This window comes from Rhinoraja longicauda, chromosome 1, assembly GCF_053455715.1.
Source record: "Rhinoraja longicauda isolate Sanriku21f chromosome 1, sRhiLon1.1, whole genome shotgun sequence".
Taxonomy (NCBI): Eukaryota; Metazoa; Chordata; class Chondrichthyes; order Rajiformes; family Arhynchobatidae; genus Rhinoraja; species Rhinoraja longicauda.
The window spans coordinates 135,851,133-135,995,311 of NC_135953.1; the positions used below are offsets into that span (position 1 = coordinate 135,851,133).

Below are 144,179 nucleotides of genomic sequence, written 5' to 3' on the forward strand. Positions count from 1 at the left end.
ATTTGTAATTGAAATATAACGTGAGATACCGGGCAAAAGGATGAGAAGGATGAGAGGGGAAACATAAGATTATTAAGGGGTTGGACACGTCAGAGGCAGGAAACATGTTCCCAATGTTGGGGGAGTGCAGAACCAGGGGCCACAGTTTAAGAATAAGGGGTAGGCCATTTAGAACGGAGATGAGGAAAAACCTTTTCAGTCAGAGAGTTGTAAATCTGTGGAATTCTCTGCCTCAGAAGGCAGTGGAGGCCAATTCTCTGAATGCATTCAAGAGAGAGCTAGATAGAGCTCTTAAGGATAGCGGGGTCAGGGGGTATGGGGAGAAGGCAGGAACGGGGTACTGATTGAGAATGATCAGCCATGATCACATTGAATGGTGGTGCTAGCTCGAAGGGCCGAATGGCATCCTCCTGCACCGATTGTCTATTGTCTATTAAATCGGGAGCAATAATTAAGAGAAATTCAGCTCCCCCCCACCCCACTGCGTGCAATTCATTTCCTGCATTTGTATTTGCGAAATTCTATAGGGACCTGATGCAATCAGCAATCATTTCACCGTCGGCTATACCAATGTTAGGCACGATGTGCCTTGCTTTACGTGCTGCGGTTTTCTTCGTCATGTTTTTAAAAAAATAAGCAGTTCGATTAATGGAACATTTAAGAGGCGGTTCCATAAATAAAATCTTTCACAGTGCTGGCAACGCATTAAATACTGCACAGCTCGTAAAGTATGTTCTGAAGGGAAATGCAACACGCGTTATTTAACCCACCCGAATTTGAGTTTAAAATAACAAAACAGGGTGTCTCGCTATGTCTTTATTGACGCTTGGCCGCGTCCGAAATTCAAGACATTTCATCAGCTGACTGCAGTGGATATTTTATTTATCGGTTCACTTATGAAACATGTTTATTTTGCTCAAAAAGCTCTATCTTAATTCAATGCATTCGTCCGAAGTACCCACACCAATGGTGGAACGCAGTTGAAGGTCAAATGACACCGAACATTCTCAGCCAGGTTTTGTTTTTATTAAATTGCACTCCTAACACACATGAATGCATCAGTTCAGCGAGCTTAGTTTTGAAATAGAGCGTGGAAACAGGCTCTTCGGTCCACCGAGGCCGCGCCTATCTGCGATCACCCGCACTAGTTCTGTCCTTCACGTTACGGACATTTTACAAAATCCAATTAACCTACAACCCTGCATATCTTTGGAAGGTTGGAGCAAACCGGAGCACCCGGAGAGGACCCACGCGGTCACAGGAAGAACGTACAAATTCGGTATCAATAGCACCCGTAGGCAGGATCAAACCCGAATCTCTGGCGCTGTAAGGCAGCAACTCAACCACTGCGCCCATGTGCTGCTCAATTGTTCACATTTGCCGCCCAGTTAGTGGCAAACGTTGGCCTAGTATAAGTCAAAGTGACCGTGAATGCCCAGCTGTTCATCCATCATCATTATGTTTCTGTAATTAAAGGAAAACATTGAGTACATTTGAATTGGAACATCCGCGGCTTCCGATTTTAAGAAATGTGCCTATTTTATTCGACACCTACAACTATTGCTTTGTTATTCCTCAGAGTTATTGGCAGAAGGTACGTATCAAAAACAGAATTGTCCCATCGTATTGTGTAAGAAGGAACTGCAGACGCTGGCTTAAACCAAAGGCAGACACAAAAAGCTGGAGTAACTCAGCGGGACAGGCGAAGAGAAGGAATGGGTGACGTTTCGGGTCGAGACCCAAGGGTCACCCATTCCTTCTCTCCGGAGATGCTTCCCATCCCGCTGAGTTACTCCAGCTTTTTGTGTCTATCTTTGTCCCATGCTGTTGGTCCGTTGGAAAGAATATTGTTCTTGTTTTTTTACTAAACGACAATTACCGTGTTTAATCACGCCTGTAATGTAGTTCCTGTAATCCAATCAGTGAAAGATAATTGGGACATGAGTAGAAAGAGCAATCGAGAATGCCATTGTCTATTAAAATATCAACGTGTTTCGTTCCAAATTTGAGCAAATTCATTGACTGAGATGAACGGGGTCGTTCAGTTGTGATTCCAGAAATCCACTCTTGTAAGATTAGTGCCCATATAAACACGTACATGTTTTAAATATACCATTATGTGTTACCTTAAGTAAAGTGTAAAACATTTGTGTCATCATCATACATTACTTAATATAGGATTAATTGATGATAAGATGTACTTTATGATATGATAAGATTATTTTAGTTTTATACTAAGTTTTAAATCCCGTTTTTAAAACAAGTATTGTTCTTAGATGATGCTGAAGCAAGCTATCAAAATCCTTTAATAAAATCAATACGTAAAATAACTTTCGAAACAAATATCACTAAGACAATGAAGGTATTTATTCACAAAATGCTGGTCTGAAGAAGGGTCTCGATCCGAAACGTCACCCATTCCTTCTCTCCTGAGATGCTGCCTGACCTGATGAGTTACTCCAGCATTTTGTGAATAAATACCTTCGATTTGTACCAGCATCTGCAGTTATTTTCTTATACTTCACTAAGACAATGAAATCCACACTTGGAAATGAATCAAATAACATTTGCATTTGCATTATTTTTATTCTTTAAAAAGCCATAATGTATGAGAATGATATTCAAGCATACACCACAGCGTTTTGATAACCCCACAAAACCTCTTGTAAAGGCAATGAACAGAGAGGACACGTGAACCTGTTTCAATAACAGAAGCACGTCTAATGTAATAACGAGTAACAGTGAATTGCATTAACCTTGGGGGCAATGTTGCTCCAAGTCATTTTCCATTCACCGTGCACCTAACTTGCCCTCTCCTCTCTCACGCGATTGTTTAAAAAAAATATATACGTGCTCACACATGCATCTGAGAACCGAACACGCAAAATCCGGTTAATTGTCAATTCCAATAAATCGGATGTAAAGACGACTATATTTCAGAAGCAACTACACAATACGAGAGAAAAACTGCAAACCTATATCACTTTTGGACGAATATGCATCTGAGGACAGTTAAATATTTATGTTAAGCAAGTTCATTTTAAATGATAGATGCGATTAGTTTTGACTAGGGTTTGATTCTAACGATTAAAAAATGAAGCTAAACACATCGTTTTAAATGTTCACGTTTGTTCCATTTGTATATTATCGCGCTAATCTTTTCATGCAGAATGTTCTGCCTTCTTAAACGATATGGATTGGTCGCAGGGAAGAAATACGTCTTGAATTTTGAATTTTGTTCTTTCGCTCAATCGAAATATTTACCAGATGGTGGTAATAAAAAATAACTATTTTTAGTCTGAGTTCCTTTTATTTTACAGTGAAGCAAGCAATCCTCCAATATTTTCCTGCTGTATCAAATAAACCATACTAATTATTGTTTAGAATGATGCAGGTTTTATAAAACTCATCATTCAAGACACGAATTGTTTTTCATTGCTTGTTTTCAATAATGTAAAATGAACAAACATTCTCAACAGAGGCTGCTCGGTTTCACACTACAAAGAAAATTGGTTTAACTCGACATAAGGTCGTCATTCCTATCGAATTTTCAACCAAGTGCTTTGAGTTTTGAACCGCGACTGAAGTAAAATATTGATCGCTGGTAACTATGCGATAGATGGGCATCGTAGCAATAGTTATACAGATCCGTGCAGCTATAAAAGTCAAACACGCCGAGAACTGTAAAAACATAAGAGACATGTAAGTTCTTCCGGAAATTTTAAAACTGGCGAACGGCGGTGTGTAACACCTATGTTTCAAAATGAAGAATCTCAATCACGTTGCTCCATGTTAGTTAATTGTTTGCAAATCAAGTTGGACAATTAGAATGTGTAGGAAGGAACTGCAGATGCTGGTTCAAACCGAAGATAGACACAAAAAGCTGGAGTAACTCAGCGGGACAGTCCTCTCCAGAGATGCTGCCTGTCCCGCTGAGTTACTCCAGCTTTTTGTGTCTATCTATGAACACTTATAATGCAATGTTTCAATTTCCGGTTCCCGTTCTATTTCATTTTACACGAAGCACTAAAACGGAAAGCGCCACATACACACACAAACACACACACACACACACACACACACACACACACACACACACACACACACACACACACACAGTATATACTATATATATACACACACACATACAGTATATACTATATATATATATACACACACACACACACACACACACACACACACACGCACACACACATACAGTATATACTATATATATACACACACACACACACACACACACATTCACGGTAGTTTTTTGAATTCCAGCTTAATTCTGCGGTTCCATTAAAATATGCTTAATATAATTAAATAATTGGAATAATTTTTGAGCCATTGAATAGTTTCACTTAAACGCGAAATTGGCATTATTAAACGACAAATATGAAAAAATAAAACGACATGGAAAGCAGATCGGTAAATATGCCAGTTCACATTTTTCCATCAAATGCAATAGCCTGGTTATATTGCCAGTGGTAATTTGGCGGCTCAGTCCGCGAGGCACAACAGAAAAAGGATCTGTGAATTTCATTGAAACGTTTGCGTTTCGAAATAATCTCAACTTCTTCCGAGTAACTAGCATTATCTGTCCAGCACTGGGATACAAAATACATACATATTTATTTGTAAAGTCACACATGATCATATTCTAATGACGACACTTGGCCCCTTTATTCTAAATATAAGTTTGTTTTTGGATACATGTACGTCCTCCTTTCAAATATTTCCGAAATCATGAGACACATTTAAGTTACGCCCACGATCAGAAACTAAAACGATATACATGTATCTTAATTGTACAAATCTGTTATCCAACCTACCATTTTTTTTCTTTTCGACGTGTATATTTTTATGAATTTTTACTGCGATGCGCTTTTGCAGCTGTACGTTCAAAATACCGAAGGCTTCCTATTAGGGTCAAATTTAGAGGCACAAACGTTATAGCGGGAAAGATAATCCGTCGTCAGATCGAAGATGTGAGGGATTAAAACATACGTTAATTGAGTCAAACGTTCTTCCGGCACTGATCACCTGTGTAGAGTCAGTGGGCACGGTTGAATAGTGGTTGTGTTATTGGACGTCTAGAGGCAGGAGTTCAAATCCCGGCACTGCAGCAATGAAATAAATCTGGATTCGGTGCCGGCTTCGGTGCCGGCTTCGGTAATAGAGGCAACTGCGCGGCTATGAGCATCAAAATGTGTCTTGGGGAAACGAATATTGTTGTTATCAGGTGGTAGATCCAAAATGTTGGCGTAACTCAGCGAGACAGACAGCATCTCTGGCGAGAAAGAATTGGTGACGTTTCGGGTCGAGACCCTTCTTCAGACTGTTTTCAAAGACGAGGGAACCAGGGCCTGGAAAACAGAAGTCATTAATAGAGACGAAAGACAGGGAATGTGAAGTATCTTGGACATAGGTCGGGAGGGATTGAACGGGGGGGGGGGGGGGGTAGGATGGAGTCGAGGTATGTGGAAATTAATTCAGTGGGACAGGAGAAGGCAGAAACAATGGGTCCACCAGGATAAAATCAGAGATGGTCTGTGAGATTATGGCCTGGTGTTCATCTGTGGGGGTCATAGAAACATAGAAAATAGGTGCAGGAGTAGGCCATTCGGCCCTTCGAGCATGCACCGCCATTCAATATGATCACGGCTGATCATCCAACTCAGTATCCCGTACCTGCCTTCTCTCCATACCCCCTGATCCCTTTAGCCACAAGGGCCACATCTAACTCCCTCTTAAATATAGCCAATGAACTGGCCTCAACTACCTTCTGTGGCAGAGAATTCCACAAATTCACCACTCTCCGTGTGAAAAAAAACTTTCTCATCTCGGTCCTAAAAGACTTCCCCCTTATCCTTAAACTGTGACCCCTTGTTCTGGACTTCCCCAACATCGGGAACAATCTTCCTGCATCTAGCCTGTCCAACCCCTTAAGAATTTTGTAAGTTTCTATAAGATCCCCCCTCAATCTTCCAAATTCCAGCGTGGTCCAAGGATAAGTAGGAGGAGGTGTCTGAGAACTGTGAAGAAGGGCCTCGACCCGAAATGTCACCCATTCCTTCTCTCTAGAAATGCTGCTTATCCCGCTGAGTTACTCCAGCATGTTGTGTCTATCTTCGGTGTATAACCTGCCTCTGCAGATCCTTCGTACGCACTACCTATAGTAGTCTGAAAATCAGTCTGAAGAAGGGTCTCGACCCGAAACGTCACCCATTCCTTCTCTCCCGAGATGCTGCCTGACCTGCTGAGTTACTCCAGCATTTTGTGAATAAATCTACCTATAGTTAATCTGGTCTGGTCTATATCTTACACCGCACCACCGCAATCTGGTTGACACTTAACCTTTCTCTAGCCTATAACTTTAGAACCCCACCAGTTACACCAACGTGCTACTGAAACAAGAGAAGACATAATAAAGAGATGCCCCGTCCAAAATCCAACAAGACTGGCCACGTATAACCTTGACTGCAAGACCATTCCAGGGATCCCTGTGGATCGAATCGAGGAGGGGGGGGTTGCATTGTCTGTCAATAGTCAATAGTCAATTTATTTGTCACATACATATAAATGTGCAGTGAAATGAAAAATGACCCGCAGTTCAACAATAAGACCAATAAGAATAAGCAATAAAAATATGCAATAACACATACAATCATAAACTAACACCAAACAAAAGAAACATCCATCACAGTGAGTCTCCTCCATCTAGACTTCTAAAAGTCTTTTCCTGTCAGGACTAAAATATTTACTGGTAGCTCCAGAATGTCGCAAAAGCAGCTCTCATCTAGGGGGGAAAAAACATGTCAAATATTCATTCCTTTCCTCAGCCGCTGAAGCATCGCAAAAACTAATGGAGAGTTCTCGAAAACATTTTCTAAGCCTGTCATTCGGAGGGGAAGGGGCAGCAAATGCATCTCGAGTTCCTTTCCAAGCCACTCGTTATCTTAACCTAGAATTATATAACTTATCACATACAAATATATAATAATATATATAATAGCCGTGTTAAAAAAACAATTCAGTCCAGCTGAAGTACTGTACCCCCCTTTGCTTCTTACGACAGAGTATATTATTTTACTTCTTACTGCAGTTTTGGTCTCCTAATCTGAGGAAAGACATTCTAGCCTTAGAGGGAGTACAGAGAAGGTTCACCAGATTGATCCCTGGGATGGCAGGACTTTCATATGAAGAAAGACTGGATAGACTAGGCTTATACTCGCTGGAATTTAGAAGACTGAGGGGGGATCTTATAGAAACATATAAAATTCTTAAGGGGTTGGAGAGGCTAGATGCGGGAAGATTGTTCCCGATGTTGGGGAAGTCCAGAACCAGGGATCACAGCTTAAGGATAAGGGGAAAGTCTTTTAGGACCGAAATGAGAAAACATTTCTTCACACAGAGAGTGGTGAGTCTGTGGAATTCTCTGCCACAGAGGGTAGTTGAGGCCAGTTCATTGGCTATATTTAAGAGGGAGTTAGATGTGGCCCTTGTGGCCCAAGGGATCAGGGTGTTTGGAGAGAAGGCAGGTACAGGTTACTGAGCTGGATGATCAGCCATGATCATATTGAATGGCGGTGCAGGTTCGAAGGGCCGAATGGCCTACTCCTGCACCTATTTTCTATGTTTCTATGTTTCAAAGTACTGTATTCCCTTTACTTCTTACAGTAAAGTTATAGTTTCGTTTAGAGTTTTGAGATACAGCATGGAAACAGGCACTTCGGATCACCAAGTCAATGCCGACAATTTAATGAATCGTGAATAAGAAAATTATTAGCCAAGTATGTACACATACAAGGAATTTGCCTTGGTGCTTTGCTCGCAAAAGGGTAAAACACGATATATACAGCAGACAATTAAAAATAAAATATTATAACTTAAACATGGAAAAATAAAGTACCAGTGGAAAAAAAAGCCTGCAGACTTTTGGCTGTTGAGTGGAGCTACTGCTGACACGAGTTCCCACTTTCTTATCCACTACCTACACAGTCGGAGCGAGTTTACAGAGGTCCATTGACCTTCAAACCTTTACGCCTTTTGGGATGTGGGAGGAAACCGGGGCATCCGGAGGTAACCCACGCGGTCACAGGGAGGACGTGCAAACTCGCACGGCCAGCACCCGAGGTCTGAGTCGAACCCTGCATCTCTGATGCATTGGGGCAGCAGCTCTACCCGTTGCGCCACTGTACAGTCAAGAATATGGAGGGAAGAGTGATATTGAAAACAAGTATACATACCCCTTTACTTACAATTCGCGAGAAAAAAAAACCTAAGCTCGCACATCGAGATGGATCAATTGTAAAGCTGCCCTCATGATTCAATTTTCAGACACTACCAAAGCACTTTCGGGTCTGTTTTCACTTTGAGGGGTCAGAATATTTCACCTGGCATCCCTTCAAAAGCGTTGGGGAAAAAAGTGGTATAAATATGATATGACCTCTGGCGGTTAAGGCGAGAAGGCGGGGGATTGGGTTTAGGAGGAAGATAGATCAGCCATGATTGAATGGCGGAGTAGACTTTAAGAGGCGAATGGCCTAATTCTGCTCCTATCACTGATGATCTTAATGAAAATCTGTTGGGCCTTTCAAAGAATCTGGGTCTACGTCCTCATACCTGTTGTCCAACTGTTTTCAGTAAGTCCACTTTAACCTGCCTATTTGGAGGGCAGGGAAAAGACTTCAGCTTAAAACCTGCAGTGAGTATTTTTGCTCCTGATCCGAGATGATTCATTTAATCACCGGTTTAAATAAATTACTTTCTCTGATAATGCACGTCTGATGGTTTTTTGCATCGGAGAAGGCGGGAGATTGGGGTTAGGAGGGAAATAGATCAGCCATGATTGAATGGCGGAGTAGACTCCTATCACTGATGATCATAATGAAAAGGGCAAAAAGTACTGGAGTAACTCAGCGGGTCAAACAGCATCTCTGGAGAACAAGGGGAGGTGACCTTGCGGGTCGGATCCCTTCTTTATTTATATGTCAGACATCTTCAGTCCAGATCGGAAACGTCGCCTATCCATCTTCTCTGGAAATGCTACCTGACCCGCTGAGTTACTCCAGCACTTTGTGTCATTTTGTGTAAACCAGCACATGCAGTTTCTACATAACCTATCCATCAAAACTACTCAACGCTTTTTTCACAAAATTGCATTTGCGATGCGCATTTTAAAACTGCCCCGATCCAAACACCCCCCCCCCCCCACCTGTGCGAAAAAGTTACCCCTCAGCTTCCCATTAAATCTTCCCCTCTCACCCTTGGTCCTTTGCACCAGACTTCCCCATTGCCCTATATTCCAACTGACCTCTTCCACTATTTATCTATCGCCCCAAGTGTAAATGACAGTTGAAAATGTTCCCTGCACTGAAACCACGGTGGTCCCTCGTGAAGAAAACCTTCTCAGTGCGGTCAGCTCCTGCCGTACCCCATCACCATCCTCCCTTTAGTTAATTTGCCGAATTTACCATAGAAATTGAAAGACTGGAGCGACTAGGCTTGTATACACTGGAATTTAGAAGGATGAGATAGGATCTTATCGAAACATATAAGATTATTAAGGGGTTGGACACGTTAGAGGCAGGAAACATGTTCCCAATGTTGGGGGAGTCCAGAACCAGGGCCCACAGTTTAAGAATAAGGGGTAGGCCATTTAGAACGGAGATGAGGAAAAACTTTTTCAGTCAGAGCGTTGTGAATCTGTGGAATTCTCTGCCTCGGAAAGCAGTGGAGGCCAATTCTCTGAATGCATTCAAGAGAGAGCTGGATAGAGCTCTTAAGGATAGCGGAGTCAGGGGGTATGGGGGGAAGGCAGGAACGGGGTATTGATTGAGAATGATCAGCCATGATCACATTGAATGGCGGTGCTGGCTCGAAGGGCCGAATGGCCTCCTCCTGCACCTATTGTCTATTGTCTAAATTATTCATCTTTCCAATGAAAACCCGTCCAGAAAGTCCACGACGCCACAGCGGGCTTCCCCCTTGTCCACACGTCGCCTTTCACCAGTTTGAGCGCAGTGGCTGCAGTGAAAAATACATATCGACCATCAGTCTGTATTTGGCCACTGCAATCGCTTGATTTTAAAGATCATCTGCGTTGGGCAACGCCGTTGCAGTGAGCTGTTCAAAAACAAGCACCGATGCAAAAAAAATAAAAAATCAGACGTGCATTATTAGAGAAATTAATTTATTCAAACGGGTGATGAAATAAATCATCTCGGATCAGGACTATTCACTGCAGGTTTTAAGCTGAAGTCTTTTCGCTGCCCTTCAAATAGGCAGGTTAAAGTGGACTTGCTGAAAACAGTTGGACAACGTAGACCCAGATTCTTTGAAAGGCCCAACAGATTTCAGTGTAATTGTCAATTCAGCCCCCGGGATGGAACCAGGAAATTCAATCCATTCCCGGTCGATAGGAGAGGAAGGCGCTGACTTACAGAAATGCACAGTGAAAACCGCAAGTTTGGCCGCTTGACAGTTCAGACAAAATATATCACTTTATGGCGACAGGAATATGGTGGAAGGCAGCTGGTGGAATTTCATTAAAAAAATTGCAAAGCGCCTGTATAGAGTTTCGTACTTACATGAACGTTTTATGCGACGCTGGTCAATCAAAGGCGGAATCGCAAATCCTACGGTTGTCAAATGAGGGCGACTTTAATTTCGCGCCGCGTGTTTAAGGTGATTTGTTCGCTGTGACAGAGGTTAAGCTGCAGGGAAGAGGTTAAGTAAACGAACATCGTGAAGTCCCATTAGGACAATCTGGTCAGATGTCCGTGTGCTACCTGTCGAGTCTGGTTTTGTCCTGGAAAGAAAGGGAAGATTTCGTTTAAAAGAAAGAAACTGAGAAATATTGTCCGGCGCTTCAGCAGTAATACGGACAAGCACGGAATCGCCGCTACAGTTTTAATCGTGATAAACATTGCAATCGCTTGCAAATCCTTTTGAGATGTCAAATAGATGTGTCCGGGCAAGTTATGTCAAACGGAATATATATATATATATAAATATATATATATAGTATAAGAAAATAACTGCAGATGCTGGTACAAATCGATTTATTCACAAAATGCTGGAGTAACTCAGCAGGTCAGGCAGCATCTCAGGAGAGAAGGAATGGGTGACGTTTCGGGTCGAGACCCTTCTTCAGTCTGAAGAAGGGTCTCGATTCGAAACGTCACCCATTCCTTCTCTCCCGAGATGCTGCCTGACCTGCTGAGTTACTCCAGCATTTTGTGAATAAATTATGTCAAACGGAGTAGTGAGCTGAAAGTTAAAAGTGCAAATAGTGATCAAGATAGCGGGGGGTGGGGGGGGGGGGGGTGGAAGTTTAATTTAAGGTTTTAATTCATTCACCATTGACCGGTTTAGCTACAAAGTGCCATGGAATGTTGTCATAGTGGGAAAAACAGTGTAGATGCAGTGTCATACAAGGAAGGGAAGCCAAAACTCTCAGTCTGAACTTCAGCTGCTCCTCGGGTCTGTCTCGTTTAACATTCTCTTTGCAGAATGGCATGCCCTTTATCAGTCATTGAGATGCTTGCTGTCTGTAGGCGTTGAATTTTGATCCATGAATGGAGGCGGAGAACAATGAACAGTGAGAAGATGTGGAAATTCTAATTCATTTCTGTGGCCGACCATGTAACAGCCGCCCGGGCGACTACAATGGATTTGTAAACTGAAACTGTGAACAACAAGCTGGAAAGAGCGCAGAGAAGACTTAGCAGGGTGCTTCCAGGACTCGAGGGTCTGAGCGCGAAGGGAAAAGGTTGAGCAGGCTAGGACTTCATTCATTGGAGAGCTGGATGCTGAGGGGCGATGAATAGAAACATAGAAAATAGGTGCAGGAGGAGGCCATTCATTGTGATCATAGAAACATAGAAACATAGAAAATAGGTGCAGGAGTAGGCCATTCGGCCCTTCGAGCCTGCACCGCCATTTAATATGATCATGGCTGATCATCCAACTCAGTATCCCGTATCTGCCTTCTCTCCATACCCCCTGATCCCTTTAGCCACAAGGGCCACATCTAACTCCCTCTTAAATATAGCCAATGAACTGGCCTCAACTACCTTCTGTGGCAGAGAATTCCACAGATTCACCACTCTCTGTGTGAAAAAAAACTTTCTCATCTCGGTCCTAAAAGACTTCCCCCGTATCTTTAAACTGTGACCCCTTGTTCTGGACTTCCCCAACATCGGGAACAATCTTCCTGCATCAAGCCTGTGCAACCCCTTAAGAATTTTGTACGTTTCTATAAGATCACCCCTCAATCTTCTAAATTCCAGTGAGTACAAGCCGAGTCTATCCAGTCTTTCTTCATATGAAAGTCCTGCCATCCCAGGAATCAATCTGGTGAACCTTCTCTGTACTCCCTCTATGACAAGAATGTCTTTCCTCAGATTAGGAGACCAAAATTGTATGCAATACTCCAGGTGTGGTCTCACCAATGCCCTGTACAACTGCAGCAGAACCTCCCTGCTCCTATACTGAAATCCCCTCGCTATGATTGCCAACATACCATCATGGCTGATCATCCACAATCAGTAACCTGTGCTCAACGTCTCCCCATATCCCCTGATTCCACTAGCCCCTAGAGCTCTATCTAACTCTCTCTTAAATTCATCCAGTGACTTGGTCTCCACTGTCCTCTGTGGCAGAGAATTCCACAAATTCACAACTCTCTGGGTGAAAAAGTTCCTTCTCACCTCAGTTTTAAATGGCCTCCTCTTTATTCTAAGACTGTGGCCCCTGGTTCTGGAATAGAGGTGTATAAAATCATGAGGGGGGATGGGGTGAATGCACAGAGTTTTTTTTTAAACAGGATCAGGAAATCAACAGCTCGGGGGCAACTGGAGGTTTGAGGTAAGAGGAGAAACATTTAATAGGAAGCTGAGGGGCAATTTTCTTTTCAGATGGACAGTGTCCATTACATGAAACAAGCAGCCTGAGGAATAGTTGAGGCAAATAAAATAATGACATTTAAAATATATTTAGATGGATAGAAAATGTTTTGAGGGATATGAGACAAATGTGGGTAGATGGGTCATCTTGGTTGCCCTGGACGAGCTGTGCCAATGGGCCTGTTTCCATACTATTTGACTATGTGACTCAAAAGTAATAAATACAAGCATGTTGGCACACTATGGTAACTATTACATACAACATCAATTACTCCTACCAAAACATTAACGTTACAATGAAGTTCATAAGTTTATAAGCTCCAGGAGCAGAATAAGGCTATTTGGCCCATCAAGTTTGCTCCACCATTGAATCACAATTGATCTATCTTTCCCTCTCAACCCCATTCTCCTGCCTTCGCCCCATAACCTCTGACACCCGTACTAAAGAATCTGTCAATCTCCGCCTTCAAAATATCCATTGACATGGCCTAACACTGTCATCTGTAGCAATACGTTCCACAGACTGACTAAAGAAATTCCTCTAATCTCCTTTCTAAAGCTATGTCATTTTATTCTGAGTCTGTGGCCTCTGTTGCTAGACTGCCCCACTTGTGCAAACACCCTCTTGACATTGACTCTGTCCAGTCCTTTTACTATTCGGTAAGTTTCAATGAGGTAATAAGAAATACTTTGAAAAGCAACCAAGAATTATTGGCCAAAATGTAACATATTTAACCTGTCAAAATTGGCAGCACACTCATCTCAGTCTTAGGTGTTCAATCCCACCACAGGTCATTCTTGCAGAAGCCAAGTTATTGCTTGGTCAAAGCAAATATCTGTTTCATGACTGTTCCAGTATTTCATGTGGGCATGAGGAAGCATTGGCTGAAAATGTAATATAGACAATAGACAATAGGCCATTCGGCCCTTCAAGCCAGCACCACCATTCAATGTGATCATGGCTGATCATTCTCAATCAGTATCCCGTTCCTGCCTTCTCCCCATACCCCCTGACTCCGCTATCCTTAAGAGCTCTATATAGCTCTCTCTTGAATGCATTCAGAGGATTGGCCTCCACTGCCTTCTGAGGCAGAGAATTCCACAGATTTACAACTCTCTGACTGAAAAGGTTTTTCCTCATCTCCATTCTAAATGGCCTACCCCTTATTCTTAAACGGTGGCCCCTGGTTCAGGACTCCCCCAACATTGGGAACATGTTTCCTGCCTCTAACGTGTCCAACCCCTTAATAATCTTATATGTTTCGATAAGATCCCCTCTCATCCTTCTAAATTCCAGTGTATACAAGCCTAGTCGCTCCAGTCTTTCAACATATGACAGTCCCACCATTCCGGGAATTAACCTAGTAAACCCTTTGCTGCACGACCTCAATAGCAAGAATATCCTTCCTCAAATTTGGAGACCAAAACTGCACACAGTACTCCAGGTGCGGTCTCGCTAGGACCCTGTACAACTGCAGAAGGACCTCTTTGCTCCTATACTCAACTCCTCTTGTTATGAAGGCCAACATTCCATTGGCTTTCTTCACTGCCTGCAGTACCTGCATGCTTCCGTTCAGTGACTGATGCACTAGGACACCCAGATCTCGTTGTAGTCCCCTTTTCCTAACTTGACACCATTCAGATAATAATCTGCCTTCCTATTCTTAGCACAAAAGTGGATAACCTCACACTTATCCACATTAAACTGTATCTGCCATGCATCCGCCCACTCACACAACCTGTCCAAGTCACCCTGCAACCTCATAGCATCTTCCTCACAGTTCACACTACCACCCAGCTTTGTATCATCTGCAAATTTGCTAATGGTACTTTTAATCCCTTCATCCAAGTCATTAATGTATATTGTAAGCTGTAATATTTTCCATTCTCGCTCATAATTTCTGATTACATGCCAGTGGTCCATTTTGAGGAATACTTGGAATGTCAAAACAAAGAACTACCGATGTTGGTTAATATACAAAAGGATACAAAATGCTGGAGCAACTCAGCAGGCCAGGCAGCATGTCTGGAAAACATGGATAGGTGATATTTTGGGTTGAGACCCTCCTTCAGACTGATTGCAAGGGGGAAAAAAAGTTTAAAAGGGGAACGGCATGGCAAAGCAGGACAGGTAATAGGTGGGCATTGACAAGGAGGGTTTTGATAGGCAGATGGTTGGCACGAAGGCCAGAGATAAGAGCAGAAGGAGCGAGACAGGTAATGACGAGTTGTGGATTGTGAAGCCAGAGGGAGGAAGGTAGCAGGAAGGGGGGGTGAGGAGGGAGGGAAAGTCAGTGGGAGTCCAGATAGGGCAAAGGAGAGAGAATAGGTGGGGAGGAATACAGAGGGGATGAGGAAGAAGGGGTTTTGGAGGCAGTTAGTTAACCTTAAATTGGAGAATTCAATGTTCATATGGTTGGGTTGTAAAGTACCCAAGAGGAATATCAGGTGCTGTTTCTCCAGTTTGCATGTGACTTTGTCCTTGCAATGGACCGCCCCAACCCACCCCACACATCCCCCTTTCACCCCCCTCCACCTTCCCTCCCGTGTGCCCCACCTGGACCTCTGTCTATTTCCCCCCTCTCCCCTCCCTCCCTCCCTCTCTCTATCTTCACAATCTGGCCTTTGTTCCAACCATCTGCCTACCCATAACCCCCTTCGCCTATGGCCACCATTACCTGCCTCAGTTTGCCCTGCCTCTCCCCTTTTCCAGCCTTCTCCTCCTTCCCTACAATCAGTCTGAAGAATGGTCTCAACCCAAAACATCACCTATCCATGTTCTCCATAGATGCTGCCCGACCTGCTGAGTTACTCCAACATCCTTCTGGCCTCTTGGGAAATACTTCCTTCAACGTGGCAACACTGAGATGAAGTTTGACTTTTTTTGTCCATGCTAGACTTGCATTTTACAACATTTTCACAAAGCTTCTCTCCATCCTCACCAATTGCGTTGACAAATGAATTTGCAAAAAAAATTGGAACAATGAGCAATTCAGACAAAGGGTGGTGGGTGTGTGGAATAAGCTGCCACAGGAGGTAGTTGAGGCAGGGACTATCCTCACATTTAAGAAACAGTTAGACAGGTACATGGATTGGACAGCTTTGGAGGGATTTGGACCTAACGCGGGCAGGTGGGACTAGTGTAGCTGGGACATGTTGGCCGGTGTGGGCACGTTGGGCCGAATGGCCAGGTTCCACACTGTATCACTCAATGACTCTATAATGACTGTGCCATTTCAAGGTTAGAAGAACCACCCCAGAAATGCCAATACATAGTCCCCTAAATACAAAGCAAAACTGAAGGATACATCCATCCCTTCCTCAATTGGGACTTTTCTGCAGTGACAGTATATGTAACTGCAGGCCCTCCCCAGCTTACAAATGTCTGGCTTCTGAACAGTCCATACATGGGAATGATTGTTTGGGAGACCTGTAAGACTGGTGGCATGGATCTACTGTCTGCCATGGAGTTGCAGGCATTTTCTGCCTTTAGGGAACTCTGTTTCCAATTTGGGAGCACATTTCAATTTGCAAACTTTCCGAGTTTGCTTCGTTTAGTTCATTGTCGTGTACCGAGGTACAGTGAAAAGAGTTATGAACTGTTCACAAGAATGGAAAGAAGCTGCCACAAGCTGGGGAACAACCCGCTCTACAAGTGAAATCATCACATGGTTACACAACGAAGTGTGCAACATTCACATGATACCCTTGGAAGTACTGAAACAGTCTACTCGATATTCAATTCCTCGATCAGCACCAAAAATATGGATTCATAGATCGCAGAAGACAAATTTTGAAATGTTATGAATTCTGACGAAATGCATTTGACCTGATATTTAACTTTGTTTCTCTCTCCACAAATACTGCTGAGTATTTTAATGTTCTTATTTCAGATTACCCATAGAACAGTGCCTGGTTTTCGTTCTAGTTTATCCTTTTATTTTTGGATGAGTTTGACATTCGTCAGAACTGTAACAGGTCGCCAAATAACATTTTCTATTATCTTCTCATTAACTCAGAACCAACACTGGCGACAAGTTTGTTGCAGATGGGAGTTGAGAAGGACAGATGACTGGGATAGGAGTGAACTGGGTAACCTGCAGGATGAACTAGGAATACAATTAGGCAATTTCAAAATTTCTCAAGTGCTATGGAAAATTAATGGTGTTAAGTGAATTTGAGCATGTTTCTGGGCGTCTTCATCCTCATCACAAACAGCATTTCATTTTTGGGGGAGAATTTTGCATTTATTAGCATGTTTTCCAGTACAAAATTTACTGAAGGAAACTAATTGTAATCAACGCTAAAATTCAGTAAGCTATCCAATCTTATTTATGTGAAGAAATGCCGGTCATAATGCACATACTGAACAACCGTCGCTTACAAAACCTGATCATTATTTGACGGAACAATCACATTACTTATAGCTGAACTACATGCTCAGAGTACTGCTCACAGTGTAAATGGACCTTTCCCAGCATGAGCTTTTGTCTATACAAATGACATCAATCTCGATGAATGACAGAAGATAACAACAGTTGCCTCACAAACAGCCGAGTGGATCAGGTTGCAGGAAACATAAGTATTTGGCACCCAAGAGTTTAATCACTTGGGCTTTACAGGCAGCTTTGTGTTCATTTCAACCTCTCAGACAAGCAGAGTCTACGCAGCCTGAAGAAGGATCTCGACCGGAAATATCACCTATCCATGCTCTCCAGAGATGCTGCCTGACTTGCTGAATTACTCCAGCACTTTTGTATCATTTTGTACATTGACCAGCATCTGCAATTCCTTCTTTCTACAGTGTTTCTGCAGGTTATGTTTCCATAAGGTAGTTCTCTCTGACATCTGTACTTTCATAAAACCACAAGTGCAAGCCCCTGCACATGCCAGGACTGTCCTTGCAGTGAAATAAAAGTCGCCTTCTCACCCTACGCACCGTCTCATCTTCTCAGCATCATTCCAGCCTGCAGCAGGTGATCACTATATCTTATTACCATATAACCATATAACCATATAACAACTACAGCACGGAAACAGGCCCGTTCGGCCCTTCCAGTCCACGCCGACCACTCTCCCTGACCTAGTCTCATCTACCTGCTCTCAGACCATAACCCTCTAATCCCCTCTTATCCATATACCTATCCAATTTACTCTTAAATAATAAAATCGAGCCAGCCTCCACCACTTCCACCGGAAGCCCATTCCATACAGCCACCACCCGCTGAGTAAAGAAGTTACCCCTCATGTTACCCCTAAACTTTTGTCCCTCAATTCTGAAGCTATGTCCCCTTGTTGGAATCTTCCCCACTCTCAAAGGGAAAAGCCTACCCACGTCAACTCTGTCCGTCCCTCTCAAAATGTTAAAAACCTCTATCAAGTCCCCCCTCAACCTTCTACGCTCCAAAGAATAAAGACCCAACCTGTTCAACCTCTCTCTGTAGCTTAAGTGCTGAAACCCAGGCAACATTCTAGTAAATCTCCTCTGTACCCTCTCCATTTTGTCGACATCTTTCCTATAATTTGGCGACCAGAACTGCACACCATACTCCAGATTCGGCCTCACCAATGCCCTGTACAATTTTAACATTACATCCCAACTTCTATACTCGATGCTCTGATTTATAAAGGCAAGCATACCAAATGCCTTCTTCACCACCCTATCCACATGAGATTCCACCTTCAGGGAACAATGCACAGTTATTCCCAGATCCCTCTGTTCCACTGCATTCCTCAATTCCTTACCATTTACCCTGTACGTCCTATTTTGATTTGTCCTACCAAAATGCAGCACCTCACACTTATCAGCATTAAACTCCATCTGCCATCTTTCAGCCCACTCTTCCAAAAGGCCCAAGTCTCTCTGTAGACTTTGAAACTCTACTTCATTACTAACTACACCACCTATCTTAGTATCATCTGCATATTTACTAATCCAATTTGCCACACCATCATCCAGATCATTAATGTAAATGACAAACAACAGTGGACCCAACACAGATCCCTGGGGCACTCCACTAGACACTGGCCTCCAACCTGACATACAATTGTCAACCATTACCCTCTGGTATCTCCCATTCAGCCATTGTTGAATCCATCTTGCAACCTCACTATTAATACCCAACGGTTACACGTGATAATAATAAATAGACCAAATTAATAAATATATGCCACACCTCCCTCTTTGATAGAAACATAGAAACATAGAAAATAGGTGCAGGAGTAGGCCATTCCTCAATTAGGAGACCAAAACTGTACGCAATACTCCAGGTGTGGTCTCACCAATGCCCTGTACAACTGCAGCAGAACCTCCCTGCTCCTATACTCAAATCCCCTCGCTATGAATGCCAACATACCATTCGCTTTCTTCACTGCCTGCTGCACCTGCATGCCTACTTTCAATGACTGGTGTACCACGACACCCAGGTCATGTTGCATCTCCCCTTCTCCTAATCGGCCACCATTCAGGTAATAGTCTGCTTTCCTGTTCTTGCCACCAAAGTGGATAACCTCACATTTTCTCACTAGTCTAGAAGCATGGACATTGACCACTTCTCTCCCCATCTGCCAAGATTAGAGGGCATAAATGACATTGAATGCAGCAGTTAGACCAGGCATGTGAATTTACTGCCATTGCAGTCTTCTCCAAAGCTCAGGCACTCAAAAAACACTTCTTGTGGCTATTAGATGTCCCACTCTCAAAACCAAAATATTCTTTAGCAACAAATAATTACATGTTCTTGAGGTTTACTTGGTGATAGACCACCAGAGAATCTTTCCAGTGGCCAATTCCAGGGATGCCTGTCGCCTGCATTTATTGATAGTCTATGCCTCTCATCTATGCCTCTCATCTTTCAAGGGCCACACTGAAGGATGGATTTGAGGGAAACAATTTTCTACTACCTGTATTGTCAGAGGGCTTCATTCATTAAGAGAGGCTGCAAAATGAACCCCGTTTGTTGTAAGTGCGTTTCCTGTAAGGACTCCTGTTCCGATATGCTCAGGTGGAAAGAGATCGTGCCTGGCCGATCACAATCAGCTTCCCCTGGTGCCCGAGGCTCATCCGCCCTTGCACACACAACCGGTCCTGGACTTCCTCCTCCAGAGGCATCAAATTGATCTCCTGTGACAAGGCCTCAGGTTTGCTGTGCCAGCTGCTTGCATCTGATATCCTTTGCCTGAAATAGAGAACAATTTCCGGGGGTGATTAAGTAGACTTGGTAGTGCAACTCTTTGGACTGTGTGCATAACAGTCACAGAGTATGTGCAAGATTGTTGATGCAGGAGGATCAATGGAATGATAGAGAAAGAATATGTCAGTATATGGGAAATGTGGGTGTATGAGACAGTATGAGTAGACACGGGTCAGGGCAGAAGCAGTTTGTGTGTGTGTGTTCATGTACATGTGTGTGTGTGTGTGTGTGTGTGTGTGTGTGTGTTTACACTTGTATGTGCATTGTGTCCTTGTGCGCATGCAAGTGTGCTTTAGTGTGTGTGCGTCTATGCCTGCTTTGTTACAGAGTGAGAGAGAGAGGGAGACTGACCAAAGAAGTGGCCAAAGGGATAGCGAATGGGAGGAGATAGCTAGAGTGACACAGTTACTAAATTGAAGCTTGGGCCATGACATGCAATCATCTCAACTTTGGTAGGTTGCTGCAAGGCAAATGAGCCCGCATGTCAAACCTTTCACATTTATTGCCTAATGGATCTCAGGTCTGGTTTTTGCAGTGTCCCCCCTCCCCTTCCCCTACATTTAAGCTGTACAACCAGCCACCCACTTTCCTCATTTTTCTAAACTCCAAAGAGGTGCAACCAGTCTAGCTTCTCTTGATAAGACAACCCTCTCATGCCAGAATCTGGCCTGGTGATTCTCTTCTGGATTGCTTCCAATCCTACCATATATTTTCTCGGGTAAGGGGATCAAATCTGTGCACAGTGCTCCAGTGTGGCATCATCAACACCCTGGACAACTGCAACACAACTGCCCAATTCCTGAACCCTATAAAGGCCGATGTGCTATTTATCCTCTTAACTACTGGTTGTATAAGAAAATAACTGCAGATGCTGGTACAAATCAAAGGTATTTAGTGAGGCCCACCGGAAATTGAAGGAACAGCACCTCATATTTCACCTGGGCAACTTGCAGCCCAGTGGTATGAACATCGACTTCTCCAACTTTAGATAGTTCCTCTGTCCCTCTCTTCCCCTCCTCCTTCCCAGATCTACCTCTATCTTCCTGTCTTCACCTATATCCTTCCTTTGTCCCGCCCCCCCTGACATCAGTCTGAAGAAGGGTCTCGACCCGAAACGTCACCCATTCCTTCTCTCCCGAGATGCTGCTGACCTGCTGAGTTACTCCAGCATTTTGTGAATAACTACTGGTTGTGCTTGCTTGCTGTGTTTTTTTTATGATTCATGCACAAGAATCCATGGACCTGGCTGCGCATCATTTATTACAACATAAAATTCTGTAGCCGATTGTCATTGTACATGCAAATACTGAGACTAGAATTCTGAAGAAGGGTTCCAGTCCAAAACACTGCCTCCACAGATCTTGCCTTCCCGCTGAGTATCTGCAATTCCTTGTTTTTCCTAAATACTGAGAGGACGGTTTCCCTCATGGAGGGACCCAGAACCGGTGGAATAGCTTGAAGATAAGGGGTTATTTAAGGTAGAGGAATTTTGCCCGGCAGGGTCAGGAATATTGGGAATTCCCTGCTCATTCACATCATTCACTACGCATTTTTGTCAACAGAGAAAATAGGTGCAGGAGTAGGCCATTCGGCTCTTCGAGCCTGCACCGCCATTCAATATGATCATGGCTGATCATCCAACTCAGTATCCCGTACCTGCCTTCTCTCCATACCCCCTGATCCCTTTAGCCACAAGGGCCACATCTAACTCCCTCTTAAATATAGCCAATGAACTGGCCTCAGCTACCTTCTGTGGCAGAGAATTCCACAGATTCACCACTCTCTGTGTGAAAAAAAACGTTCTCATCTCGGTCCTAAAAGACTTCCCCCTTATCCTTAAACTGTGACCCCTTGTTCTGGACTTCCCCAACATCGGGAACAATCTTCCTGCATCTAGGCTGTCCAACCCCTTAAGAATTTTGTAAGTTTCTATAAGATCCCCCCTCAATCTTCTAAATTCCAGCGAGTACAAGCCGAGTCTATCCAGTCTTTCTTCATATGAAAGTCCTGCCATCCCAGGAATCAATCAATCAAAGCCGTGATGGATGGGTGTTTGGACCAGGTGGGAGTTATATGGCATTGGGTTTCAGATAGAGGAATGGATTGTGGCCATATAACCTCCTCATGTTCCTATTCCTGATTATCTTTTTCCGCAAATTCCTTCCAGCACTTTCCACAGCAGAGATGGTTTTACAGCTATTCTCATCAGACTATTTCATGATCCCATCATTTGCTGTTATTGCACTGAGTTTTGAGTGGTTGCTATTTCTATTGGTACTCCATCGATAGGCATTGCATAAGTTCGCAACAGAATAGCTACATCTGTGTCAGAGTTTAATTGGCACTCTTTAATTAATGCACATCTATCTGCATTGCCTTTCAATTGACATTACAATCGTGAAATCGAATTAGCAGCACAATCTAATGGCTCAAAGTCAAAGTTTGAGTTCACCTTGAGAATGCAGTTTCACACTCCTGGGAACTTTGACTGAATGCAGAAGAGCAGCAAGGTAAAGGCATTGTTTTTTAAAGATGCACTTTTGAGACCCACTGCGCCTTGACTTCCAAAATTACTTATGGCAAGGTGGGTAAAAAATAAGTCCTGAACAATTGTTAAGACAGATATAATGAAGGCCTAATTTAATCAAGGAGGTTGGCGTTTATGAAGGATTGGGACAGGAAACAATGGGGCTGGATGCAGATTATTTCCAGTGAATGAGGGCCCAGAGACGGGAAAGAGATATAAGGCAAACGGTAAGTGATTTTGGACAATGAGCAAGATCAACAATTTTTAAACAGAGCTCTGAGGGAATGTGGAATTTACTACCAGTGCACATGTTTAGGGTGAAGCTCACGTCAGCATTCTGCAATTGGTCAAGTAATTCTGTGAGAAAAGATAAATAAATTATTTGCGAATTTGTGAATATCGGATCGTGACGCTCGAGAAGGATATACACTAACGTAAAGGGTCTTTTTCATTTTGTATGTACCAACATATCCGCACAATATTTTGTTTGTGACTTGAAACATTAACTGTTCATTGGATGAATATCAAGACGTCAAGAGGCAAGAGTGTTTAATTGTCATTTGCACTGGCAACAGAACCATGACATTCTTTCTAGCTACAACTTAAAAGGCTCATCAATACAATAAACATATACTAATCAAAATATGTGCGGAACTGTAACACTAAGTAGTCATAATAGTGCAAATATAATGCAACCAAAGACGCACTCCAAAGTAGACCTTAGTTGCTGATGTTAGAGTTGTGTACAATACAATCCAATAAAATACAATATATCTTTATTGTCATTGTACAGGGGTACAACGAGATTGGGAATGCGCCTCCCATACGATGCAATAATTTAATTAGCTAGTCAGTATTAAGTGTAGTACTCAAGAGTATGATGGTCGCTGGTAAGAAGTTCTTCTTGAACCTGGTAGTGGTGGTTTTCAGGCTCCAGTACCTTCTTCCCCATGGTAGTGTTAAAATGAGAATGTACCCAGGGTTGTATGGGTCTTTGATGATATTGGCTGCCTTAGCATCTCCGATAGATCCCTTCAATGATGGTGACATCAACCTGTGATTGACTGGGCAGTGCCATCCACTCTATGGTCTCTTTCGCTCCTGGGCATTTGAGTTGCCGAACCAGACCACGATGTAACTCGTCAGCATGCTCTCCACCACAACCTATGGAAGCCCGATTACTAGGAAAGAAAACAGTAGATGCTGGTTTAAATCGAAGGTAGACACAAAGTGCTGGAGGAACTCAGCGGTTCAGGCAGCATCTCTGGCGAAAGGGAATGGGTGACATTTCAGGTCGAGACCCTTCTCTCGACCCGAAATGTCGCCCATTCCTTCTCTCCAGAGATGCTGCCTGACCCACTGAGTTCTCCAGCATTTTGTGTCTAAGTCCGATTACTCATTGACTTACTGAATCTCTTCAATCTACGCAGGAAGTAGAGGTATTGATGAGCTTTCTTTGTGATCGTACCAATGTGCTGGCCCAGAAGAGATCTCAGAGATATGCATGCTCAGGAACTTGAAGCTGTTGACTCTCTCCATCACTGTCCCATTGTTGAAGACAAGTTTGTCGATTCTCAACTTTCCCTTCAATCAGCTCATGTTGCTTTGACAATAGACAATGGACAGTAGACAATAGGTGCAGGAGGAGGCCATCCGGACCTTCGAGCCAGCACCGCCATTCAATGTGATCATGGCTGATCATTCTCAATCAGTACCCCGTTCCTGCCTTCTCCCCACACCTCCTGACTCCGCTATCCTTAAGAGCTCTATCTAGCTCTCTCAAATGCATTCAGAGAATTGGCCTCCACTGCCTTCTGAGGCAGAGAATTCCACAGATTCACAACTCTCTGACTGAAAAAGTTTTTCCTCATCTCAGTTCCAAATGGCCTACCCCTTATTCTTAAACTGTGGCCCCTTGTTCTGGACTCCCCCAACATTGGGAACATGTTTCCTGCCTCTAACGTGTCCAACCCCTTAATAATCTTACACGTTTCGATAAGATTTGCTGACATTGAGAGCGAGATTGGTGCTCTGGCACCCTTCAATTAGATTTCCAATCTCCCTCCTGTAGTCATCCTCACCCATTGTGCGTCCAACAACGGTAGTATCATCAGTGAATGTAAAGATGGCATTGGAGCTGTGTCTGACTAGAGAGTCATGGGTTTCGAGAAAGTAGAGCAGGGGACTGAGCACACAGCCTTGTGCATGTTGAGGAGATAGGTTTCTCACCAATTCGTAGTGGTTGTAGTCTACTGATGAGGTGCATTGTCGAGTATACTATTACATAGCGATGAGCAGGGATGCTTTGAGTTTCACGATCGGTTTGATTTAGATTTAGATTTAGAGATACAGCGCGGAAACAGGCCCTTCGGCCCACCGGGTCCGCACCGCCCAGCGATCCCCGCACACTAACACGACACACTGGGGACAATTTTTACATTTGCCCAGCCAATTAACCTACATACCCGTAGGTCTTTGGAGTGTGGGAGGAAACCGAAGATCTCGGAGAAAACCCACGCAGGTCACGGGGAGAACGTACAAACTCCGTACAGACGGCGCCCGTAGTCAGGATCGAACCTGAATCTCCGGCGCTGCATTCGCTGTAAAGCATCAACTCTACCGCTACGCCACCATGCCGCCCGATAGGTGGGGATTCCTTAGTCAGAGGGTGGTGAATCTGTGAAATTCTTTGCCACAGAAGGATGTGGAGGCCAGGTCAAATGGATGATTTTAAGGCAGTGATAGATTTTTGATTAGTACGGGTGTCAGGGGTAATGGGGAGAAGTCAGGAGGATTGGGAGAGATAGATCAGCCATGATTGAATGGCAGAGTAGACCTGATGGGCCGAATGGCCTAATTCTGCTCCAGTCACTTAAGGTGGTATTGAATGCCAGTCTAAGGCAACAACCAGCAGGATGGTATGCATGTTGCTCATATAATCCAGTGCAAAATCGGTGAGATTGCATCCAATTGTGGTTGAAGTTGAATTGTAGTGGACCCTATCCATACCAAGGTAGTAGTTGATAAGTGTCATAACAAACATCTCAAAGCATTTAATCACAATGGACGAATGTGCCACCGGTCGGTACTCACTGAGACAGACCACCTTACTCTTCCTTGGGCACCAGTATTATTGATATCCTTTTAAAGCAGGTAGGAACCTTAGACCTTAGTAATGAAAGGTTGAAGATGTTCGCAAAAGCCAGTTGATTGCTCAGGTTTTAAGAATGTGGCTAGGTATACATGGGGGCCAGACACTTTCTGAGGGTTCACCTTCATGAAGGGGCTGTTGACATTGGCCTCAGTGACTGAGACATGCATTCAAGCACATTCAAGCAGGTTTATTTTCCATTGAATTCAATGCAAAATCACTCAGCTGTAAAGCACTGGTCTACTAAAAATATAATGCAACTTGGTATCCAGAATCTAACTGCACCAAGGTCTCCATGGATTTGTTGAGAAACCAAAGTTAATCTTTCCATAACTTATTCCTTAATTATTAGTTAATTCTGTTTCTCTTTCCAAAGATGCTGTCTGAGTATTTCCAGCATTTTCTGGTTTTACTTTATAAAAAGAATTGACTTTATAAAGCCCAATAATATTAACATAAGACAGCAGAGAAAGAATATTTTTATCCTACCTTTCTAATTGAACCTATTTATATGAAGTAGGACTACACTATGGCAACATGTTAAATGACACAGTATTAGTTCCAGAATGTATTTGCAATTGCCAAAAGGAGTTCTTTAGCTATGAAACAATGAGCAAATTTGTGAGTTTTGATAAATACAATAGATAATTTCACTGTAAAAATAAAAACCAAATTTAATATGAATGCAAGATAGACACAAAATGCTGGAGTAACTCAGCGGGACAGGCAGCATCTCTGGAGAGAAGGAAGGGGTGACGTTTCGGGTCGAGACCCTTCTTCAGACTATGAATGCATATCTTTTCTCTTAATATATGATGGCTAATGAAATAAACTTAACTATCTACTTTTCGTAATGGAAAACATCAGCATCTTTCAGAAATTGTTTAACACACAAGAACTAGTTGCGGTTTAATATCCTTTTTATCATGGGGAAAGTATATGCTCATTTTGTGTAGAATCCACAAAAAAAGACTAATGTGCTTAAATAGTTGATTTATATTTATTGGTGCTGATCGAGAGAGGAATGTCAGTCAAGAGGCAAGGAAGCATTTGTGAACTTGGCACATGGGACACTAGTCTCTTTTAAAGGGCGGGAGAGATCATTTTTTTGGAGACATCTGAGAACATCACAAATACCAAAGCTAGAATCTTCTAAACTTCATCAATTTTTTTAATTAGAATGTTATGAATGCTAGTCTGCTCTGGAGAAGGGAAACAAGGAAAATGTTAGTCAAACATCTAATGTCAGGAAATTTAGTTGTTACAAATAGACAAATTAATTATCCCATGAATTATATGTTTGGATGTATTTTTTCAATGGATGCTTTTATCATGGGTAATTCCTCTGCATTTATTGATTCAAATGATCCTAGCTTTCAACTGAAATAGCTTTAAGGTTATAACGTCATAGGGTCATAAGTGATAGGAGCAGAATTAGACCATTTGGCCCATCAAGTCTACTCTGCCATTCAATCATGACTGATCTATCTCTGCCTCCTAACCACATTCTCCTGCCTTCTTCCCATAACCTCTGACACTTGTATTAATCAAGAATCTATCTATCTCTACCTTAAAAATATCCACAGCCTTCTGTGGCAAAGAATTCCACAGAGTCACCACCCTCTGACTAAAGAAATTTCTCCTCATCTCCTTCCTAAAAGAACGTCCTTTAATTCTGAGGCGATGACCTCTAGTCCGAGACCCTCCCGCTAGTTGAAACATCCTCTTCACATCCGCTCTATCCAAGCACTATTCTGAATGTTTCAATGAGGTCCCCCCTCATTCTTCTAAACTCCAGCGAGTACAGGCCCAGAGCTGACAAATGTTCATCAGTCTGAAGAAGGGTCTCGACCCGAAACGTCACCCATTCCTTCTCTCCCGAGATGCTGCCTGACCTGCTGAGTTACTCCAGCATTTTGTGAATAAAAACGTTCATCATAGGTTAGCCTACTCATTCCTGAGATCATTCTTGTAAACCTCCTCTGGACCCTCACCAGAGCCAGCACATTTGTCCTCAGATATGGTGCCCTAAACTGCTCACAGTACTCCAAATGCGGCCTGACCAGCACCTTCTCGAGCCTCAGATCTATTCCCAGTGCCTCATCTCCAATATCAAAGTATGCCTGTTCTTCCTTTTGTTATTTTCTTCAATCATGCAGTGGTCTTTTTGGAATGAGATTGATAAGATCATTTTAGTGATGTGGGTATGTTTCTTTTTTTTCCCCACAATGGATACAAATACTAAAATGAACCAGCAAACTGCACAGGCTCACCGTAACCATTTCCAAGACAATACATTTTTCAAGGTCCAGAAATGGGATCAGTAGTGAATTGCAGGCAACCGCAAGAGAAGGTATTGGATCATTGATAGCATTTTGTGATACCTGCTTTAAACTATACATGTTCAAAAATAACAATATGTTCGACATCAATACTAATGCAGCTTTTAATACTGTATATTTTCATGTTAAAAGGTTTCCTTGTTTCAGTCACTAATTTTCCATAGAACCCTGTTACATTTAAGAGAAAATTAATTTTGCTGTAGAATCAAATGGTGCTGCACTCAACACTCAATATTTCTTAAGAAAATGTGTCAAACTTCTGACCCAATTCATAATTTGCATTAATGCATTAAGGATTCTCCTTGGTATCATCTTATAAATAGTAGAAAAACATGAGTTTTAAATTCATAAAAGGTGGTGCTCTGTGCCATTTATTCACCACGTGCATTGAAAATGGATGCTTTTCAATCATGTAGGCTTAAACTGATCATTCCCTTACCAAATCGAAGGTATTTATTCACAAAATGCTGGAGTAACTCAGCAGGTCAGGCAGCATCTCAGGAGAGAAGGAATGGGCGACATATCGGATCGAGACCCTTCGCCCATTCCTTCTCTCCTGAGATGCTGCCTGGCCTGCTGAGTTACTCCAACATTTTGTGAATAAATACCTTTGATTTGTACCAGCATCTGCAGCTATTTTCTTACATTCCCTTACCAAATGTGTAGGAAGGAACTGCAGATGCTGGTTTAAACCAAAGATAGGCACAAAATGCTGGAGTAACTCAGCGGGACATTCAGCATCTCTGGAGAGAAGGAATGGGTGATGTTTTGTGTCGAGACCTTTCTTCAGATTCAGTCTGAAGAAGGGTCTCGAACCGAAACGTCACCTATTCCTTCTCTCCAGAGATGCTGCCAGTTCCGCTGAGTTACTCCAGCATTTTGTGTCTATCTTCATTCCCTACCAAGATGTTTTATCAAATGAGAACTATTTGAATAGGTCTTAAGCAGAATTAGGCTCTACCCAATGCTATCATCTGAACCCAGTTCTAAAATCAAAGCTTATTTAAAATCAATTGGGAGGCATCCTAAAGAAAGCCAAAAGATCTTGCATTTACAAAGCCCCAACATCACAAAGTATGCCAACTAAGTACTTTTGAAGTGTATCATTGTTACGCAAATGGTAGTTAATATGCACACAGCAAGATTCTATAAACAGCAAAGTGGTACAGATAAGTGACCAGATAAACTTTATAATGATATTAGTTGAGGGACAAATATTCACCAGGACACCAGTAAGAATTCTCCAGTGCCTCTTTGTAAAGTGCCATGGGATCTTTTAGCTTCCTCCAAGAGGGCAGTCTGAGCTGTTAGATTAAAGATAATTAAACTCTTTAATTTTTCTTGCCAACATTGTTATCTGACTGATCTATCATTTCTCTTTCACTGCTGCATTAAAGTGTCAGCAAAGATTACACACACAGATCTCGAGGACAGCAATTGAATCCGCGACCTTCTGACACAGACGCGAGATTGGTACCAACTGAGCCATGAGTGACATCAAGCACATTCAATTAATAGGCATGCTCGCTGCTTCTCTCATTGGGAGATTCTCTCAGTAGACTATCTGCAACTCAAAATGGAAAATTGCTCAATCAACAGATTCTAGATTTCTTTGGATAAAATGCAGGAACTTTGACTTTCAGGGAGGATCAGGAAGAAAAGATGACGGGGTGCGAAAATACAAAGAGATGTGACTATATTAGTTTTATTTTAAAATGAATAGATAGCATTTACCCAAGAAAGCTTTAGGCAGCTGCTTGCCCCATGAGGCCTGAGATCTAAAGTCTGATGCCAAATAGTTTGTCAAAGCTTATTTACTTGGGATTTTTCACTGCAGAAAGGTTTAAACGATCATAAAGTTTCTGCCCTATTATATATTTTTATCATATCTTTTTTATTATAAAACAATATTTTTATGATGTATTTTCTAATCTTTTGTCTCATTCTTTGCTTCATTTACTATTTTACGTTTACGCCATGGGTGCCCCATGAGGCCTGAGATCTAAAGTCTGATGCCAAATAGTTTGCCAATGCTTATTTACTTGGGATTCTTCACTGTAGAAAGGTTTAATCGATCATCTTTCTTTCAGCCTGCTTCCAATCAATTTTACTTCCTTGTTTTTATCTTTCCTTCACTGCTTTAATCCACTTTTGTTTCCTTCCTCTGCTGTTTCTTGCCCTAGTCTCTGGACACTTTCAGTTTAATGGGTCTGCCCCAACCTCTGAAAAGACAATAAAGTCAATGAAGATGCATTGTGGAGTATTTCTTTCTCAGTTATACTCCTGTCACAACAAACAATCTGATGCTTTCATTGGTCTACACATACCCTAGGCATTTATAGAAATGAACAGCGGCAATTATATCACCAGTTTACCATCCATAAAATGTACTGCAATCACTTACCTAAGTGTACTGACAGAACCTCTTCAACCCATGATATCTGCCACCAAGAAGGACAAAGGCAGCAACTGGAGTCACACATCATTCTATGAAAAGAGGAGATGCTGTCTGGGCTGCCATGTGACCATCTAGAGGCTAACCATAAGACACACACCCAGGTCTGATCACCCTGCGGTGGGCCTGCCTCGACTGAGGGTGTCTTGTGATAAAAGGCCGAAACACCCAGTGACGTTGAGGTACACAACTGAAGATGTGTCTGAATGGTAGCAACATCACCTAGTGGTCACCCCCAAGAACAACACCAGTCAATTGTAGTGCAAAACCTTAGGGATTGCAACAGCCAGTCTTACTAATCAATCTATCTCAGAAATTGTTATCTCTTCAACGTCATTCAGTAAGGTCCACACAATGTCCATTCAGTAGCATTCTGTGGCAGTACCTTCACCATCAGAACTGCCCCCTCCATCGACTCCTTTAAGTCCAGGCTCAAAACCTATTTCTACTCCCTAGCGTTTGACGCCCTCTGAGGGGGCGCTGTGAACTGTTTATGTATGTGCTGTTATGTTTGTGTGCCATTGTATGTTCGTTCTTAGTACTTGAACTGATGTACAGCACTTTGGTCAATGTGGGTTGTTTTTAAATGTGCTATACAAATAAAATTGACTTGACCTGACTTGACTCCCCAGTTCAAGAAGGTGACAGCGCCACTTTCTCAATGGCAATTAGCTCTGAGCAGAAAATGGTGGTCTCGTCAGCATTGTCCACTTCCAGAAAATGTTATGACAGGACATCAATTGGGCTGACTGGAAGATTTTCATGCACAGCTAACCACTTGCCCAAGCCACATAACTTCAAACAATGGCCAATTTCCACCAAATGTACCAAGAAAATGAAGCTCTGAGTCTTATTCAATTGCTAAAAAAGGGCACTGATCCTCGAATGTATTGCAACCGAAAATGTAAAAAATGGGTCTTATGGCATCAAAGAAAATGCAGAAAGGTCATCTTTTGCAGACTATCTTATTCACTCCAATATCAATCTTACCAGCAGCTTAGTCCCAAACTGTGTGCAATGCACTTATATCCCACAAATATTAATCTACCAGAAAGACAGACATTTAGTACCTTTGGATAGATTTGCATAGGTTGGTGAGATGGAATGAAAACTAAATGGTTAATATAGATATTATGTACATCCGTAGCTGTTGAATGCAGAATAACAGGACGCCATTCATACATCCCTTCTGCATGAGTGGGTCAAAGTCCAGAGCTATTTAGGTTCCTTGGCCTGGTTCGCTTCTCATTCCTTGTTGGAAGGCTGCAGGGAAAATAATTGCTACCTGTTAGTCCATTGTTTCCCCCAGTTATTCTTCACAGCTGCAAAATGGATAGACTTCTGTAAATTCAAACAATTTTCACTCTTGATGCTTAAACTAAATGCTTAAATAGGCCCTTTCGGCCCACCAGGTCCATACTGACCAGCGATCCCCCCACATTAACACAATCCTATACCCACTAGGACAGTTTTTACATTTACCATGCCAATTATAGACAATAGACAATAGACAATAGGTGCAGGAGTAGGCCATTCAGCCCTTTGAGCCAGCACCGCCATTCAATGCGATCATGGCTGATCACTCTCAATCAGTACCCCGTTCCTGCCTTCTCCCCATACCCCCTCACTCCGCTATCCTTAAGAGCTCTATCCAGCTCTCTCTTGAAAGCATCCAACGAACTGGCCTCCACTGTCTTCTGAGGCAGAGAATTCCACACCTTCACCACTCTCTGACTGAAAAAGTTCTTCCTCATCTCCATTCTAAATGGCCTACCCCTTATTCTTAAACTGTGGCCCCTTGTTCTGGACTCCCCCAACATTGGGAACATGTTTCCTGCTTCTAATGTGTCCAATCCCCTAATTATCTTATATGTTTCAATAAGATCCCCCCTCATCCTTCTATATTCCAGTGTATACAAGCCTAATCGCTCCAGCCTTTCAACATACGACAGTCCCGCCATTCCGGGAATTAACCTAGTGAACCTACGCTGCACGCCCTCAATAGCAAGAATATCCTTCCTCAAATTTGGAGACCAAAACTGCACACAGTACTCCAGGTGCGGTCTCACCAGGGCCCGGTACAACTGTAGAAGGACCTCTTTGCTCCTATACTCAACTCCTCTTGTTATGAAGGCCAACATTCCATTGGCTTTCTTCACTGCCTGCTGTACCTGCATGCTTCCTTTCAGTGACTGATGCACTAGGACACCCAGATCTCGTTGAACATCCCCTCTTCCTAACTTGACACCATTCAGATAATAATCTGCCTTTCTATTCTTACTTCCAAAGTGAATAACCTCACACTTATCTACATTAAACTGCATCTGCCATGTATCCGCCCATTGACACAACCTGTCCAAGTCACCCTGCAGCCTTATTGCATCTTCCTCACAATTCACACTACCCCCCAGCTTAGTATCATCTGCAAATTTGCTAATGGTACTTTTAATCCCATCATCTAAGTCATTAATGTATATCATAAATAGCTGAGGTCCCAGCACCGAACCTTGCGGTACCCCACTGGTCACTGCCTGCAATTCCAAAAGGGACCCATTTATCCCCACTCTTTGCTTTCTGTCTGTCAACCAATTTTCTATCCATGTCAGTACCCTACCCCCAATACCATGTGCTCTAATTTTGCCCACTAATCTTGTATGTGGGACCTTGTCGAAGGCTTTCTGAAAGTCAAGGTACACCACATCCACTGACTCTCCCCTGTCAATTTTCCTAGTTACATCCTCAAAAAATTCCAGTAGGTTTGTCAAGCATGATTTCCCCTTTGTAAATCCATGCTGACTTGGAATGATCCTGTTACTGCTATCCAAATGCTCAGCAATTTCGTCTTTTATAATTGACTCCAGCATCTTCCCCACCACTGATGTCAGACTAACTGGTCTATAATTACCCGTTTTCTCTCTCCCTCCTTTCTTAAAAAGTGGGATAACATTTGCTATCCTCCAATCCACAGGAACTGATCCTGAATCTATAGAACATTGAAAAATGATCTCCAATGCTTCCACTATTTCTAGAGCCACCTCCTTAAGTACCCTGGGATGCAGACCATCAGGCCCTGGGGATTTATCAGCCTTCAGTCCCATCAGTCTACCCAAAACCATTTCCTGCCTAATGTGGATTTCCTTCAGTTCCTCCATCACCCTAGGTTCTCCCGCCCCTAGAACATTTGGGAGATTGTGTGTATCTTCCTCAGTAAAGACAGATCCAAAGTAACGGTTTAACTCGTCTGCCATTTCTTTGTTCCCCATAATAAATTCCCCTGCTTCTGTCTTCAAGGGACCCACATTTGCCTTGACTATTTTTTTCTTCTTCACGTACCTAAAAAAACTTTTGCTATCCTCCTTTATATTATTGGCTAGTTTACCCTCGTACCTCATCTTTTCTCCCCGTATTGCCTTTTTAGTTAACTTTTGTTGCTCTTTAAAAGAGTCCCAATCCTCTGTCTTCCCACTCTTCTTTGCTATGTTATACTTCCTCTCCTTAATTTTTATGCTGTCCTTGACTTCCCTTGTCAGCCACAGGTGTCTCTTACTCCGCTTAGAGTCTTTCTGCCTCTTTGGGATAAATTGATCCTGCAACCTCTGCATTATTCCCAGGAATACCTGCCATTGCTGTTCTACCGTCTTCCCTGCTAGGGCCTCCTTCCAGTCAATTTTGGCCATCTCCTGCCTCATGCCTCTATTAACCTACTTACCTGTACATCTTTGGAGTGTGGGAGGAAACTGAAGATTGCGGAGAAAACCCACGCAGGTCACGGGGAGAACGTACAAACTCCATACAGACAGCACCCGTAGTCGGGATCGAACCCAGGTCTCCGGCGCTGCATTCGCTGTAAGGCAGCAACTCTACCGCTGCGCCACCGTGCCGCACTCTTGCAAGATGTTGTGGGCCCAGTCTTGCAATTGGGAAAGCTGGGATTCCTGGCTGTCAATGCCTAAGCTGCTCATGGTATTAGGAAAGGAGCTTATCTTATACGTATCTTATACGTATCTTATAAGATACGTATCTTATCGAAACGTATAAGATTATTAAGGGGTTGGACACGTTAGAGGCAGGAAACATGTTCCCAATGTTGGGGGAGTCCAGAACAAGGGGCCACAGTTTAAGAATAAGGGGTAGGCCATTTAGAACTGAGATGAGGAAAAACTTTTTCAGTCAGAGAGTTGTGAATCTGTGGAATTCTCTGCCTCAGAAGGCAGTGGAGGCCAATTCTCTGAATGCATTCAAGATAGAGCTAGATAGAGCTCTTAAGGATAGCAGAGTCAGGGGGTATGGGGAGAAGGCGGGAATGGGGTACTGATTGAGAATGATCAGCCATGATCACATTGAATGGCGGTGCTGGCTCAAAGGGCCGAATGGCCTCCTCCTGCACCTATTGTCTATTGTCTATTGAGCAATCCTACTCCTTCTGGTCCCATCAAAGAAATAAGCATATCCTTCTGGTTCTAGTTCTGGTTGATTACTGCGCAAACACCTCATAAGTGGTTATCTCGTGCAGAATCATCCTTGCGGCCTATTCCGGAGCTGATCATCTTCCAAACTGGTTTAAGCTTGGAAGCAAAGCTGCAGCAGTTTCCTTACTCAGTCCATTCAGTTAAAATTGTAATTCAAGGCAAAGATGGTTCCTATCAGTTTTGGGGTGGGATCTGGTCAGAAGATTAATTTTTAATGTTGGAAGATGGATTTTGAGAATTTCCCAACAAATGTATAAACATGAATCTTTTAGTTTCAGCTTGATCAACAGGATTACAATTAACTATACATTCTGTATGCCAGTGTTAGTAAAAGTAGTCATGAGTGCCCTTCTTGAATTCCTCAGTGTGAAGGTAGACCTGGGAGTAGCTTCCAGTCTCCAGGATTTAGAGCCAGCAACAATGGAGGAATATATTGACTAGTCAGGGCGGACAGAGAAACCAGTAGGAATAGACTAGGTGGGCGTTTGCACCATATTTTCTCAGTGGTGTACATTGCGATCACTGTGTACTGTTAGTAGAGGGAGCAAATGTTTTGGGTGATGGATTGGGTCTAGTCAAGTTCTAAAAAGGCCAAAAATGTCAAAATGGTACTGAGGGTGATTCTGGTGACTGTTTGCAGCTGGCAGAGCTAAAGTTCAAGTAACTTTGCCTAGATAGAGGGGACGTGGATGTGGAGAGGATGGTCACAGTAGTGGGAAAACTGTAATGTCCAGGTTCAGGAATAGTTTCTTCCCTTCAGGCATCAGGCTATTAAACACAACAACCTCAAATAAGCTCTGAACCACAATGGACTATTATTGTTATTATTGCACTGCTGTTGTTTGTTTATTGTGTGTGTGCGTGTGCGTGTGCACGTGCACGCGCGCACGCACACACACACACACACACACACACACACACACACACACACACACACACACACACACACACACACACATAGGAAAATAACTGCAGATGCTGGTACAAATCGAAGGAATCACAAAATGCTGGAGTAACTCAGCGGGTCAGGCAGCATCTCAGGAGAAAAGGAATGGGAAACGTCACCCATTCCTTCTCTCCTGAGATGCTGCCTGACCCACTGAGTTACTCCAGCATTTTGTGATACCTTATATGTATGTGTGTGTATATATACACACACTAAACCTTTTTTCTCTTTCGTTTATTATATTGTTTACATATTCTGTTGTGCTGCGGCAAATAAGAATTTTATTGTTCTATCTGGGACATATGACAATAAAACACTGGGCTCTCTTGACTCTTGAGTATAGAATGACACCAAAAGACTAAAAAAATGACGTACCTTTAGAATGGAGATGAGGAATTTCTTTGGTCAGAGGTGTGGTGAATCTATGGATTTTTTTGCCACAGATGGCCATGGAGGTCAATTCATTGATTGAAGATTGAAAGGTTCTTGGTTAGTAAGGGCGTCAAAGGTTACGGGGAGAAGGCAAGGGAATGGGGTTGACAGGAAAAAATAGATCAGCCATGATCAAATCGTAGTATATGTACATATATGTATATCGTCCAAATATATGTCTTGTAAACTATATATTTATTTACAAAATGCTGGAGTAACTCAGCAGGTCAGGCAGGATCTCAGGAGAGAAGGAATGGGCGACGTTTCGGGTTGAGACCCTTCTTCAGACTGATGTCAGGGGGGCGGGACAAAGGAAGGATATAGGTGGAGACAGGAAGACAGTGGGAGATCTGGGAAGGGGGAGGGGAAGAGAGGGACAGAGGAACTATCTAAAGTTGGAGAAGTCAATGTTCATACCACTGGGCTGCAAACTATATACATATATAATACATACATACATATATATACTATATACATATATCTAGTAAACTATATACATATATATATAGTTTACGAGACAAACTGACAAATGGAATTTCTTTGCTTCGTAGTGCAATGATTCTGGATTTGATTTGCCCAAAGCTTTGCTTGTGAATGACTTTGGAGATAGAATGTTGGCGTAATGAATGTACACAATTCTGCCAATGAAAATATTGAAATAAATCAATTTGAGTGTGTCTATTAGGTTAGTTGTTTCCAATGGTTTTTAGTCCAGATTCATAAAAAAATATTCTACCTGTTAGTCCATTTCTTTTCCAAGTTACTCTTCACAGCTGCAGAGTGGACAGCCTTCTGTAAATTCAAAACATTTTTCACCCTGGATGCTGAAACCAAATATCTGCAATTCCAAAATAAAATATTTTTTTTTAAAAAGGAAGTTAACTTCTGTGTCAGGAGTGAGCCTTTATTTCTGCACACTGCAGATTTCATATTTAATGATAAAATGGAATCAGTTACACGTCTGTGCATCACAGAGGTGCAGTTGGAAATGCTGCTGCCTCATAGTGCCTGAGACACGGGTTTGATCTAAACCTTGGGTGCTGACTGTATGGAGTTTTGTTGCCCTACGACTGGGTGGGTTTTCTCCAGGTGCTCCGGTTTTCTCCCACATCCCAAAGACGCGCATTTTTTGGGGGGTTATTTGGCCTCTGTAAATCCCCCCTAGTGCGTAGAGACTGGATGAGAAGGTGGGATAATGGTGTCAATGGTGTGGTCGGTGTGGTCTTGGTGGGCTGAAGGGAATATTCCCATGCTGTGTCTCTAAAGAAATGTGTTGTAATTTTGTTTCTTGAGTTTGCCAATTCCTCCATGTTATCTTCAACTGACCACCTGAGACTGCTAAATCTAAGATAAGAATTTATTTTGTATGAACGGTCTTGATTTCACAAACATTCACCATCCAGAATTGTTACATGGTCTTCAAATTTCTATATTATTTTGTGCCACAGATTCAATAATTTGTATATAAATGACAGCCTCCGCTGTCATAGAAACATAGAAAATAGGTGCAGGAGTAGGCCATTCGGCCCTTCGATCCTGCACCGCCATTCAATATGATCATGGCTGATCATCCAACTCAGTAACCTGTACCTGCCTTCTCTCCATACCCCCTGATCCCTTTAGCCACAAGGGCCACATCTAACTCCCTCTTAAATATAACCAATGAACTGGCCTCAACTACCTTCTGTGGCAGAGAATTCCACAGACTCACCACTCTCTGTGTGAAAACGGAGAGGATGAGATGGAGTTTCTTCCCATAGGCCATCAGGACTGTTAACTATTATAACTCCAGGGACTAAATTTTCTTTTCTGTATTAATTTAAATTTTTATGCTGTAATTGTAACTTTTTTTGCACAATCCGCAGGCATTGCCACTTTCATTTCACTGCACATCGTGTATGTGTATGTGACAAATAAACTTGACTTGACTTGACTTGATTTGCATCTATTAAAATTTATTAAACTCTCTCATAATATTTCTTCACTTTCTAATAATTTTTCTTTCAATATCATTGTCTTGTTTTTAAAGCTGCTTTCAATATCTGTGCATCAAGTGAAGCAGCTGCTACTTCAGTAAAATAAAGTTCAATTTAAAAACGATGGGGAATGCTCAACAGGAACAGCCTTGCAATGACAAAACAGTGGCTGCAACATATGTTGGGCATATGTTGAATCTGTTGCTTGATACTGATTGTAGAGATAAAATCAAGGCATGGAATAGTGGTGAGAAAGGAAAAACGGAGAGCAAAAATAACATAACTTTTTTTTACTTCATGAATTGTTTTTCCGATTGAAGTAGAATATGAGAAAATAAGAACAACATGAAGAATCTTTTTTAAGGACTATGTTATTCAGATCAGTTTACGTGATAGGTTAGAACAGACATTTTTTTTTAATGTCCAGCATGGAAACAGGATCTTTTACGTTTAATTTGATTGAACAGTAACATTTCAATTTAATATCACCTACTTTTCAATAAAGTCAAAATCTATAGTTAGAAATACTCTAGGAAAATAACTGCAGATGCTGGTACAAATCGAAGATATCACAAAAAGCTGCAGTAACTCAGCGGGTCAGGCAGCAGCTCAGGAGAGAAGGAATGGGTGACGTTTCGGGTCGAGATCCTTCTTCAGACTTGATGTCAGGGGAGGGGGCGAGACAAAGAAAGGATGTAGTTGGAGACAGGAAGACAGTGGAAGAACTGGGAAGAGGGTCCACCGCAAATTGGAGGAACAGCACCTCATATTTCGCTTGGGCAGCTTACACCCCAGCAGTATGAACATTGACTTCTCTAACTTTAGATAGCTCCTCTGTCCTTCTCTTTTCCCTCCCCCTTTCCAGTTCTCCCACTGTCTTCCTGTCTCCAACTACATCCTTTCTTTGTCCCGCCCCCTCCCCTGACATCAGTCTGAAGAAGGGTCTCGACCCGAAACCTCACCCATTCCTTCTCTCCTGAGATGCTGCCTGACCCGCTGAGTTACTCCAGCGTTTTGTGATACCTTCGTTTGGAAATACTCTGGTCTATATCAAGGAAACAGTAAATGTGTGTATCCCATCACTGAGAGGCACGACGCTCTTCTTAATAACACGTTGGGAGCACCTTCACCACAAGAAGACTGCAGTGCTTCAAGAAGATGCTTCATTACCACCTTCTCAAGGGCTGTTTCAGGATGGATAATCTCAGCAACAACCAGCAAAGCAACAATAAAGAAATAAAGAACAAGCTAAAGAATTTTGAAATCTGTACCTGATGATGCTGATTTAAAAAAATATTTATAATTACGGTGCGATTAGCAATTTGGCACTTGCATCCGTTGGTGCTACTGAAACCTACATTTTTCATTCTGAGGAAGTTGATTGAACAAAGGAGGAAAGAACATGCATCTGCAATAATACAACTTTTTACACATACGTGTGAAAAATTATTTGTTGCTTCAGTTGTCTATTTTAATATCAGGAGAAAATCTATTTGTATTAATAAAATTCAAATCACTTTTTATTCTTTATCGAGAGAGGAGAGCAGGACAGCTCTTGGATTCATATTTTCCAACTCTTCCTTTGCTGTGACTGTTAACAGAATTATTGGCACTCCTCTAATACAGCAGTGTGGACAAACAATCATGTGCGACTACGTATACTATATTATACATTGAAGTACAAGCATTCTTGAAACCAACAGCATCGTAACACAGTATATGATAATGTGTAGATAGACACAGAAAGCTGGAGTAACTCAGCGGGTCAGACAGCATCTCTGGAAAAAAAGGAATGGGTGACGTTTCAGGTCCAGACCCTTCTTCAGTCTGAAGAAGAGTCTCGTCCCAAAACGTCACCTTTTCCTTTCTCCAGAGGTGCTGTCTGACCCGCTGAGTTACTCCAGCCTTTTGTGTCCATCATCAGTTTAAGCCAGTACCTGCAGTTCCTTCCTACACATATGATAATGTGTATCTATGCATACGCTATTACTTTCAGGGGGGATGTTTTAGGCTTACAGTCGTTGACTGTCTAGCTGTTATTATTAAGCCAGTTTTTACCCCTCACCATTCTGATCGGGATTTAGCTCAAATTAATAAAGCAGGAGTACGTAGATGAAGACACAAGGGACTGAAGATGCTGGAATCTGGAGCAAAAGAAAAACGCTGGAGGAGCTCAGCGGGTCAAGCAGCATCTTAGGAGGCGAAGGAATGGGTAACATTTCAGGATGAGACCCTGCATCACTGTGAATGTAGAGGGGATTTTGCCAGCATAAAGTGGGGAGTGGAGTGGGGAGGGGGGGGGGGGGATGAGGCAGGAGTAATTGTGGGAATCAGATGAGGTGGGAGATAATGGGCAGAGGTTGAGGGGAGGGGAGGAGGAAGATAAAGATAATGGTTAGGAAGGTTACTGTGCAGAGCGACAAGAGTCTGTAATGCCAGCTGACCTTGATATCATGTGTTTAGGATATTTTCAAACAGTATTTTTATTAATAGCAAAGGGTTCAATTAACTTACATGAGATGAATTATTTTTCGATGAGCATATTATGAAAATATTTTTGTAAAGTAATTTTTGCTTTCCAGTGCCTGATCAGAGCTCATATCCTTGCAGTTAGAACTTGTGCATATTGGGAGCCAAAACTCCCAAGACTCCAAATATTAACCATCACCTGGGAAATCCAGGATGTGAACTGGAGTAGGACTATCCACCTGCATTGTAGCTAATTTTGGTTATCACACCTTACTATTAGTATCTCTTAGCTATTAGCTATTAGTAGCTTTGGAGATGGAATAGTGGGAACATTATCAGAATGGCACTTGAGATAAATCACCTTTATTACAGGGAGACTAGATTATTATTTTTTTTGTTTTCCACCCCCCAGAGCAGAGGAAATTAAGGGGAGGTTTGAAAGATGTTCGATGCCTTTGAGCTCTGATACTGCTCTGAGTGGCAGAAGAGTCAGTAGCCAGAGGACACAGATGTAAGGTAATTGACAAGGAAACCAGAAACCACTTGCGGAAATAAAGTAAGCAGCAAGCCACTATTGTCTGGAAGGCACTGTCTGAAAGGGTGGTGGGAATGGAATTAATAATAGCTATGAACAGGAATTTTTTAAAAAACTTGAAGAGGAAGTAAGTTCCTAATGACGGGGAGTTAGCAAAGGAACGGCATTTTCTGAGACACTAATGGCCTAATGAGCTGGACTGTCCCCCTCTGGATATGATTCTATGATTACATAATGCAGATTGTTCCTGGGCTACGAACGGCCAACTTATGGACACATTATATATACACGAGCGAGCACTTGGGAGGCTGGTGCAACGGATAGGGATGGATTGGCCAGCTGCTGTAAGGCTGCAGGAATCTTCTGACTGGTGGAAGTGGGACTTTAGATTTAGATTTAGATTTAGAGATACAGCGCGGAAACAGGCCCTTCGGCCCACCGGGTCCGCGCCGCCCAGCGATCCCCGCACATTAACACTATCCTACACACACAAGTGACAATTTTTACATTTACCCAGTCAATTAACCTACATACCTGTACGTCTTTGGAGTGTGGGAGGAAACCGAAGATCTCGGAGAAAACCCACGCAGGTCACGGGGAGAGAGTACAAACTCCGTACAGACGGCGCCCGTAGTCAGGATCGAACCTGAGTCTCCGCCGCTGCGCCACCGTGCCGCACTTGTAGGACATTCCAACAACCACCCTCCTATAAATAAGCTGCAACAATTGGACGCTGGGTTGAGCAGTGCTGGCAGTGCTGAGCGCACTCACTTGTACACACAGAGTCAGTGAGGCCAACTGGCAGCAACTCTTCCTGCATCTGCTTGTTATCCTAAAGATCTGTTTCTGCAATCCTCTCGCACACCGTATCTCTGTTCATTTTTACGATTTACGGACAGTTTAGGTTACAAACAATTCTCCAGGAAAGTACCCTGCCATAACCCAGGGATTGCCCGTAAGTGGGAAATGATGATATATCTCTAATATCTGATAGTCTCTTTTCCTATCCTTCTAGTGGATTCGGACGATTGTGGAGACGATATTGGTGATGTAGAACATAGAACTTTGAACAGCACAGAGCAGGAACAGGCCCATTATCTCACACGATCTGTGCCGAACATGATGCCAAGTCCAACTCTTATCTGCCTACACATAATCCATATCCCTCCATTTTCTGCATATTTTGTGCCTATCTAAACACCTCTTAAACGCCACTATTGTATCTGCCCCCACCACAACCAGGCACTCGACACCCTCTATGTAAAAAAAACTTTCCCTGCTTACCTCATTTCAACTTTGCCCCTTTCTGCTTAAAATTATGCCCTCTAGTATTTGATATTTCCATCCTCTCATAACTTTAAATACTTCTATCAGGCCTCCCCTCAACACCTCCTTCCTTCCAGTGCCTTGAGATGGACTGCAAAGATGAAAGTATGCACTTAAACTTTCTTGAAGTGCAGAAAACCCATAGGTTCCTGGTATCTGTGAGCTGATGATCGCTCAATGTAATGAAGAAACATCCGGGGTGGCACAGAGAACCTCAAGGGAGCGCACAGAAGCCATGCGTAAATGGCAGAGTGAATGCACCACCTCACGAGCCCCTGACCCGTCTTATCAGCTGCCTCCTGTCCCATCTACAGAATCATTCGTTCTTCCTACACTGGCCTCATAAGCCACCTCTCTAGCTATAGAGTAGCCTCAGGGCGGCACGGTGGCGCAGCGGTAGAGTTGCTGCCTTACAGCGAATGCAGCGCCGGAGACTCAGGTTCGATCCTGACCACGGGCGTCGTCTGTACGGAGTTTGTACGTTCTCCCCGTGACCTGCGTGGGTTTTCTCCGAGATCTTCGGTTTCCTCCCACACTCCAAAGACGTACAGGTATGTAGGTTAATTGACTGGGTAAATGTAAAAATTGTCACTAGTGTGTGTAGGATAGTGTTAATGTGCGAGGATCGCTGGGCGGCGCAGACTCGGTGGGCCGAAGGGCCTGTTTCCGCACTGTATCTCTAAATCTAAAAAAAAATCTATAAAACCACATTGGAAGCAAATCATCCTCAATCCTGAGGTAATGCCTCGGAACTGGTGAAGAAGGACAAGATACGATAACTTCTGTGTGTATCTGTATTTTGGTGTTAAATGGATTTGTCAGATCCAGTTGAGAATATTCTACTTTGTCCTGAAATACCATATCTATCCTCTGGATACTTCTCTTCAAATGGCTTAATCATTCATTCAAGGTCATATATGTAAGCATGATCAATTGAGCTAACAAGCATTTATTCGGAAACATTTCCATGATGTACAATTGTTATCGGTATATGTTAGTTTAATCTATTGTCATGTGTACTGAGGTGCAGTGTAAAGCTTTTGTTGCGTGCTAACCAGTCAGCAGAAAGACGATACACGATTACAATCGACCCATTTACAGTGTACGGTACATGATAAGGGAATAACGTTTAGTACAAGGTAAAGCCAGCAAAGTCCGATCAAGAATAGTCCGAGGGTCATCAAAGGTGCAGATAGTAGCTCTCTGGTTGTGGCAGGATGATTCAGTTGCCCGATTACAGCTGGGAAGAAACTGTCCCTGAACCTGGAGTGTGCGTTTTCACACTTCTATACCTTTTGCCTGATGGGAGAGGGGAGAAGAGGGAGTGGCCAGGGTGCGCCTCGTCCTTGATTATGCTGCCGAGGCAGCGTGAGGTATAAGTGGAGTCAATAGAAGACTTCTTCGCAATAAATTCCACTCTGAAGAAAGGTTCCCAATCCGAAAGGTCACTGTTCATTTCCTCCTGAGATCTCTCTACATCACCGTCTACATCGCTCATTTCCCTTATCCCTAACCAGTCTGAAGAAGGGTCTTGACACGAAATGTCACCTATTCCTTCTCTCCATCCAGAGATGCTGCCTGTCCCGCTGAGTTACTGTCCAGCTTTTGTGTCTATCTGCTGCTTGGCCTGCTGAGTTACACCGGCCATTTGTGTTGTATTCAGCTTAAAATTTCCTAATGTAATTCTAGAATGAATCAAAATGATTTTTTTTTAAAATCCTTTTTACTGATAAATCTTCCATCTATCTATACAAACCAATCATCTAAATGCCCTGAAATATTTTGCATCCTAGTCCAGATATAAATGACTGTTTTCTGCATGATCAGATAAAGGAGTCTTTATTTGCAACGTTTCAAAGGCACAGAAATGCAACGGGAGACGGCTAATTAATGTTGTCTTGTGAGACTTTTAAACCTCTAATTTCTGTATCATTTTCGACAAAGTTTCCGAAGATAACAACAATGCGAGACCTCTGGAGGGCGTGCAGCTACATCATCCCGGAAAATTACACCTCCCTTTTACTCCTCTCCAGGGACTCTTCCATTCCCCAATAAAATGTGTAATACCCTTCAACTATCCCAGTTTGAACATCCCTGCAGGTCTCCACTGGCATGTTTTTCTCAAATGCTACATTATTGAGAGAGATCGGGTTTCCAGCAGCCGTCTCGTGGTGTCGCGAGTGCTTTGCAAAACTGACTAGTTTGGAGACCAACACGGGAATTGCCTCGCGTTTTCTTGGACACCCAACCCAGCCGTGCTCCGGCGCCGCCCTGTCTGTCCACAAGGCTTATCCTCTTGCTGAATGTCAGCTAATGGAACCGGGCGCAAGGTGTTGCTCAGAATAGGATATTAAAAGCTGGAGACATCGGAGACTGCTTCAGCTCTCCATTGTGTCACCGCGGCTGACCTTTCATGGCAAGAAATAAACTCCATTGTGTCTTTTTCATGGTTCATGTTGAGAAATTACAAACACCATGCTTTTAGACCGGTCGGAAAGTTCACAGAATCCTCGTCATGACTTGATAGAAAGAATCCCAGCGTTTTGCAGAAACAGTAATTTGATAATTTTGAAACAACTTCTGTGAAACTAATCGAAGGTATTTATTCACAAAATGCTGGAGTAACTCAGCAGGTTAGGCAGCATCTCAGGAGAGAAGGAATGAAACTAAATGTTTATTGGTACTGCAACATTAGTGCAATGTATTCATTCATCTGTCGTACGGAAACCTAGAAACTTTACAATTCTGGAGGACATTCAGACAGACCATTGTTTCTGTGTTGATCGGGAAAAAAAATTACCCAACCCATTGCCCAGTTCCAGCACTAAATCTATATTCTTGCAGCTTGCAGCTCTAAAGATAAACAACGAGCACTAAGGCTCAGTCTGAAGGAGGGTCTCGACCCGAAACGTCACCAATTCTTTCCTTCTATCCAGAGATGCTGCCTGTCCAGCTGAGTTACTCCAGCATTTTGTGTCTTATCTTCGGTGCCATCCAGCATCTGCAGTTCCTTCCTACACTTAAGAGGCCTTCCTGCAGTTATCAGTGTGTTTAAAAATGATACGACAAAGTAAATTTCAGTTAATTACAGGATTAACTACAACAATCTGCCACAATGCAGTGATCAAGTACAAATTAAGGGCATGCAATTGTGTATGTGGTATCATTATGAAATTGAAACTCCAAAGCCAAAAATAAGCTGACCAATTCATACACTAATTCATTTCTTAGAAACCGCTGATATTAAAAGGGCAGGCATTGGAGCATTAGAACAGAACATAGAATAGCCCACAATGTCCGTGACGAACATGATGCCAAAATTTACTGATCTCATCTGCCTTATCGTGATCCTTACTATTTAATTGGAATTTACACTGGAATTTAGAAGGATGAGAGGGGATCTTATTGGAACGTATAAGATTATTAAGGGGTTGGGCACGTTAGAGGCAGGAAACATGTTCCCAATGTTGGGGGAGTCCAGAACCAGGGGCCACAGTTTAAGAATAAGGGGTAGGCCATTTAGAATGGAGATGAGGAAAAACTTTTTCAGTCAGAGAGTTGTGAATCTGTGGAATTCTCTGCCTCAGAAGGCAGTGGAGGCCAATTATCTGAATGCATTCAAGAGAGAGCTAGATGGAGCTCTTAAGGATAGCGGAGTCAGGGGGTATGGGGAGAAGGCAGGAACGGGGTACTGATTGAGAATGATCAGCCGTGATCACATCGAATGGCGGTGCTGGCTCGAAGGGCCGAATGGCCTACTCCTGCATCTATTGTCTATTGTCTATTGTCTAATTACTAGCATATCTATGTGCCTGCATAAAACCCTCTTAAATACCACTTTCGTATCCACCACTACCGCTGGCAGCTTGTTCCGGGCACCCATCGTCCTCTGTATGAAAAACTTGCCCTGCACATCTTCTTTAAATATTACCCATCTTACCTTAACGCAATGCCCTCCAGTCTTTGACATTTCGTCCCAATGAAAAAGGTTCTGATTATCCACCTTATCTAGGCCACTCGTAATTTTATATATCTTTATCACGTCTCCCCTTAACCTCTAGTATTCTAGAGAGAACAACCTAAGTTTGTCCAACCTCTCCTTGTAGCTAATTCATTGATCACGCACAAAAGAATACATTATTTACCAATGAGAAAAATACTTCTACTTAATCTCTGCATGCTGCGGATCTATATATTCATTTATGAGTCAGCTTCTGAAATAACTTTGTATTTTCTTATCAATATGGCACTGATAATTATTCAAATACAGGTAGCCTGTTCCAACTTATTTGCACCATCACCATCTATATTCCTCGTCTCCCTTTCCCCTGACTCAGTCTGAAGAAGGGTCTCGACCCGAAACATCACCCATTCCTTTTCTCCAGAGATGCTATCTGACCCGCTGAGTTACTCCAGTTTATGGTGTCTGTATCCGACTTGTTTAAAGTTTTAAATTAGAAAAATCCATATGAATTATCTGGCAGCTAAACGCACGCAGAACTGAGGGATGGGCATGGATTCTAGCACATTGCCGTGACAAAGGTTCCATTTGATATGGTGCAATTTGTTGAACATGTTTCATATGCATTTAACAACAGTTTACATTGCAGTGTTGCATCGGGCAAGGGCTACAATCGAGCCAAAACCACCTATCCTTGCCGATTAACAGACAAATTCTTGACGAGAATGGGTGTCAAGGGTTATGGGGAGAATATTTGTGCCGTCTTTCCTTTCCAGCTGTTCTCATATACCTGGTTCATTTGTACTTCAGTCATCACCATATCCAGATGCTATTTCTTTGAACAGTTACTCACATCATTGCCCTCTGAGATGAGGTCAGGCCTTCACTCTGGTTTTACACAGCAATCTTATCATTATTGTAGAGTCTCTCAGGCCTCCCTAAGCAGCAATACCTCCAGGGTGATGTTAAAATGGACTTTAAAAGCTGCCTAGGGGTTTCCTCTAATACCCAGGATGATTTTTATGCTAACAGGATTTCACGGCCTCCGTTTGCGGTAAATGTTAATGGTGTAGATTTTCTTGGTGCTTCAGTTCCTGCAGCACAGTAGAAATGCCATTCACTTGTGCAGAGTTTATGCTGCACATATTATAGTACCCAATTGAAATTGTACATGAAATTGCTGGCTTTACATCTAACTGTTGTGTCAAAGACGCCGCATCTGATTTGTGGTTTAATCCCAAGGATTTTTAAAAAAAAATTCTGAGTTAAGTGTAAACACTGACAAATGCAACAACTTCCAAGAACATCCACAGAAGTACAAACCTCTTTGTAGGATGCTGGTGTTCGGAGAAGCAGCAGCCAATGCTAGGTAAACATTACTGCCTGGTCGAATCTGAATTGCAGCTGTCATTTTGCGCGTTATTGTATCCATAATTTACTACGATATCAAAAGCACCATTCCAAAAATGCAGCACTATTATATTGTTTGAAATCTTGTATACTATGCCACAGGGTGTCATGGTGGCACAGGTAGGCTGGCACTGTGGTGAAACAGTAGGATTGCTGCCTTACAGCGCCAGAGACCCGGTTGTCGATCCCGAACAAGGGTGCTGTGTGCAGGGAGTTTGTACGTTCTCCCTGGCACTGCGTAGGTTTTCTCCAAGATCTTCCGTTTCCTCCCACATTCCAAAGATGTACAGGTTTGTAGGTTAATTGGCTTGGTATAAGTGTAAACATTGTTCCTAATGTGTGTAGCATAGTGTTAATGTGCGGGGATCACTGGTCGGTGCGGTCTCGGTGGGCCGAATGTCCTGTTTCCGCGCTGTATCTCTAAACTAAACTAAACCAAACTAGAATGGGGCCCTTTGGCCCATCAGGTACATGCTACATCTTAGTTGGCCAATGCCATGGACTTCGTTCCCTTTCTCTTCATTTTCACTGTAGTCTTGCAACTTTTTCTTTCACATAGAATAGAATAGAATAGAATAGAATAGAATAGAATAGAATAGATCAGCGTCTATTGTCATCCAAAAACATGTTTTTGGACGAAATTACTTTACCCACAATTACCCACAGTCAACAATGAGAGGCAATAAAAAAGAAAGCAATAAAACACACAATCACAAAAACCAACATAAAACAAAAAAAAACATCCATCACAGTGAGTCTCCTCCAGTCACCTCCTCCAGTCATCTTCTCTCATCCCTGCCCGTCTTCTCCCACGGTCAGGCAGTCGAACCTGCCACTTTGGGGTGGTCGGGGCTCCCGACATTGAAGCCCCCGACAGGCGGGCCGACCCAAGCCCCGCGATTCGGGGCGGACGAAGACGCTGCCGCTGCCGGAGCTCCCGAAGTCGGCCCCCACCCAGGAACCTGCGAGCTTCAGACATCTACAGGGCCCGTGGCCCACGGCCGAAGCCTCCAAAGACTCCGAAGGCGAGTCGCAGCCACACTCACAGCACCGCCACAGCCTCCGAAGACAGCCAGCTCCGCAGGTGGTGAGTACAGTCTGGTCCGCGGGCTCTGTGAACCAGAGCCCCAGGTGGTCCCAGCCGGAGGCCGCCAGCTCCAGGTGTTTGGCCGATGGTAGGCCGCAGCGTGAACGGAGACACGACCCAGAAAAAAGTTGCGTCTCCGTTCGGAAGAGACAATTTTTATAGTCCCCCCCCCCCCCCACCCCACACACATAGTTCACAACCACAAAAAGGACTACATCACATCTACTTACAATTAAGACAAAAAACAAAAAAAACAGAAAAAACATGCCCATCAACTTCCCTTTGGTTCTTTGTGCCATTAACCAACACCAAGTGGCAATTTACAAGATCTTCGGTTTCCTCCCACACTCCAAAGACGTACCGGTTTGTAGGTTAATTGGCTTGGTATAAGTGTAAAAAAAATTGGTCACTAATGTGTGTAGAGTAGTGTTAGTGTGCGGGGATCGCTGGTCGGTGCGGACTCGGTGGGCTATGGGGCCTGTTTCTGCGCTCTATCTCTAAACTAAACTAAAAAAATGAACTACCAGTAAATCTTTGGAATCCGGAAGAAATGTGAGCACTTGGCTGCCACCCATCTGGTCACCGGCAACCTCCACACAAACTGTACCCAAGGTCAGGACCACATCCTGGTCCCTGGGCCTGTAATTGTGGCACGACTGTGCCGCCATCGAAATTATCAGAGTAAACAGTGCCAAGAACCAGCTCAACATCAGAGAATGTTTTCAGTTACAAGTGAAAATAACACTCGGAGGAACATTAAGTTTTGAAAATGTACGTGCAACTGGAAAAGATAAAATTCTGAGGTAACAGAGTGAGACAGAAGAATATTGAGCAACCAGTGGTGAATAAGAGATTCCCATTTGAATTCAAATTTAAAATGTCCAGTTAACATAATTGTGAATAACGCGTGGAATAAAGGATCCATTTACTGCAACTGATCAGTATGAAGTAGGAATAAAGGCGGCACGGTGGCGCAGTGGTAGAGTTGCTGCCTTACAGCGAATGCAGCACCGGAGACTCAGGTTCGATCCTGACTATGGGTGCTATACTGTACGGAGTTTGTACGTTCTCCCCGTGACCTGCGTGAGTTTTCTCCGATATCTTCGGTTTCCTCCCACACTCCAAAGACGTACAGGTTTGTAGATTAATTGGCTGGGCAAATGTAAAAATTGTCCCTCGTGGGTGTAGGATAGTGTTAATGTGCGGGGATCGCTGGTCGGCGCGGACCCGGTGGGCCGAAGGGCCTGTTTCTGCGCTATATCTCTAAATCTTAATCTAAGGGGGCTTTGAAAGGAAAGACCATGAAACTAAAGCCACAAGGGAGCTTGTAATTATCCAGAAGGAAAATCATCCATTTGGGTCAGTTCTTTGATAGTATAAAAATCTTATAATTTTTACTATTTATTATTTGGTAATTTTAGTACTATTTATTTATAGTAAATTTTGTACTATTTATTTAGAAATAATTATGACAGGTTTTTTTAAATTCTGGAAGACTGAGAAGTATTTAGTGTTCAAGAAGACTTCATACCTGTATGGCTCTTAAGAATGTCTGTATTACTACGCATGACCTGGGTCATTTCTAAAGAATGCCTGCCACTGAGGTAGAGAAAGTCACTTCAGTGGGGGGTTGACTACGATAAAGCAATCACAGGAGCAAAGGTATTTCCTTGTGGGTGAATACATCCATACTCTGATTCCCTCTGACTTGTTTTTCTTGTTTGTTCTTGTTTGTTCAGGTTTTGTGACTCACTTTCATTTTCCAAGACTCCTGTTTTTCGCACCTGCGACCATTAATCATGGTAGTGTTGCATAGTTTTCGGAAGCATCAACAGCAACTGGAGCCAAAAAAAATCACAGACATCCATAGCTTGCAGGCTATTTATGTGTACCATTAAGTCTCATCAAATCTTGGAAATTTCCAGAGGAGTTTTCTTGTCAGTCCAATGGTTCAATGGTTAAATGGTACTTTATTGTCATAGAAACATAGAAAATAGGTGCAGGAGTAGGCCATTCGGCCCTTCGAGCCTGCACCGCCATTCAATATGATCATGGCTGATCATCCAACTCAGTATCCCGTACCTGCCTTCTCTCCATACCCCCTGATCCCTTTAGCCACAAGGGCCACATCTAACTCCCTCTTAAATATAGCCAATGAACTGGCTTCAACTACCTTCTGTGGCAGAGAATTCCACAGATTCACCACTCTCTGTGTGAAAAAAAACTTTCTCATCTCGGTCCTAAAAGACTTCCCCCTTATCCTTAAACTGTGACCCCTTGTTCTGGACTTCCCCAACATCGGGAACAATCTTCCTGCATCTAGCCTGTCCAACCCCTTAAGAATTTTGTAAGTTTCTATAAGATCCCCCCTCAATCTTCTAAATTCCAGCGAGTACAAGCCGAGTCTATCCAGTCTTTCTTCATATGAAAGTCCTGCCATCCCAGGAATCAATCTGGCGAACCTTCTCTGTACTCCCTCTATGGCAAGAATGTCTTTCCTCAAATTAGGAGACCAAAACTGTACGCAATAACATATGTGTACCTAAGCACAGTGAGATTCCTTTTTTTTGCACACAGTTCAGTGAGAATCCCACGACACAGTAACTACGATATAGTTGATACTTGAAGTATAAGAGTGTAAGATAGCAGCTCACACTGAGTCAGCACAAAAGAGTCACCATGTTTTAGACGCCATCTTGTATCCTTTGTCCGAAGTGGAAAAAAAATAACAGAGGGTTAACTCGGCCATTAAGGCCCGTTGTCCTGGCGACAGCACTGGGTCAGTGTGGCAGGGGTTGGTCTGAACTTTCTGTCCTGGGCCTCCTCAACTGCCAGAGTGAGGCCACGTGCAAATTGGGGGACCAGTACCTCATATTTCTCTTGGCTAGCTTACAATCCATCGGTATGAACATTGAAATCTCTAATTTTAACAAATTTCATCTCACTTCCCCCTCCCCTAACTCCCCTTCCCCCTCCCTCCTTTCCCCCTCCCTCCACCACGGTGGTTTTACCTGTTCCACAGTTCTCCAGGGTAGGCACAAAATGCTGGAGTAACTCAACGGGACTTGCAATATCTCTGGAGAGAAGGAATGGGTGACGTTTCGGGTCGAGACCCTTCTTCAGGGTCAGGGTTAAGACGTGGTCGTAGAGTCGTTGGGAAGGAAGAATCACAGAGGGGTAGCAGTGAGAGAGGATGTTGCTGAACTCTCGTCGGAGAGAGGAGGAGAACAAACTAGACATACCTTGTGGAGATTTCGCAGTGGAGAGGACGAAATGTGTGGAAAACAACTGCAGATGCTGGGTTAAATCGAAGGTAGACACAAAATGCTGGATTAACTCAGCATGACAGGTACCATCTCTGGAGAGAAGGAATAGGTGACATTTCGGGTCGAGACCCTTCTTCACACTGAACGAAGGGTCTCGACCCGAAACTACACCCATTCCTTCTCTCCAGAGATGCTACCTGTCCCACAGTTCTCCACATTGTTTCTCTTGGGATCACACCTTCCCCAGCCAACAATGGACCTACCAGGCACCACCCTGCCTGAGTCCACTTGTGGCTGGCCCGGATTGGTCCTAGTCTTGTCTAGTCTTGCCTCGCCTCCAGCTCTTCACCTCCAATTAACCCACAAACCTTTGGAGTGTGGGAGGAAACCGAAGCATCCGGACAAAATCAACGCGGTCAAAGAAGAACGTACAAACTCTATGCAGAGAGCACCCACAGTCAGGATCGATTCCAGGAGGTTGGCGCTGTAAATCAGCAACTCTACCACTGTGCCACTTTGATGCCAGAGGCTCTTCTGGTCATCCAATCTACTCTAGTACAGGAACAATACACATTGAGGTAGAGTCCACTAAGCATGCCAAGGTAAACAGATAGTTACTGAAACGTTTATATTGAGTGGCACAGGTCCACATGCCTGCACAAATCTCCTCAAACCTTTCTCTGAAGGTTTCCTAAGGCCCAACGCATTACTTGTGAAGAAATCCTTTTACAGAATCTCTCAAGGGATATTTCGGAGGCTGCAGTTACTCTCAGCTCCTTCACCCACATTCAATGTTTGCATACTCTTGTGTCGGAAGGAACTGCAGATGCTGGTTTAAACCGAAGATCGACACAAAAAGCTGGAGTAACTCAGTGGGCCAGGTAGCACCTCTGGAGAGAAGGAATGGGTGATGTTTCGGGTCGAGACCCTTCTTCAGACTGTTAGTATAAGAAAATAACTGCAGATGCTGGTACAAATCGAAGGTATTTATTCACAAAATGCTGGAGTAACTCAGCAGGTCAGGCAGCATCTCAGGAGAGAAGAAATGGGTGACGTTTCGGGTCGAGACCCTTCTTCAGACTGATGTCAGGGGGGCGGGACAAAGGAAGGATATAGGTGGAGACAGGAAGATAGAGGGAGATCTGGGAAGGAGGAAGGGAAGAGAGGGACAGAGGAATTATCTAAAGTTGTTGATCAGACTGTTGATCGTATGAGCTGACTCCATGCACATAACAGGTTTCGTTGACATTTTGCAATGGGAAGATGTAGCCTGTTTGTTTACAGCCTGGATGTCTTAGAAACAATCACCAGGTAAAATGGGAATCGAGCATTTTGTGCATAATTGAGTGTTTCAGGGATCTTTGAGATGTACACACCAAGTTAAATTCAATGACTGCTGTTAAAGTTATTCTCAGTGAATGAATAAGATATTAAAATTGCTCTCATGTCTCTCTGGAGGGTTTTCTCATCCCTGATTCACATGGGATGGGAATATGTTGGGCTAGAATGATTTTGAACTACAGATTTAAATCTCCAACCGTATCAAAATCCACCCTATTATCAGATTTAAAGTCAATCCTTCTCTTTAGCTGCTCATTCTCTCTGTAAAGTTGCTTGCCTTCCCCTCAGATTATGCACAATATTCCCTGTCCTCATTCTCCCTGATCCACACACCTTCTGGTGATTGTCACCACTTTAAAGACACCTAGGCTACACCCAAACAGGGTGCTCCTATCGATTATAAATGTTAGTTCAGTTTAGTTTATTGTCACATGTACCGATGTACAGTGAACAACTTTTGTTGCGTGCTGACCCCTCAGTGGAATGACAATACATGATTACAATCGAGTCATTCGCAGTGCACAGACACATGATATGGGAATAGTGTTTAGTGCTAGGTAAAGCCAATAAAGTCGAATCAAAGATAGTCCCAGCGTCTATCTGTCTACCAATGAGGTAGACCATAGTTCAGCACTGCTCTCCAGTTGTGGTAGGATGATTCATTTGCCTAACAGCTGGGAAGAAACTGTCCCTGTCCCTGTTTTCACACCTCTATCCCTTTCGTCTGATGGGAGAGGGGAGAAGAGGGAGTGGCCAGGGTGTTACTCATCCTTGATTCTGCTGCTGGCCTTGCCGAGGCAGCGTGAGGTATAAATGGAGTCAATAGAAGGGAGGTTGGTTTGTGTGATGGTGTGGGCCGTGTCCACAATTTGCTGCAATTTCTTGTCTGCAATTCAAATGTGTTTTCTTGGATATAAAACGCCGTTATTCGTCCAGAACTTATGAATGGCGCCAGAAACCTACAATGTAGGTTATCTCTTGTTTGCCTATGTACGCTTTTGCCCATGCACGCACTGTGCACTTGCTTGCCTTCTGAGGCAGTGAATTCCACAGATTCACAACTCTCTGACTGAAAAGGTTTTTCCTCATCTCCGTTCTAAATGGCCTACCCCTTATTCTTAAACTGTGGCCCCACAGCCATGCAGACAATCATCAAGCATGCAAAGCTTTTCCATACTGTGCACGCGTGGTAGGTGGTGCTACTTCCAACGCAGCGAACGTCACCCTCATCGGGAGAGGAGAGGAGAGAAAAAAAAATATCATGGACAACAAGGAACTGCAGATACTGCTTCACAACATAAAACAGCCAAAGTGCGGAGTAACTCAGCGGGTCAGGCGAAAGGGATAGAGGTGCGAAAACGCTTCAGAGAACATGGATAAAATGATCTATCCCGTGTTATCCAGGGATGCTGCCTGACCCCCATTGGGTTACTCCAAAACTTTGGTGTGTCTTTTAGAGAAAAATATTGGATGGTTTCCACTAATGTAACGCCGTGCATCGGCCAGGCGAGGTCGCTGCTCCACCTGTGAAGGGTTTCCCACAGAGAACAAGGACCAAGACCAGACGTCCCATCCTGAAAAGCAGCATCCTATTTCATATCTCCTCTCTGCTAACTTTCAATGCGTGCGCGGTTACTCTGAACGATTTCTCCTCTTTCTGCTGATCATCGCAATAACAAAATTAGACCAAAGCTCTCAGTTTCTTGGCTCGAATGTGAGTGAGAGAGTGAGAGAGTGAGAGAGAGAGAAAAAAAATCAGCGTTGGTGTGAGTGTTTCCAACAGAAAGACTCAGGTTGCTCCACTTCCACGGGCAGGAGCCTGGACGTCTGCTCCATTCTCAAGGGAAAGCACATTAGCGCACATTTCTTAACCTAGTACAAAAATCAATGGCACCATTTAAAAAAAAACCAAGCCGTCCCGAATGAGGGGCATGCGATTTCCACTGACAATCTGAAGTGCAAAAGTATCTACATTCGCTTTTTTTGTGCACAAAGTGATTGGCATGAATCGCAATGAGGACAGTATTGATGTAAATAAACAGGTGCGCATCGTCACGCATATTTTGATGTGTGTAACATCATAAATCAATGGCGAAATGATGCAGATAGATGCAGATGCAGTTAGTTTTCTTTTGCAAAGAATCCCCGATCAGACATTGACCGATAGACAATAGACAATAGGTGCAGGAGGAGGCCATTCGGCCCTTCGAGCCAGCACCGCCATTCAATGTGATCATGGCTGATCATTCTCAATCAGTACGCCGTTCCTGCCTTATCCCCATACCCCCTGACTCCGCTATCCTTAAGAGCTCTATCCAGCTCTCTCTTGAATGCATTCAGAGAATTGGCCTCCACTGCCTTCTGAGGCAGAGAATTCCACAGATTCACAACTCTCTGACTGAAAAAGTTTTTCCTCATCTCCGTTCTAAATGGCCTACCCCTTATTCTTAAACTGTGGAAGCCACGCAGACAATGCAAGGCTTTTCCTTAAAAAGCCCATGGTCCCATGGTCAAATTTCAATCCTAAAATTCCAGGTTTCTTGCAGGGGTAACTTGGCACAACACCCCTCCCTCTCCCATCTTGGCATTCATTTCCACTGAGATTTTTCTTTTACCCCGGCGTGTTGTAATGGTAATCGACGTGATGTGACAAATCCGCCATACCTCTTCAGGTCTCACGAAGCCAAGTGACTGAAAAGATGCAGTATTTATTCACAAAATGCTGGAGTAACTCAGCAGGTCAGGCAACATCTCGGGAGAGAAGGGATGGGCGACGTTTCGGGTCGAGACCTTTCTTCAGACTGAAGAAGGGTCTCGACCCGAAACGTCACCCATTCCTTCTCTCCCGAGATGCTGCCTGACCTGCTGAGTTACTTCAGCACTTTGTGACTAAATAACCTTCGATTTGTACCAGCATCTGCAGTTATTTTCTTATACGAAAAGATGCAGTAATTGCTTTCTGCGAAAATTCAGATCGGCTGTGCTTTAATGGAAGAAAAATACTTCTCTCGCCTCATATTTCCACGGAGCAAGCGTTGTAGTCTGTGACACGCGTACACTAAATATGGAAATAATAGATCTGCTGTGCTATTTGATCCACCTGGTCATGGCTCTGTTTCCCAGCAGTGCCACCACCAATACCAGCAGTTCAGTAAGGCAGCCAGGGATCTGAATTTGAGATTAGTTCTTCACTTTGAAAAAAATATATTTACAGTTTAAATGCTTACCGAGCAAAGCGAATGTATTCCCCGTGACTAGGGGGAACAGATGTCGTTAACAGAGATACAAACAAGCGGATGGTTTCATGACAACGTGTGGTGACATCTATGATATTGACACTATAATCAATGTCGCCCATTTAGGAGAAGATGGCTCCGAAGTCTGCCAACCTATTGCAGATTATTTTCCACCCAGAGGACGTTTTGTACAGTTTTGCAATACATAATTTCACCAGGGATTATTTATAATAGTTATTAAGATAGAAAAATGGCTATGTTAAAACATACATCATTTGGATGGTTTCAAGCATTTTGTGTTATCATTGACTAGCTTGATTTGGTGTCAACAGGAAACATAATGACGTTTGGAGAAAAAAAAGGTGTTATCATCACTGGCAATTGGGTTGCATTTGACCAATATGTACAAATTCATGCAGCCAGTGAATTCTCTTAATAATTTAATCTCAGGGGCCACGGAGAGCCTTCACGAGAACAGCAAAGAAAGAAAAAAAAAGTTTATTTTTCTATTTTTCTCCAGTAATATCTTCATGCATTGTAATTGGGAAAGGTGGATAGAATGAAATGTGGAAGATATTTGCAAACATTGTTAGCAATATATATATATAATATATATATAGCATTAAACAGGAAACCAGTTGAAGATTAGCCAATGGTCACAATAAGGGGGCCATATCCAGCGGCTGGGGTGGGTATTGGATAAAGTTGACAAAGAATGCAGTCGGAGAAAACACTGCAATGATCATGTCACGAATACCGGTTTAGTTTGGGTTTATTGTTATCTTAATGCTCGTCCCATTTTGAATTTCATATTCAAGATGATTGCACAATTGAAGGGGCAAATTCAATGAAACGTGCTGTAAAGGCTTTTGGACTGGGGTCCGGCAACCTTCCAGATCGGCCAAAAGACACAGATTAGTATGCAGGCATGACTACTTTCAAAAGCAGCGGCCTGGAGGAGAGTCCCGACTCCCGACCCGAATCGTCGCCTATCCATTCGCTCCACTTATTCTCCCTTACCCGCTGAGTCAATTCGGCGCTTTGTGCTTTGCTCTGAAGGTCGGCACACAATGCTACTGGAGTAAAACTCGGCGGGACAGGCAGCAACTCTGGAGAGAAGGAATGGGTGAACGTTTCGGGTCGAGACCCTTCTTCAGATTTTAGTTTGCTCTGTGTTTTGCTCTGTCGGTCTAACGAAGATAAAAATTATCTTTATAATCTTTGGAGAAAGATTGGAGAAACAAGGAACTGCAGATGCTGGATTTACAGAGGAAAAAGACACAAACTGCTGGAGTAACTGGCAGCGCCAGCCAACATCTCTGGAGAACATGAATTATTAAAGTTTCGGGTCGGGGTCCTTTTTCAGACTGTTCGAAGAATGGTCCAAGACCGAAACATCACCTATTCATTTTCTCCAGAGATGCTGCCGCCCAATTACTCCAGTACTTAGTGTATTTTGTAAGATCGTGTTTCTTCCCTTAGCTTGGGCTGTCTCCCCTATGTTTGGGGTTTCAGTATCTGACCATGTATCCATTGAGCCTTCGTACTGCTACTCGTTTACAAACTTGCTCTGGGCAATCAGTAATGCTTCCAGTCACGATTTATCCGGTTAATATCATAAAGTGTGTCAGCTAAAGTCTGAGCTGCGAATGATCTTATTTAGGGTTGGAAGCTGTCATTCGGCTGATCAAATAGGCAGAACAAAGTGGAAACTGAAAGGAGACGATCTCCCGAGTTCAAGTACACCACATTGGCATATTCTGTTTCCAAAGTTGAGTGTGAGACTTGGAAAAGCGATCTGATGATCTCAGTGCGCGTCTCTCTGTAGGACTGCGCCCGCAAGATTAAGTATTTCGCTTTGAACAGAAGGGCTTTTTTTTTTTTCAATTTCGGAAATGCGATCCCGGCCGAATGCAAGCGCTTTGCTCGCAGTGACAGTTACAATATCTGAAAACGTTGCTCAGGAAGTGACAGTGGTTGAGTGACACGCTGAGATGTCATCAAAGCTGATCCTGCCGCCTCTGCCTTGAAACACCAACATGTCGAAAGATCTGTCCTTTGAGCAACACAAAGAGCTTATATTTCGGTCACATAGGTTGCAAATTTGATTAAGTTTGGCAAAATTGTAAATGTTGCCAGCGGCAGGACTTTAATCCGGAAATTCTACGATTACAAACAGTTCACACAGAGTTGTAAGTCAATGGTCGGTGCAAATACGGCGCTGCAGCGGCTGCAGGTAACGTGAGAGCCCAGAAAATATGTAGCAAATTCACGGGGAATAGTAGGAATAAGCAACATCATAATACCGGGCATGTGAGCAAATATGGTTCTTTACGATGGACATAGAAATCGATATTGCTCACGATTGTCAAGTAAATTACATGTTTCAAGTTGTGTAAGAACCCTACTTCCCGAAACGTCACCCATTCCTTCTCTCCAGCAGATGCAGGTTTAAACCGAAGATAGACTCAAAATGCTGGAGTAACTCAGCGGGAGAGGCAGCATCTGCTGGAGAGAAGGAATGGGTGACGTTTCGGGAAGTAGGGTCTCGACCCGAAACGTCACCCATTCCTTCTCTCCAGAGAGGCTGAGTTACTCCATCATTTTGCATCTACCTTCTGAATGTTTCAAGTTTATCACTTCAGTTGTCTGCCGAGAATGAGATGCCAAAACACAGTCAGTATTCTATCGAGCACGAACAACAATGTCGCCAAACCGTTCGAACTAGGCCAAAAGGAGAACATAAAATGTGTAGGGAAGAACTGAAGATGCTGGTTTAAATGGAAGGCAGACACAAAATGCTGGAGTAACTCAGCGGGCCAGGCAGCGTCTCTGGAGAGAAAGAATGGGTGACGTTTCGGGTCGAGACCCTTCTTAGGTAGGGCACGGAGAAATATACAGATCGCAGAATATTGTTCTCAGCACTGGAGTTTAACAGTTACAGAGACAGTCCGCAAAAGTCCAAAGTCCACAATGGGGTGAAGATGAACAGAACCCTAAGATCTGTGGAATTCTCTGCCTCAGAAGGCAGTGGAGGCCAATTCTCTGAATGCATTCAAGAGAGAGCAAGATAGAGCTCTTAAGGATAGCGGAGTCAGGGGGTATGGGGAGAAGGCAGGAACGGGGTACTGATTGAGAATGATCAGCCATGATCACATTGAATGGCGGTGCTGGCTCGAAGGGCCGAATGGCCTCCTCCTGCACCTATTGTCTATTGTCTATTGTCTATTGTCTAACTTACGGAAGGATCGTTCAGAAGCCCGACAACAGTCCGATAAAAGTATTGAATTGCATTCAACCCGATAAAGATGCCAGTTTGCGGCAACATTTTCCACGTATTTTTGCGGGGTTCCCCCCCCCCCCGCTGTTAGGGGTTGGGGAGGGGGGGGGTCATCTTATTTTGTAAAGGATCAAAGATGTATTGCAAAAAAAAAATTTAAATCCTCTTTACAGATTGAAGGCTGAAATAAAACCTTTCGCCTTTAAAAATCACCCCCATTCTAGATGGGGCACCGTCAGTTCAACCGAGAAGGGAACACACAAGGAACAAGGGACTGTTCAAACCGCACGACAAGTTGGCAACTGTACAGATGCGTGAGAAGAAAACCCGAGAACGGAAAACAAGAATACTAATTATTGTTTATGGAAGTTTTTTTAAAAATTAAGAGAACCACGCCTCTCTTTACTCAGATAACTTTAAAAAACACGCTTGCTTGGACAACTAGGCACGCGGCATTTCTGGGTTTACGCCCGACCGAGAAATAATATTTTACAAAGCACACACATCATTCAATTCAATAGAAACGGGTGGGCGAGGTCGTCTCGGTGGTTTGATCGAAGCATGCGGTAGTATAGCGGTTGCCAAATATTCTCCCGCTTCAGAAATTCGATTCTAATTATATTAACTGGCCGAGCACGAATTTTTAGGCCAATTTATTATTTTAGTTTTGTACAATCAGTGGGCGCCAGCTGAATTGAAACTGTTGATGGCGGGCCTAGAAACATAGAAACATAGAAAATAGGTGCAGGAGGAGGCCATTCGGCCCTTCGAGCCTGCACCGCCATTCAATATGATCATGGCTGATCATCCAGCTCAGTAACCTGTACCTGCCTTCTCTCCATACCGCCTGAACCCTTTAGCCACAAGGGCCACATCTAACTCCCTCTTCAATATAGCCAATGAACTGGCCTCAACTACCTTCTGCGGCAGAGAATTCCACAGACTCACCACTCTCTGTGTGAAGAAATGTTTTCTCATCGCGAGTGTACTTAAGTGTACTTTCACCGTGTCAAGGTACAGGGCTGCGGGATAAATTAAGACTATTTGAAAACAACACGTTGAATTGGCAGCCATTTAAACCAATGTTCATCGACGAAGGCTGGAACTTTACAAAGTTTCGGCAAAGTTTTGCCACATTTTCAGAGAAATACACATTCAGAGTCAGGGTATTTATTCACAAAATGCTGGAGTAACTCAGCAGGTCAGGCAGCATCTCAGGAGAGAATGAATCAGGGCATACACTCATAGATAAGATGCACCTTTCAGTATTCCAAGAGCTGATTTACACATGCACTTGCGTGATTGCGGAAAATTTAGAATTTAGAAACATGCGCACATTCGAACTAAGAGGAATCCAGATCCCAGATTCCTCCCGCTTTCAGTGAGTTTGCAAATTTAAATTCTCTTTTGAATGATCGGATCCTGCCCGGGACCTCGGTGCTAAAGAGAGAGCTCAATACAATTTACAAAAGTCAAAAGAGAACACCCGAAACGGCACCTACCCATGCACTCCAGAGATGCTGCTTGACCCGCTGAGCTACTCTGACACGTTGTGTTGGGACAGGCAGCATCTCTGGAGAGAAGGAATGGGCGACGTTTCGGGTCGAGACCCTTCTTCAGACAGACTGTCTCGACCCGAAACGTTACCCGTTCCTTCTCTCTAGAGGTGCTGCCTGTCCCGCTGAGATTCTCCAGCTTTTTGTGTCTATCTTCGGTTTAAACCAACATCTGCAGTTCCCGCCTACACATTATGCAATTCCTCATATCTATTAGTTCTCGTATCTAAAGTTCTGAAGCCGAGTCCACTAATTTTCCATGGCCAACCTTTGCCAATTTGCAAAATTGATTTAGCCAATCACTAATTTTTGATCCCATCTCAAATCTAACCGTTTTAAGGAATCTCGCCGGCCTTTAATCCGGATTTAATTTGAACCGCAGATTCCAATTGTAAACTGCAGCTTTTGTGCTGATGGGTGTTGTTTCAATTTGACACCGAAGTCAACCTTGCAAAGTAAATACAACGAGCTGCAAATCGATTTAATGAAAATACTTAGCTGATACGATTAAATATCATTTGATTTGTAGTGGAGTGCTTTGTAAGCATGATATTTGTTTTGCATTTCAGTGAACTGTTCGTTCAGATTCAAGCCATAAACATTGATGTGCACGAAATAATCCAACTAATGACGGCGGCGAGAGTTCTTTCAATACAAGAAAGCATGTTTTTAAATGTTGCCATTCCTGGACTCTGAGGAATTCAAAAGAGTCCACGAAGTAATGGGAATTCTGTCCTCCCGCCATTCGATATCTAACCCGGTGTTGGTGTTGATAAACGTGTTTATTATTGATGATGGTTCTTTACAAATAAAAGCTGATATCCGACATCCATCAGTCTGAAGTAGGGTCTCGACCCGAAACGTCACCCATTCCTTCTCTCCCGAGATGCTGCCTGACCTGCTGAGTTACTCCAGCATTTTGTGAATAAATACCTCCGACATTGGTAGTGCGAGTGTCTTTGAATAACTGATGCGGCCCTTTAAGACAAATGATCCTCGGTGAATTTATTTTTGGAACTACCACTCCACCCCACTCCAACCTCCCCTCGACTCCCCGACAAAACGTGTTGACGGACGCGACCCAGAGAAAAAAAATCTACAACAATTGTTCAGAGCAGTTGTTGGATAGTTTCGGAATAGTGAACAAATTAGATCATTATAAGTTGAATCGCTACAAATAATCAATTGTTATAAGCGACATAAAATGTACACCCAGCATCTGGACTTTAAAAGCCCAGGCCGGGTTGGAACTGTCAGTACTATAAGAGTTCGATAATCAATCATTTTATTTCCTTTGCGGTCATTATGGTTTAATATGGTAATTCCCGACCATCTGATATCAGATAAGCTCCAACCCCCGTGCCATTTAACAACGCATATATGTTAGAAATATGCCTTTCATTGAGAGACTCGCTGTAATTTATCACCACTGCATTAACCGTGCTAATTGCTTGTGGAGTGATACTTGTTTCGTAATCCTATATATCTTGGATTTGGCACAGCATCTTTAATGCAAGCCAGCTGTTTTTGTTAAGCGGGGTTCTTATGGACAAACTTAAATAAATCTAATTATACGTTGGAGAAAGTAAGCCTGAAATATCAATAGGCTAGCTGAGATGTTTGATTTTTATGCAAAGTTTAAACCACCGTCCTTTCGAAAGCATTTATATCAGTCCAGGCTGTAAATTACACCATGAAATTTATTAACTGCACCGATGTCTTCTAAAATTGGAAGAAAATTTGTTCTGTGTAGGAAGGAACTACAGATGCTGGCTTAAACCGAAGACAGATGCAAAATGCTGGAGTAACTCGGCATTTCTGGAGAGAAGGAATGGGTGACGTTTCGTGTCGAGACCCTTCTTCAGATCTAATCTATTTGCCTTTGAGCATAACTTGCAGGTAAATAAATACAGTTACTAATAAATCGTAGAAGAGTTTGCAAAATGAATACTTCAAGCATCAGACCGTTCCTAAAATATCGTTAAATAAGATGACTACGTATGGATATGTTGTTGATTACCGTATGATATGACCAAGGTCAGTGTCGCAAATCCCTCTGAGATCCCACGTGGTTATTAGAAACCGTCAGTATCTGCAGATGCTGAAATCTTGAGCAAAATACAAAGTGCTGGAGAAACTCAGCGGCTCAGGCAGCATCTGTGGAGGGAATGGGCAGGCGATGTTTCGAGGTAGGTCCCTGAAGAATGACCCGTAGGTTTCTGAGAGCTGTGGAATAGTGAATAGAGATTCAACACGTTTATTTAAGTCATGGCTTCTTCTCTCTTTGCGCAGTGATGAATCATTTATATTAAAACATGTAGCCTGAATTCTTGACAGGAAAAATTCCAATAAAGCTCCAACACAGAAAAGCTGGCGTGGTCGTCTGTTCCTAAATCAATTAACACATGGGGTTTTTGGGGGGGGGGGGGGGGGGGTGCAATTTATGGGACAAGAGGTTATGAACAATGACTCGTAGAGACACGATTACACAAATATGGTGATGTAAGATTCGGCGATTTAGCTAAATATCGTGGTAACAAGCTGTGATAACCTTCTTTGAAATGAAAAGTAAACCTATGTATTCCTTAGGCTTTTAGCAATGACTACCCATGCCAGAGATAGACACATAAAGCTGGAGTTACTCAGCGGGTCAGGCAGCATCTCTGGAGAGAAGGAATAGGTGACGTTTCTGGTCGAGACCCTTCTTCAGTCCTCAGTTCTTCAGTTTGAAGAAGGGTCTCGACCCGAAACGTCACCTATTCCTTCTCTCCGGAGATGCTGCCTGTCCCGCTGAGTTATTTCAGGTGTTTGTGTCTATCTTCGGTTTAAACCAGCATCTGCAGTTCCTTCTTACACATGTTTATATATCGGTTGTGCTACTGCAAGTCTACAAGTCTGCACTCTTGAAATTTTGTGGATACAAGTCATTACTTTCAAACGTTGAGGCATATTACAGAATAGAGCCATACAGCATAGAAACAAACCCTTCAGCCCAACTTGCCCATGGCAAACAAGATGCCCCACCTACACTCGTCTTACCTGCCCTAGTTTTGTCCATATCCCCTCGAAACCTTCCCTATCCATGTGCCCAAATCCAAGTGTCTTTTAAATCTTCTCATGGTGCCGAAATGTTCTTGTAGTATCAGGATAATAACCCATCCCAAAATGTCAGCAAGACAAATGAGTTAGTTATTGACTCCAGGAAATGAAGTGCAGCGAATGCCCTATTCTGCTTCAATGGCGCCAAAGTCGAAATGATCAAGAGCTAAAAGGACTTAGGTGTAAATATCACCAACAGTTTGTCATGGACCAAAAACATTAGTGAATAGTCATTAGTGAAATGACTGCATGTACAGTGCAACCTTTACGTTGGCAAAATGGCGGGTTGAATGAACATAATCTTCACATTTGGTCCCCACCACTCCCGCCATCAAGGTTTTGATTGGACATCTCTATTTCGAATTCAATCCAAATTTCCCTCTCAGATAATTGTTTCTCAGAATTTTACTTTGTTTTTCCTCTTTTTTCTGATTTTCCTTTTGTTATTTTACAATTAGATTTAGAGATACAGCGCAGAAACAGGCCCTTCGGCCCACCGGGTCCGCGCCGCCCAGCGATCCCCGTAACTCTATCCTACACCCCACTGGGGACAATTTTGACATTTGCCCAGCCAATTAACCTACATACCTGCACGTCTTTGGAGTGTGGGAGGAAACCGAAGGTCTCGGAGAAAACCCACGCAGGTCACGGGGAGAACGTACAAACTCCGTACAGACGGCGCTCCGTACAGACAGCTGGCCAGCTGGGTCCGGCTTTATACTTGCATGAACTTGAGCTTTCGTTTCTTTTGTATACTAATTGTATTTGGCTGTATCTCGCTACTTTAAAACAACTTTACGTTTAGTTGGTAATGTGCCTATAGTGATAGTTGGCGGTAGGAAGGGGGCGTTTAGTGAATGTTTCTTCGGAACTGTAGTGATTGAGATAAAGTTAAACGTTCCAATACACGGTACTGCCGTAACTAACTCAGCGGGGCAGGCAGCACCTGTGGAGGGAATGGACAGGCAACATTTCGGGTCGGAAGCCATCTCGACCCGTCCCGAACCTGTTCGTTCCTTCCACAGATGCTGCCCGACCCGCTGCATTACCCCAGCACTGTGTTTTGAGATTCCAGCATCTGCCGCTCCTTGCGGGTCTCGCTTCGTAAAAATGTCAATGATGAACAAATATCTCATTTAATTTGATTTAAAGATAATTTCTTGGAAAATGTAGTGAAACAATTCCACCGTGTGTAAAAAACGATGAGAGCTGCCTTTCAGATAGGGCACCAAAAACAGATGGGGGTAGTAGATATTAGGTCTATGAGAGTAACATTATAAATGAACAAGGTTAAAATGAGTGGATAAAACGGTGCCCAATCGAGTTCAATGTCGGAAATGTGTGCGCTTAATCACGTGGGATCTCAGGGGGAAAAAGAATATTTTAAATGACGAGAAACTTGCTAACGTTTTAGGGGTTTGAATATAGAAATGGAAGCCAACAGACAGATACAAAGAATAATCGAAAATGAAAATAGTAGGCAAAAGAGCTGAATACTATAGTGACTTAGTCCAAAACTAAGCCACTATTATTTACTGCCTGACCCGCTGAGTTACTCCAGCATTTTGTGTCTACCCACTATCATTTACAATTGGAGGTAAGCATTCAGAGTGAGATCGGAATGCTTTGCTTCACGCAAAGGGAAATGGAAAACTGGCACTCTCTCAAGTAGATCGGTCGACTGGATCGATATAGTTAAAGTTACGGAAACTCTCACCACGAATGTTTGGCTTGGCCCAAATATTAGTTCTATTGGTGCTTAGACAGGTACATGGATTGGACAGGTTAGGAGGGATATTTAGATGTTTTTAGATTTAGAGATACAGCGCGGAAACAAGCCATTCGGCCCACCGAGTCCGCCCCGCCCAGCGATCCCCGCACATTAACACTATCCTACACACACTAGGGACAATTTTTACATTTACCCAGTCAATTAACCTACATACCTGTACGTCTTTGGACTGTGGGAGGAAACCGAAGATCTCGGAGAAAACCCACGCAGGTCACAGGGAGAACGTACAAACTCCGTACAGACGGCGCCCGTAGTCAGGATCGACCCTGAGTCTCCGGCGCTGCATTTGCTGTAAGGCAGCAACTCTACCGCTGCGCTACCGTGCCGCCCCATTGGACCAAACTGGGACTAGTGTAGCTGGGACATTGTTCGCCGGTGTGGGCAAGTTGGCCCAAAGGGCCTGTTTCCACACTGTATCATTCTATGACTCTATGACTCTATGAGTAGCTGAATGCGGCCTCGTGTTTGCACTGGGCTAAAGTTTCTTAATGTTAAACTAATACTAGTTACTGAGCATAATTCATATTTTGTCAATTGTATTTACTTTTATAGATGTTGATACTTTGAGAGTGGTTTATTCAAACAAATGTACGAAGGAAATGTCGATGGGTTTGAGGCGCAGATCAGGTAAAATCTATTCGAATATATTGTATGGATGAATCCATCGTACTGTATATGTATGATGGATCGGCGGTCCACTCATGTCCCCATGCTTAGGAATAGGTGCAGCACATCCAGGTTCTGAAGAAGGGTCTCGACCCTTCTCTCCAGCGATGCTGCCTGACCCACTGAGCTCCTGCATTTTGTGTCCGTCTTCGATGTAAACCAGCATCTGCAGTTCCTGCCTACACGCGCGCAGCGGTAGAGTTGCTGTCTTACAGCGCCGGAGACTACGGGCGCTGTCTGCACGGAGTTTGTACGTTCTCCCCGTGACCGCGTGGGTTTTCTCCGCGATCTTCGGTTTCCTCCCACACTCCGAAGACGTACAGGTTTGTAGGTTAATTGGCTTGGTGTATGTGTAAAATTGTCCCTAGTGTGTGCAGGATAGTGTTAATGTGCGGGGATCGCTGGGCGGCGCGGACTCGGTGGGCCGAAGGGCCTGTTTCCGCGCTGTATCTCTAAACTAAACTAAACTAAACTAAAACTAAACAGCCGAACTGCCGAACCTTTAGATTCTCAAACCAGGTGATTCGTTTTCGCACTAGAAAGAGACGGGGAAATGCTAATGGTAAGGATAGCGATTGGGCCATTGCAAGAAGCCATTAGTGCGCTCAGCGTGGTTTTCATTGCCAATGTTTAAAGATGGCGTGACGGTCTGTTTCCACAAATTATTCGCATCATAATCTTGAAATCGGGGAGTAAGACGGAGTCCAGATAATAGCACGGAACTGTCGAGACAGTATTCGATTGCGGTATTACCGCCGATCACCCATTAGCGGGGATTAACTAGAGCGAGGTAGATACACAGCTATTTTTGAAGTTGTCGAATTAACAGTCCAATAACAGGAGCCACTCATTCACCACACTTATTGTGTGGTGCTAATCCATTTATGTTTGTTCCCCGAATGGGCTTCAATCAGTCAATCATTAACGGCACGTCGGAAACATAGACCGAACGCAATGGAGAAATTGATGAAGGTAATACTCTTATTGAAACAAGAAACTGCAGATGCTGGATTCTTGAACAACACAAAGTGCTGGAGCGACTAAGCGGGTCAGGCAACGTCTGTGGGGGAATGGATAGGCTAGGTTTCGGCTTGAGACCCTTCTTCAGGCTGTTAGGATCCGGACCCCGTCGGCTGTCCATTTCCAACCCTCAGGTGATGCTTATCCAGTTGAGTTCTTCCAGAATGTTTGTTTTTATTTTCTTCTTCTTCTCCGTTTCAGGCCGTGTAGTGGGAGGGGGGTATAGCTTGTCCTCTTCTCTCTTGTGTGGGTTCTCAGGGGGGTTATATGCGAGCAGCGGAATGCGGCACGGAGGGACGCGGGATGAAGCGGGGATGAGCTGGCGGCCTATAAACTAACGCCCTCCTTTCACCTTTTCGCTAGGATTAGGCGAACTCCCAACAACTGTCTTCAGTAGTCAAGTGCCAAGTGCCTTTCAGTGTCATTCCGAAACGGAGCAATGAAATGTTTAAACCTAAAAACAAAGAACTAATACCTGTTAAGGACGCACAGTACTGGAGTAACTCAGCAAGCAGGTCAGGCAGCATCTCTGGAGAACATGGTTATGTGAGATTCCCGGTAGAGATCCTTCCTCTTGATTCTTGAGGAACAAGTCCTCAAGAAGGACTTGATCCTTCCATCAAGTCCTTGATGGACTTGATCCATCAAGTCTGAAGAAGGGTCTCGACCCGAAACGTCACCCGTTCCTTCTCTCCTAAGATGCTGCCTGACCTGCTGAGTTACTCCAGCATTTTGTGAATAAATACCTTCGATTTGTACCAGCACCTGCAGTTATTTTCTTACACTTCCACAGATGGAAGTGCATATTTGCAACAGAATAACAAAAGGTTGTTCGGGGTTGTTATTCGAGGTTGTCAATGCCATTCTGAATTATGCTTTAAAAAAATAAATTAAGTGGCTTTGGACCAGGAATTTGTTGACGTTATAGATGTTTGTACCAAGGCGGCTTCCTCGCACATCACCCTGTAACCTCTCCCCGTAACAGAGTGAGGAGCGGAATATCTGTTTCGGGTGTCAGCTCGCAGATAGGGCCAAATGTGTTGAGTGAGTTCAGCCGGTGCCGGAAATGTTAGCTTGGGAGAGGGCCACAGACATTAGTCCGCTCATTCTGCCAATGTATTTGAAGGATTTTGCAGCGAGAGAATTGCCATTTTCCCCTTGCAATAATAACTCGCCTGCAACAGGTAGCTTCGCGTTTTCCACGCGTTGCCCGCCTTGTGCCCGGAATGATGTCTTCATCTTCAAACGTTTACACCCCCAGGCGTCTCAGGGCCGTGCGAACGCTTCGAAGCAGAGAGTGAATTAACACCACGCGTGCTTGCCTTCGTTGAAAGATCGTTCCCAAGATGTGAGAATATGAAAGGCGAGATATTTTTTCAGAGCCTTTGTAACTGGGGGTTGCTGCGGTGTTGCAAGGACCGCTCAGAGAAGGACCCCTTTTTGGAGCTGTCAGGTGTAAGGCTCGTTCTCTTGTATTTTGGGGTAATTGCTTCTGGAATGGATTCAATGTGGGCTCATAAGTTACCCATTCATTTTGCTGATTAGCCATTCTAGTCAAGATGTTCCCGGTGGCGAGCTTCAGCACATTGCAAGAAAATAACTAGAAAAGGTTTGGTCAAGGATCAATCCTTGCTTGAGACCAGTCTGCATTGATATTACATTCCTCGTGGACCTATTCATTAAGATGACCACCTACATCCCTTCAGATAGCAGAGATAAGACAGAGATTGTCGACACAAAATGCTGGAATAACTCAGCGGGACAGGCAGCATCTCTGGAGAGAAGGAAAGGGAGACGTTTCGGGTCAAGACCCTTCTTCAGACTGATCTGAAGAAGGGTCTCGACCCGAAACCTCACCCATTCCTTCTCTCCAGAGATGCTGCCTGTCCCACTGAGTTACTCCAGCATTTTGTGTCTACCTTCGATTTAAAACAGCATCTGCAGCTCTTTCCTACACATAAGATAGAGATGGTATTGTGTTTTTGTTTTTGTTTTCAGCATTGTTTGGGACTCATGGCTCAGAGTCCACCCTCATTGATACAGGGGCTTTGTGACCAAACAGGCCCTGTACAGTGGTTGACGTTGAATTTATTTGGTGTTTCTGTGCTATGAAGACTACGACCATAATGGATAGAAGGAATCCACTCGGATGTTAGGTGGGCAGCTCTGTGGTCACTTGGAGGAGGTGATGGAGGAGGACCAAGATGATGACACTCTGATTAAAAAAAACACAGGCGGACCTCACTATGGTTACCTCGCTTGAAAACGATCGAATTTCGGAGACCTCCAGGATAATTTTCAATGCTGGCGCCCCACAATAGTGTAGTCGGGTGCCAATACTACAGTCCCTATACATGCACGACTGGACGGCCAAATTCTGCTCTAAGACCATTTCAAGTTTGCAAATAATACCGCCATCGCGAGCCAGATCACAAACAATGATGAGGCGGTAGAGGAATGAGATGCAGAGTAGAGTAAAAGGGTGTCAAAACAACGGGCGCCTCTCCCATTGTCAGAAAGACGAAGGAGCAGGTTATGGTCTCAAGGTAACGAGGTGGCATTAAAAATGTCCCGGTCGCCATCGTTAATATTGAAGTGGAGATGGCCGAGAGAGCTTTGAGTTCTTCGGTGTAAATATCGCAAACAATCTGTCATAGACCAACCATATTGATGCTATGGCCAAGAAAGCACACAAATGCCTGTACCTCCTCTGAAGACTGAGGAAGTTTGGCATGCCGCCATTGCATACCAACTTCTACAGTTGCATGGTAGAGAGCATCATATTGGGAGCAGCTTTGCCCAAGAGCGCAATATAATTGATGTCAGGGGGGCGGGACAAGACATCAGTCTGAAGAAGGGTCTCGACCCGAAACGTCACCCATTCCTTCTCTCCTGAGATGCTGCCTGACCTGCTGAGTTACTCCAGCATTTTGTTATATATATATATTTTTTTATATATATATAAATATATATATACATCTACAGATATATACAGAATATATATATACTACAGATATATATAGAATATATATATACTACGGATATATATAGAATACATATATATACTACAGATATATATAAAATATATATATACTACATATATATACTACAGAGAGTTATTTTTCTACACTGCCTGCTCTGGGAGCAGCTTTGCCCAAGAGCGCAATATATATATACTACAGAGAGTTGCAAACGCAGTGCAGTCTATTACACAGGCCAGCTTTCCCTCCCCTATCAACTCAATCTACACTTCGCCCTGCTTCGGGAAGCAGCCAACGTAACCAAGGACCATTTACACCTCGGTCATTCCTTCCCTCTCCTTTCACCGCTTGAGCAGATAATACAAAAGCTTACAGACATGTACTACCAGGTTGAGGAACAGCTCATTCCTCACTGTCATTAGACTACTGAAAGGACCGCTCATAACGGAAGTTCTTCAATGTCTGAAGAAGGGTCTCGACCCGAAACGTCACCCATTCCCTTCTCTCCAGAGACGCTGCCTGTCCTGCTGAGTTACTCCAGCATTTTGTGTCTACCTTCTCATAACTGAAGTCCTGATCTCCTAACACACCTACAGCTCTTGGACAAAATCAAATCGACACTTTATTTTTGTTTTGTAGCAATAAGGATGTAACGTTGTAACAATGCGTTTTGCACTCTGGTATTTTTCTCTTTGCGCTACCTATTTATTGCACTTATGTATGGCTTTATTTCGTATCACGCAAGCAAAACGTTTCACTGCATTTTCGTTCAGGTGAGAAAATAAACTAATGCCAATAGCAATGCTATGTCAGCCTCATCCCAGTTAATGGGGGTGTAAGGAAGGAAGGAAGGGGGGATGATATGAATCTGTTACTGTAGTTCTTCTATGACAAGTTGTAAAACTCCAGCAGGGATATCGTCGTCTCCGGGTTCATAACCATAACAGTAATAGACAATAGACAATAAACAATAGGTGCAGAAGTAGGCCATTCGGCCCTTCGAGCCAGCACCACCATTCAATGTGATCATGGCTGATCATTCTCAATCGGTACCCCGTTCCTGCCTTCTCCCCATACCCCCTGACTCCGCTATCCTTAAGAGCTCTATATAGCTCTCTCTTGAATGCATTCAGAGAATTGGCCTCCACTGCCTTCTGATGTCGTGATATTCTGATATTGTGATGTCTACATGCTGTCGATAATCGCAACATGACTGGCATTATCACTGATCTATTATCATTACATCTCAGCATTTGTGCAACAATATTTCATGTTGCCCGGGAATATTTGCACTTCAAAACGGCTCTCTGAGTTCTTATTTTCAGGTTAGATTGTGATTAAACATAGAAACATAGAAACATAGAAAATAGGTGCAGGAAGAGGCCATTTGGCCTTTCGAGGCAGCACCGCCATTCATTGTGATCATGGCTAATCATCCACAATCAGTAACCTGTGCCTGCCTTCTCCCCATATCCCTTGATTCCGCTAGCCCCTAGAGCTCTATCTAACTCTCTTTTAAATTCATCCAGTGAATTGGCCTCCACTGCCTTCTGTGGCGGAAAATTCCACAAATTCACAACTCTCTGGATGAAAAAGTTTCTTCTCGCCTCAGTTTTAAATGGCCTCCCCTTTATTCTTAGACTGTGGCCCCCTGGTTCTGGACTCCCCCAACATTGGGAACATTTTTCCTGCATCTAGCCTGTCCAGTCCTTTTATAATTTTATACGTCTCCATAAGATCCCCTCTCATCCTTCTAAACTCCAGTGAATACAAGCCCAGTCTTTCCAATCTTTACTCATATGACAGTCCCTCCATCCCAGGGATTAACCTGGTGAACCTACGCTGTACTGCCTCAATCGCAAGGACGTCCTTCCTCAAATTAGGAGACCAAAACTGCACACAATACTCCAGATGTGCTCTCACCGGGGCCCTATACAACTGCAGAAGGACCTCCTATACTCAAATCCTCTCGTTATGAAGGCCACCATGCCATTAGCTTTCTTCACTGCCCGCTGTACCTGCACGCTTACTTTCAGTAACCGGTGTACAAGGACACCAAGGTCTCGTTGCACTTCCCCTTTACCTAATATGGCCCTGTTAAGAATTTTAAAAAATCCCAAATGCACTGTGTGAAATGTGAAGCGCATGCAAACGTTAGAGAAAAGAACCAGCAGTCTCTACTCAACATTTGGACTTCAAAACGGCACTTTGAGTTCTTATTTTCCAAAGTCTCTCATAAGAAACAATGAGCGTGTAATGGGAGGCGCTGGCTCTGAACGCACTTCCTGAACAAGCTTCAATCCTGTTTTTCAAAAAAGAACTGGACAGCGTTATCCAAAAGGGAAAGTTATTCCACTTGCTAAGTGGCAAAAATGAACTCCCTAAATTATCATTTTAAAAAGGTGATAGCGACTTGATGAGGCCAATGGCTTCCTTCGGCGATGCTACAATTCCATAATTATCACTATGTTGTTCACAAGAGCCCAGGTGCGTGAAACAGAATTCTCCATTTGCCAATAGACATGCTCTGACTGGACCGAAAAAAATGGAATGCCACCCGTCGGTGGATGGCTGGTTATTTACAGTGACAGGTAGAACTGGAATAAACGCAGAATGAACAAAACACTCTACGTGATTACTTCAGGGAACTGATGCGGAGGAATTGACAGAAACACTTCATCTCTGAAGATAACATATACACGATAACAATTCAAGTGCGAACAACACAACTGGAAAGTCTTCACATAATTTGTTTTTAAATGGTGTGTGTGTATGACGTGGGCGTAAAGAAATAATCACGATGTCCTACATGGTTCCCTCTCACCAGATGAACAAAAGTTTTATTTTGCGTTACAACGAAATATAAAATTACCTCACAAAAATGTTAGATTTCTCTGCGTGATCGTGGCGTGGCAGGGCGGACAGCTCCAGCAACCTAACTAGATCTATACTCGAGTCTTAGATGACGCCTGGAACGTCAATTAATTAATATTACTCCAGAACAAGTAAATGAACCTAACACGAAGTTAGAAACAAGGAACTGCAGATGCTGGTTTACAACAACAACAAAAAGAAAACGCTGGAGTAACTCAGCGGGTCGGGCAGAATCTCTGGAGAACATGGATAGGCGACCTTTCGGTCCGAATAATGTGATTCTGAAGAAAGGTCTCGACCCGAAACTTCACATATCCATATTCTCCAGAGATGCTACCTGACCCGTTGAGTTACTCCAGCACTTGGTATCGTTTATTTAAAAAAAAAAGTTATTTAAAATAAACCGGTGAGGAATACAAGTTAAATTATGGCAGAATCATTAGACGGCTTTTAACGCCATTAACGTCTGAAACTCGCTCCTATAGGCAAAATGATTGAAATTCACGACACGTTAAAACAAATGAATAGACAGGCGAGATTGGTTATTGGTTAGGAGGTCGAAGATCAAATGAATAATTGATACATGTTTTTTCCCCGTAGTTGGTGGGAATTGACATAAGAGGCAGATGCTGACATATTTAAGAGATATAGATGTTTGAATCTAAACCTAAATGGACACGAAGCGAGAGTGATGGAATCATGGATAGATACGGCACGGAAACAGGCCTTGGGGGGGACCGAGTCCAAGCCAGCCATCAGCCTATCATTTTGGGCGTTCTAAGAATTATCTGCCATCACTCCTCGAAAACTTGTCATGCAGGACGGAAACAGTTCCTTCAGCACTACTCGCCCTTGTCGACCAAGAGGCGTTACTAAATTTGTTACCAGATAGACTTTGACCCCAATCTCGAGTGAAACAAATAATAATTCATTAGATTTTCTAATTGAAGAATAATTAACCCCGATATTTATTATTGTATTATTTGAGGCACGACGGCGTAAGATAAGCGCGAAGGTCCCAAATGGCGATTAAAACGAAGTAATAATAAATGCAGAATAAAATTTAAAAAAACTTTTTAAGAAAAGGATTGGAGTGAAGGAAATACTGTTTGGGAAATATTCTTCCTCGAATTTATTTTCGTATTTTTTAAAGAACAATCCTAACAACGGAAACTAAGACAGTGTGGGGGTTTGAATTAGGAACTATTAAAACACTGAAAGCCACAGACTGAACAGTTAATTGGATTGCTTATTAACAGATATATGATGTAAAAGGGCAGCAAATGAAATAATTTCTCATTCAGATTTGCAGAACCCCGGGATTTTTCAAAAGGATTCGATCGCCGTTGCTGAGTCGGCAACTAAAAGGGAATTGAAATAAAATAAAATTCGATATATATTTACAAGTTTTCGAGGAGTGATGGCAGATAATTCTTAGAACGCCCAAAATGATAGGCTGATGGCTGGCTTGGACTCGGTCCCCCCAAGGCCTGTTTCCGTGCCGTATCTATCCATGATTCATTAATCTCTGCAATATGCACCCAAATTAACTTTATGTCTAAATTAGGCTATTAGTTCAATTGCAAGTTAAGCTACATTGCTCATCTTACAAGTGGAGAGTTTGTCATATATTTTCCATTGGTTAATCAAGTGTAGCGAGTGTCATTTCGATTATTGCTCAAGTCAACAGCAGTAGAAATGTACACAAGTGATTTTTTTTTCTTACCTGGGAGGTCTAAATAATTATTCAACTTTGAATGGACGGGGAACGATCATCACTTCCACTAGATTACCGGCTCCTGCTGATACGGCGATTATCCAGCCTAAAAACAACACAAAATATTTCACTATTTGAACACCGTGTACAAATATCCCTAAAATATTCTTTACATATTGGCCAATGTATATCTCAGATAGAATATTTCCCGGTCACCCTACCAAAGTGTCACCCCGTTCGACTGAAATAAGGGGTTGGACACGTTAGAAGCAGGAAACATGTTCCCAATGTTGGAGGAGACCAGAACCAGGGGCCACAGTTTAAGAATAAGGGGTAGGCCATTTAGAACTGAGATGAGGAAAAACTTTTTCAGTCAGAGAGGTGTGAATCTGTGGAATTCTCTGCCTCAGAAGGCAGTGGAGGCCAATTCTCTGAATGCATTCAAGAGAGAGCTAGATAGAGCTCTTAAGGATAGCGGAGTCAGGGGGTATGGGGAGAAGGCAGGAACGGGGTACTGATTGAGAATGATCAGCCATGATCACAGTGAATGGCGGTGTTGGCTCGAAGGGCCGAATGGCCTACTCCTGCACCTATTGTCTATTGTCTATTGTCTATTGTTTAATATGAAAATGCCAGGCATTACATAGAAAATGGAACACCAGGAACTAGGGCGATTTCATTGTGGTGCACAAACAAACGGCAGAGACGATGTGTTTGTTTGCTGCCAAAGTTACAACATAGTGACTGTGCATATAAAATATAATGTTAAAATGTCACTGCTCCAGAAAGAAGCAGATTGAATGGTTGATATTCCAGTAATCTCGTCAATTCCTGCTTCTGCCATGTCATATGAGTATTGAATCCGCTGAAAGGATATGGCGGAGAGGCGGAAATTAAACGAGAATATTGAAAAACAGACACTGCTTTAATTGGCCACATTCAATTTAATATTTCCAAATCTTTGACTCTACGTTACTGCGATATCGTACTGATGACAAAACACGACTTTCCTCACCGGGACATTTAAGAAAACCAAAGACATTGTCCAATTAGAGGATGGCTGTCTCCAGGTACCATCAGCGTATTGATCGCAAATATTTTACTTTCAACATGGATTGCATTTAGGGGTTAATATTACATTGACCATATGTCTGAGCAATCGGATTTTTTCTTTCATTTCACAATCTGGAAAAAAAAATTATTTAGGTATTTTTGTAATATGTAAATATGTTTTGTGTAACTAAGATACGAAAACTCATATACATTGGGTATATGGGTACCCTTGAAGCTGAAATAACATATTATCGATTTTACCATCGTCTATGATTACTAATTGCTATTGGGGAAGCGACCACGCATTTCAAAATTAGGAAAGACTTATTCTGTTCGCCGTTTATCATTTCAGTCCTGCGTCTGAAACATATTCCCCTCATACTTTCATGCTAATACACACATGGTATCAAAAACGAATAAAACATGATATAAAAATCTTACATGTCGTGCAGTCGTCTACGTTTACAATAGCTCTATTTCTTCCCGGAGATCGAAACCGTTGTAATACCCCAGAATAAAAGGGAAGAATGTGTCCATACGATTATTTTCCAACTTCTACCTGGATACAAATAATTTAATGTGCAAGAAGAAACTGCAGATGCTGGTTTAAACTGAAGATGATAGACACAAAATGTTGGAGTAACTCAGCGGGACACGCAGCATCTCCGGAGAGAAGGAATGGGTGACGATTCGGGTCGAGACCCTTCTTCAGAAATAATTTAATGTTCCGCTTAATAGTGCAAGCAGCTTTAAAGGTGAGATCACGTGCAATTTTATCTGTCCATCTGAGCAGTGTCTATCTGCTGTTTTAAACACATGCTTGTGGACTATGAAAAATCATTATTCCTTAGCGGTGATAATGCAGCAATATCGAAAAGCACAGCGGTGATTTAACGTACATTTCTCGTTCCATTCTCATGCCTCAGCCAAGCATTATGCCACTTCATCTCAGATGTACGATTGGCAAGTGTTCTCCATTTACTATCCACATGAACACATTCGCAAGATTGACATTTAAACCCAGTGTATTTATTCAAGAGTTCCATTTGGTCGGGCTTTGGACAAATTGCGAGCTGCCAACTCAATTGCACAACAAATCAACAGACATATAAATCAACAGACATATTGCGTTATTGGTATAACGCAACTAGCAACTGAATTTGATACAATCACATTCTCGTGGTTTTCTTTAGATATTGTTCTGTTTCTTTAATTAATGGATGTATCCACGTTTATTTCCTGTTGCAGTATGAACATTCAGAGTGTTTTATTCAATTTAACTGTTTGATTAGAGTCATTAAGCTGCAGACGATTAAAAAAAAAAGAGTCTGTGCCTTGTTCAGAGAATCGGCACTATGTATTGAATTGTAATGAACCCGGTGAGTATAAAACACAATCTCCACAAGAACGCCGAGTTAAGCTGACATTTGCAGTAACTGGCCGGCCTTTGAACCGAGCATGATCGGGCTTAAAACTACAAGGCACCAACAATGAAAGGGAGTTTAAAACCGATTACTGGATAGAATGCACAGTATGAGGCGGCTTCACGGTGAATGTACAGCCAAGTTCAACTTACTTTATGCAAGGTTGCGCGATTGTCCCTCAGTAAATTATTCTGCACATATTTTAAATTGGATGGCGCTGCTGAACAGACAATGTGGATACGCTTCATTCAACATTTTTTTAACGCCACCGCGACTCCAAAGGAAATGAAAGTCCTTCGTTTCGCCGGCGGCGGAGTGCAAAAATCACATTTAATTTCGCTGGGATAATGAAGATCTCGAACCGACAAAGCGGACTAATGGTAAATCGAAAAATAACGATTACTAACCGACTTTGTAAATGAATGATCATTTTTGGTAATGGTACGGAAAAAAACCCCATCACTGAATCCACTCACGGTGTAAATCAGTCAACGCACAACGTCTTGCGTTTCGTCTCAGCATTGAATTATAAAGTTTGCAACAGCCAAGAGATTAAAATGCCGAAGCTAGCAAAAACATAAAACACTCCCGAAAGCTCTCAACTTTCTGCTCATGGCTGGCGCGTTGCAATTGACCATTTTTTCTTGCTTTATTTGGGCGCAAGCGCGTGTTTGTGTGTTTAATGGCCATTGTTACCCAATAGGAAATGGTAACGGGTCAACAGAAGTCTCTCCCCACCTCCCACCCCCCTCTCTCCTCCCTCCCTCCCCTCTCTCTCTCTCTCTCTCTCTCTCTCTCTCTCTCTCTCTCTCTCTCTCTCTCTCCGTGTACAATGCCTGGGCCAGATCCGCATTCTGATTTGTGATTTGTTTCCTAATTGACCTAAATAAAGCCCCCTGACTGACAAGCCGCTGTGGCCTCGGGCACACGGTACCAAACAGAGCAATGAAATCATTGCAAGCAATTCCTTTATTTTCTTGAGTAATCCCATTTGCCATTGTGCGCGTCCAATCCGTGGTATATTCTTTGCATGTTAAGCATTTAACTCGCCTGACATTTTAATTTCATCATTACCATTCACAAGCTAAAACCACCCTCTCCCCTCCCTCACCCCACCCTCCCCCTTTCCACTTTCTCATCACTGACTGGCGCCGAGAGAACGATGTGTTCGTGCTTATTTTTCTCGGAGGGAGAGCAGTTTGGTCGGCGTTGCTTTTAGGCGCGGTCTGCTATGATCTCTCGAAGAATCGCCTTCCAGCCCGAAGCCTTAGTCCCAGCCGACAAAGCAAAGAACACAAATCGAAAGGCGATTGCTCTGATCTCCAACACCCCCGTTCACCTACGAGGGGGGTAGGTAGATACCATGCCGGATAAAGTGACGGAGGGTCAGAGCACGCCGCCCGCCAAGGTGTCCTCGTTCTTCATAGAGAATCTACTTCGGAGCAATGGGAAAGGGAAGCAGACGGGCGGACGGGAGGAGAACGCGGGAGACGTCGGACCCGGACAAAACTGTTTCCACTACGGGAAACCATTGCATGACAACCATTGCAACCAAGGCTGCTGTCAGATATCCGCTCAGGACCTGTGTGCCCACTCGTATCCTCTCCGAGGAAGCACGTTACAGTGGTATGCACAAGCGCGCCCGGCATGTCCCAGCCCACACAGTAAGTTCATCCTTTTATTACAGCACGAAACCCGGCAGTGAATCGGGCCCATCCGCCAGACCCCCTCGCTGGTCACTGAGCACAGTCAAGCGAGCCTCCTCTGGGCAGAAATAAGAAGGCTTTAAAAGCTTTTTGTTTTCTTTCCTCCCCGCTCTTCGCTTATCGCTTCCTTCAAGTGTCAGACAGAACGAGCAGGAAACGCTAGCAATGGCGAGAAGCAGATTGGGTCGCGGGTTCCTTCCATTTCTAGCTTAGCGCAACAAACGTAGCAACAGACAGATCGTAACCGGGAGACAGGACTACGGAATCGGCCCCGTCAAAGATTCTTCTGCGTCGATCTGTTGATCGCGGACATTCAAATAAAACATAGCGACCCACGTTCAGACCAATCCCCTTTGTAAAATGAGTCAATCTGTGAAAGTCCGACACTCACGTCTTGCGATTGTCGATAATTATATATAATGCAAAGGCACTCTGCCATTTCTCAGAGCTTCCGACGTCACTTTAAGCGCTGTTTAAACGTTGCGGGAAATCGGTGCGGATTTGCTGATCAACCTCAGTAAAACTACGTCGAAGAACATCGTGTTCCCCCGGTGTTTTGCGTTTTTTAATCGCCCCATATTTATATATGTACTGCACTGCATCAAGGAATTAGAGTCTAAACCGTGTTTCTGCTACAAAACTGCAAGTCTCACTTCTATTTATTTTACATTAAACCCACTTAATAATATCAAAACAGATTCTCGCTGACGGTGTACGCCAACAGTTGGGCGTAATGATAGGAAGGAATGGGAATTGAAATCAATAATTATTTTTTTTGTTGTGCATTTATCTGCAAATTAAACCAAAGTTCAGCTTTCAAAATTACTGACGGGAAAGCTTATGCCAACCTTCGCGACATTCAATCATTTTAAACAAAATTGGAGAGCGAAAATATTAGTGTCCATTGTTGGGGGAGTTAATGTTACTACAATGCAAAACACAACAGCTTGCATGTAACTTACATCTCTATTTGTCCCGTAGGTCCGAAACAGAGCTGTCCAAGTTCCGAGGAAGAACATTGTTTTTCTCGCACACCCAGTGACCGGGACTCGCCGTCGGTATTGGATAAAGGAAAGGGCCACAAGGAGATCTGCAGACAAGAAGGTGGCGATTTGCGGGAGGAAAAGAGATCAGAGGCGGAGAGCAACGAGGCGGCGAAAAGCCAAGCGGACGCTGACCAGAAATCCAGTCGTAAGAAGAAAACGCGCACAGTCTTCAGCAGGAGTCAGGTATTCCAGCTCGAGTCCACGTTTGACATGAAACGCTACCTGAGCAGTTCCGAAAGGGCAGGCTTGGCCGCGACGCTTCACCTGACCGAAACTCAGGTCAAAATCTGGTTTCAAAACCGGAGGAATAAGTGGAAGAGGCAGCTGGCCGCAGACCTGGAAGCGGTCAACCTTTCTCACAGTGCACAGCGGATCGTCAGAGTCCCCATTTTATATCACGAAAACTCACCACCTGGCGCCTTAAACTTCAGCCTGCCGCAAGTGTCCCCTCCTCTGATAAGCTTTTCCAGCTCAGTAAGTTACCCGCTCGCAACATTCCCTTCTCCGCTGCCTTTCCTAAGATCACAGATGAGTGGGCTTGTTTAATAATGAACTCTTCAATCGGACAAGACCCGACATCAAAGCTGAAAACAACAGCCGAATGGTACAAAAAAAGAAAGAAAGAAATTAAGCAAAAGACTTGGCCAACTCCACAGCATTTTGATTGCCTCTCACATTTTTTTATTGGTACGGATGTGCAATAAGTTACTTTTGAGGTGCTATTACTGCAGGGTCGAAGAGGAAATGTGTTTTGTACACACACCCGAAGTAATGACTATCGTAATATTTCACCATGACCATTGAAGCCAACACACACACACACACACACACACACACACACACACACATACACACACACACACACACACACACACACACACACACACACATACATACACACACACACACACACACACACACACACACACACACACACACACACACAAACACACACACACACACACACACACACACACACACACACACACACACTCCACACATAAACTAAACTTTATACGCAACTCGATAAAGTTTATTTACTTATTCAATATATTGCTGTGCTAAAACGTTAGATATTTTATACTCATAGGTCTTATTAGATTGAGCATAAGAGGATAGCTGTGCAAGTTCAAAGTGCTCAACGGGATTTTAGTATCAATAATCATTAGTTTACTGGGAACTCTTGTTGATTTTATTCTTTTAATTCTTTGTAGCTAACCATCCTTGCATTGTCAGAGTATGCAATTAATGCAATAAACCCTGTTTAACTGTTACAAAACCCAAGTAATCCTGTGTTTGAGTCCGAGCGTTACTGCGTTTAATTTTATATAAATACGTATATTGTTTGATTTGCTGCAGAACCAATTATCAGGCGTACTAATTACAGATGCACAGTCTGTAACAGTATCCTCCCCCACCCCCCCCCGTTTTGTTTTACATTATAATTTTCCATTAACCCTTCACCTTTAAATATAACACTCTTTCGAGAAAACATACCAGTTATTATTCACTTCAATACATTCATCATATGATCCAATAAGCGAATAATCTAACTTTCTAAACACATTCCTAACATAATTTCTGACAGACCACTGCCGAGTTTCGACTGTGTAACGTTTTTTGATATTTTTTATCCAATTCTGGGCCTCGTGTTTGCATTCGAGTCTGAAGATAATAAAATCATGCTTAATTTTGCCAAATAATTTAATTGGAAGAGGATAATCTCAATTGGATAATCCGCCGTGCTAAACATTGAAACCTAACAGGGAAAAATGGCACAAAGAATGTCTTAGGGTTTTCTGTTCCTGCTTTTATTATTAAAATGTAAAACACCAAGAGTTTTATGAAAAACACATACTTATCAGGTGATGTAGGTATTTTCAACAAACAGCGTTGATGCCTGATGTAATAAATCGTATCAATTGCAGTTGATTTATAGTTTCCCTGATTTATAATGGTTAATGTTTGTTGCTTCTGAATCGAAGCTCATGAAAAGCTGTTACTTGTTCGACGTCCTTCGTTGACGAAATTTTAGTGGAGTTTAGGCGTTGACATGATTTTTCTGAAATAAGCACGTTAAACTAACCAGCTCTCTTTAATTTGTATCCTATCATGGATGACCGTTAGAATTTCCCCCACGTGCTTCGGCTCCAATGGATTATAAAAACGTTATTAAAATATCAGCAATTTTGTGCATCTAAAACTTTAAACTACTATTCGGCACGAGATAAATGGCTATGCCTATAACACTTTAAATGTGGGGTCCAAATTATGTCTGATCCAAAATATCCCGTGGCGATTGGAATATGTTTGAAACTTATTAATAATGTTTATGAAGCAGGAATAAAAATGTACCAAATCTACTATTTCTAGCAATAAAAACATTCCGGACACATTAAAATATGTTGATGATTTTGTACAACCGATGCAAGTTTTATTACCCTGAGTAAGAGCCTTGAAGTGACCTACTCCTTCATGATATATTAAAGACAATTGGAGTTTAATTAAACATATATAAGTAGAACGGTAATATTTGGTAAACCATCACAACGCATCCCAAAAACTTCAATAAAATAACACAAAACGCATTTAATGTTACCAAACACATTTTCAAATCTGGATGTTTAAAAAAAAAAGTTTGTTCTGTTTCGCTTTTATGGAGTTAGGTCTTCGTATGATTCTAGAGCAAACCAGAACATTTGACACCAAATGCTGGAGTAACTCAACGGGTCAGGCAGCATCTCAGGAGAGAAGGGATGGGTGACATTTCGGGTCGAGACACTTCTTCAGACTGATAATCTGCATCCATGCCGGTTCAGAGGTAAACTAGTGTTGAATTTTCCTAGGTCGAATGTGCGCTGGAAACAAATCCCAGACTAGATGTAAAGAGGCCACAATGAGTACACAGACAGAATGGTTGCTTTCCAAGCTTGCATTTGCTGACTTACAATTGAATATTTGGCAGAGGGGTTTAACTGAAAGGGTTAGTGATCCATGTTGTAACATGAAAATAGTCCAGCAGTGATCCAGAACACAACAATCAAGAGGCATACAGGCTTAACGATTAGCCTGAACACGTTATTTGTTAAAGGCTTGTCATGTGTGAGGTTTAAGTACATAATCTTTATTTAGTGATACGGTTAGTAATGAGAATCTGTAAATAAAAGGCAAAGGGCCATCTTTGCTGGAAATAAAACGAGAACGCGGATGGATAGGTCAGATTAGCTAGCTGCATTGTGGAAGGGAAACTAGGGGGTATTGGTAATGTTGAGAAACATAAAACACATTACTAACGAATAAAAATGCAAAGTTTATCTTTGCCCCCCCTCCCGTGTCTCTCTCTCTCTCTCTCTCTCTCTCTCTCTCTCTCTCTCTCTCTCTCTCTCTCTCTCTCTCTCTCTCTCTCTCTCTCTCTCTCTCTCTCTCTCTCTTTCCCCTCTCTCTCTCTCTCTCTCTCTCTCTCTCTCTCTCTCTCTCTCTCTCTCTCTCTCTCTCTCTCTCTCTCTCTCTCTCTCTCTCTCTCTCTCTCTTCAGCGAAGGCTGAAGTAAAAAACTGTGGCTAAACGTTGGGATATTTGGTTGGATATTTGTATTCCATATTCTTAACTAGTTATGTCTGCAGTTGCAGGTAACGTTATTAGACGCTGTCTGTCAAAAACGTATAACTCCTACATTTAAATGGATAGTGAGAAGGCAGCAATTGATCTGATACCACCTAATTTAAAGCGGTATTCATTTATATATTTCCCAATCTCACCTCCGCAATTCAGAATGGTAACCATATAAAACCTGATAACGGCCTAATACGTGTATGAAAGTGCAAAAAAGAGACAATTTCGTTGTTAAACGCCATAGATCAAAACAGTGACACACATCCGATGTGAGAATTGGTTAGGGCGAACCCTTGTAGCAACAAACGAGTCGCAAATATTGATAAAAACCTTTTTATTCACAGTGACCTAGACCTGCACTGGCATTTACAGCGGCGTTTGAAATGTATCGTGGGCTGAACTTCGCAACTGTTTGGAAGGCTATTAAAAAAAAAACTTCTGAAATTACCGATTTATAAGAAGTGTCCAAACCTTTTGTCTAGATTATAGCGAGTAATCGAGAATGTCATTTTCAACTCTGGGTAGTCAACAAATTTAACCGCTTTAATCAAACCTGTATTACCAAGTTCGTGCACAATTATATACACCTGATCAAAGTTAACTTTGGGTAGAATACGCGAGCACAGAAATTCAGCTAAAATCCAAGTCTTCAGGTTCTGACACCCAATAAAAAATAAAAAATTAAATGCAGACAATATGCCAAAATGAGTTGATATTCGAGCATTATTCCAACGCTTGCCTTCTCGCTTCATCTCCTCTCAACCTCCGCTGGCAGGAATGAAAACAAAAGAGATTTGACCATGAACAAAAATAAAGGATAAGATTTGGTCTAAGGGTAAGAATCAGTGATAAGGATAAGTTTTGGTTCCATTTATGTGCACCAAAACGAGATGATGGAAAATGTTATTCAGATTTTGGGCACTGTGGAAAATCAACGTGACAGTCAATTAAAACGCCAAATTAAACAGCTTCTGATAAATCGGTCTCCGGAAAGTTTTTAAACAAAAATAGTTCTGGAACTTGGTTTACCATTTCTTGCCAGCCTTAGCCCAGGGATAGCACTCTCCCACCTCATCAAAAGGAGATGGATTTACGTCTCTGGATCTCACTCCAGAGACTCGAATACAAAGTGTGTAGGAAGGAAATGCTGATGCTGGTTTACACCGATGATAGACACAAAACAAAAAACTGGAGCAACTCAGTCGGACAGGTTACATATCTGGAGAGAAGGAATGGGTGACGTTTCGGGTCGAGTCTGAAGAAGGGTCTCGACCCGAAACGTCACCCATTCCTTCTATCCAGAGATGCTGCCTGTCCCGCTGAGTTACTCCAGCTTTTTGTGTCTAGACTCGACTACATGGCTCAGCTGACACAACTATGCGCCACCGAGGAAGTGATGCACTGTCCTGTTGTAGTCTTCTGGATATGGCGTTAGACCAGTCCGTCTGTCCTTCAAATAGACGCAAAACAAATCCCTTGAAATTATTCGTAGTAGCAGGGCTGTTTTCCTGGCACGTTGACACACATCCATTACCCAGCTAGAACTACTAATGCAAATGATTCGATGATATTTAATTACTGTTGATAAAAATAATTATCATGTTCAGGTTGGTTTATTGCATTTTACCAAGTTAAATCAATAACACTTCAACAAGTGTGTTATTGACTTCCACCCGCTCTTGGGGCGCCCCGAGTTCACGAAAGGTGTTATTTTGACGGAGATGATTCATTTCCTTTGTCGATTGAAGTCCATCTTTTACTAAAAATACAAGGTCTCGTCCACTCTTGCCTGGGTCTGAGACGGGTTTATCGTGAGTATAAGAAGATAACTGTAGACTGAAGAAGGGTCTCGACCCGAAACGTCACCCATTCCTTCTCTCCTGAGATGCTGCCTGACCTGCTGAGTTACTCCAGCATTTTGTGAATAAATACCTTCGGTTTTATCGTGACCCGCGCATTGCTTTTCGGGAGGAGTCACTCGGCACTAAAACGGGGTCCTTTGGTCCACAAAGACCTTCATAGGCTAATTTACACCAATCCCACTTAACCCCCCCCAGCCCCCCCTGCTTCAATAATTATTGCTTCAATAATTCAGGAAAATGTTTGATTTGATTTGAAGATAGTACTTTACAGAACATAAACAGCCCAAAAAGTCCAGCCGGACACGATGCCACGTTAAACTAAAGATGGACACAAAATGCTGGAGGAACTCAGCAGGACAGGCAGCATCTCTGGATAGAAGGAATGGGTGACGTTTCGGATCGAGACCCTTCTTCAGGCTCGCTACGTTAATCACGTTACAAACCCCACGTTAAACTAATTCCCTTTGCCTGAACATTATCCATATCTCGTAAGAAAATAACTGCAGATGCTGGTACAAATCGAAGGTATTTATTCACAAAATGCTGGAGTAACTCAGCAGGTCAGGCAGCATCTCAGGAGAGAAGGAATTGGCGACGTTTCGGGTCGAGACCCTTCTTCAGACTGCATACTACGTGCCCATCCAATAGCCCATTAAGTGCCACAATAGACAATAGACAATAGGTGCAGGAGGAGGCCATTCGGCCCTTCGAACCAGCACCGCCATTCAATGTGATCATGGCTGATCACTCTCAATCAGTACCCCGTTCCTGCCTTCTCCCCATACCCCCTGACTCCGCTATCCTTAAGAGCTCTATCTAACTCTCTCTTGAATGCATTCAGAGAATTGGCCTCCACTGCCTTCTGAGGCAGAGAATTCCACAGATTCACAACTCTCGGACTGAAAAAGTTTTTCCTCATCTCAGTTCTAAACGGCCTACCCCTTATTCTTAAACTGTGGCCCCTGGTTCTGGACTTCCCCCAACATTGGGAACATGTTGGGAACATGTCGTAACTCCCTACATCCATCACCCCCTCACCACTCGGGTTCCACACGCCCCGCACTTTCTGTGTTACAGTCGTTGACATTCCCTCGCTGGGGGAAAAATATATATTTTCTCTCTAAAACAATTGTCCATTCTATCTATGCCCATCGTAATATTGTATCCTTCTATCTGGTCTCCCGTCAACCTCCGTTATTCAAGAGAAAACAATCCATTTAGGTTGCAGGAATGTCATGCATTTGTTGAGGGGTGATATTATAGAGGTGTATAAAACTTTTAGGGGGAAAATATAGGGTGAACCCAGAGAGTATTTTTCCATGGTGGGGAATCAAGAACGAGGATATTTAAGACAGGGAGGGGGCAGATTTAATAGGACGCTGACGGGCAAGTTTTTCGCAGTGCTTGATGGCTATATGGAACGAGCTGTCAGATGAATTAGTTGAAAGGTACCGTAACAATATTTAAAAGGCATCGTAGAAAGACACAAAAAAGCTGGAGTAAATCAGCGGGACAGGCAGCATCTCTGGAGAGAAGGAATGGGTGACGTTTCGGGTCGAGACCCTTCTTCAGACTGATGCTAGACCGGTACATGCAAAGGAAAGCCTTAGAGAGAGATGGGCCAAATGTGGGCCATGGGGGCATCTTCCTCGGCCTTGACGAGTTAGGCCCAAATGCCCGTTTCTGTGTTGTGTGGCTCCGTGACCATAAATTGATCCCCAACTCTCTGCAAATTTCGTGATCGCCACGCAACACAATGAACACATCTGTTGTATTAGTTAATGTGGCTAAATTGTAACGGAATATATGTATTCACAGAAGGACATAAAGTGCTGGAGTAACTCAGCAGGTCAGGCAGCATCCCTGGAGAACATGGATAGGTGACGTTTCGGGTCGAGACCCCTCTTCAGTCTGAAGAAGGGCTTTACCATTCTGTCCTTTTGTGTATTAACCAGCATTTGCAGTTCTTTGTTTCAGTATATGTGCTCACGGTATTGGCCATTATTTTATTTTTTAAATTTTCTTATTGCCTCGTACCTTCTAGGTAATGGCGCCAGCATATTCCTTTAAGTAGATAACTGATATGAGAGATTGATGGCGCAGTGTTCCAGAAACATTCCATGTATAAAATATTGCAAAACAGACTGAGAGGGAAAGGAACACGAGAGCGAGAGAGAGAGAGAGAGAGAGAGAGAGAGAGAGAGAGAGAGAGAGAGAGAGAGAGAGAGAGAGAGAGAGAGAGAGAGAGAGAGAGAGAGAGAGAGAGAGAGAGAGAGAGAGAGAGAGAGAGAGAGAGAGAGAGAGAGAGAGAGAGAGAGAGAGAGAGAGAGAGAGAGGAGGAATCGTTTTCTTGATGTAGAGTATAAACTGGGTTCAGCGCGTTTCTACGCTTAAATTTCGTGTAGTTAAGTGAATACTCTTCTTTGGCCTTTCAAGTCGGACATATCATGTATTGTGTACAAAAATAAGTTACAAATTTCTACCAATTTCGATTTATCATCGGTAGAGACAATGCATTAAATAGAGTGCATTAAAAAAAAAGTATTTCCAGATTAGCTTCGTTGTGGTATCTCAAACCTGTCCATGAAAATCAAGCTCAGAGGCAGGAATGAAACTGAATGTGTCGATAGTCCTCACCACAGTCTCTGTGGAATATAAAAATAGACCGGCGGACATCGGGAAATGGCAAGGATGCAGAGAGATTGGTCTGTTTTGCAATATTTTATACATGGAGCACTGCGCCATCAATCTCTCATATCAGTTATCCACTCAAAGGAATATGCTGGCGCCATTACCTAGAAGGTACGAGGCAATAACAAAAGAAAAGAATAAAATAATGGCCAATACCGTGAACACACGTGTAGACACAAAGAACTGCTGGTTAATGCACAAAAGGACAGAATGGTAAAGCCCTTCTTCAGACTGAAGAGGGGTCTCGACCCGAAACGTCACCCATCCATGTTCTCCTGGGATGCTGCCTGACCTGCTGAGTTACTCCAGCACTTTATGTCCTTCTGTGAATACATATATTCCGTTACAATTTAGCCACTTTAACTAATACAACAGATGTGTTCATTGTGTTGCGTGGCGATCACGAAATTTGCAGAGAGATGGGGATCTATTTAGAGTCACAGAGCCACACAACACAGAAACAGGCATTTGGGCCTAACTCGTCAAGGCCGAGGAAGATGCCCCATGGCCCGCATTTGGCCCATCTCTCTCTAAGGCTTTCCTTTGCATGTACCGGTCTAGTAACAGTCTGAAGAAGGGTCTCGACCCGAAACGTGACCTATTCCTTCTCACCAGAGATGCTGCCTGTCCCACTGAGTTACTGCAGCTTTTTTTGTGTCTTTCTTCGATGTCTTTTAAATATTGTTACCGTGCCCGTCAGGTTCCTATTAAATCTGCCCCCTCTAGTCTTAAATACCCTCGTTCTTGACTTCCCCCACCATGGAAAAATACTCTCTGCGTTCAACCTATATTTTTCCCCAAATGGTTTGATACACCTTTATAATATCATCTTTCAACCTCCTGGGCTACAAAGAATGAATTCATAGTCTGCCCAACTTCCCGATATACTGTAGCTCTGGGTCTTGAGTCCTGGCTACATCGTAGTAAATCTTCTTTACACAATTTCCAGCTTAGGATATAGAAAATAGAAGAGAGGACATCACGGAAGACTTAACTGAGATACGTTAAATTATCAAGGGCCTAAATATGCACGAATGTATTTGGATAGCCAGAGGGTGAAATATCAGCGGCAATACGTACAAAGTAATTGGCGCAAATAGTCGCGAGGAGACAAGAGAAAAACATGTCAGGATATGGTAGATATCTGGAGCTGACTGCCTGAAAGGATGATACAGAATTTAAACATTGCCTGGATGTGTATGAGAAAAACCGTAGTTTTAAGAGAAGTAAATGAGTAAGATTTCAAGAAGCTGGGTATCTTTTTTTCAATGAACGGACGCAATGGGCCCAGTGACATTTCTCGCACACTATTCCGATGGATATCCAGGGTTTTCTGTGATTCTTTCATCAGACCGCAGATTCAGAGCGGTCACCTCGGTGACTTTGACAACAGACAATAGACAATAGACAATAGGTGCAGGAGGAGGCCATTCGGCCCTTCGAGCCAGCACCGCCATTCAATGTGATCATGGCTGATCATTTTCAATCAGTACCCCGTTCCTGCCTTCTCCCCATAGCCCCTGACTCCGCTATCCTTAACAGCTCTATCCAGCTCTCTCTTCAATGCATTCAGATAATTGGCCTCCACTGCCTTCTGAGGCAGAGAATTCCACAGATTCACAACTCTGACTGAAAAAGTTTTTCCTCATCTAAGTTCTAAATGGCCTACCCCTTATTCTTAAACTGTGGTCCCTTGTTCTGGACTCCCCCAACATTGGGAACATGTTTCCTGCGTCTAACGTGTCCAACCCCTTAATAATCTTATGTTTCGATAAGATCTCCTCTCATCCTTCTAAATTCCAGTGTATACAAGCCTAGTCGCTCAAGTCTTTCAACATATGGGACCCGCCCATCACTTCTGTTGAGCTCACCCCCTCTCCCCCACCAATACTATCAGTCTGAAGAAGGGTTCTGACCCGAAACATCGTCTGTCCATTCCCTTCACAGGTGTTGCCTGATCGGATGAGGTCCTCCAGCACTTTGTTGAGAGGTACCGCGTGGAAACAGGCCCTTCGGTCCACCGAGCCCGCGCCAAGCAGCGATTCCCCCTGTTTACTCGCACTAGTGGGGATAATTTCATAATTTTACCGGAGCCCAATTGGCCTACAAGCCTTCACGTGTCTTTGGAGTATGGGAGGAAACCGGTGCACCCGGTGAAAACCCACGCGGTCACAGGGAGAACGTAGAAACACCGTACAGCCAACACCCGTAGGCAGGATCGAACCCGGGTCTCTGGCGCTGTAATGCAGCAACTCTACCGCCGTGCCACCCAAGATTTTTGTTTTGCAATGATCTCTAGGGTAGGTAAGGTAGACACAAAATGTTGGAGTAACTCAGCGGGTCAGTCAGCACCTCTGGAGAAAAGGAATAGATGACGTTTCGGGTCAAGATACCTTTCTCCAGACTCAGCTTTGGTAATCTCGGTTCAGACGTGCTGGATTTCTGAATGTAAAATTTGTACGTGTCAATTAAAATGAAGACAATACCGATGGACTCTACAATTGCGAGAAAAAAAAGGAGTAATTCGTTCACTCATTTACTGTTCCAAGATATCCCGAAAGAGACATTACAATAATAAGGATATGAGATAATGGATTGACATTCTAATGATAGAAATATAAATAGAATCCTACAAAATGAACGCGCCTTAATTTTAAGGCGAAGATGTAATGAAATGATGAAGTGAAATGAGATGAAAAGATGAAATTTCCCATCAGTCAGAACACCAGCAATTGATATAATATAAGAAAATAACTGCAGATGCTGGTACAAATCGAAGGTATTTATTCACAAAGTGCTGGGGTAACTCCGCGGGTCAGGCAGCACCTGGGAGGGCAGGGACTGGCGACGTTTTGTGTCTGGAACCTTCTTCCGACTCCTACTTCTTCTGTCTGAAGAAGAGTCCCGACTCAAAACGTCGCTCATTCATCCCACCATAGATGCTGCCTGTCCCATTGAGTTCCACCAGCACTTTGTGTTTTGCTGGAGATTCCAGCATCTGCAGTTTCCATTGTCTCTGATGAAACGTTATCGACTTTAAATGTTAATTTCCTTTCTTGCTGCAGAGAAGCTGCTTGACCTACTGCGTATTTTCAGCATTTCCAGTTTTTAATTTAGCATTTACCATCTGCCTCGTCACGGTAAACACGCCTCCGGGTGATTCAGAGGAGATAATCAGGCAGAAGCTGACACTGCCTAGAAGAAACAGTTTTGTCAAAAAGAGTTGTGTTAAGAATCTTATATATATATATATATATATATATATATATATATATATATATATATATATATATATATATATATATATAAAAGATATATATATATATATAAAAGATATATATATAAAAGATATATATATAAAAGATATATAAGGTTTACACTATTATCTATTATCTAATAGTTTACACTATTGTCTGCAATATATATATTGCAGAATATATCTATCTATCTATATATATATATGTGTGTGTGTGTGTATATATATATAGATAAATTATGCAATATATATATATACATACACACACACGCATATACACACACATACATGTATATATACACACACACACACATACATACACATACACTAAGGTGACAGGACGATACGGTGAATAACAGGTGGATATGCTTATGGTTGCTAGTGTGGTTAAGATATCAATCTGCTATTGTAATGTCTACTTTAAGTAATATTTTGAACTGACTGCAACATACGTCGCCATTGAATGCTGTCAATGTAGAAAGCGACCTTGCTTTACCAATCTCACGAATCGCACGTGTGACGATCGTTGGTCCAAAAATAACTCCACTGCAACTAGCACGAAATAAAACGGAATATATTCCATTCCTTTAAACTACATTAAATCACAAATATTACATTTCAATTTAATCATATTCGCACAAGCACACAGCTTTCTTCTTGGACTGTCACGTTTGAAAACATGCTTTGATACCACGATACAGATGTTCTTTTTGTTGAACGAGGGCATTGGAGACCCTTGCACTGCGCTTGTCTATTTAAGAACCCTTGTGTCGGACTCTTACGTGGACCGTGTGTTGTAAATAAACTCAAGGATGTGGTTTGCGGGAATTGGTTTTTTTTTTTTGCGTTTTGTAATCGCGCCTCTTTCGCTGAGCTAGGAATGTAAAATGGTGGGACGATGAGGACGGCGTCGGTGGTAGAAACATGGCACGGTGGCTGAAGCGAGAATTCATCCACTTTCCGCAAGAGAACACGCAGTCCCTGTCGGCTTCAGCTGAGATTTTGAGGTTAGCCAAGCTGAATGGATGGAGCGTGAGGAACAATTAAGTTGAAGGGGGGGGGGAGATGAATGATCACGAATGGTGAATGGTGTATTAATGGTGTATTAATGGTTAAAGATTGCTGATATTTTTCTCAAAAATCGCATAGTAAATTTATGACCCCACCATTTTAAAAGTACTCCGATTCGCACTTGATCCGCCCTAGTCAGTAAGGATACGGACTGGGAAGAGGCATTAGTACTGGTAGTTGTTTGAGGCCGGTGGCTCCTTCTGTGTGCTGTATTCTATGATTAAATTCTCCTTTAAACACGGAGTAATGAATGTCCTGGAGCAAAGCAGAGCACAGTCACAACACATAAATGTCGTTTGCCTTTTGAATACACACACGCAGAGAGACACGTGGAAACATGTTCTGGGGGTGTGTTTACTGTAAGACGGAGGGCGATCATTTCCTTGACAATATACTGGAGGTCACTGGAAGATATCTACCATTGAAACAGATGTCCTAGAGAATAGGGTTGTCCTCTTTGAACTCAGCAGCCTCGAATACTCCTGACGGCGTGCTTGCAGGCAGTAGTTCCCAGGCTGAAGTGATTGGCGGGCGGCAGGCTATTGGGGCTTGTGTTGATTGTACTGACTGCGGCAGCGTGTACAAGCTGTAGCTGATGTGCGATTAAACTGCTTTTCCTATTTGAATTGTCACTGCAGCAAGTCGGGAAGGGGGAGGGGGTGGGGGGTGGGGGGTGGGGGGTGGGGGTGGGGACAAAAACGGATCAGGTACACCGAAGCATTCATCAATAAAGCAGATAAACCTGGGGGCACAGATCCGGCCAGGCAGGATGTGGGCGGCGGTGTTTATGTGTGTGTGGCAGTGTTCAGTGTTAGTGGTTCGGGTGTTTTAACTCGTGAAAATTGTCGATTTTCATTAAAAAAAAAAAAGTGATCAACTGTTACAATATCTGAGCTTTTCAGCCATTTGTTCCATTTCGTTACTGCTGCAAATCAGGTCATTGTGTAAGCATTTATTCACAAAATGCTGGAGTAACTCAGCAGGTCAGGCAGCATCTCGGGAGAGAAAGAACGGGTGATGTTTTGGGTCGAGACCCTTCTTCAGACTGACCTGCTGAGTTACTCCAGCATTTTATGAATAAATACCTTCGATTTGTACCAGCATCTGCAGTTATCTTCTTATACTCATTGTGTAAGCAAGTTGAGTGCGTGAAAGTGTGGCGGAGTGGGGAACAGGTGTGAAGGGGGTGGGTGGGAGGCGGGTAGGGAGGAGGGGGGTGGTGGGGGGGAGGGGGTGGTGGGGGGAGGGAGGGAGGAACATGGAATCTGAAAGTCATTGGAAATCCACAATCCCAAGGCTGCCAGTACAAGTCCAACCATAACCTGCCTTTCTATAGCAATGTGTAGTAGGAAAAAACTACAGATGCTGGTTTACATATAAATGCTGGAGTGACTCAGCTAGACAGGCAGCATCTCTGGATAGAAGGAATAGGTGACATTTCGGGTTCGAGACCCTTCTTTAGACTGAGAGAGCAAGAAGGGTCTCGACCCGAAACGTCACCCATTCCTTCTCTCCTGAGATGCTGCCTGACCCGCTGAGTTACTCCAGCATTTTGTGAATAAATACCTTCGATTTGTACCAGCATCTGCAGTTATTTTCTTATACATAATGTCCCCTCCCCACCCCCCCGGGCGCTTCCGAGAAACGTTGCCAGGTAGAGCATCGAATATAAAATAAAGCTCCAGCTTCAAGAAATACCATGCAAGTGAAAGTGTAGCAACTCACAGCCGAAAATATTTCTGGAGTTTCGGGTCAGGCAGCAGTTAAACCATGCATTCATTATTATTATATATTTTTTAAGCGTGTCTTGAGAATTGCACTGAGTGAAGCAATGGGCAGATTGGGTCCCAACCCAGTCTGAGCGCTGCGGAGTGAGACAGATAGATGCCGCCCAGCGCTCTACAGACCCGCCTTCTCGGAAACCATTGGATTAGGCTGGCCGGCCACAGTCTGACCAATAAGAGTTCCCAGCAGCCGCCATCTTCGAGCTGAATGAATAACCTTGCCTGAACCGAGCGAGAGTGCGGCTGTGATCGGGGCAGGAATGGTGTTGGCGGGAGGAAGATCATCGCTTGAAGCCTCCGGGACAATTAAGTGACACGATTACCGAACGTGGTCCTATTATCTCTTCTGTAGCCGATCGCAGCGAGAAGCGATGGACAAGGAAGAGACCCTTCAGTGTCAGCCGCTGTCGCTGAAATTCACCATCGACAGCATATTGAAACCCAGTCCGAAATGCAAAGAGCTGAAGAAGCATGACCGTGCAAAGCAGCAGGTCGCATCCGCGGTGGAATTGAAATCTCGCAATGAAGCCACTAGACCGGAGTTTAGGCTGGTCAAGGACTACAGGAAAACAATTCAAGGTATGGCGTGGGCTGGGCTGATGCAGCATCACCAGTTCAGTCAATTAGGTTCCGCGGAAATACTATTATCTTCCTATTTAAAAAAAAAAATCTAATGCACGTATTTACATGAAAATTTGAAGGAGATAACATTAGGCATTGAAAGGCCATTGTTAATGACGGGTTAGGAAGAGGGGAGATGAATATTTTTCTTTGCATGCAAGCTGTTATCCAGGGAGACTTTCGCGACTCTTTATCTCGGGTTTGAGGTTAATGTTCTCACGCTCAGCGTGTTCAGTAATAGAGTTCTAATACTGCAATGTTTATGCATTGATAGCGCCAGGAAAATCTGACTTTGGTGGCTTTTGTGACGCAGAGACAATGAATACCGGCTATCTCACAACCTCTTCGCTTGAATTCACCATGGACTCCAGTAAACACCCAGCAAAAAGCCCCGAGTCATACCGGTCGCTGGGAACGGCGGATCACAGCGACGATTCGGCCAAAGTCAAACACAACAAGAAAAACAAAATTCTGGCAAAAAAGAAGACGCGCACGATATTTTCCAAGAGCCAAATCTTCCAGCTGGAGTCGACGTTTGACATGAAGAGGTATCTGAGCAGCGCCGAGCGTGCTTGCCTGGCGAACTCGCTCCAACTCACGGAAACCCAGGTCAAAATTTGGTTCCAAAATCGCAGAAATAAACTGAAAAGGCAGCTGTCCGCAGAACTGGAGGTCACAAACACGACCGAACCTGCCCCCAAGATCGTCCAGATGCCAGCAATGTACAAAGAGGGCAGTTTTCTGCGGAGATGTCTGTTGCCAGTATCTTTCCCCGTGCTTTATTCGGGAAGCAGCACGCCTTACCTCTGCTTTCCAGAGGCCAGCAGATACCTCCATGTCATGGAAGGAGACCTATAACCGAGTAAAGCAGCACGTACCCGTATCAGAAGAACTTCTGGTGGTTGTTTAGTCACTTTTATACCGTATAACAGGGAAAGATGTATAGTACGAAATTCGTGAAATGCCTCCCTTTTGTTTTCTTTCCACCCTTCGTTGCATTTTCCACCATTTGGTTTTTCTTTTAAGGTCACCCTCTGCCATTATATATACTATATCTCATGTTATGCTTCAATTGTCTAATTCTCAATTCGAGAAACTTACGATGGATGTCTTTCAAATCCCTGAATTAATTCAGGCATTATTTTCAGAGGACAATTGATTCGCTTAAAATGACAACATCCATGTTAAGTGCAGTCTTTGAGTTCTTCAGGTGCACATTTTAAACAGCGCGGATGTGGTGGATATATAGGTCAGAGCTACACAGATTTCAATTTGTCTTTGTTAACCATTGTTCATAGAAAGTCGTTTCTTTGAAGGGCCGATTTGATCTTATAATTAGATAAATAATGATGCCGATTCGCATAAATGACCCAGTCTCGTTCTGTCGAAATGTTTGCATGTCACAGAATGGTTATGCTGCAAATCTAAGGCTTCACCTAACAAACGCCTCCCTCACCCCCCCCCCCCCCCTCCCAACCATATCCACCGCCTCCCTTGTTATATAATCTGGGGTCTCACAAATCATGTCCCCCAATCTCGCAACTTTCCACCGGTCCGTTTTTATTCTCTTTTATTTCCTAACATGTGTCTCTCCTGTCCCATCAAGTCATGTCAAGTTTATTTGTCACATACACGTACAAGATGCGCAGTGAAATGACGACTCCTTAAAAAAAAAATTGCTGGCAAATACTTTATCGCCAATAGCCCTAATATCGCACTTCACAATTTTGGTAGATAATGGTGTGACTTTCCCCAAGTCAGCTTCAAACACAAATACATATGCACTCGCAAAAGCACACACGTCCTTTTTAAAAATATATTCTTCTGTTGATCGTTTCGACTGAAATTACCGAGATTAACTAATTTAGGTTAAGGCAATTATTCAGCTTTCTCTGCGTGGACTCGATTAGACCAGAAATAATCCAATTTCCTTGCTGGGATTGTTTACGAATGTCGTGCAACATCTGTTTCAAGGATAAAACGTAATTTCACGTCATATTTATATATCTTTATATGTTACTGGTTTGATATTAAATGTGAATTTAAAAATTAAAATGCAGTTTATTGTTCAGATGCACGCGTATTAGAAATGGCGAGCATTCAAATGGATTATTCCATGTTACATCTCATTGGCAATTGCGAGACCGATCCACACTGAAATTTACTCACGTTTCACGCTCCACCAGACTGCAGTCGCCATCTTCATTAAGTGGCATTTATGATGTTTTAAATAAGCAGTTAATGCAAAATTAGAATTTTTTTTAAGCCCGGGGGACCTAGATTACATCACTAGCTGGATTAAATTTACATTTTAAACTGGCATTTAACAAACTGGGTCAGTTAATTGATGTGGTGAATGGTTGTGCGTCGTTTACCCAGAACAATGCACTAAGGTTTATGTTACATTACATGAGAGTTCAGGCGGGGCCCGGAATATTCGGTTTACGTGTACTATTAACACATTCTAAACATTTTAAGTGGACTTGCGTCAACAGCCCATTCCGACATTTGGAAAGGTGTTAGCTGTATCCCCCCAAAAAAGACACCCGCGTATCGACCAAAGTAACTTACTTTGGGGGGCGAGAAATTGTTTTCACTCAAGAAGCGATGGCTCCAATAAACAAACTCCTTGGACAATCGAGTTTGTTCAAAACGTTCATTTGGAAAACAATCTAGCTCCGTGCGGTTTGTGTGATACACGAGATTGATAAGGTGTTTTCAGTGCTATGCATTCAACCGGAAGACATGACAAATAGAATTTCGCTCCCAAGTTTCGATAATATAAGTTGTAATTAATTTTAATTTAATTTTAATTATAATTTTATTTGTCATATGTTGGTTGGCACAAGGTCAACGGTACAATGAAATGTATTTGACAAGACAACGGGTCACCTCAGCAGTAATATTCCAAGGATATTCTAAGATAAAAGGTTGTAGATGCAGCTACGATAATCAAAATGGGTATTCCCATGGGCCACCATCTGATTTTATTCCCTGTTATTTTCTACGTATTCCCAACCAGGTTACAATCCCGAGCGATCACGTCTCGATCCCGCTAATCTTTGTAGTTTTTGATCACTGGTCATTATTTTCATATGCACATACCACCACCATTCAGAACAGGGGCCACTCAGCACAGTTCTCCAATGCGAGTCTTAACATGTAAATAAAAATCAATGGCAATGTCCTTGTTAATTTTCAGCAGCGAGATATTTTTCCACGTGTAAATAAATCCAGAATTTTAGAACGTTAATTGCTTTCTGGTTCTCTAGCCAAGAATTGGAAACGTCCGGCCGAAGCCCCAATTGTACGATATGTTAACAGCCTGTGCTCAAGCACGTTTGACCACTTTGAAAAAATAGAATGGTTATTCTCGCGAGTGAAAGAAAAGCACAAAATACACCAGGATCTTGCACTTTCATTCAGAATCACAACATAAATCTCACAAATTTCAACGTGCCTCCGTGTTTATAGCAATCCGTCTCTCACACGTGAACATTTCTTTCCTCTAATCACCGCCACCCCCTCTCGCTAGCCTCCCATCAGAAAGCCACTCATGTGCAAGGTTTATTTATTCACGGCACCTACTGCGTTGAATCTTTTCATTGTTCATATTTATAACGGGTTTACTTATACTCTCGACATGCACGGGTTAAGACTTTGGCGACAACTGACTACAGCTGTTATATAGTACCGTTACTAGCCTGATATCAAAGGCCCCTCTCACGTTACGAATTGAAATACTTTATCATTGTTAAATATTCCTTTTTTTAAATCAAACAGAAATATGAATTAAAATCGCGATTGAAAAGTATTAATGGCGATTATTTGAGAACATTTTCAAATACTGTGTTGCTTGGTTTATCAAAAATGTTTGAGCCATGCACAGACTTAAAAAAACAATACTACTATAAAAATCAACTGTTTCCCGATTCGCAGCTGATTTCCCTAATCTTCTGCGAAGCAAGATATGTAAACAAATATCTAGACACAGTTGCTGCACTAACTGTTGATCTCGGCACACAATGGCATGTTCGTGGGGTTGGTATTTTAAGCCGTTGAGACACACCAAGGGCACTAATATACTGTAAGTGTGTAGTGTCAGATTTGGTCATATTTTTTTATTGCACGAAAGAAGAATTTCCAATCACTTCGGAATGATGGAGCTTTTGGTTTTACCAGATAACGAATGCATTGTGCAATAAAGGATCGCACGAAGCCAATTAGCGAATCGATTAAACCAAAGCTACAATACCACAATGATTCCGAGGAAATATTGGATGAAAGTTTTTTATCCCTCGTCTTATTAATATGCTCATAAACATATACTTTTTAAAAAAAGTAGCGTGGCGACATTAAAACAAAGCAAAACACGAAACTCGTTGCCTCATGTGATACCACATTGAAATGACCTCTAGCCTTTCAATGTCACAACAGCGAGTGGTGGGCGATGAGATTCTCATTGTATTTGCTTGATTGGAGCTAAGTAGCAGGTGGGGGCCAACAAAATTGATTGTTTTTCTTCGCTGAAGTTAAATTTCAGATTTCAGAAGTAAATCACGACGCCGGCGAATACAGTTGTCGAAATCAATGCTACTCCTTTCACTTATATTACTATAAGATGAGGTATATTCAATATATCATTTATTTCAATGAGTGGGTATAGAATGGGTGATTTGTTCCTACGTGCCTTCTGTTTTGATAAGACAAAACATTTTAATTGGTTTTTTTTGCTGGAAAACCATAATTCTTTATTGACTAATGTCGCTAAATAATTCCAACTTCCGTTTCTACATAACGGTACATACCGAAAATATTTAAGAGTTCCATCTTGGTTTCTAAACGCTGTAGCACACAAGAGAACTATAAGCAGAAGTATTCAAAGTACTTGACCTTGCCTTGGTCACCAAAGGAACGAAAGTATGCAATGGGCACGTAAGATCAACACGGTTTTCTCACACAATCTGGCATTTGGTTATTTTTACCATTTCTACCTTAGTTAAAACTAAGCGGACTTTGAAATAACGGATAACAGCTCGTCATTCTGTAAATATAAACGTATAACTAATTATAAATGCAAAGTTATGAAATATACGACATGCCAACGTATAAATATAGTTACTGAAGAATAACACATATTTTCAATAATATCAAAAGATTCACTGTATTTTTCCAAAAACAAGGTACGAATTTTAAAATTCTGTATCAGGAAACAATCTGCACGCGAGTTTTTTAAACCGTTATTTGGTTGTAATTTTAACACGTCGACTTAATGTCATAAGTGTAAGGAAGGCGCGACACACTGGGGAAATGGGAGACCAAACAACTAAACGTACATTAATGCTTCGCAAGAAAGGTCTCAATGTGGTTCATTGGCTCCAAATTATAATGAGTGGTGGCGAGAAATGCGAGTTTAAAAGGTTTCTACAGTGGATTTCCTACAGTGGTGGCAGCTCGTATCCAGAACTGACGGGCCAGATCACTGGTGGGATAAAAAAAAGACGACGATGCCCAATTCTCAATTTCCCTCCTTTTCCGAGGCCAAACGAGCAGGGCGCATCGGGATTACCATGAATTTTACCCGTGTTGTGAGCTGATAGATAGCAGTTTTTTGTTGTTGTTGTTATAGCTTTTGGTCAATTTCTCGTGTTATGCGATGAGATACATTGGAGTGGTTAATTTCGTTCATTTGGGGGGTGGGGTGGGGGGGGGGGGGGGTAACCTTGTGCACCGACATTCTGTGGACATTGCATTGCAGATGGAGCGAATCCGAACGCAAAAGAACGTTTAGCTGCCTCGATTGTTTAATCCAGACAATTTAAAGAAAATATAGGATGACCAAAATTTGTTGGTAAAAAAATCAATGTATTCCTTTCACCATGTCTGGAACTGTTTATGCAACTAAAACATAATCTTAAGGTTTGATTTATTTTTGATATCGTGGTTACTTTGCTTAATAATATCTGAATCTCACGCGAAGTGCGAATCTGGCTTTAAATGTTTTGGGCATACTTCTTACATGTGGTTGCAAACATACCGGCAGGAAATAGGCCAAAAACAGAATCAGATTCTGAGCTCATTATGCTTTTTTTTTAACCAACTACACGAATCACAATTCGCTGTTCAAGCTGTTGATGCATTACAAGTAACTCGAAAGAGACCTTGGATTACACGTTTTTTCAATTAAATATAAATGAAAACGGCTTGAGTTCAAGGGTAGCCCGGCAATTACCTTTTTGACTAATAATAATGCTCCATAAATAAAATGAGTTAATAGATCAGAACAAGGTCCAATAAAAAATGGTACCGATCATTGCCCTTTGAAAAAAATAAACATAAGCTTATGATGAAGTTAAGTATTCTGGTTTCATTTAAGAAAATGAATTTGACTTTCAAAGTATATGCCCTTCCCTAAATAATACTCCACAAGTGGCAATTAATTGGAACTGATCATATCTCACTCACTCTGCATCTTGTGGCTGAGGCACTGAAAACAATCTAAACATAATGCAATAGATTCATGTAACCAAGACAGTTCTAGCAAATAAACCATATATTTCCTGAGTGTTAAGGGGATATAATAAAATAAAACATATTCTCTGCACATTTTAGGTTGATGTATTAGTGGTAATATTTCTATAACAGAATATTAAGATTATTAAACATAACAACAGAAAAATAGTTTTATATGTATATTGATATTCTATCTATTTTGCCTCATTTGCAGATTATAACTGCAAAGTCAGCAGTTTCCCCATTCTTAAATGTTCCCGAGAGGGGATGACTAGCCGCCCTCTTGAGACGATGCAATCCCTGTAGTTATTCCCATATTGCCATTTGACTAGGAGGAGAACTTGATGAGTTGGAGAGTTGATGTTTCCATGAGCCCACGGCCCTTGCGTATTTGTTTGTTACAGGTCTGGAAGAGCACTTGGCAAGTTTCCATGGTGTAAGTTGTTGACATAATGCGCTGGTAATGGGGTGAGGTGTTTTTATTTTAAAAGATGACAGTGAATGGGCTATTTTGTCCTAAGCAGTGCTGATTTTCTTAATTTTCATTGGAGTCACGCTAAACCAAGCAAATGCAGAATATTCCATTGAGTTGCCTTGTAGACAATGGTAAACTGTGGTGAGTCGATGTGATTCTCCCGTGCCCAAAGTCATCAATGCAGCTAATCCATTACGTTTCTGGCGAATGATAAATTCCAAGATATTGATATTTGTAGATATGACAATGTTAATGTTGATGTCTGTGGAGGAGAGTAGACAAACTCTTTTCTTGGAGAAACTTGACTTGACTTGGTCAATGCCTTGCACTAAGGTGGAAAATGTAACTTACTACTTACCAAGCTAAATGTACAGGTTTCTCAAATATTACTTTAAGTGAGTGCAGAGATTACTTCATTATTTATGGAGACCCTGCTGAAACTCAACATTGTACAAGCATCGGCAAGCATTCATTCCCAAGGTAATATATGTGAGGAACGAAGCAAAGGGCATTTAGAAATGGAAATATTCAGATATTTCAAGCACTGGCTTGGGAATTTTTGCCCTTAGCCTGTGATGATTGTCCTGAATGTACGACTATAACCAATGGAAAAACTTCCACCTCGTGCCCATTGACTCCAATCTTTACCAGTGTTTCCGGATGCTACATTTCAGCAAATACCGCCTCGTTGTCAAAGACAATCACTCACACTTTACTTCCGAAATCCAGCTATTTTTACCCATGTTTAGACCTAGGCTGCAACTCAATCTGAGCGATACCTAAATTGAATGCGAGTGAGAATTGTATGGTGACTGCTACGTGCTAGCATTTGCAGGAGCTCCTCACGTTGTTTTGATGGGACAGTAATGAGGTGCATTGGATTTGCACCACAATTTGTGGACAGCCCATCCCTCCGTAATGTCCTGTTTTGTTGCCCCCGTCTGCTCTGTAGTCGCGTGGAATAGCTTGAATAGTCTGAAGAAGGGTCTCGACCCGAAACGTCACCCATTCCTTCTCTCCCGAGATGCTGCCTGACCTGCTGAGTTACTCCAGCATTTTGTGAAATAAATCGATTTGTACCAGCGTCTGCAGTTATTTTCTTATGGGATAGCTTGAATGCGGGCACAGCTAAGTTCTGAAGCAGAGATAAATCCACTCTGCTCGCATGGATGTTGCCGGATCCCAAATCCTCTGTTACATTTGGTTCAACCAATTTTTAATTTTTTTTTGACGAATGAAATTGGTTGAATGCTTGCTTTTGGAAGAAGATTGAATCGACTCATTCACAGCACTTCCGCCCGCAGCAATACAACGCACATACTGTATGTAATAGCTGAAGTCACATTCTCTTACTCAAACGTGAATCCATAAATTATTGTTCGTACAAACCAGTTTTTGAAAATGACGAGCTGTTATTCTTATATTTGAATTGGATTTCCGCTGAAGGCTGAAACTAGTTATGAGACAGAATTTTCAGACATCATTTCATGCCTCTTAAACCTGAAGCGGAGGAACCATTAGAGATGGTTTGATGTAACGATCCCTCTTCTGAACAGACATTAATAATATGTGATATGCTTAACTGCCGCTGAAAACATGTTTTTACGAAATCCGAAGCATTATTTGTGGATGTTCTATTTTGGGCATTTAAGCGTTTACCTTAACTGTTTTATTGATTATTATTAGTAGGGTTGTCCACAAAATGTAAATCCAGTGCATCTAATCATTCATTTATTGATCTTTTTTTTAAATTGTAGAGGAGATTGTTAAATATAAAATGTACCAACGTGTTCTAAATGTTGAACGACCATCAGCCGAGTCATTTTGCGAAGCAAATGCAGTTTTCATTTCCAGCTCTAGCGGTGACTCGGATCTATTGTGAGTTTCCGTTTGTGTCAGATCGTTTAGTTGGGAGGTACAACGTGGAAATAGGACCCTTCGGCCCACCGAGTCTACGCCGGCCAGCGATCACCCTCGTTCTACGTTAAGTGTTCTGTCGCATCCACTCCATACGCAAACCCGCCCGCCTGTGGGATGTTCGGGGACGCCGGTACACCCGGAGGAAACCCGCGCGGTCACAGGGGGAACGTGCAAACTCGAAGCTGGGTCTCTGACGTTGGGGCTTCAGCTGCGTTACCACCCGTGCCATTGCTACATATATATTCAAGCACACGTCTAACAATTGGTCTTGATCAAACAGGACCACCTAGTCTATTGTCTATAATTCATTCATTCTTGTACGCCCATTATACAACAGCAGTGAGTTTCGGCTCCATCCAATGTTTGCAGTTGGTTCAGAGATGCAGCGCGGAAACAGGCCATTCGGGCCACCGAGTCTATGGCGACCAACGATCCCCCGCACTATCCAACACACACTCGGGACATTTTTACATTGAGAACAACCCAATTAACCTAAAAACCTGTACGTGTTTTTTTTTTAAGTGTGTGTGTGTGTGTGTGTGTGTGTGGGGGGGGGGGGGGGGGTGGGGCAGTAGAAAGCAGAAAAAAAGCAGAAACCGAAGATCTCGGAGAAAACCCACGCAGGTCACTAGGTTTGTATACACTGGAATTTAGAAGGATGAGAGGAGATCTTATCGAAACGTATAAGATTATTAAGGGGTTGGACACGTTAGAGGCAGGAAACATGTTCCCAATGTTGGGGGAGTCCAGAACCAGGGGCCACAGTTTAAGAATAAGGGGCAGGCCATTTAGAACTGAGATGAGGAAAAACGTTTTCAGTCAGAAAGTTGTGAATCTGTGGAATTCTCTGCCTCAGAAGGCAGTGGAGGCCAATTCTCTGAATGCATTCAAGAGAGAGCTAGATACTCTTAAGGATAGCGGAGTCAGGGGGTATGGGGAGAAGGCAGGAACGGGGTACTGATTGAGAATGATCAGCCATGATCACATTGAATGGCGGTGCTGGCTCAAAGGGCCGAATGGCCTCCTCCTGCACCTGTTGTATATTGTCTATTGTCTAATCAAGCATCTGCAGTTCCTTCCCATCCAGATACATTTTTATTACTTGTTCAGCGACGACAGTTTGACGAGATTAATTTTATTTTTCAACTGGTCTGAAGAAGAAGAATCCCGACGAGAAAAGTTCCCTGTCGCCTCCACTGATGCTGCTTGACCCGCTGAATTCCTCCAGCACTTTGTAATTTGCTCAAGAGATCCATCACCTGCCGTTCCTTGTGCCCCTATTTTTGGTATTAAAAAAAAAAATCCGCCACTCACGCATTCAAATGTAAGCCTGAAATCAGAGAAATCCAGGCGAGGGCGTGTGTGTGATCAGTTAGTGTTGATACTGTAAGTGCTAGTGTTCGGGTCTGAAGAAGGGTCTAGACCCCAGATCTCATCGAAACATATGATTATTAAGGGGTTGGACACGTTAGAGGCAGGAAACATGTTCCCAATGTTGGGGGAGTCCAGAACAAGGGTCTACAGTTTAAGAATAAGGGGTAGGCCATTTAGAACTGAGATGAGGAAAACCCTTTTCAGTCAGAGAGTTGTGAATCTGTGGAATTCTCTGCCTCAGAAGGCAGTGGAGGCCAATTCTCTGAATGCATTCAAGAGAGAGCTAGACAGAGCTCTTAAGGATAGCGGAGTCAGGGGGTATGGGGAGAAGGCAGGAACGGGGTACTGATTGAGAATGATCAGCCATGATCACATTGAATGGTGGTGCTGGCACGAAGGGCCGAATGGCCTCCTCCTGCACCTATTGTCTATTGTCTATTGAAACGTCACCCATTCCTTCTATCCAGAGATACTGTCTATCCCGCTGAGTTACTCCAGCATTTTGTGTCTATCTTCGGTGTAAATCAGCACCCTCAATTCCTTCCTACACAGTGTTGATAAATGGTTACTTCTGAATTGTTTAGTTTGGTTTCGAGATGCAGCATGGAAACAGACCATTCGGCCCACCGACCAGCGACCAGCCAAGGACTCCAGTTCTAGCCTGAACAGGAGGGGAACTATTTACAGAAGCCGATTAACCTGCCAACCAAAGGCACATGTTGGGGTGAATGTGTGAGGAGGCCAGAGCCCCCCGGAGAAAGCCTACGCGGTCAAAGGGAGAACGTGCAAACTCCACACAGACAGGTCAGGATGGGACCCGAGCCTGGTGCTGTAAGGCAGCAACTCTGCCGCAGCACCAGTGCAGAGCAGAAATCGAAGCAGCTACTCTGGTTATTTAAAAAATATATATATTTTATTTAAGTTTTAACAGAACCCATACGTTATACATTTTACATTCCTTAGTAAACAATAGTCACTGACCTATAACTTCGATTATACACGTATTGTTCTGTATTTTCTCCCCTCCCCCCCACCCCCCCACCCCCCAGTTCAAAAGAATGAAAAAGAAAAAGCAGAAGAAAGAAAGAAAAAGAAAAACCTGGAGTCCCGAGGGAGTCACTTCCGAGTAATTTCTTTTAAAATTCTTGTTAGGTATCAAAGCAATCCTGAATTTAACTACTTCCTATTCTTAATCCTAGCTTTGCCATGAATGGGTTCCACACCTTCAAAAAGAAGTCATATCCATTTCTCAGATTATACGTTACTTTTTCTAATGGGATACAACTCCGCATTTCTGCATGCCATCTTTCAAATCTTATTTCATTTTGTTCTTTCCATGTGACCGCAACGCATTTTTTTGCTACTGCTAATGATATTTTGAGAAATCTTTCCTGATGTTTATCCAAACTTAGCTTTGGTATTATTCCTTTTGTATCTCCTAGCAAAAACAACCTTGAATCCATTGGTATGATCTTATTCATCATTTGATCTAAAAACTTTTTTAGGTCTTGCCAAAAAGGAATTACCTTCTGACATGCCCATGTAGAGTGTATAAAAGTGCCCACGTCTTGGTTGCATCTAAAACACCTTTCAGATGAGTTTGGTTTAAATTTATTAAATTTTTCCGGGGTTAAATATAGTTGCTGCAAAAAATTATACTGTACTAAGCTGTATCTCACATTAATAGTATTTTTCATACTATCTAAACACAGTCTTTCCCAACTTGGTTCATCAATAATAATATTAAGATCTGTTTCCCATCTTTGTCTTGCTTTATGAATTCCTATCTTTGGACTAGATATCTGTAGTAGTTTATACATTGATGATATAAATTTTTTCATTCCCTTGCCCTGAATCAAGGATTCGATTCCTTTAATCTGAAATAGAGACATTGAATTACCTAACTTTTCCCTTAAAAAAGATTGTAATTGATAATAGAAAAAAATACTATTCCCTGGAATTTGATATTTATTTCTCAATTGCGAAAATGTCAAAAAGATATTCCCTTCATAGCAGTCTCCTATATTTTTAATACCCTTCTGTTCCCAGAGTTGTAGTATTTGATTATTCCAAGCAAACGGCAATAATCCATTTTTTACTAATGGAGTTTTAGCTGTTAAGAAAAATCTTTTATCCTTAACTTTAACTGTTTTCAACAATGTATTAATTAAATGTTTTAGCAAAGGTGACTCTTTATCCTTAACTAATAGCTTCGCTTCCCATTTATATATAAATTCTTCTGGACAAGATTCTTTTATTTTATCCATTTCAATTTTAACCCATGCTGTTTTTCCACCCTCTTGATAAAAGGATGAAATAAAACTCATTTGTGCTGCCAGATAGTAATTTTTAAAATTTGGTAATTGCAATCCACCTAATTCAAATTTCCATGTTAATTTTTCCAGAGACACTCTTGGCATTTTACCTTTCCAAAGAAAATTCCCCACAGTTTTGTTCAATTCTTGAAAAATTTTATTTGGCAAAGGTATAGGCAGTGTTGAAAATAAATACTGTATCCTCGGAAAAATATTCATCTTAATACAATTCACTCTCCCTATCAATGTAATTGGAAGATTCATCCATTTCTTCAGGTCCTCATCTATTCTTTTTATTAGTGGTTTATAATTTAATTTATACAAATTATTTAACTTATTATCTACATTAACTCCTAAAAACTTAATGCCTTCTTTTTGCCATTTAAACTGACTTTCTCTTTTACATTGATCATAATTGCCTTCAACAAGAGGCATTATTTCAGTTTTATCTTTATTAATTTTATATCCTGATACTTTCCCATATTCTTCCAGTCTGAAATATAATTTTCTTAAGGATTCCAATGGTCTAGTAAGACAAATTAAGACATCATCAGCAAATAAAGTAATTTTGTGATCTTCCTGATTAACTTTAAATCCTTTAATATCTAAATCTGCTCTTATTAGCTCTGCCAGAGGTTCAATGGCCAATACAAATAAAGCCGGTGACAAGGGACATCCCTGTCTACTAGATCTTTCCAAATTAAATGATTGAGAAGATTGGCCATTTGTCACCACTTTGGCTTTAGGTTGTTTATAAAGAGCTTTTACCCAGTTAATAAAACCATTTCCTAATCGGTACTTCTCTAATACTTTAAATAAAAAATCCCATTCTAACCTGTCAAACGCCTTTTCAGCATCTAAAGCAACTGCTACGCTCAATTCCTTTCTTTTCTGTGCTAAATGTAAAATACTTATAAATGTTGCTACATTATCAGATGTTTTCCTTTTTTTGACAAATCCAGTTTGGTCCTCTTTAACCAGCTTCGGTAAATATTCTGCCAATCTCCTTGCTAAAAGTTTAGCAAATATTTTATAATCTGCATTCAACAATGATATTGGTCTATAAGAAGATGCATTTAAAGGGTCTTTCCCTTTTTTTAAAATTACAGTTATAATTGCCAATGAGAAGGAGTCTGGTAATGTAGAAGTTTTTTCCGCTTGATGTATCACTTCCATAAATAGTGGTAACAACAAATCTTTAAATTTTTTATAGAACTCAGGCGGAAAACCATCTTCCCCTGGAGATTTATTACTTGGTAAAGAATATAATACTTCCTCCACCTCTCTCAAAGTAAAGGAGGCATTTAGTCCCATCTGCTCCTCATTAGAGATTGTTGGTAATTGTATCTTGGATAAAAAATTATTTATCTTAATTTCATCCTTTTCAGATTCAGAATGGTACAGATTAGTGTAGAATTGCTTAAATACCTCATTGATTTCTCTAGGTTTATAAGTAATAATGTTCTGATCTGTTCTAATTGAATTTATTGTTCTTGATATTTGTTCTTCTTTCAGTTGCCATGCCAATACCTTGTGCGCTCTTTCTCCTAATTCATAATATCTTTGGTTAGTTCGTAATATTAGTTTTTCTGTTCTGTGAGTATGTAAAGTATTGTATTGAAATTTTTTATTTGCAAGTTGTGTTTTTTTTGTATCTGAAGAAGTTTTCTGTAAGTCTTTTTCTAATATGGTGATTTCTTTTTCTAATCTTTCAGATTCCTTCCTATAGTCTTTCTTTATCTTAGATGAGTAGCTTATAATTTGGCCTCTCAAATAAGCCTTCATTGCATCCCATACAATAAATTTATCATCCACTGAATTTAAATTTGTCTCCAAATATAATTCAATTTGTCCTCGAATAAAATCACAGAAGTCTTGTCTTTTCAATAGTAAAGAGTTGAGTCTCCATCTATACACTGACTGTTCTTTATCTGGCATCGTAATTTTCATTAATAATGGTGAGTGATCCGATAACAATCTAGCCTTGTAATCTATTTGTATTATTCTACCGCTTAATTGAGCTGAAATCAAAAATAGATCTATTCTAGAATATGTATCATGTCTATTGGAATAAAAAGAGTAATCTCTTTCCTTGGGATGGCTTTTCCTCCAAACATCTATTAAATTTAAACTTTCCATTAAATTCAAGGTTGTCTTCGCTGCTCTTGTCCTTGTCGTTGTCCTTGATGATCTATCCATTACTGGATTTAAACAAAAATTGAAATCTCCCCCTATCAATATATTTTCATGTGCTTCCGCTAGATTTAGAAAAGTATCCTGCACAAACTTCTCATCATCTGTATTTGGTGCATATATATTCATTAAAGTCCACAATTCTGAGAAAATTTGACAATGTACAATTATAAATCTACCTACTGGGTCACTTACAATATTTTGTATCTTAATTGGTAGCGTTTTCTTAAATAGGATAGCAACCCCTCTTGCTTTTGAGTTAAAAGAAGATGCGACCATACTTCCTACCCAATCTCTCTTTAACTTTTGATGCTCTTTTTCCGTTAGATGTGTTTCTTGCAAGAAAGCTATATCTACTTCCAATTTTTTCATCTGTGTTAAAATTCTCTTCCTTTTTATCGGTCCATTTAACCCATTCACACTATAGCTTAAAAAATTTAATGTGTTATCCATTCATTCCTTTTTTTTTGTTGTTTCCTTACCTTGATACCTCTTCCGGTATTTACATTGTACCGTATTTCAGTGTGCTCCCCTCCATAGTCCAGGTATAAAAACAGAAAAGAAATAAGAAAGATAGAGAAATAGACCCTCCCTCTAATGTTGTTAATAAATAGATTAGCAACATTACCCCCCTCTATTATACGAGGTGTGGTCCGCACCACACTTGTGCCCATGATTATGGTGGAGCATCCACATTCTCCAACCCCCCCGATATATCAAGTACTTCTAAAAATTAACAATCCTTAATACAGTTAATCCCCTCTATAGTATACAGATATTATTAATAATCAATCATTCATGAATCTTCTTAAGCATTTCTCGATGGCAATTCTTCCGCATACTCTTCTGCTTTGACAAAGTCTTTAAAAAATTTATTTTCTCCAGTGTTGATCATAATCTTCAAAGTAGCCTGATGCAGTAAAATGAACCTATAGCCTTTCTTCCATAGAATATTTTTTGCCTTATTAAATTCTTTTTTTCTGCTCAACAAGGCATTACTGATGTCTGGGTAAAAGATTATTTTAGTACCTTCATGTTCTATTGGTTTTCCCTCTCTTATATTATTCCCGACTGTTTTGAAAACCAATTCTCGATCTTGGTATCTTAAAAATGGAATCAACACAGATCTTGGCTTTTGATTAGCCGAGGGTTTTGGTCTTACAGCCCTATGTGCTCTTTCTATTTCCATCCGACCTTGTTTATCTATTCCCAGAGTGGTCACTATCCAATCTTGAAAAAAGTTAATTGGGTCTTCCCCCTCCACTCCCTCTGGCAAACCGACAATTTTAACATTATTTCTCCTGCTACAGTTTTCCAAGGCATCCAACTTCTCCGCCGTCTTTTTGCTTTCAATTGCTGCTGCAGTAATACTATCTTCATTTTTTTCCACTCTAGATTTTAACATTTCATTTTCCATTTGCATATTATCCACTTTATTTGTCACTGTTTGAAATTTCTCCTCCATTTTTTTTCAAAGCCTTACGAAATTTCTTGTTATCTCTCCTCATTAATTTGTTATCTCCTTCAATTTTCTTGAGCCTGTTAATAATTTCTTGAAGCATCGTTTTCATATTAGTCTCTGTATCTTCTTGCTTTTCTTCCTCTTCTTCATTTCCACTTCCATTGCTAGTGGAGTCTCCCGTTACCTCATCGTCACTCGAGTCCGAAACTCCAGACAAAACAGACAAAACATCAGCAGCCTCTCGGCAAACAGTGGGCTTTTTTGGTAACTCACGGCGACTCCCTCGTTTTTTGACCCGAGTCAAAGAGCGCTTGCTGGGAGTAGTAGATTCCAGCTTCATACCGGAACCCTCCCCAGACTCACCGCCTGCCGAGGGCTCACCAAATCTAGTCCCCTGCTCCATCAGAGCTGTGGGCCTTCCTTCGATTTTTTTCCTTGATTCCTTTGCTTGCTTCTGTGGCAGTTGTACTCCTCCTTTTGCTTTCTTGGAAGGCATCTGTACGTTCTGTATTCTTTCTGATTTAATTTAAAGTACTTGATTCCTTTAGTTCGTCTTTTTTTTAGCAGTTTAGGGCTTTGTTTTCGGGAGTGCTGAAAAGTTATGTCTACTCAGCCAAGCATTGGACACGCCCCCCGCTACTCTGGTTATTGAAAATATGCCGGAGGACCACGTTCCCGAAGTTCAATAACATGGAAATTCAATTTAATATGTAGAGCGGGCAAGGAGGTGGCAGGGCAAGTACCCCCCCCTGCAATAATAAAACATGTTATGAACCCGCTCGACTATCTAGGCATATATACTTAATACTTCTTTTCAAAAGCGCCAACATTTAAATCCCTTTGCCTGCCCTGCTGAAGATATCTGACGCGTGTAAGTAAGTGGTCGGATTCCCCATGTGCTGACTAAATGGGACGTACAACGAGATCTGGGCGTCCTAGTGCATCAGTCACTGAAAGGAAGCATGCAGGTACAGCAGGCAGTGAAGAAAGCCAGTGGAATGTTGGCCTTCGTAACAAGAGGAGTTGAGTATAGGAGCAAAGAGGTCCTTCTGCAGTTGTACAGGGCCCTAGTGAGACCGCACCTGGAGTACTGTGTGCAGTTTTGGTCTCCAAATTTGAGGAAGGATATTCTTGCTATTGAGGGCGTGCAGCATAGGTTTACTAGGTGAATTCCCGGAATGGCGAAACTGTCATATGTTGAAAGACTGGAGCGACTAGGCTTGTGTACACTGGAATTTAGAAGGATGAGAGGGGATCTTATCGAAACGTATAAGATTATTAAGGGGTTGGACATGTTAGAGGCAGGCAACATGTTCCCAATGTTGGGGGAGTCCAGAACAAGGGGCCGCAGTTTAAGAATAAGGGGTAGGCCATTTAGAACGGAGATGAGGAAAAACATTTTCAGTCAGAGAGTTGTGAATCTGTGGAATTCTCTGCCTCAGAAGGCAGTGGAGGCCAATTCTCTGAATGCATTCAAGAGAGAGCTGGATAGAACTCTTAAGGATAGTGGAGTCAGGGGGTATGGGGAGAAGGCAGGAACGGGGTACTGATTGAGAATGATCAGCCATGATCACATTGAATGGCGGTGCTGGCTCGAAGGGCCGAATGGCTTCCTCCTGCAACTATTGTCTATTGTCTATTGTCTATTGAGATTCCCGGGAAGCATTGGACATGGAAGGCATGTGTGTCGGAAGGAACTGCAGATGCTGGTTTACACCGAAGACAGACACAAAATGCTGGAGTAACTCATCGGGACAGGCATCATCTCTGGAGAGAAGGAATGGGTGACATTTCGGGTCCCTTTCCAATCACCTTTAGCCACCTCCTCCCTCATGCCTCTCTAGTTACCTTGACTCAACATCAATACAACACATCTGATTTCATCTTCTCTCAAACTGCAGGTTAAATTTGCAGGCAAACTGAACCATCCTATCAACAATTAGAGAATGGTCCCGAGCTATTATCTACCTCATTGGAGACGGTCAGACTATCTTCAATCGGACTATACTGGACTTCATCTTGCACAATTTGTCATTCCCTTTATTCTGTATCTGTGCACTGTGGACAGCTTGACTGTAATCATGTCGAGTCTTTACACTGACAGGATGACACACAACTGAACGGTCTGAAGAAGGATCACAACCTGATACGTCACCCATACCATCTCTCCAGAGATGCTGCCTGTCCCGTTGAGTTACTCCAGCATTCTGTATCTATCTTAGGACATGGAAGAGGACAGCATGAGGAGGCCCTTAAATGCACAATATCTTTGCCGAACATGAGGCTAAGGTAAACTAATCTCATTTGCCTGCACCTGATCCATGTCCCTTCACCCCTTGCATATCTACCTGCCCATCGTAAAACCTCTTCAGCGCCACAAAACCCACCTGCCTCAACCAGACACCCCCTTTTCCCCACAGTTACCTTCAGCCACCCACCGCCATCCGTACAAACCCCCCCCCCCCACCTTATATCTCTTTTAACGTTTGCTCCACATTACCCACCACCATCTTTGAGAAACATTTGCTCCTTAGGTTCCTATGAAATCTTTCCCCTCTCACCTTAAATTTATGTTCTCTGGTCTTGATTCCCCTCATCTGGTTAAAAGACTGTAAATTCCCCCTACCAACCCCCCCCTCATAGATTAATGCACCTCTGCAAGATCACCTCCTCGTCTCCTGTGTTCCAAGGAGAAAAGCCCTAGCCTGTCAACCTCTCCGTATAACTCAGGCCCTCAAATGCAAGAACCATCTTCGTAAATCTTCTCTGCACTCTCTGCAGCTCGATGACACCCCTCCTTTGGCAAGGTGAATAAAACTGAACACAATACTCTGAAGTATGAAGAAGGGTCTCGACCCGAAACGTCGCCCATTCCTTCTCTCCTGAGATGCTGCCTGACCTGCTGAGTTACTCTAGCATTTTGTGAATAAATACCTTCGATTTGTACCAGCATCTGCAGTTATTTTCTTACAATACTCCAAATATAGCCTCACCAACATCTTATACAACAGTAACATCACACCCCAATTTCTATATTCAGTACCCTGATTGATGAAGGACCATGTACCAAATGCCCCCCTTGTCCACCCTAATGCTACTTTCAGGGATATATGTTCAATGGTTTTCAAAGGTACTTCATTGTTACACTTAGATAGGTACAGTGAAATTCATTTTTTGCATACCGTTCAGTAAAAATCTTACTGGACATAGGCTCAATCATACGTAAGTACAAGTCTGTAAGAATAGGAGATTACACCAAGGCAGTACACAAGATTACCTGCATTTCTAGATCCCTCTACTCCACAACATTCCCCCAGCAGTTCATTGGGAAGGTCCTGCCTGGCATGACTTCCCAAAATGCAACACGTTGCACTTATTTGCATTATATTCAATTAATCATTCTTCAGTCCTCATTTTAAAGGCAGAGAAAGAGGTAGAGAGGAGATGGAAAGTTTAGAAGATGAATGCTTGTGGAAAAGTGTTAAGGCAGCCGAAGAAACAGGAAGTGCTTGAGGCTAGAACTGGAATTCCACACATCTGACCCCCACCCCTAAATTTGATAATGTGGAATTTATATCAAAGGTCTTCAGCTAAAGATCTGCTATGTCAACTGTGCCACCCTATGTTTATTCACTCTGGGGAAATGAGCCATAATATCAAGTTAAAAAAGAAAAGGCCATATATTTTGTGGGGGACTAGGTATGACAAGCTCCATTTATGTTGTCTAAAATAAATAAAATGACACGTATTGAGTGTGAAGATTTATTACAATATTGTTAAGATTAGTCATTTTGCTGATTGCTGGTGGCTACTATTCTGTCTATTTACTGTTTTAAAAGATGCAAGACAGTCCACAATTTCAAATAAAGCACCAGACTTGGATACTTGACATTTGCTCTTGTAACTCTGATAAATGATTCTGTAGCTTTATATATAATTTGTTTTATTATCCCTCCGTGAAGCACTTTGTCATGAGATTCAGCAACAAAATGCCAACTTATATTGAATGCACTGTCAATTTGAAGTTACACGTTTGATGACTTTGTTTTGAACACTGCCTTGGGCACCTCAACTTTCGTTGGCAGTCTATCATTACATACATCTAGATAAATTTCAAACCAATGTTCTTCTCAGGGTTATCTACCTTTTCAAAATTGTTTCTGTCTTTATTGCGACCGATGCTCTAGACTAATTCCATTGCATTACTTCAGTTTGCATCTTGAGCTTTGCCAATTTTCTTTACTCCACGTTATCGTTCATCTCCACTCATAGTTTAATTCAATTTTAATATACACCATTTATTCTACTATGCTTTCATCAGGTTTAGTTGAGCTTATAGGACTTGGTATTACAATCCCTACTGTAATCGGCACCTTCTTAATCTCTTGAGTGGGGGTAGAAACATAGAAACATAGAAAATAGGTGCAGGAGTAGGCCATTCGGCCCTTCGAGCCTGCACCGCCATTCAATATGATCATGGCTGATCATCCAGCTCAGTAACCTGTACCTGCCTTCTCTCCATACCCCCTGATCCCTTTAGCCACAAGGGCCACATCTAACTCCCTCTTAAATATAGCCAATGAACTGGCCTCAACTACCTTCTGTGGCAGAGAATTCCACAGACTCACCACTCTGTGAAGAAATGTTTTCTCATCTCGGTAGGGGTAAAGACTTCATTGGGGTCATCAGGTGGGCACCCTCCTTCCTTGGTGTTTCATTGATAGGCCCACGACACCTCCAGAGGGCTCAACAGCGATACCTGGCGTCCCAGGTGCGCTCCCCTCTGTTTTTACTCCTGTTGCTGGTCATTTTGCAGCCCAGTTGGAGTCTTTCCTCTTCAGCCACAGCCAGTTGCTGCTTCGCTCGGCAGCCTCTGACAGCGACCTGACGGCTTGCCGGAAGGCCTGTCCTCGGGCTCCCATTCCCTTCATGAGTCTGGTTGTTGACTTGGCTACAAACCCTGTTAAGGTCTTCAATGCACAGTGGTCCTTTTTATTTCATATGACCTGTTGCAGAATACGAAATGGAGGAGTGATGTCTAGAATCTGTAGTCCATGTAGATTTAAGGAGCCAAATGAAAACACAAGGAACTTCAGATGCTCGAATCTTAAGGAAAACACAAAGTGCTGGAGTAAATCATCGGGTCATGCAGCATCCGTGGAGGGAATGAATAGGTGACGTTTCAGGTTGGGACCCTTCTTCGGACTGATTGTAGTATTGCGAGAAAGCTGGGAAAGAGATCTGGGTGAGACAAAGCCTGGTGATACATGGATTGAGGTGATATGGGTGTGTTTGGCAGATTGCCAAGCTTTGACCTGCCCTTACATCTTTTCCAGATTTATATTATAGTCAGTCTGAAGAAGCTGAGTTACTACAGCACTTCGTGTTTGTTTACGCAACCAAAATGTTTTAAGTTTTAAATGTTTTAATGAGAGGGGATCTTATAGAAACATATAAAATTATAAAAGGACTGGACAAGCTGGATGCAGGAAAAATGTCCCCAGTGTTGGGCGACTCCAGAACCAGGGGCCACAGTCTTAGAATAAAGGGGAGGCCATTTAAAAATTGAGGTGAGAAGGAACTTTTTTACCCAGAGAGTTGTGAATTTGTGGAATTCTCTGCCACAGAGGGCAGTGGAGGCCAAATCACTGGATGGATTTAAGAGAGAGTTAGATAGAGCTCTAGGGGCTAGTGGAATCAAGGAATATGGGGAGAAGGCAGGCACGGGTTATTAATTGTGGATGATCAGCCATGATCACAATGAATGGCGGTGTTGGCTCAATGGGCCGAATGGCCTCCTCCTGCACCTATTTTCTATGTTTCTATGTTTCTATGTTTCTAAGTAGGACTTTAAAAGTTGTGGGGAAGGTGGAGAGATTTAGAGAGACCATTCAAGACATGGACTTGGCAGCAGCAGAGATCGTTGTAGGGTACACAAGGTGCTAGAATTAGACGTGTGCAGGTAACTCAACTGGAGGAGATTACAGAGAAAAAAGAGGGAGACAGCACTGGTGGGATTCGAAAACAAGTGTGAACATTTTAATATTGTGACAATTCTCAACCAACACCATTAAAACAGATTAAGAGATTGTTATCATATTGCTGTTGGTGCAAGTTTTCTGTGCATTAATTAGGTCCCGCATTAGGTAAAAAAATACTTACTTGTGAAGACTCTCTTGTTTATAAACCTTCTAATTCTCTTGTCCTCTCTCCCTTACTTACTCATAATTTCATTAAAATGGATGGGTTAGAGTGTGGATATGTACTGTGTAAAGTAGTCGCCTTCTGCACTTTACTTATGTATTTATTTATTTTTATTTTTATTATTTACGTTTTTTTCAGATTAGTTATTTTTCTGATGATGTTTTTATAAACATGCCCTTCCATATTGTTTGTATAATACTCAAATATTCTTTTTTGATATGTACATTTGGAAAAAAACGAGCTTGGATATGGCAACATAATCTGTACCCATTTTTTGATGGCTCAATTATAAATATTATTTTTTAAAACGTGGCTGAAGTGATTTTCGAATATAAATACTACATACACTGGAAATATTCAGCAGGGTCGACAGTGTTTAGTTTAGTTTAGTTTAGAGATACAATGCGGAAACAGGCCCTTTGGCCCACCAATAGACAATAGACAATAGGTGCAGGAGTAGGCCATTCAGCCCTTCGAGCCAGCACCACCATTCAATGTGATCATTGCTGATCATTGCTGATCATTCTCAACCAGTACCCCGATCCTGCCTTCTTCCCATACCCCCTGACTCCGCTATCCTTAAGAGCCCTATCTAAAGAGCTCCAAAGACGTACAGGTATGTAGGTTAATTGGCTGGGTAAATGTAAAAATTGTCCCTAGTGGGTGTAGGATAGTGTTAATGTACGGGGATCGCTGGGCGGCACGGACTTGGAGGGCTGAAAAGGCCTGTTTCCGGCTGTATATATATGATATGATATGATATGATATGATATCTAGCTCTCTCTTGAATGCCCGCACCGACCAGCGATCCCCGCACATCAACGCTATCCTACACACACTGGGGACAATTTTACATTTATACCAGGCAAATTAACCTACAAACCTGTATGTCTTTGAAGTGTGGAAGGAAACTGGAGCACCCGGAGAAAACCTACGCGGTCACGAGAAGAACGTTCAAGTCCCGTGCCGACAGGACCCATAGTGGGGATCGAACCCGGGTCTCTGGCGCTGTAACCACTGTAAGGCAGCAACTCCACTGGTGGTCCACTATTCAATCACGACAAGCCTAACACTGTCTGCGGAGAGAGAAAAGAGTTAATGTTTGACATCAATAACCTTCAAATGGATGTTTATTTTAAAATCTTTTTGATGACTTTACGCCATCCTGAAGTGATAAAAAGTTCTCTATAAATATGTATCTTCATAATATCGCATAGCAAAATTAATCACTATTTTTGCGTGTTTATCTTTAACCAGGTAGACTTGCTTTAACTCTTCAATGGATTTAGTTTAGAGATACAGCGCAGAAATAGGACATTCGGCCCATCGTGTCCGCGCCAACCATCGTGTCCCCGCATATTAACACTATCCTACACTCACTAGGGACAATTTTTACATTTACCAAGCCAATTAACCCACAAATCTGTACGTCTTTGGAGTGTGGGAGGAAACCGATGGTCTCGGAGAAATCTCACGCAGGTCACGGGGAGAACGTACAAACCCCGTGCAGACAGCACCCCTAGTCAGGATCGAACCGGGGTCTCCGGCGCTGCATTCGCTGTAAGGCAGCAACTTTACCGCTGCGCCACCGTGACCGCCCTTTGTTCTTCCAGTCTCCAAATGTCCAGTTCTATTGATCTCCTTCCAGTCCCTTCATTTAAGGTGGCACAGTAGCTCAGAGGGGGGATGGAAGGGGAATATATATATATATATATATATATATATATATATATATATATATATATATATATATATATATATATATATGAAGCCTCTCAGGAGGTCGCGGTGGCAGACGACTCCCAGGAGCCTGCAGAGAACCGGGCGTCAGAGCCTCGCGGGTTGGTGGAGCCTCATAGGTCAGCAATGATGGGGCGGTGGAGCCCGCGGCTGGGGCCTGGGTCGGTACCACGGAGGAGTCAGGAGAGGACCCGGCAGCGATCGTGGAGGAGGTCAGTGCAGCGGTCAACGAGGGTGTCGACGGTCAAGGACGGGCCACGTGGGAGCCAGAGGACACGCCACCAGGGAGAAAGGAGGACCCGGCTTCGGGGGACCACCGTGAAGGGGAGGAGGGGAAGAACAAAGGAGGACCTGGTGTGGGGAACATCCGGGAGGGGGAAGAAGGGAGAGGGGTGGGAAGAGCAAAGGTGGACCTGGTGCGGGGGGGGGGGGGGAGAGGGGGGAGGAGAACAAAGGAGGACCTGGTGCGGGGGTGGGGGGGAGGGGGGAGAACAAAGGAGGACCTGGTGTGGGATACTTTGTAACTTTGTCTGTGCCCTTTACGTGGCGGCTATTTGCATACTTTGGGTATGCAAGGAAATAATTTCACTGTGACTTGTGGCATGTGAGAATATAGTATTAATTAATTCATATTTACATATATATATATATATATATATATATCACAAACAACAGAGCCCCCAGCACTGACACCTGTGGAACACCATTGATCACGGATTTCCAGCCAGAATGAAACCCTTTCAATAGACAATAGACAATGGACAATAGACAATAGGTGCAGGAGGAGGCCATTCGGCCCTTCGAGCCAGCACCACCATTCAATGTGATCATGGCTGATCATTCTCAATCAGTACCCCGTTCCTGCCTTCTCCCCATACCCCCTGACTCCGCTATCCTTAAGAGCTCTATCTAACTCTCTCTTGAATGCATTCAGAGAATTGGCCTCCACTGCCTTTCAGGACATCCCTCTGTCTTCAATAGACAATTATGATACAAAAAAATCCTAATTGCAATTAACAGATGTAACAACACAGGTAGGATTTCCATTTTAGGTAAACAACTTTTTAAACTCAGGATAAAAAAGATGTACCCGCAGAATAAAAGGATGTAACTTGAGAAAAGGGATGAGGAGGAATTTATTTCATCCGAGGTTGGTGAATCTGTGGGATTCATTGCCACCGATGGCTGTAGAGGTCGTCATTGGGTATTTTTAAAGCGGAGATTAACAGATTCTTGATTAGCACTGGCATCAAAGGTTGTGGGGAGAAGATAGATCAGCCATGGTGGAGTAGACTCGATGGGCCAAATGGCAGCTCCTATGACTTATGAACTTACGAACCTATTAGGCATGCTCACATCACATCACGCTTACAATTTTATACTTATTTATAAATGAAAGGTCAAAAAGGGGCTTGTTCGATGCTGCGGCCTTTTGCTCACATTTCTCCGTCCTCCTCTGATTATGATCTTCTTGGACAGTCACCCTTCTATTTATCTGACAACTGCCGACTGTCTTGCAACGAGATCCTGCAACCTGAAGTTAATCTCATGTTAGGTCGAGCAAAGGTTGGAGCCTGAAGACACTTGACTTGCCCGTTCTCTCCCCTCTCCCTCAAGACCATTGCATCGTTCTACTTGTCTGGACAATTTGCTTAATTTGAATGTTCTGTTCCAGGTCATTCAAAGAGCTTCAAAGCTGTCTCTCTAACGTGGATATTGTACCACTGAAGAGTGATTCAGCCATCTGCACCAATTCCAGTGCCACGTGAAGAAGCACTAATATGAATACCCTGCCTCTTTCTGCCTCCATTTAGGTCTGCCTCTTTGCTTACTTTTTCAATTCCTTTCAACTAATGCTGCGCATCTCTCTCACAACATGATAGACAATAGACAATAGACAATAGGTGCAGGAGGAGGCCATTCGGCCCTTCGAGCCAGCACCGCCATTCAATGTGATCATGACTGATCATTCTCATTCAGTACCCCGTCCCTGCCTTCTCCCCATGCCCCCTGACTCCGCTATCCTTAAGAGCTCTATCCAGCTCTCTCTTGAATGCATTCAGAGAATTGGCCTCCACTGCCTTCTGGGGCAGAGAATTCCACAGATTCACAACTCTCTGACTGAAAAGTTTTTCCCCATCTCAGTTCTAAATGGCCTTCCCCCTTATTCATAAACTGTGGCCCCTTGTTCTGGACTCCCCCAACATTGGGAACATGTTTCCTGCCTCTAATGTGTCCAACCCCTTAATAATCTTATACGTTTCGATAAGATCCCCTCTCATACTTCTAAATTCCAGTGTATACAAGCCTCGTCGCTCCAGTCTTTCAACATACGACAGTCCCGCCATTCCGGGAATTAACCTAGTAAACCTACGCTGCACACCCTCAATAGCAAGAATATCCTTCCTCAAATTTGGAGACCAAAACTGCAAACAGTACTCCAGGTGCGGTCTCACTAGGAGACCGTGATTATTCTTGATTTCCAAGGATCTATTGCTCTCAGCCTATTTAAAGCCTACAGTTATCCAACTCTGCTGTGCTGATTTCCCTTTGTTTGTCTAACCTCCAATGGGTCCAATCCTTCACTTATTGAGAACTGGACGCCATATCCTTCTTGATCAAATTGTATCATCTATTGTGCTCCTGAAACACTCAAATGTATACTTCATCATACTGCATAATTCCCTGTAAGTGTCTGCCTAGCTGGGTAGCAGGATGTTCTAGTCTACAGACAGTGACTCATTTTATTTCCACAGAAGCTTTTACTGAACTACATGTTTTCCCTTAAATGTTTAACAACAAAACTTCCAGATTGCTGCACCACATTAATTCAGACTGAGAAGCACAAGCTGTTCTTCTGTTCCTTAATGATACATTACTAACCTCATTAATTTTGGCGCTGACTGCCTCTTTATCCATTTTGTGCACATTTGAAATACAGCAATAATGGCTGCAAGTTTGAACTTGACTCCAAGAAAATAATTTCACCAGGAAAATTCTCTGGAGTCTTCCGGAACCTACCAATCTAGATACTAAAACTCTCGTTTGTTTGTTTGTTTGTTTGTTCCTGAACTACAGCCGAAACGGTGCACGATAGCACGACAACTTTGGGCCCACCTTACTCACCGTGGTCCCTTTGGTGCTCATGGAAGAAGTTTAATTGAAATCGGTGTTATATTTTTAAAGTTATTCACATTTTAAAGTTTAAATCTATCTCCTAGGGAGGGAGGGGGAGAGAGGGAGGGGAGGGAGGGAGGGGGGGAGGAGGGAGGATAAGAGGGATTAAGGGGGATGGAGTGGGGGGGATGGGAAGGGGAGGGGAGGAGGAGGGAGGGGGAGGGGCGAGGGGGGGTGGAGGGAGGGGGGAGGGTGAGTGGAGGAGGAGGGAGGGGGGAGGGTGAGGGGAGGAGGAGGGAGGGGGAGGGGAGAAGGGGAGGTGGGGGGGAGGGGGGCGGGGAGGGGGAGGGGGAGGGTGGGAGGGAGAGGGGGGGAGGGGGGAAGGAGGGGAGGGGGAGAGGAGTGAGGGAGGAGAAGTTGCTGCACCAATGCAGGAAAGGTTTGGGCCCAACGAGTCCACTTGGTCTAGTAGAAGTAAAAAGTAAGAAACACAGTTTTGGTTTTTAATGTAAAAAAAGTAATATCTTCAGGGTCACAAAACATTTATTTTGCGGGAGGGAGAGGGGATTGTGATGTTTCCAAATACACAGGACAAGATGTCAGAAATCCAAAGTGCCAAATGTCAACTTGCTCCCGGTGGTGATGGGAGGTTTATGCACTCACCTGTGCTCCTCCGATGTTGAGAAAGGCTAGGCAGACATGTCATTGGGGTTATCAAGTGGGCACCTACTTTCATCGACGTTTCGCTGATTGGACCCACAGCGTCTCCAGTAGGCTCAGCAGTGCATTCTGGCGTTCCAGAACAACCCCCTCTGCATCTGCCTAGCCGGTTTATTTGGGAGACCAGATGGGGTCTTTCCTCTTCAGCCAGAGCCACTGGCTACTCCGCTCTGCCACCTGTGATGTTTCCTTGATAGCCTGGCGTAGGGCTTGTCCGCTGATCCCCAGGTCCTTCATAAGTCTTACGGTAGATGTTGCCACAAATCCTCGACATCCAACTTCTACCGGGCAGATCTTTGCTCTCCAGCCCCGCTGTTCTGCCTCCGCTGCAAGCTCTGTGTAGCGCAGTTTCTTTCTTTCAAAGGCTTCCTGCACAGCATCCTCCCAAGGGACTGTGAGCTCCACAAAATACACCATGCACTGAGAGTTGGACCAGAGGACAAGATCAGGCCTCAAGTTGGTGATGGCTATCTCTGGTGGAACTGTAAGCCGTTGGTCCACATCCACCAGCATCTGCCAGTCCCGGGCTGCCTCCAGCTGTCCAAACGTTGTCCTTGGTGGAAATTTTCCGTTGCTTTTGTTCCCCCTCCCGAACAAAGGCAATTGGCATAACTGGGTTGGTTGTTCTGGACGGCAGGGCATTGTTGGTTGTTCTCCTGCTTTCCAGAGTCGCTGCCAGGCATTTGAGCACTTGATTATGTCTCCAGGTGTACCGTCCTTGGGAGAGGCTTACTTTACACCCAGTGAGGATGTGCTTAAGCGTGGCTGGTGTTGAACACAGGGGGCATGATGGATCTTCGCCCAGCCATTGATTGAGATTTTTTGGGCTAGGAAGGACATCATAGGTTGCCCGAATGAGGAAGCTTATCCTGCTCGCCTCCATCTCCCACATGTCCTTCCAGCTGATCTTCCGCTTTTCCACACTCTCCCATCTCATCCATTTATTTTGAGGGAGGGAGAGGGGATTGTGAGGATTTATTCAGAAGGATTTTAGGACAAACGCATTTTTTAGCAACAAAAAAAGGCAGAGTTTCTGGTATAGAAATGTGTTGTTTTTTTGCCTGCAGTGTGGCCTAGCCGATATTTTGAGGGGTGCTACTCATTTTGAATGGCAGCCAATCTCATTTTCTTGTGAGACCTAGCTTTTAGGGTGGCACAGTGGCACCACGCCAGAGACCCGGGTTCGATCCTGACCTCGGTCACTATCTCCATGGAATTCGCACATTGTCCCTATGACCATGTGGGTTTCCTCCGTGTGCTCTGGTTTCCTCCCACATCCCAAAGACGTGCAAATTTGTAGCTTAATTGGCCTCTGTAAAACAAAAAAAAGCCTGTAATGTGGATGAGAAAGAGGGATGACGTACAACTAGTATCAACAGGTGATGGACAGTTGGTGTGGATTCGGTGGGTTTAAGGGCCCTGTTTCTAAGCAACATCTCTAAACTAACCTGGTCCTTCGGTTTATAACAAAACAGACTCCTAGTTCATCGTGAGTGTTCAACTCTGCAAAAATAATAATAGGGCCAATAATAGGGCGGCACGGTGGCGCAGCGGTAGAGTTGCTGCTTTACAGCGAATGCAGCGCCGGAGACTCAGGTTCGATCCTGACTACGGGTGCTGCACTGTAAGGAGTTTGTACGTTCTCCCCGTGACCTGCGTGGGTTTTCTCCGAGATCTTCGGTTTCCTCCCACACTCCAAAGACGTACAGGTATGTAGGTTAATTGGCTGGGTAAATGTAAAAATAAATAAAAAAAATAAAAAAATTGTCCCTAGTGGGTGTAGGATAGTGTTAATGTACGGGGATCACTGGGCGGCACGGACTTGGAGGGCCGAAAAGGCCTGTTTCCGGCTGTATATATATGATATGATATGATATGATCATTATAATAATATAATATATTCCTTTATACGTCCCACACCGGGGAAATTTACAGTGTTACAGCAGCAAAATGGATAGCAAGAGGTCATTCATTATAAATAAAAGTAAAGACTTTTACAGCTAAAGAATTGTATTCCTTAGCTGTTACTGTCAGAAAATTACTGCAGATGCTGGTACAAATCGAAGCATTTCAAGAGAGAAGGAATCTCAAGGCAGGCAGCATCTCAAGAGAGAAGGAATGGGCGACGTTTCGGGTCGAGATCCTTCTTCAGACTGACTGTTTAGCTGTTACTGTTGACTCGTCTGCTGGGAGCAGTGCTGGTTGTGCAGTCTCACAGCAGCGGGGAGGAAGGACCTCCTATATCTCTCCTTCACGCACTTGGGATGAAGGAGTCTGTCACTGAAGGAGCTACTCAGTGCAGTGAGTAGGGTGATATTAATAACAGCCTGCACATCAATATCTTTGGATTTACTCCCCCTCTACACGTTTAAAATTAATCCCTCTTTCTATTTCACTGCAGAGTTGATTGGGCACTAGAGGTAAAAGTATCTTAAAGAGTACGGTGTTCAGCAATTCCTTTTTGAAATGTAATCACTGTTGTTTTGTGGGTAAGTACAGCAACCAATTTGGACATAGCAGAATTTTAGGAGAAGTTCATGAAAGTGTTTTGATGTTGCCGAGGGGAATGCTGCCGAACATACCGGAAATAGCTCGTTCTCTGAACGGTATTGTAGGACAATTTACATTTTCCTGAACAAACAGATGGGGCCTCTCAATTGACGGATAATGGGGCCAACTTTAGCACTGGCACAGGTGAAGCCTAGTGGTTGTGAACATTTATATCCCACCCTTCTCCCTCATGGTTGATCCATAACTGCCTGCTTTCTCAATTAACTCATCTATATACTAAAACTCACATTTGTTTGTTTGTTTGTTTGTTCCTGAACTGCAACTAAAATGGTACACGATAGATTGACAATTTTAGACCCACCTTACTCACCGTCGTCCCATTGGTGCTAATGGAAGAAGTTTCATTGAAATCGGTGTTATATTTTTAAAGTTATTCACATTTTAAAGTTTAAATCTATCTCCTAGGGAGGGAGGGGGGAGGGAATGAGGGAGGGCGGGAGGGGATGGAGGTGGGTGGAAGGGAGGGAGGATAAGGGGGGTTGAGGGGGATGGAGTAGGGGGGAGGGGAAGGGGGGAGGGGGAGGGGAAGGGGGAGGGGGAGGGGAAGGGGGGGATGAAGGGAGGAGGGGAGGGGAGGGGAGGGGGAGGGGAATGGAGGGGGGTGAGGGAGGGGGAGCAGAGGGGGAAGGGGGAGGGGGAAGGGGAGGAGCGGGGAGGGGAGGGGAGGGGAGGGGAGGGGAGGGGAGGGGAGGGGAGGGGAGGGGAGGGGAGGGGAGGGGAGGGGAGGGGAGGGGAGGGGAGGGGAGGGGAGGGGAGGGGAGGGGAGGGGAGGGGAGGGGACGGTACGGTACTCCACCAATGCAGGAGAGGTTTGGGCCCAACGGGTCCACTTGGTCTAGTCTATATTAAATCCTGGACTGGAAATGGAAATCAAACCTTCATACTTAAAAGTGAGTGTGCTACTAACCTGGCCAATCTCATGCTTGCAGTTCCATAATAGTTGTGGACTAGTTATCAGAATGAACCCTGATGGTTCTGCATCATATTGGGAATGATCTCTTCATCTTTGCCTTTGGATATAAAGTGAGTTTGCTCACTTGCCTTAGTGAATGCAATGAGGCTCCACCAGGCTTCCACCGATGGAGCAATTTTCACACATAACCACTCGTCAAATTTTCACACATAACCACTCGTTCAGATGTTGGCAAAGTAAAGTACCTCCCGCGGGAAGATAGACAAATTATCGAATAGGGTTGCAAGAATAGAACGTGCTGGAAACAGTCAGAAGATGTTTCCTGACCTGCTGAATATGTCCAGGATGTTCTGCTTTTATGTCAGATTCCATCACCTGCACTTTTTCGTTTCATATTCAATTATTCCCAAACTGGATTACGTCATGTGCTCAAGGTGAAGGAAGCCAAACATGCTCAAATTAAATGCACATTCAGTGATATTTAAGGAAACACATGGAAAAAATATTATTCTATATTGACATAGGGATTGTGTTCTTTAGAGGAAAAAAAAATCACCGAAGCTTAGACTTAATTAGGCAGAAAGACCCTGAATGATTCCTTCGGGATTTTAATTGCGAAGGCAAAGGTAATGAATACCCAAATCCTGGTTCAGTCTGGGGAACGGTACTGACCCGAAACTTTCCCTGTCCATTCCCTCCACTGGTGCTAGCTGACCCACTGAGTTACTCCAGCACTTTGTTTTTGGCTCAAGACTCCAGCATCTGCAGTCTCTTGTGTCCTCAAATCCTAGTTGCTTCCTTCAAAGCAAAGATACTAGAGGAGTAAGATGAAGCACTCCGTTGAAATCGCCTATACTGAAGTGCAGTATGCAAAGGAGCATAACGTCCACCATTTTAGTAAGCAAAACCCGCCGTTCGCTATGCCTCTCAGAGTGTAATCAGTGTTTTGGGGGAACAGTATGTGTGATGATACCATAAAAATGCAGAATATATCTCATCTATCAATTCACAGATTTTCGTTATTTTTCTTTTTAAATGTTTCTGCAAGTTTCTGCCTACTAAAATGGCGTCATGACGTACTACGTTTTTTTAGGGTCGAGTGGTCTATTTTGCTCTGCTCTATTATCTTTGCTTCAAAGTCTGTTGATGGTTTTTCAGTTCAATATTCTACTGTGCCCTCAGGCTTGATTAGATTAATGAACCGGGATTATATTTGTGCTCATTGCCAAACAATGTGTTGATATTTGTCTTCATTGTGCTGAAAAACCAAACTTGAGATGATTATTTGCATAATCGGTTCAACCAGTCATTTTCACCTGATTTGGACCCTATTCTTCCTCTGCCTGTTCTCCTACCGCACTTATTCCACAATTAATTCGATTTTCTACCACATTGCGCTTTGATGGAGTCCACACTTTCATATACCTTCTCTCTACAGTTCTCTTGTCAAATCATTTGTCTTGTTACCTACTCCCTGCCTTAAACACAATAATAATTATTTCTCACTGAACAGGTCTTCAATAACCATCACCTAAATTGGTTCTTGTTTAATCTCTACCTAATGTCCCTCTTTTCAAAATAGTCATGCTTTCCTTCTATGTGGGAAGCCCACAAAACATCTGTTATTCTTAATTCCTTGTTGTTGCCATAAACCTGGGTTCCTTGCAGAGGAGGAGTGACCTGATGTATCACCATAGATCCTGAGGCCCAATTGAGGTTGTCAACAAAATTAATGTTGTTGCACCTTCCATTAGACCACTCATGAAGTTTCTTTTACAACACATTTGCATTATTACCCTTATGTTCCACTGGGGCAGCTTACAGCCCAACAGGATGAACATTGATTCTCTAATTTTAGGTTAAACCAAAGATAATAGAGCAGAGCAAGATAGAGCACTCGACCCTAAAAACTGTAGTATCTCACGACGCCGTTTTAGTAGGCAGAAACTTGCAGAAACATTTAAAAAGAAAAAGAACAAAGATCTGTGAATTGATAGATGAGATATTTTCTGCATTTGTATGGTATCATCACATACACTGTTCCCCCAAAACACTGATTACACTGCGAGAGGCATAGCGAATGGCGGATTTTGCTTACTAAAATGGCGGACTTTGCGTACTACACTTCAGTATAGATTTCAACGGCGTGGTTCATCTTGCTGCTCTAGTATCTTTGGGTTAAACCCCCTCTCCTCTTTATGCCTCCTCTCTTTCCTATGCTCCACCCAGGAGCGAACATATTTATCCCACTATCCCCACTATTTCTTCCACTATCCCACCATCTCACTATTCTGCCCCCCCTTTCCCTTTCCCCCTTTCCCCTTCCCCTTTCCCCTTTCCCCTTTCCCCTTTCCCCTTCCCCTTCCCCTTCCCCTTCCCCTTCCCCTTCCCCTTCCCCTTCCCCTTCCCCTTCCCCTTCCCCTTTCCCCTTTCCCCTTTCCCCTTCCCCTTCCCCTTCCCCTTCCCCTTCCCCTTCCCCTTCCCCTTCCCCTTCCCCTTCCCCTTCCTCTTCCTCTTCCCCTTCCTCTTCCTCTTCCTCTTCTCTCCTTCCACCTGTATTCCTTGCTCTGGCTTCACCTTTTTGCTTCTCTCACCTTACACTTGCCTCCTTTTTATCTCTGGCCTTTGTCCAGTCATTTGCCGATCTATACCTCCCCTCACCTGTATCTACCTATCACTTGTCAGAATTAATCAAACAACCCTTTCTTTTCCAGCTTTCTTCCCCTCCCACGATCAGTCCGAAGAAGGGTCACAACCAAAAACATCATCTATCCCTGTTCTCCACAGATGCTGCCTGACCCGCTGAGTTACTCCAGCACTTTAAAAAATATTATTACCCACTTGGCCAGACCCACAGTAAGTTATCATATCATATCATATCATATATATACAGCCGGAAACAGGCCTTTTCGGCCCTCCAAGTCCGTGCCGCCCAGCGATCCCCGTACATTAACACTATCCTACACCCACTAGGGACAATTTTTTTAATTTTTACATTTACCCAGCCAATTAACCTACATACCTGTACGTCTTTGGAGTGTGGGAGGAAACCGAAGATCTCGGAGAAAACCCACGCAGGTCACGGGGAGAACGTACAAACTCCTTACAGTGCAGCACCTTCGATTTTCATTGTGCATTTTTACTACACATAGCTGTCCCCTCAAAAAATATTATTTTTGACATTGGGTTTATTGGATTTATATTGAACTTGCAACACTGATAACATTCAGCACACAGTTCTACGCCAGTGTTTGCACTCTGCATGGGCCTCCACTTAACTCCCTTCATCCCAGTTTATCACCATGTCATTCAATGTGTGTAATAAAAGTCTCATTGCATTGGGTTTAATTGGGACATTATAGAATTTCACAAGACTACAGCTGGCTTACTTTGAGCATTATCAGACTTCTTGTTTTCTTTCATTTTGGAAGTATATTGAAATACAATATAGTTACGTTGTCAAAAAATACATGATTAGAATGAACATTCTGTCAAGTTCTGGCAGTAAAATTAGTGAAACCTAATCTGTCTACAGAGTCTACTGACTAAACATCGCCGCTGTCTTCTGAGCTTGTCTCTGTTCTTTCCTTTGAAATTCATTACAGCAAACAGATGATCGTCACAAATGCAATATCTTCGCAATATGCTTTAAAAAAACCCCCAGATTTTCCGTGGAGCACTTCTGTTCCCCTTCATGGACTGTAAAACATTTTGACTAACTATTGTTTCTGTGGTCATTATGTGCAAAGTCTAATTAGTGTCAAGGAGAAGTATAATCCCTCCAATCTAGACCTTGCAGTGCCTCTGATTGACCTCGTTAGTAAGGGAGGTGAGATAGATCAAAACAAATTAATTCCTGCCTTGTGTTTTTTTCCCATGGACATTATTACTCAATGGGGGAGGGGTGAGGAAACCTTTGTTGAGGGATTGGGTCGACATTGTAAATTAAGTACGCACATCTTTTATAATTTCTGACACAAGTGTAAAAATTGTCCCTAGTGGGTGTAGGATAGTGTTAATGTGCGGGGATCGCTGGGCGGCGCGGACTTGGTGGGCTGAAAAGGCCTGTTTCCGCGCTGTATATATATGATATGATATGATATGATAAGTATAAACTATGCCTTGTGGAATGACCATAACTCAGAGTGTTGGAGGAACCAATTTAGGAATTTAGAAGGATGAGAGGAGATCTTATCGAAACGTATAAGATTATTAAGGGGTTGGACACGTTAGAGGCAGGAAACATGTTCCCAATGTTGGGGGAGTCCAGAACAAGGGGCCACAATTTAAGAATAAGGGGTAGGCCATTTAGAACTGAGATGAGGAAAAACTTTTTCAGTCAGAGAGTTGTGAATCTGTGGAATTCTCTGCCTCAGAAGGCAGTGGAGGCCAATTGTCTGAATGCATTCAAGAGAGAGCTAGATAGAGCTCTTAAGGATAGCGGAGTCAGGGGGTATGGGGCGAAGGCAGGAACGGGGTACTGATTGAGAATGATCAGCCATGATCACATTGAATGGCGGTGCTGGCTCGAAGGGCCGAATGGCCTACTCCTGCACCTATTGTCTATTGTCTATTGTCTAACCCAGTGGGCCAGGCAGCATCTGGGGGAGGGAATGGGACCAGGCAATGTTTCAGGTTGGGATCCTTCTTCAGACTAATTGCCGAGGAAGGACATGCAGCTTCAGTAACAGGTCTGGGTCAGGACATGGTGGAAGATCAGGAGAGCCACACGTGTCACAGGGTATGGGGGCAGTGGCAGAGTCTCACAGCACCCATCAGAGAGAGCAAAATGTCTTCAAAATTGCTATACTTTGAGGAGATTTAACAGTGGAACAATAAAATAAAAGGCACAGGAGACTGCAGATGCTGGAATCTTGAGCCAAGCATAGAATGCTGGCGTAATCAATGGATTCAACCCGAGGAAGGGTTCGGACCTGAAATGTCACCTGTCTATTCTCTCCTCAGCTGCTGCCTGACCGACTGAGTTCCTCCAGCACTCTGTGCTTTGCTCAAGATTCCAGCACCTGCAGTCTCTTGTGTCGCTGGTGGAATGAACCTCCTTTTACTGAGTTTAGTCCATCGTGGATTTGAATGTATAAGAAGATAACTGCAGATGCTGGTACAAATGGAAGGTTTTTATTCACAAAATGCTGGAGTAACTCAGCAGGTCAGGCAGCATCTCGGGAGAGAAGGAATGGGTGACGTTTCGGGTCGAGACCCTTCTTCAGACGTGGATTTGAATGCGCAGTACAAATCAAATGATAACCCGACGGAGTAAATTGGAGTTGCCATTATTGAAAAGCCAAAAATAATGCACTGCAGATGTTGGCAAGCTGAAATAAAATTATTGAAATGTCATAAATACTCAGCAGGTCAGCAACATCCGTGGAGAAAGAAACAGTGTTAATGTTAAATGTTGACAAGCTTCCAGCAGAATCAAGCAAATCCAATACTAAGTTCCAAAGAAAGTTGGAAAGGGAATGGGAGAGGAGAGGAGGTGGGAATATCTCTGATAGGGTGGAGACTGTATGATGGAATTACTCAATGAGAGAGTGTGGTGAACACATATTAACTGCAGATGATTTGTTTGGAGAAGATGGAAATAGGAGGAAAGATTTTGTAAGCATAAGTTCATCAGTTCTCGGTGCAGAATTAGGCCATTCAGCCCATCAAGTCTATCCACTATTCAATCATGGCTGGTCTATCTTTCCCTCTCAACCCCATTCTCTTGCCCTCACCCCATAACCCCCGACACCCGTACTAATCAAGAATCTGTCAATCTCCGCCTTAAACATATCCATTGACTTGGCCTCCACAGATGTCTGTGGCAATGAGTTCCACAGATTCACCACCCTTTTCATTTCTTTTCTCACGTCCTTTTATTCTGAGGCTCTGGCGTCCGGTCCTAGCCACTCCCACTAGTGGAAACATCCTCCCAACATTCACTCTATCGAGGCCATTCAGTTTCAATGAGGTCCCCCCTCATCTTTCTAAATCCCAGCGAGTGGAGGAAGAGAAAAAAATAACAATTAAGTGCTGGATATGGGAAATACAAACTGGGGAAGTGAACCACTGGAGATTTTGGATACAAAGTAAAAACATAGATTGTTAAAAGTAGCCAAAAGGCAAGACAGCATCTTTGAAGTAAGAAAGGGAGTTACCTTTTTTCAAGGGATTTTTCATCAGACTTGGCCAGGTGGAAATAAGACTGGCCATCGGAACTCAAAGTTAAGTCCTGAGGGATTTGATAGGTCAGGTTGGAAAATGTTTCTCGAGCTTACACTGCCTCAGTGTGATTAAACTTTTCCTGCCTCAGCTCTCTTTTTTCAGCGTTCTCCCCTCAACTCCAATCAGTCTGAAGAAGATCCCAAGTGAAATCTCACCTGTCCATTTCCTCCACATATTGTGCCTGACCCGCTGAGTTCATGAGGAACTCCAACACTTTTTATTTTGCTCATTTGCTGAAAAATTGCAAAATGACTTCACCATTGAGCAATCATCGATGTGCACCATTCATAAAGGAAGGAAGTTTGTTGAGATGACGATGCTGAAGATAGTGGAGCCTTGGACATTGCCCTGAGAATCTCCTCCATTAATATCTGTGGTAGGTTGATTGACCTCTGGCAACCACAATCTTGTGGAGAAGGCCGGAACTGGGTACTGATTGAGAATGATCAGCCACGATCACATTGAATGGCGGTGCTGGCTCGAAGGGCCGAATGGCCTACTCCTGCACCTATTGTCTATTGTCTATATCATTTTCCTTAGTGAAGGATATGAGGGTGGCACAGTGGAGTAGAAATGGCAGCACAGTGGCATAACATTAGAGCTGCTGCCTTACGATCCTGTTAGATCCTGACTACCCTTAGTTGCTGTCTGTATTGAGTTTATACGTTTATCCTCTGACTGTATGTGCTTTCCACGGGTGCTCCAGTGTCCCCCAACATTCCAAAGACGTGAAGGTTTGAAGGTCAATTGGCCAGGGTAAAATTGTAAATTGTCCCTTGTGTGTAGGATAGTGTTGGTGTACGGGGTGATCGCTGGTCGGCGCGGACTTGGTGGGCCAAAGGGCTGGTTTCTGCACTGCTTCTCTGAAGTAATAGTTATTACCAATAATAATAATAATTATTACCAACCCCTTGGTTCATCCACCCGCTTCCCAACCAAACCAACCCCCCCCTCGATACATTCCTCTGGAACTGTAGGAGATGTAAACCTGTCCCTTCACCTCCTCCCTCACATCCATCCCGGGAACCCCAGCAGTCCTTCAAGTGAGGGAGAAGTCCATGTGCACCCTCTCTCATCTCATCCACTCAATCCGGTGTTTCTGATGTGCCTCCTTTACATCGGTGGGGTCAAGTGTAGAGTCGGCGACTGTTTTGTTGAACACTTGCGAACGGTCCGCTAAGGCCCAGTGGATCTCCCATTTGCTAACCATTTTAACTAGAGTTGCTGCCTTACAGTGAATGCAGCGCCGGAGACTCAGGTTCGATCCTGACTACAGGCGCCGTCTGTACGGAGTTTGTACGTTCTCCCCGTGACCTGCGTGGGTTTTCTCCGAGAACTTCGGTTTCCTCCCACACTCCAAAGACGTACAGGTATGTAGGTTAATTGACTGGGTAAATGTAAAAATTGTCCCTAGTGTGTGTAGGATAGTGTTAATGTGTGGGGATCGCTGGGCGGCGAGGACACGGTGGGCCGAAGGGCCTGTTTCCACGCTGTATCTCTAAACTCCTCTTCCCATTCGCACACTGACCTTTCTGTCCATGGCTTTTTACGGAAGAGTGTTAAACTTACCTTGAAGTTGAAAATAAAACCCTTTATTTTGCATCTTCTCATTTGACTGCTGACTGCTTTACTGATATGTGATTCATTATAAGCGGTAGTGTGCAAGACTTCAAACTTTTTTGAAAGCCTGAAGTGACATTTTGTGTTTATGGAGCCCAGTGCATGCATTTTGGGGCCTTCACATTTCATTAATGATGGTGATGAAGCTGATGCTAAGTATTACCTGCATAATCTGTGTAAAATCCAGACATATATGATCGTAAAAAGTCATATTTGTAAGAGCTGACGTAAATATTGGTGATTTATTTGATTTAGGAATAGGACTGTATAACCGTTGTACAGGTTTGGTTTCACTGGATCTCACGACCTCTGCCTATTTCAGGATCTCTTGAAAATCTACAGACTACATGACCCTCACATCACAGATGTGAAAGTCAGGGATGCCTGGGCTTTGAATCAAATAATCGTGGGTTCAATTTCCACTTCCAGTTTACGAACAGTTGAGGCAGGTACTCAGTTGAGTTTAGTTTTATGATTGTCACATGCACCGAGGTACAGTGAAATGTTTTCATGTTGCAGGCTATCCAGTCAAAGAAAAGACTATACATGATTACATCAAGCTGTCCGCAGGATAGAGGGTACAACATTTATTGCAAGATAAAGTCCGATAAAGTCCACTTGACGATAGTTCAAAGGTCTCCAGTAAGGTAGACAGGAGGTCAGGCTGCACTATAGCTGGTGAGTGGACAGTTCAGTTGCCTAACAACAGCTGGGTGGAAACTGTCCCTGAATCTGGAGGTATGGGTTTTCAAACTTCAGTCCCTCTTGCCTGATGGGAGAAGGGTGTACATGGAGTGACCGGGGTAAGACTGGTCCTTGATTATGCTGGTGGCCTTGCCAAGACAGCGTGAGGCGTGGATGGAGTCAATGGAAGGGAGGTTTGTTTGTGTGATGGTCCGAGCTGTGTCCACAACTCTCTGCAGTTTTTTGCAGTCTTGGATGGGTCTCTTTTCCAATCCATGCTGTGATACATCCTGACAAGGTGCTTTCTACGGCGCATCTTTAGAAATTGTGGGTGAGGGTTGTTGGGAACTTCTAAAGCCTTGTGAGGAAGTAGAGGCGGGTTGATGAGCTTTCTTGGCCACAGCTTTGATGTGGCTGTTCCAGGACAAATTGCTGGCGATATTTATTTCTAAGACCTTGAAGCTTTCAACCAGCTCTACTTTGGCACCCTCAATGGATACCATCAATGTACTACATGTTGGAAAATAACTGCAGATGCTGGTTCAAATTGAAGGTAGACACAAAATGCTGGAGTAACTCAGCGGGTCAGGCAGCATCTCAGGAGAGAAGGAATGGGCGACGTTTCAGGTCGAGACCCTTCTTCAGACTCAGTGTGCTATTACAACATTTGAAAGACATTTGAACAGGTACATGGATAAGAAAGGCTTAGAGGAATAGGAACAAACTGCGGGTTGGTTGGACGAGTGTAGATGGGGCCTCTTGTGTCGGCATGGGCAAGTTGGGTCTAAGTGCCTGTTTCCATGATGCATGATTCTATAACTCCATGACAACATGAGAAATTACAGTACTACATGGATTATACAGAAATGCAGTACTTGGGCACAAATGTAGATGGGTTGGTTAGTAAATTTGCAGATTATATGAAAGATTGCTGGGATTATGGACATTAAGGAAGCCTGTCAAAGTAGACAGTAGGATATAATACAGTTAGAGAAATGAGGGAAGAAGGAATGGTTGGCGTTAAGCTTGAGCAAGTGTGCTGCGATCTTGACATTAAAGTGAGCACCCACCTTTGTTCAGATGGCTTTAACTCACCCAGGAAACCATATGAGGAAGAGCAAGCAGTTACTTTGATGGCAATTTTCCCAACAATACTTAAATTGATTAACAGCTCCGAACATTTTGTTGCATCTTGCTGAACACAAATGTGTTGCATGACAAAATATGAGCGACACTCAAAAATACTTCAATTGCTATAAAGCTCTATAGTATATTCTGAGAAATACATTGGCCCACAAAATTCTTACTTTGCTTGACGTATTTGCTTGGCCTTGTGTAGTGGTGGCTAACTTTAAAGCTCTTTTGAATTCGCAGTCTCTTACTATTCACACCGGAGCAGGCTGAAACCATAGAATGGCAAATTATAGAAACTATTAATGTTAAATTTATCATTCTCTCTTAAACAAATTACAATGAATAACTTCTGTTCCTTAGTGCTCCTTCTAACTTCAGGAATGACCTTGAATAAAATCTCACTCTTCAATCTGACTGTTCATCATTATAATGACTCTTATAGATCTTTGAATTATGGAATAATGTAACGCAGGAGGCAGCTGGTTGGTCTATGTGTTAAGTCTTTAAAAGAGCTGTGCAATTAGTTCCTCTCCCCCTCTCTCCATAACCCGTCAAATTTCCCCCTTCTGGTATTTAATCCAATTATTATTGAATCTGCTTTCATCAGCTTTCCAGGCAATGCATTTCAGTTCAAAACAACTGTGGGTGTGATTTTTTCCCTCTTGGTTCTTTTGCCAATTACCTTCAATCTGTCTGCTATGGTTACTGCCCCTTCTACCTCTGAAAGCCATTAATCCTTATTTGCTAATGCGTACTAGTACGAATCATTTCAATTCCTGTTAATGTTATTGTTTAGCATGGTCCAATAGTGAGCTTAGCTAACTCTAGTTCAATATTTTTTAAGTTAGTTCATAGAAACATAGAAACATAGAAACATAGACAATAGGCGCAGGAGCAGGCCATTCGACCCTTTGAGCCAGCACCGCCATTCAATGTAATCATGGCTGATCATCCAAAATCAGTATCCCGTTCCTGCTTTCTCCCCATATCCCTTGATTCTGTTAGCCCTGACCTGTATCTAACTCTCTCTTGAAAACATTCAGTGAATTGGCCCCACTGCCATCTGTGGCAGAGAATTCCCCAGATTCACAACTCTCTGGGTGAAGAAGTTTTTTCCCTTCTCAGTCCCAAATGGCCTACCCCTTATTCTTAAACTGTGACCCCTGGTTCTGGACTCCCCCAACATCGGGAACATTTTTCCTGCATCTAGCCTGTCCAATCCCTAAAGAATTTTATATGTTTCTATAAGATCCATGAGACAATCAGAGATTCAAAAAGTTCATCTCTGTTTACAATGACCCCCTAGTCTGGAACTCTCCTAATATCCCTGATATGGCTCAGCATATTTTTCCATTGCAAATTTGAAATAAAGGTACCATTTTCTTGTATTAAAATTCCTAACGATCACAAACTCAATGAGGAACAAGATACAATAGACTTGTTGATTTGCCTAAGCAGCTGCAGAATGGAGTATAGATCCATCCATAGTGACGAAACACAGGCTTTTACCTGCAAAATATATATGTAGGAAAAAAACTGCAGATGCTGGTTTAAATCGAAGGAAGACACAAGGTAGACCATCAGTCTGAAGAAGGGTCTCGACCCGAAACACATCAGTCTGAAGAAGGGTCTCAACCCGAAACGTCACCCATTTCTTCTCTCCCGAGATGCTGCCTGACCCTGATCCAGCGTTTTGTGCCTACCTGCAAAATATATATATTTTTAACATTTTGTGTCCAATTCAAGTTAATATTGGAAGAATGAGAATTAGTAATAAATAATACTTATCACATTTCAATGGCAAACCTTACCATTTACATGATTACCATAACGGAATTTATCTCCATGAAAGTCAATGAAAATGGAAATTGTTATAAATCTAAAACAATTCCAGTTATACCTGATGGACACATCAAGAGATGCTGCTTGTCCTGCTGAGTTACTGCAGCATTTTGTGTCTATCTTCGATTTCAACCAGCATCTGCAGTTCCTTCCTCTAATTATACCTGATTGCGTACTCCATGGGAAATATTTGAATGCAATAATAAATATCAATTAAAAGATATTTTGATCAAGTCATCAGGACTGAAATATTAATCGTTTTGAAAGCACGGTATTATGCACTATTAAAGTTGTAATGCTAATCTAAGTCATGTGTTGAATCTTACAACATTTCAAAAATAAACATTGCCATGTGACTGTAGCGCCATTTTTCAAATGGCTTTGGGGCTATACAGATTCTATCAAGGGCATAATTTCACAGTGCATGAATGAGTGCTTTTTAAGTACTTACATTGTAATGTAAATGTGATTTTCTTTTTGATGAAGAAACATTCTGTTATCAGTCCTTGTTAGTGTTTTAATTTTGTTGACTATTATATTGTTCCCGCATTGCTGCTGTGTGATGAACAGCAGAACAAGCCTAGAAAGGGTGTATTTATGGAGTGCAGCATTCTACGTGACAAGGTCAGTTCCTTGACAGAATTAATGACAGACATGATGAAACTTCTGTGCATAAAGAAGCACAGATCATTTCAAAATTTCAAAATGCTCACCGTGATAAAGAAAACCCAAGGGGAACTAAAGCAGCCCCTGTGATTTCATCGCTATTTTGCAAGGCATCTTTGTCGAGGCTAACATTGCTCGTTTTAAGTCAATGTTCTTTAAAGTGTTTCTGACAAGCACCTAGGGTTTGTGGGATGTTAATTGTCACGGATTAATTGGAAAGTTTAACAGAGCACGGCAAGCGTTTCAAAGAGACTGACCCAGAACCAATTAGAATCTGATAACAATTGACCATTCACCACAAAGCTCCAGTGAGCCTTGGACCCTGAAGTGTGTGTCGGGGGGGTGGGGGAGAAAACCGGAGGAGACAGTGGCCACACAAAAGAAGAAAACTCTTTGCTTTTTGAAAGGTTTTTGATACACTGAGCAATCAATCATCATACAGTATGTGTCAAAGCAGAAATCTGTGTAAATGTGCGGGCAAATGCCGTACAAAGGCTGATGAAGATGCTGAAGCAGACTCTTTCGTGAAGCTGCACAATGTCGCTTAGGATCCTGTAAAAGCAGGTCATCCACAGGGCTATTCTTAGTTAAATTACTGTTGACAGCCCAAACAAGAAATGGCAGATTTCCACACGGTCTTTTCAACTACAGACAACAAAATTCATAATTAGTCAGTTTTCATCCCCTCCTTCCTCATCGAACATGGTCTTCTCCTGTGTATTCAGTTACCCCAGTTGCAGCATATGGATGATGACAGAACTTAACCATGCCTTTCTTACTTATAGTCTGCGTTTTTAACAGACATTACTGTGGTGTGCATGAAAGCCCTGGATTAAGTCTTCAAAAATTCAACACTTTAAACGCCCTCTGGCAAATTATGGGTGTTTAAATGTAATTTCATCTTTAAAGACAGTAAGATAGAAGGAAAGTATTTTATTACTGTTTTAATTGGCATTTAGGGTAACACTATTCCACATACACTTTTGACGGCTGGGTGAGTCAGAGCATAAAACCAAAAGATCTGGATGCCAAGGAACATTGTGAGCGGGATCACTGACCACTTTTTTGGGATTTGTTACATGCATATGTGGAGCAGCGTAGCTTAGACATAATCAACGCAGTTTAAATCATTTCGTTATTCTTCGTAATACTTAATAGCAGCAAGTAATTATCGTGCTGTCGTAGAGACATAGCATCTGAAAATAAAAGACGCTTTGACACACGGTCCACAATGCCCACCAATTGTTTGCGATCAAAACGTACTTCAAATTTTTGTTTCCAAAATCAACATTCCAGCTATCCATTGTAAGGTCAGATGAAAAATTCTGTACTTTCAGCTGCCGCAAAGGGACACTTTAACCCACGCATAGTGAGAGGAGAGGGTTAGGAACATGTTTATAAATTGCTAACGGTGGCGAAAGTGCATCCTAACGTGTGGCAAATGATCCTACCATCGCAGCAATTTTGAGAGTGAGTGATATTAATAAGTGAAGGCCGGATGGGTCTCTTGGATTTTTGACAGCCTTCCCCTCTACGGGCAATCTCGGCATCTCAAAGACAGGAGATGCCTTGTCCAGTTGGTAAAATGCTTTACCAATGCTGCTTGATGAAGGAATTGTCCACCTGGTCCTGCCATCAAGAGAGAGCTAGATAGAGCTCTGAAGGATAGCGGAGTCTGGGGGTATGGGGAGAAGTCAGGAACGGGGTACTGATTGAGAATGATCAGCCATAATCACATTGAATGGTGGCGCTGGCTTGAAGGGCCGAATGGCCTCCTCCTGCACCCATTGTCTATTGTCTATTGTCTATTTCCCACCTGCCTTTAGGTGACGTAGGAGGAGGAGTGTATCACCTGGATGCCCCAAGCAAATGTACAATGAACTATTCTCTGTGACCTCTGTGGAGAGATTGTGCTCTCTCCTCACAATCTTTACCCTATAATTATTTCCCACTTGGCCATCATGGCCCATCCCTGCACATTCCTTCTCGTGCACCCGCCCTCTCGTTTCTCTTCCCCCAAATCACTTGGAAAGTGCTTCTGAATCTTTTCAACAATATCTCCCTGTGATTTCCTACCTGCAATCACTTCCTGACCATCTCTCTTCAGTTATCTCCCTATGATCTCTCAGAATGCAAAAATCAAGGTTGGCTCACAACAATAGTGTTGAGGGAGTGCTGCAATGTCATAAATTAAACGGTGCCCCCCTCCCTCTGTCCTCTCCGATGGCTGTTAATGATTCCTTGGCTTAAGTCAAAAAAGAGCAAAGGAATAATGCTCTTTGTTAACAATGCCTGAATATTAATGTTTTGGCTGTAATAATTGGACTGATGCAATGTTTTGGTGTTGAGGTAGTTATTTCTGTTGATGAAGAAGTTGCACACTCTTCTACTGAGAGCCGCAGAGACCGTTCCCTCCGTAACTCCCTGGTCCACTCGTCCACTCGTCCCACACGTCTCCTAACGTGTCAAGTTAGGAGGAGGGGGAGTTCAACAAGATCTGGGTGTCCTAGTGCATCAGTCAATGAAAGGAAGCATGCAGGTACAGCAGGCAGTGAAGAAAGCCAATGGAATGTTGGCCTTCGTAACAAGAGGAGTTGAGTATAGGAGCAAAGAGGTCCTTCTACAGTTGTACAGGGCCCTGGTGAGACCGCATCTGGAGTACTGTGTGCAGTTTTGGTCTCCAAATTTGAGGAAGGATATTCTTGCTATGGAGGGCGTGCAGCGTAGGTTCACTAGGTTAATTCCCGGAATGGCGGGACTGTCGTATGTTGAAAGGCTGGAGCGATTGGGCTTGTATACACTGGAATTTAGAAGGATGAGGGGGGATCTTATTGAAACATATAAGATAATTAGGGGATTGGACACATTAGAGGCAGGAAACATGTTCCCAATGTTGGGGGAGTCCAGAACAAGGGGCCACAGTTTAAGAATAAGGGGTAGGCCATTTAGAACGGCGATGAGGAAGAACTTTTTCAGTCAGAGAGTGGTGAAGGTGTGGAATTCTCTGCCTCAGAAGGCAGTGGAGGCCAGTTCGTTGGATGCTTTCAAGAGAGAGCTGGATAGAGCTCTTAAGGATAGCGGAGTGAGGGGGTATGGGGAGAAGGCAGTAACGGGGTACTGATTGAGAGTGATCAGCCATGATCGCATTGAATGGCGGTGCTGGCTCGAAGGGCTGAATGGCCTACTCCTGCACCTATTGTCTATTGTCTATTGTCTACCCAAACCACCCCATCCCCGGGCACTCTCCCCTGCAACCACACGGGATGCAACACCTGTCCCTTTACCTCCTCCCTCAACTCCATCCAAGGACCCAAACAGTCTTTCCAGGTGAGACAGAGGTTCACCTGCACCTCCTCCAACCTCATCTATTGCATCCGCTGCTCCAGATGTCAACTTATTTACATCGGCGAAACCAAACGCAGGCTCGACGATCGCTTCGCTCAGCACATGCGCTCAGTCCGCATTAACCAACCTGATCTCCCGGTGGCTGAGCACTTCAACTCCCCCTCCCATTCCCAGTCTGACCTTTCTGTCATGGGTCTCCTCCAGTGCCACAGTGAGTCCCACCAGAAATTGGAGGAACAGCACCTGATATTTCGCCTGGGCAGCTTGCAGCCCAGTGGTATGAACATCGACTTCTCCAACTTTAGATAGTTCCTCTGTCCCTCTCTTCCCCTCCCCCTTCCTAGTTCTCCCACTGTCTTCCTGTCTCCACCTATATCCTTCCTTTGTCCCGCCCCCCTGACATCAGTCTGAAGAAGGGTCTCGACCCGAAACGTCACCCATTCCTTCTCTCCTGAGATGCTGCCTGACCTGCTGAGTTACTCCAGCATTTTGTGAATAAATACTTTCGATTTGTACCAGCATCTGCAGTTATTTTCTTACATTACTTCTACTGACATTGTTGCAATGGCATTGAAGTTGCTGTTGATGTTTCTGTTCATTCACCTCTGGCGTAGGCTGGATTCGGGCTCTATGCTGTTTCATTTGCTGTCCATCTTTGTCTTGGAGATAAGGTATTGGCTTATTTAATTACTTCAACTTGGTTCCAGGTTTTCATTATTTGCTTTGGACATGGACTTTTGTTTTCTCCATGACTCGGGTAATAATTTACCATGGTTGTTTTTGTAACCCTTTCTTTTATTTGTGCATTAATCATTCACGATCTTACTACTTCTTGGTGCTCGAGAGAATGTATTTTACTTGGCTGTGCTGTCTCATTCTTTTGGCATTATGTGCATTTTTGCACCATTCCTTCTGTTGTTAATGTTGTTGATGCTAACGTTGATCCATTCACAGATTATCTTTCTCAGCAGTTCTCTATGTGACCATTGATTGC

The 144,179-nt window shown here is 42.9% G+C and overlaps 2 protein-coding genes and 1 long non-coding RNA gene across 7 annotated transcripts; 2 read left to right on the plus strand and 1 right to left on the minus strand.

Annotated features, from left to right (window-relative positions):
• Window positions 1–1,025: 1,025 nt before the first annotated feature.
• Window positions 1,026–79,014, minus strand: LOC144600857 (uncharacterized). 3 transcript variants are annotated; one of them, XR_013548191.1, is made up of 6 exons: window positions 78,909–79,014; window positions 76,034–76,130; window positions 19,821–20,095; window positions 10,599–10,819; window positions 4,839–5,372; window positions 1,026–1,464 (listed from the first exon to the last, which is right to left on the minus strand). It is a non-coding gene; the product is annotated as an uncharacterized LOC144600857 (long non-coding RNA). The 3 variants fall into 3 exon arrangements; XR_013548189.1 differs by lacking the exon at window positions 1,026–1,464 and having other exon boundaries at window positions 4,733–5,372; XR_013548192.1 differs by lacking the exons at window positions 1,026–1,464; window positions 78,909–79,014 and adding an exon at window positions 77,040–77,194 and having other exon boundaries at window positions 4,733–5,372.
• Window positions 79,015–79,373: 359 nt separating this feature from the next.
• hmx1 (H6 family homeobox 1) lies at window positions 79,374–85,283 on the plus strand. 2 transcript variants are annotated; one of them, XM_078412736.1, is made up of 3 exons: window positions 79,374–80,165; window positions 81,189–81,436; window positions 85,209–85,283. In XM_078412736.1, exons 1-3 carry the CDS (start codon window positions 79,865–79,867, stop codon window positions 85,209–85,211), a joined length of 552 nt encoding a protein of 183 aa, XP_078268862.1. In that variant the 5' UTR covers window positions 79,374–79,864; the 3' UTR covers window positions 85,212–85,283. The 2 variants fall into 2 exon arrangements, with proteins under 2 accessions (XP_078268862.1, XP_078268857.1); XM_078412731.1 differs by lacking the exon at window positions 85,209–85,283 and having other exon boundaries at window positions 81,189–83,247.
• Window positions 85,284–95,751: 10,468 nt separating this feature from the next.
• Window positions 95,752–98,166, plus strand: hmx4 (H6 family homeobox 4). Of its 2 annotated transcripts, none has more exons than XM_078412754.1 (2): window positions 95,752–96,107; window positions 96,424–98,166. In XM_078412754.1, the coding sequence occupies exons 1-2, from the start codon at window positions 95,900–95,902 to the stop codon at window positions 97,005–97,007; spliced, it is 792 nt and encodes a 263-aa protein (XP_078268880.1). In that variant the 5' UTR covers window positions 95,752–95,899; the 3' UTR covers window positions 97,008–98,166. The 2 variants fall into 2 exon arrangements, with proteins under 2 accessions (XP_078268880.1, XP_078268887.1); XM_078412761.1 differs by having other exon boundaries at window positions 96,463–98,166.
• Window positions 98,167–144,179: the final 46,013 nt, after the last annotated feature.

Bases quoted from the DNA above. Each gene is read 5' to 3' on its own strand.
- hmx4 (XM_078412754.1), top strand. From the start codon at position 95,900: ATGGACAAGGAAGAGACCCTTCAGTGTCAGCCGCTGTCGCTGAAATTC. The intron at 96,108-96,423 runs GTATGGCGTGGG...ATGCATTGATAG, and splicing joins CTACAGGAAAACAATTCAAG to CGCCAGGAAAATCTGACTTT.
- hmx1 (XM_078412731.1), top strand. From the start codon at position 79,865: ATGCCGGATAAAGTGACGGAGGGTCAGAGCACGCCGCCCGCCAAGGTG. The intron at 80,166-81,188 runs GTAAGTTCATCC...TTTGTCCCGTAG, and splicing joins GGCATGTCCCAGCCCACACA to GTCCGAAACAGAGCTGTCCA.